Raw genomic sequence first — 144,179 nt, forward strand, 5'->3', positions numbered from 1 at the left:
ATGTCTCAATACAGAGGAAAAAAGCTTCTAATAGATTTGGATTTTAAAAATGTCACCTTATTCAGCAAAAAGACAAATAACTGTAGTTGCAGTTTAAATCTAAGATGTTCAAAGCAAAAGTCCCCAAACATTAGCACTGAAATGCTGGATGTGGTGGGAGTTTAAACTAGATTTATAGTGTGCTAGCAATTGGCATGGCAGCTAATACACACAATAACTTGATGAGTTTCTCTTTTTTGAGCTATATTAATCCAGAAGACACAGTAAGAATGTCAGAACATGGTCTTCCAGCTGGTGCATGTAAGTGCATGTGGTACAGCCTGTCCATACCGGCGCGCGTATTTGTGTGCCACAGTGCAAGACAATGATTTGTTTGAAGATTGCAGAGGTGTGAATTGATCATAAGGCCAGTGTGTGTGTCTGTTCACGTGTGTATGAACAGCTATATTCACATTTACTGATTCTAACAAAATGACTCAGACTTTCAGCAGCCAAAGTGATGACAAGATAATACTCTGGGATACTATATAATACAGAGAATGCACTGTAAAGTAAAACTTCAACAGCAGTAATGACTCATTTGGCTTTGTGTGTAATGTGCTTGGTCACTGATGCTTGCTTAGATATGTTTTTCTTATACACACAGAAGAGTTTATTCAGTCTATCTGGAATATACAGTTTCTGTGTGTTTGACACTTAATATGCAGGTAATTGTGACGGTGTGTGAAATAGAAAGAAGTGGTTGTTAGTGGCTGTGTGTTATTTACAGCATGGGGGCTGCCTTTGGCGGAAACCTGAGCACTGGAGAGATGTCGAGAGGCGGACAGAATCTAAAAATACCACGGCTGAGTGAGCAGGGCTTAAGAAGAAGCAGTGGCTGTCTACACTGTCAGGCTGTGCACTGCTGTCTTAGAATGAAATATTAGGCCTTTATAAGCAAACAGAAACAAATCCATCTGAGACCAGACAGCTAATTTAAAGTGACGGGTACAACAAGGGGGATTTTATATCAGATATTGATCGTTTGATCTGTGTGGTGAGTCAGTATGATGTAAAGTGTGTGAAACGGCTATAATGAGATCATGAAAGGGTTATTTATGTATTAATCAAAATAGGAAAAAAAGAATATTTAAGTTTTGTTTATGCCTGGACAATGCCAGAGACGGTGTGTGTTCAGAGAGTGAAAAATAATTGAAATAGTGAGCAGTTTTCAGGCCCTGACATAAGAACATAACGTTTACATGTCCCTGTATCTCACAGGCTGTTCCACTTGCTCTCACTTTCTGTACTGCTCTGTCTTTCGATCTGCATACACAAACAGCCTCACAGGACCATTGTATGTCTAACACTGTCTGCATTCACTGGCTCTAGTCCCAAACATTTGTCAGGCTTTAAAGGCAAACTGATCACTAAGTCCCACTGATGCTTTTATCCGTTCAACTATCCATTTGTGCATCAAGGCTTCAAACATCACCTTCTCTCCATTAGCACTGCACCTGAAATGTGAAGTACACTACACAGTGTAAATGACTGTGGACCAGCTCTGTAGTGACTTGAATTGGCTGCTGATGACTTCTAAAGAGATATATTTCCATTTGAAAAGGCAGCTGTTAGTGTTACTCATTTACAGTCACTTAAACAGCCTGTCAATGCTCTAAATGCAATTTTCTTTATACCTAGGGAATCCTACTACAAACAAAACTCTGAAAGAGCCCTAATTAAGATTAGTGCTTCCTGTTGAAAGAGAGCCTCAAATGTCCTTGAAATAAAATTTGTTCCTGTTGCAAGTAAACCCAAATTAGCATTGCCTGCACAGAAAAGATGCGGTGACCAAGCTTGTTAGAGAAACACTTCACACTATGATATGCATATTCTCCCGATGAGCCAATCTGTGAGAAAATGACTCTATTTAGTCAAATCTAAAGCTTGAGTAGAATCCTAAAGACTTGAATTGCACAGGATGGCATGTTTCCTTTCTCATTTTTTAGCTATATGTAGTTCTTTCCGGTTAGATCTCTGTGCTTCTATATATGGACACATTTACATGCTGTATGTAAAAGAACATTCACAGTTCTGCTTTAGTCTTCCCACAGGCACAAAGTCACACATGTAAATACAATACATGCAAAAATCCTAGGAAAGTAAAGGTCGATGTTCGTTAGCAGGTAAATGGTTTTCTCTGTGTTTATGTCTGAAAATGAAAGGGGTGTATAAAAATGCACACACAAGTGCACGATCAGCCACACAATCCACAAAAAGCAAGCAAACACACATGCACTGTCACATATGCCCACACCCTGTGGGTTCTGCTTCCTGCATTTGTAGAGCATATACCAGAACCTTCTTTACCAACAAATACAGATATGAGAGTAATTACATTAAAAGTTCCCTTTTGTGTTGATCCAGCTGCACAATTCTGAAGAAGCTGAGCAACAAGATTGATGTTATTTATGCTCTTTTTATTTCCCTGGGTTTTAAGTTCGCACACTGGATATAGAGCTTACATTTTACACTGTCGCCTGCAGAGCTTCTGAGGAAGAGAAACCGCTTGCGTGAGGGGATAGCATCAGTTTTTTTTTTTTTTTTTTTTTTTCCCCTCCGCACTATGTTTTCTCGAACAGATGCAACAAGTAACACAGCAAGTGCAAACTCAGGTAGTACACCAGATTTATTTAACACTTTTTCTTCTTGAATAAGGTTTTCAGTTCATTGTTCAGAAACATTATGAAAGGAAATGGGTTGCTAGAGATTTTGTGATCTTCATACTTACATTTTGTCTTCTTCTCATGAAATATGCACATGAATGGTTCAATTTTAGATGCTTGCAGCTACTGAGTGACATTAAAAGTCATGTTTTTCTAATCTGATAAAATAATGTTATGCTATTTGACATCATCTACTGTGACTAACATGATGCAGTTGCTTCTTTGTTCTTATGAATCATCACCGTGTGTGTCTGTGTGAGCACATGTACATATGAATCATGTCATACGAGAGCATAATAGTGTTTTGTGTGAGCATTTGTGTATTAGTGTAGTGCCTTTACAGCTTGTTATGTGAATCTTGAATTATGCCTATGAAGCTGTAGAAAACAGCATCTGCAGCACAGCCTGTAAGGGTCGAATTCGTTTGACTTAATGACTTGTGCTTCTACACTAAAGTCATCAGCACAAACCTAATCCTGCAGGATAAATATGAGCAAGAGCTAAAAATAGGTCCTGTAGCTACAGTAACGTGCACAGCAGGATACGGTTGTCTGGTGGATTATGATGATGATGATGAAGAAAAGACCAAGAGAAGGAAGCAGGAAGAGGGATGGAGATTAGTAAGAAAAGACATAGCATAATAAGAAATTTATACGACAGGTGGTTTAATGCACTGAAGAAGCTGGAAAGATAATAAAGCTCATCATTAAATGGAGAAACTGACACTGATCTGTGTATTTGAGAGGAATACTGATATAAACCATCCCTACCTATGCTTAATGTCTTGCTTAGGTTAAAAAGCTTTTTAGTTTTATAATGATGTAACATTTGGGATATATTCAAAATCATTTTTTTTCATACCATGTTTTCAACCATTTGACTTTCTCAGCAAATCTCTAAGCTGTTTGTATGTATATAGATTTAATAGTTAAAGGAAACATTGGTTTGAACATAGAACTTGGCAGACAGGCACATACATTCAGAGGAAGGTCTAAATAAATAGATGGAGCAGGCTAATAATAGGTTGAGAATTAGATTAGATACAAAGAATCTGTGGTTAATGCTGTCTGTCCGCAATCCCTAATCATAACTAGGTGCACTGCCCTCTTTCTCCCTTACTCCCTCTGTCCCCTGTTGCTAACCCCACACAAAGCTAGACAATCTGAACAAAGCTTCCCCGAGGCCCCAAATCTAATAGAGCACACACACCACCCAACAAAGAGAGGAGGACAGAGTCACGCAGGAAAGATGGGGGAGAAAAACACTGGTCGTCAGATAAAGGAGATAAATTGGAGTGAGTGAGGAATGAAAGAGCTTTTCTTTCCCAGGTCTCCAAGGGCTGTTGGTGTGATGTTTATCAGGAGTGAGCTCTGGTGGGACCTCATTGTTGCCTTCTGTGTGTGTGTGTGTGCGTGCACACGTGTGTGTGTACGTGTGTTCGTGTCCATCTGCTAGCAAACCCTTTTAGGACCCAGCCTGTTATATCAGCACTCTGGTCTGTGTGCGGGTTCCCACTCCCTGATCCTGCAGTAGAGTTAACACTCCTCAAGCAGTGTATTGATTTTGGGGTGGGGGGGCTGGTGTACATGAAGGAGAGGCAGAGAATGGTGCAGAGCTGTGGAAGACAGGCAGTACAGTGTATCCTGGGATGTAAATGCAAGTGGTTGTAAGGAGGTAATCACACCTATCCTTTCAGTCTGTGTACATCTTTGATTCTGTCTTGGTAGCTCTGCAGAGCATACTATACCATTATTTTTACTGACTTTACGCTTTAGAGTCTGTATTGGCATCATGAAAGACTACATTTAATTGGTTCAGCCGATACCTTCTACATATTTTTTTTTATATGATAAAATATTCTTTTATCACTTTTGGCCTATTACTTGTTCAGCTACTTGAGTATAAAGTTTGAGTTTGCACCATGTTCTAGTTTCCATCCACTGTTTCTTGTGCTGCATTTACTTCTGCCTAGGCAATGATAAATATGTCAAACTGGATATCAAAGAATACCTTAGTTATCTAAATTGCTGCAAATTTACTAGTTTTACATCTCTGTTTCAAAAGCTAGAAGTCATTATTTCAACAAACTTTGAACAGTGGAACAGAATATGTATGATTCTTGATTAATTTTGTCAAGAGAAAATGAACTGAAGTAAATTTAAATTGGGGTTTTTTTACTGTTCTCTAAATTGTTTCTGTTTTTTTTCTGCTCCCTATTAAACCAGGGTCAAAGATTATCATTTTATATGTAGTGGCCTAGCTCTTGTCACAGTAGTTAATGTCCGCGAGTTGTCTTATATAATGCTGTCATCTATCAGAAGGACACGAGAGGGACATGAAGTAAAGCAACAGCCCATCTGACACTCCAGGCTGCAGCCTGTGCCCACACACACACACACACACACACACACACACACACACAAAAACACACAAAAACAGAAAGTGTTTCTGTATCTGCGGGCCATGCTGTCCACACACTGCCCAAATGTCTCAGACCGGGCCACGGATGCTGTTTAGTCCAGAGTCTGCCTGAGACTCCTGCCTGGACCAATCAGAGTCCAGTAAATACTTTCTCAGGGCCAGTTACATCTAAGAATCACAGTTCTTAACATATTTAACCCTTATTTTTATATGCTACCAATGGATGCTTTTCAGAGCCATTTACTATCTCAAAACCAAACATTTGGCATCAAACCTTAACCCCTACTGTAGGTCAAACTCCAGCTGAGTGACCTGATCTTTACATTCTAAAAAGAATAAACAAACATAGCAGTCCATTGTCTTCATAGACAGCAGCAGTAGATTCTAACGCACTGAGCTCAACGTTGTCGTTTTAGTCGGCTGATTCGATCCTGTGGACGATGAGTTTGCTTTCTCCTACCTGATGTAGAAGTCATTAGTTTCAGATTGAATTACATTTAACAGAACCAGTGCTTTGGTTGTAAAAAGAAATTTGTAGAAAATTAGGTTTGGTAAATAAAACATGACATGACTATGAATTTATTGGAGACTTGATTTCAAATTTATCAGATTGTGTTCTGTTTTTTCCCTCATTTTATTTTTTGTTTGGCAGTTTGAGTTTTATTTGAATTTACTCACTTTAGTAGTTTTGCTGCTACAGCATTACTCTGTCTGGTATGGTCACAAGCTAATTGTGGCTGTTAGTAAAATGTAGGTAAATATTACAGATTAATGGGAAAGTCAGGTTACTGACTTTATGACTACTTTGTACTTGTGCTACTGGTACATTGTGATAAATATTAGGATTTTCCTTTGTCTTGTAAAAATCACTTATTGGCCACAGTTTGGCTTTAAAAACTTTCTCATCTTGTGTTTCTAGCGGAGCTGGATGCAGAGCACCCACAGAGAGCCCTTGGGGCAGAACAAGGGGCAGTGCCACCCCCCCAGGTCAAGCTGAAAGAAAGGCAGAAGTTCTTTGAGGAGGCCTTCCAGCAAGACATGGAGCAGTACTTATCTACTGGATACCTGCAGATCGCTGAGAGGAGAGGTGAGGAGGAGGAGCAGTGGGGTCAGGAGTTGTTCAGAGATCATGCTCTTTAATGATATTTCCTGCAGTCTTATGCTTGCAGAAGAAAAAAGGAAAATGTGCAGTTGAGGTTGAGGTTGCATTCAAGGGTGAATGCAAAGCCATCCTGCATTCAGACAAATTCATCCTAGAGTCCTGATAGTGTCAACTAAAACCTTTACACTACATATCACAAGATTGAGCCATAATAGCTTCCTGCAATGAGGCTCTGCTCTCGTGCCAGAAAACACACAAGTAGAGCTGTTATTTTGAAAAATGCCATTGTGCCATATAAATGTAGTCTTCCACTGAGGCTGTAGTAGACATTTGCTGCAGTTTACCCTGTGCAGCACTGGTAAAGGTCTGTGTGGAAATGACAGGCTGTATGACACATAACTCCACAGAGAAAGATGTACTGGACTCACACAGAGGCAGGACAGTCACCTCGGTGTGGTTGGCACAATTCATGCTGGCCCAGCATATTTAATGTGATTTTTCTTCTTCTTTTACTCACCCATCCTCATCCTTTAATCCTCTGGAAAGGGCTTATTAGAGAGGAGTGTGGAGCAGTAGTTAAGAGTTGGAGGGATGGAGCGAAAAGGAAGAGACTTAAGGGTGGGCGAGTATATGAGACTTATCTTTGTCACTCAAACTGCCTTTTTTCAGTGCAGTGTTTTTCATAATGAAACTTCATGACATCAAGGGAGGGGGGCGCATAAAGAGAAATATACACAGCTCATTATCCAGAGACTAGTCTGAATCGTGTGTTGTCCATTCATTCATGGAAGACAGTGGAGATGTTTACGTTTAGACTTCACACTTCAATTGGTGTGCTTCACAGTACAGAGGCAAACGTGGGCTGCTAGACAAAAATCCACAACAGATGAATTTGAGTCATCCTGTAGTAATTGCTCTGAGTGTTTGTAATCAGTTACAGAGGAAGCTTACATCATTATTATAGTGAAAGACATCTGAAAATGAGCGCAGCACACTGTGACTCATTCTTCCAGCAACCTCATTATCCTCCACAGCTAAAAATCTCTACAGCCTGATACACCACACAGAGGCAAGGATACAGCTGGGGACACTGGGAAATATGGAAGAGAAATACAAAGAATGGACTAAAAGGACAGTGGCAAGGAAACAAAAAAAAGAGCTAGGAATGTCTCAAGCCCCTGAGCCACCAAAAGCCAGTCTCAAGGGTCTTATACACATTCTCACACACACTTTTGCTCCCCACAATCTCACTGCAGGCAAAAACAGTCCTTCCAAACAGGGGGCCATTTTAGGCTAGGTCACAGTGGGGCTAAAAGAAGAACATGTTAGAGGCAGTCATGTGGAGATGATGTTCTCAATGCAGTGCTTTCAGGAACAAGTCATATGCAATTTCAAGTCTGTGTATGTGCATGCATGCACATGCACATTGGTTTATTTGTGTTCACGTGGTGGAAACACTGTTCCATGAGTGAAAGTATGTTTATGTGGCGGAATCGATGCTGTGATTTGGTACCAGCATAGGTGCCAGGTGAGATATGGAAATAAACATGAGAAAAGGCTGCGTACTGAGAAGTCATTACTAGGCATTAGGCCCAAGTTCCTCTAAGATGTTCTTCCACAGAGAAGGCTAATGATGTGTGTGCAGGAGTGACTGTATACGTGTGTAAGTTTAATAACCAGCATCTCCATTTCTTAGTGTATATGCATTTTATTCATTCTTTTTTTTTATGCATTTGAATGATTTATGTATGTAAAATTGGTAGATGCTGATGAACATTCAGATGAACTGGCAAAGTTGAGGCATCTGAAAATGTTGTCATTTATGTCTCCTGAGTTAGTGTGTGTGATGATTTTTTTTTTTTTTTTTTTTTTTTTTGTGTTACTAATTTTTGGGCTCTCTCTCAATGGAAATAATATCCCCCTTCTTTCTCTTTTTTCACTCTTTCGATACTTATTCTGCTCTCCCTCCCTGTGCCGCCCTCCTATGCTCTCCTCATTTCCTTGAGGTACGGTAGCCAATGGCATCTTTTCTCACTGCTGTGCACTGACCAATCATGTCCCTTTCTTCTCTTGTGCCCGCCATCCCTACAGCACACTGACTGGCTGTTTGTGACGCATGCAGCATGACGAACAGAGGTGGTGAATCCAGGAGTGTAGTAGATAATGTTTTATCTGGTGTATACTGGGCAACATAAGCCACTGGTTAACAGAGTTGATTCAACACCAAGACTTGACTATATTTTCTCAATACCAGGAAAATGATGTGGACAATGTAGAATCAACCACAATACAACTGTGAAATGAAGTTGATCTATTTTTTTAGCCTGTGTGGTTCTGAGCTGTTTTGTGTATTGTATTGTTGTTGATTGTGAATGGAGTCCACTTTCAGATCTGACTCTATGTAGCTCCAATGAACAGGGTACCAGGTCATTGCAGTATGTGCCAGGTCAAACATTTGTTTCTTGGGTGATTAAGAGAATTTTGAGGGGTATTTAGAAAAGCCCAGCCGTAAATACAACGAGTGCCCTCAGGGTTAGCATAACTAACGTCTTAAAGGTTATGCCATTATTTCAATGGGTAAAAACAGATGTGCAGATTTGAATTCTCTTTGGAGACGCTCTTTGCTTCGACTCACTACAATCCATTCACTTAAAGGACAGGTGCATGTCTGTGTTATGATAATGGTCACATGCATGCATATGTGCATTGAAAGCAATATTGTTAAAATTGAAGTGTTTTTTCCTCTTCAGACAGGCTGTGAAAATATCTCTTCCCAATGTAATTTAAGTTTGATTGATGGGAGAGAAAGTCCACAGGCCTCACAGTCCTCAGATAAAGGTGTAATATTCAGGGCAATCTGGAGTTAAAACAGGGGTGAGCCCAGAGCAGCCAAACCAAACACCAGTTCTAGACAGATAATCACATTTTGTTTTAAAGGTGATGGTTGTATTCTGCAATCCCACCACCAGATGCTGCTAAATATTTCACATTTCCCACATTGCAACTTTAAGACTTTTTTTGTGCACAGTTAGGACCTCTTACACTGGGGATTTTCCCATGGACACTGTGAATGGGAAGAAGGTCAACAGGGACAAATACTCTTTCAATGTACATAAAGGCATGTGAGTATTAAAATAAACTTGAGGAAAAGTGAACCCATTCTTTAGTAATATTGTAGGTGTTGCTTGATGCCTTCACATCCAACTTCCTACACAATTCATTAATTGTGGTAATGCTGTTAGGTAAAGAAAGTGCTCCATTTAAACCAGCTTACCCATTTCAAATGTCATCCAGCTTGAATGTGCCCATTTGCTTCTGCTTGGCAAATTTTGGAACCAAAAAAAAAAAAAAAGTCCAAAGCACCTTTCTGGACTCAACCCCTTCCTGCTGCTTCAGGTTTGTGTGTGGCTAATATCTTGTTGTCCCATGTACCCAGAACCAATAGGAAGCATGTCATCCATGGAGGTAAACGTGGACATGCTGGAGCAGATGGATCTGATGGACATGTCAGACCACGAGGCCCTGGATGTGTTTCTACACTCTGGGGGAGAGGACAATAGTGCTGCTTCACCTGTGACAGGTAGGTGAGCAAACACACAAGAGAACAATAAAAGTACAAAAATAATTAGATTATTATTCTATCTGTTTGAACTAAAACAATTTTTTATATCTTATCAATGGACATGCTGAAGCTCAAATATGTGACAAGATTGATTGACATGATGCACCAGCACCATCTGTTCACATCTGGGAAGCTTCTCACAGTGAACAAGTCACAGCATCTAACTGACAGCTTGTCTTTGTCTAAAAATAATTTGATGCAAGTTAATCTCTCCTCTGAAGGGAACAGAGCTTGGCCAGAATTGTAGCAAATTTAATTTAAAACGTGAATTATTTTTAAAAACTTGACCAGAGATCCAAATGGCTGTGCTTTTATTTTCAGCCGTTGGCCTGAGAAAACAAATTAATAATATAGAATAATTTGGGCTTTTTAAGAAAAAGGAGTTTAGTTCCCCACAGACTGGTACAAACCGTTGATCTGGTGGGATGACAGCTGTATTATTTATACATTTATCTACCAACAAATCATATCTGTTTAATTTCTCAGCTCCTGATGTTGAGTCCTTCACCACAGAGATCAGCCTCCAGGTCCCCACCCAGGCTGAGCTACGACACAAGCTTTCTTCCCTTTCATCCACCTGCACTGACTCAGCCAGCCAGGACACAGAGGCCGGGGAGGAGGATGAGGATGAAGACGAGGAAGAGGAGACTGAACAAGCAGGGGGTGGTGTTGGAGGAGGAGGACAGAGAAGACGGCCCCCAGTGGTGGTGACCCTTGATGAAGAGGATGTGCACCCCGATACAGCATTGGTGGACAGGGTGGACCAGGAGGACCAGAGCAACAAAGACTGTGAGAACAGCCCAAAGGTTTGAGGAGAGCTGGACTGGATTTAAACACAAACATACAGAGCTGCCAAATCATACATCACAATATTGGCTTCCTTCTCAAATTCTTTTCATATTGAAGAGTGAGGCATGAAAAAAAAAAATGAATGAGGTTGCACTAACTGCCACATGACCTTGCCTTAAGAAAAACACCAAAAAAAACAGCTTTCAATTCTAATTGATTTCTATAAAATTGTTTTGATTTCCCTTAGGCACAAAAGCGGTGAGTGACTTAACATGCACATTAATAGTGTAACATTATTCAGAGTATGCTAAATATTCTACTTATGCATCTGTGCATGTTGAGATCAGGAGAGGCCTACACTCAAACATCCATAGGTCCTTTGAGGTTGTGTCCTGTGATGCTCCATACTAAAACTTTAGCATTTACTGGACTGACAGATTGTAACCATTCTGCATTATGATGTGCTGGTAAAACTTGTGCATGATATAATTACACAATGGTGAATACTTCGAAAGTACTTAAGGAACTTATTTTCCAGAAAAAAAATGCCCTGGTTGTGCTGAATGTGGCACATGACAAATGACCTGCAGGGGACACATGGATGTTTTTCTCATGACATTATCAAAAAGCTGAATCCCCAAAGCTTGTTGCATTAGATATATTTTAAATGTAAACAGCCAATTAGATCATGTTTTGGTGCCATTGGTTTCAATACAAATGGAATAACAACTGGCAGTCATCTGGCAGTGGGTTATATACCACATAGTAGTGTACAGCTGAGTGTGTAGTTCAGGTACCAGGATAATAGTCATTTAACCAACAAACACAGGAGAGTCACCCTTTGCCATTCCTTAATAATAGGGTAAACTTCTCCTTTTGAATGAGGACCAAATCCCGATGTGGATGTTGTGCTATGCACTGGACACCACCCCAGGTTTAACTTTAGTTAAGATTTTTTTTTTATTTTTACAGAAATGTTGACATTTGTGTAATGTGACAGTTACTCACTCCCCCCCCCTCATGCCTACAGTTTGACTTGTTGGTAATAAATGTCCCCCAGTTTTGTTTAATTCTCATCTAAGCATTTCAGGAAGAAGTTAAAAGAATGAAATGTGAGCTGGATTTAGGGTTTGGGCATGTTAACGGTCCCTGTGTGTTCAGTCTTGATTTACAGTCGTGCCTGAGTTCTTTACCAATGGAAAGCTGACGCAGTGAGGGAATGTGCAGTGTATTTTGCAGGAAGTGGAACGCAGTTCTGAATACAGGGGTTTTCTTTTGATGGAAAATATTTTACCATGTCCCATTCATTATTCTAAATTACATTATTTCTTAAACTAAAGGAAAAGCAATACTAGAGTTACAGAGTAAATGGTATTTCAAGGTTGACGGTGGATGTGCTGGTTCACTGTGACTAGACCATAGCTGCTGTGGATACATGACAGTCAATACAGGGCACTTTAAGCTGGATTACAAAGAAATGCAGGGTCGCCCCAGCCCTCCCCTCTCCCCCCAGCAGTTTGCATGAACAGTATATGATAAATTCTGTGACCTAGTTTCTAGTATCCCACACCTGAAGCCTGTTTGCATCTATCTGCATCTTTTTTTTCTCAAGTTTAAAACGCCTCTACAAATTGTCAGCTCTATCCCAAACCAATTGCAAAAAAACAATGCACCATCTAAATAGCAGAAAATCAATTTATTCAATCAATTTAAAATCAAGTCAAACTAGTAATAGACCCTTTTCATGTTACAACATTGTAAAGTTAAGCTCTTGCTTTCTTAAATTTGTAATCACTTCTGTTAACTTTGCTGTTTGGGGTTACTCCACATAGCAACTAAGATGCTAGTGCGCTTTTACGTTAACACATAAGTGTGATTTTTAAAACGCTGTGTAAATGTTTAATATTGTTCTGCTAAGTGCTGATGTTAGACTGCAGCTTTGCCCTTAAATCCCTGTAGACCTGGAAAGAAAGTGTTAGCTATTGTCTAGATTCTAAAATCTAAAACAATTTTGTCTGTCACAAAAATTCTGCACACAAAGAGACAAGCAAGTTGGAAAGAAATGACAGTGAATTGTCAGTAAGTTTTTATTAAACCTTAAGTACAAACTGCAAAAGTAAAAAACAGTCAATATAACCAACATGAGACTCTTTCCAAGTGGAGGGAAAGGCCGAGATGCGGCACTAATAAATTAAGTCACCAGAGACCCCACTGTGAGCAAGTAGTTTATACCGTAGAAAATGGAAGAAAAACAAAAAAAAAAGAACTGAAAAACAAACAAAAATCCCATCAGAATAAAATATATTGTAAGGCCATAAAAACTTGACAACCACTTTTTTTTTATGTTGAAAACACCCAACTTGGTATTTCATTAAATAATCCTAAAACAGTTCAGTCTTCTGCGAGGGACAACAACCAACAAACTGGATTATAGGATTTTCCTTGACAGTCACCACTGGCAAGCTCAGTGCAACATGAGTAGCTACTACATTTTTGTTGAATTTTCAGTAATGAAAATGTAAAAACCCTTTTTTTTTTTTTGTGAACATATCTTTTTTTCCCTTTTCTTTAAAAAAGTAAAGCTAAACAAACAAAACTAGGTCGGGGGAGGGGGCAGTCATTGGCTACTCAATATCTTCTTTCTTAGTGATATAAGCAGCACTTAAAAATTTTTATACACGTTTACCAGAGCAACCCTGTAAGCATCAAACTCACACGGATGAAGAAAGGGGAAATGTAAGGCTTTTTCTTCATCAAGCACTCTCCACTGAAACATCTCTCCTCTATTCCTTCCTTCCTTTCTCTTCCTTAACCCCAGAAAAAGGCTCAATTATTTAAAGAAATTTACAGTATTATGTACAAAAAAAGTTTTGTTTGTGTTGGACTTTTTCCTCTCTAAAAAAAAAAAAAAAGACTTATATCTGGAAAAGGGAAAAAAATGCAAAAGCCAAAAAAAAAACGAACAAAAGAGAAAAATTGAATTTGATATTTCACATTTTACACTCTTTGACTAGTGGCTCTACTTGAGATAACACATCAGATCAACAAAAGTAAAAAAACACAAAATAATAATAATAATAATAATAATATATAATAATTAATGTTTACTGGAACAGATGAAACAAGAGGACTGGAAAAATGGAATGTTAACACGATTGCACATCTAGAACCAGAAAAGCCTGAAAGCCTTTCTGCCCTGTGGGGTTGGGGGGTGCATGAACTCACCGTTGGCAGGCACTGACCCCCAGATTTTAAATTTGTGTTGTTATACAGTAATTATAACCAACAGCACCAAGTAAATGGATCTCCTCGCTAAGAATCAGGCACGGTTTTTCACTTGCTAGCGAAGGAGGAATCCCTCCATACTACCAGGAAGTCAGGTGAGCGGTGTGACCTTTCACAGGTCAAGCAGCTGTAGCTCTGCCCCCCTCTCACATCCGCCAACAAACATCCGCCACAATGACAAAAAAAAAAAAAAAAAAAAAATCAAATACACAGAAAACTTCTTGCAATAAACCTAGAAAAAAGAAAGCTAAGATTTAAAATAGAGCTTGAAAAAATATAGCCAACCAGCAACAAACCAACATCGTCTTTCAAGTTTTTACCTCACGTTGCCAACCCCCCCTTTAGAAAAAAAAAAATGCAGGAGCTGCATTAAGAATGCATAAATCAATAAAAAAAAAAGGGCTCTTCTTCCTCAAACCAAGGACAGAGAGAAACTTTGGGTAACTACTTGATGTCATTAACATTGCAGAAAAGTGGGGAGGGGGGGGGGGGAAGGCCGCCTTTTCAGTCGTCCCATGTTCACAGTTGGGGACGAGTGATGAGAAGGGATGGGGTTCAGTGGATTCAATTGCAGGGGCGAGAGCAGGGCAGGAAGGAGTGATGAAAAAGGTAACAATTGTAACCTGTTTCCAGTAAGGGGAGGGTGGGGGTGAAGGTTGTAACAGGTCTTCTTGTGAACATTACACTTAATGCTTGTAAAGGGGGGGGGGGGCGGGGGAGGTCTAAAATCAGCCAGAACAAAAACTAATTCACACTAGTGCAAAAAAGCCAGGCGATGTGGTGGATATTACTGTTGCCTCACAGCAGGAGGGTTCCAGATTCGAATCCCGTTCGAGCCTGGGGCCTTTCTGTGTGTGGGTTTCCTCCAGGAACTCTGGCTTCCTCCCACAGTCCAAAACGCATGCAGGTTGGAGTTAGAGTAACTAGTGTGAATGTGACGGTCTCTATGTGTGGGCTGGGATTGGCTCCAGCAAGCCCCCTGCCTCCTGCATGACCCTGAAGGTAGTTAATAGATGAATGGATAGTGCAAAAAAGACATCTTTTCTTTTTTTTTCTTTTCTTTTTTACAAACCAGCCTGACATACTAAGGAGGGAGGTGAATATTTTTTGTAGGGGGGGGGGGTCTGGTACAGAGGTCTGGTAAGGGATTTTCAAAGCTCAAAAACTATCTGAAACATTGGGTGGTGGAGGATGAATTGATAGTGATCTGGCCTATAAAAAAAGGGAGTTGAGGAGGGTTAAGGGAGGGGTGGAGTGGGACATGGGCACAGCGCACAGGGTGACAATGTCAAGGCGTCCCCCCCCCCCTCCTCTCACGACACAGCTGCGGCCTTGGGCATGTGGCTGGAGGACAGGCGTGCCAGAGACACCTCCACTGTGGCGCGCTTCCTGGGCCCTCGCTTGGCGGGCGACGCTTTGGCGGGGCTTAAGCCATGGCAGGGGTCCCCCCCTCCTCCACTGACGACAACAACTCCCCCTCCACCACTGTTCTTTAACATGGCCCGGCCACACACCTGGTTCACTAAACTGTTGATTTGCTCCTAATTGGGGGAACACAAACAAAAAAGACACATTAAAACATGATACATCACCTGCAGCACTGACAAGAAAGCACTGTCATGGTGAATAACTGGCTCCCTGCAGCAAAGTAAAACTAGCTGATGTCTCCCCCATCTGGACAGAGAGAGAACTGAACCGCAGCAGAAGCAGACAGCAGCAGCTCACCTCATCGTATCGGTACATCATCTTAAGGCCTCTGCAGGACTTGTGCTTCTCCACATAGCGCAGGGCACACTCCAGACAGAAGACCACATTGTCAGTCTCCTGAACCACCTGCACAAACAGAAACCAGGCTCTCAGTATGCTCTTACCACTGAGATACTGTGGTGGGAAACCACAGTACTTTCTCTCCTGCTCCTACTGTTTTATGCCAGTGGCAAGTTAGTGAGTTTGTAACGATATTATGGCATCTGTTTTGGTACCAACTGTTGTAATATGTTATTTATTTTACATCCTTTTGTTTAGATACTTTTGAAATACTGACCTGTAAAAAGCCCAAGAAAATACAGTCTTGCTAATGTGCAAGTGAACAGGAATATAACTATGTATAGCCAGTAGCAACCAGTAAGTACAGTGAATAAGTTGTATGTTATTGCTGGGCAGAATATTAAATTATAGCCACTCTTGCATGATAGATGATTTGCAAATAAATATTTATGACTTTAAACTTTCTTTAAGTCCTTGGTTGATAAAATTAGACCATGTTTGTTATGTATAGAAATCAAAATACTAAAATGGTACTAGATTTAGAAAATAAATCACTATATCTTGTAACCATTGTGTGCTAAACTCCTGTGCTTCTTGCTCTCACCATGGACAGGTAGCATAGGTGTTGACAGATCTGGCAGCGTCTTTCTGAGGACTCCAGAGCTAGCCATTTCCCACGTGGCTTCTTGCGTCCCTCACCGGGCCCAAGGCTGCTGTCGTGGGTGCCGTAGCGGGCAGAGGAAAGCAAACCTGCCTTGTAAAGTTCCTGTCGTTGGCGCATCTCTATGTTCCTATTGGATAAAGAAAAGTGCTCATTAAGTTAGACCCAGAGAACCTTTGCTGCTATTGTGTAAACACTGGGCACAAACTATCATGGAACATGAGGCTGGATGTTTTTTTATTGCACTGGGAAAATGCAGAGTGGGACTTTAACTAATAAAAAGAACAGGAGGAATAGAAAACATCAATTCACCAGATACAGATGGATCAAATGTCAGTATTGGATTGCTTTCCTCTGCAACTAATCAAAATTCAGTGGAAATGATCTTCACTTGCAGATTAAACGTGGAAGTATTATGTATTATGCTCCATCCTACCTGAGGTCTTTGAGAAGGGCGGAGATGGTGGTGAGGAGAAGGCCATTGTCCCTCTTGGACTCTGCTGTAGCGATCTGGTACAGTAGCTTCTCCATGGAGAAGGGTTTGGCTATATGACGGCATTTGAGGTCCTGTGCAAAAATAATTACAAATTTTGATTCTTATTATATTATAAAAAGGTTATTGTTGGTTATAGTTAAATGAATGATTTTTAAAGTCTTGAAATTAAAATATATATATATATATATATTTAACAAAGTAAAAAAAAAAGTAAAGCATGTGTAAGAATGAAACTGTGCAGTGCAGCCACAGCCTCTACACACTCAGATCAATATTTCTTGTTCTCATTCTTTAGTGAAAAATCTGTTCATTTGGGTGAAAATCTTTCAGGCGGTGCACCACACTATAGCACATTGTATGAATGTCATATTACCCCTGAGAGCAATCTTTGCTGTGGCTATGAATATGATGGTATTGCTAAAGGTATATAGTATGTACTTCCATCACCATAATGCCCAGAATGACAGTAAGGAGCATTTTCTTCTATTATAGCTGTAATGAGGACCACTGGTTCTATTGTTTGCTCATTACTACATAAAAAACCTAAATACATGTCACTGTGAGACTTATAGCTGCAAATAACCAAAGTTCACCATGCTGGCTGATTAAAGAATCAACTTCTAGGTTCTGAGTTGATTTATCCATTTTGGTTTCAATCAGCTGTACATAAATCAGAGCTTTAACTACCTCTGTCCACAGGGGGCCAGTGTTGTGAGGAATTACCTAGCAGGAGCAAAATAAAACAAATAGCTGCCACATAAAACCTGTAATAGCCATTGCAAAGAGACATTTTTATTTTATATTTCATATTTATAGAAAATATTTTCATCCCTTATTGCACATTTTGTTGTCCACAAACACAAACAGGCACATATTGGCCCTTGGAACCTCTCTGCCCACTGTGATTCATATGCTTACCTTTGCAGCCTGGTATCCCAGGTTCATCCAGTGCGGTGTGGCAAAGTACACCGTCTCTGACACGCTGTAGCCACAGCACACTTTAGAGACAAAGGCACCGGGGAAGCAAACCACAAACTGGCCGCTCCGCTGGACCGTACGGTAAACCTTGATGCCCTCACGGCACAGCACTTCTGGAGAGATCTGGAATATCAAGGAGAAGAGGGAGAGAATGAAAATGTGTCATTTATGTAACAGTATATCGTTGCTAATGAAGTAACCCCAGAAAGTATGAGGACAAATGCTGAAAATACTGACAGCTTTAACACGTGAGCAATACAGAACAAACGAGAAAAATATAATTTCCATAACCGCAGACAACACACTCACCATGATGTTCTTCTCTAACATTTCTAGTCCTGCGGTGCCATTGGCCTGAAGCAGTGTATGGACCACCTTGTCCAGCTTAGACTTCTCCTCAGCAGGGATAGAATACCTGTAGGAGGAAGACACACAAACAGATCAGCACACGACTGCAGGTTCATTTAGTCAAGTGCATTTGTTGTTGGTTTTCCTTCCAGATGCACAAAATAACCACTAATGGTGAGGACAGAGCCCAGTGCGTACTTACCAAATGCAATCAGCACCAGTGTGTAAGTAATCAATATATGGAAGGCGATTTTGGTCTCGAGACCAGCATGAGGTAGAAAAGACCATGCCAATGTTTAGCCAGGGAATTGTCACCCCTGGGGAGACAGAGGGTTTTTAGGGAGAGAAACAAGAGCATAGGTTATAGAGACTGCACTATGGACTGCATAGAATCTGAAGAGTTTCTTCTGAACATCATTTACGTGTGTATACTGTGTCTTTGTTCTTACCAGGCACAGCACCTAGATGCCTCAGAATGGATCCAGAGTTATTAGGGAGGACAGTGAGGTTCCATCCATGTCTGAGGTAAAAAGGAGAGAGAAATGGTCATTTATCCATTTCTTTTTAACCAAAGACACCAAAGAATAGACAACCACTACAGGGCGCCTCTGTGATCACTCTAAAGGGTTTCTCTTAAAGCTCCCTGGCCCAGATTCACCAGCCGAGATTCATACAGAGACTGGAGTCTGGAACACAGGACAGGAATCTGTCCAGACAAAGTGTGGTACAATGTGTGTGAGCGACTTACTTTGAAAATGGCTCTGACTTTCCTGTGGGGAAACCACTTCCATGTGTACTGGTGTCCACCTTGCCACAATGCACTGCCACATGGCAGTCTTGCTGTTCCACAATCCTCCAGTACTCTTGCTGCAACAAAAAAAAAAGTAAAGCTATGGGAAAAAGCATGGAGCAGGGTACAGGTATGCCTCATCTGCCTCATCTTCTCATAGCTAAGGCTTTACATTAATATTTAACAGCTCTAGTGTTTAAAGTGGCAATAACAAATGTTATAAATTCTAAGAGAAACTCTTTTAGACAGTGCGGTTTACATTCAGTACAAGCTGTTTATTAAAAACTTTAGCATGCCAACCTCAACCTCAGCAGCCCCTGGTTCCTTGTTAAAGCACATAGTCATGATGTTCCGGGCTATCCTGAAGAAGTTAGTCAAAGACACCGATTTCCCCTGCAACAGACGTCAAACATCATGAGTCTCTGAGGGGAACAAGAAAAAACTCCAGACTTCGCTCCACATATTTATGGTCTTGGCTCACGGAAAAGCAGCTATAGGGAATGTAATCCTGGAGTGGGGTATAAATAAAAAATTAGCAAAAACAATATTACTGGACATCATTAACCAAATAACCAAGTATGTATTCTTTCTCACCGCATGTTTACATAAAGCAAACAGTCAAAGGCAAATTATTAAGGTCAAAAGAATGCATGTGCACAAATGCAAACTGTGTGTTTTCATGTGTCTCTTTAAGCCTCCAGCTTTCTGCTTCTTTTAAACGCCCCAGATACACTTCCCCTGGACTTGACCCTCTCTCCCATGGACAGTTCTCCTATAGAGCAGCTTTGAAAGTGACCATAAATCTCCCGGCTCCAGGGTTGGAGATGCAAAGACCCTGCTGAGAGATGACCTTGCAGATTCCTTACCCTCACTGTCTCACAGTCCTTTTTTTTTTTTTCTTCTAGGGAATCCAAATGTTTTCTGAAAATGACTGCCTTTATCATATACTGTTATCATTCTTACAATAGCTACAGAGTTGTAAAATAATACAGTTAAATAATACATATTATAATATAGTTGTGACCCTATAAGCACAGACAAGCTGTCTTTCGACCAGTCAGTAGCAGCACTTATCAAGGCCTTTCCAGGGGTAATTAGACATAATTATACCCTTGACATGCACTTTGTTCTCTGGACAGAAAAAGTGAAACAGAACCTCTTCTCGGGGGCCACTCCTGATGAAAAAGGCACACAGATCTCAGCTATGGAGAAGAGTGATGGGTTATATTTACACAAGCGTCTCTTGTCAGGACAGTGACAGCCATTCTCATGTCACTACACTGAATAACACTTCTATAACTCATAGGTCTATGGACTGAGCAGGGTCAAGTCTGCTGACAGCATCTCAGTTCTTTATAGATGGAGGTCATATACAGGCGATTGGTTACTGAAGGAGAGGGGGTGGGGTGGCGTGGGGAGGGGGGCTTTAATGGAATCCAGATTTAAAACAGGTGGAGGATTTAGGAGAGTGTGACAATAAATGTGAGAGAGAGAGAACCAACTCAGAAAGGAGGTTTTCTTCATTACAGAACTCATTACTGCTTCACCGTGCACAGTCTAAATATTTTGTGTATACAGGTTATATGGCAGACCTTTAACTCACATATTGTGCTGCATGCATTTACACAAAGAGCAATTACCTGTGGCCTTTGCATACATGTATGGACAAAGAGGGGCTTGGCAGGGGGTTTGGCAACAGGCTAATGCACAGGGGGAGTGGGTCTGCAGACAAAGAGTGGGCCAGCCAGAGGTTTGGAGATATGGGGGAATGGCTATGAGTGAGGACATGGGCTGATGGAGACGAGCCATGGAGTGATGGCTGGATTACAGAAGCTGAAGGGTGGAGAGAGCTAGAGAAGGCGGGGTCTGAATGGTGATGAAGGGAAGGGCTGGTTTGGGGGCTGCCTTCACTCTGACCTACATTTCAGCCAGCCAGAATCAACACAGCTGCCAGCAGACTGGGGAAGTAGGAATACAGCTACATCATGTGCAAGAGTGCGTGCATGCACACAGACACACACACAGACACACACACACACACACACACCGACCATTACTAACTACCTTACCACAAAGCTGCACAGAAAAATGTAACAAAACCACATGACGTGCAAATTACAGAAACTTCTGTCCCTCACTTTCACACCAAAAACCAGGTTTTTCAGTGGAGCTCCGTGGCACATTTGCAAGTCCTGCTACATACAAACTGGTGTGCAGACCTCTTGTGTTTATGAAACTACAACAGTTAACAGCATGATAAAGTTACCAAGAACACAGAATAAACATTTCAAAATGCATAAAGAACTTTGCACCACAGTAACACTGGCCCTAAGACAAATTTACAGTGATGTAGCAACTCAGCTCAACTTCAAAAACAGTCCAATTTTAGTGTGGTGATTGTGTGGAGGGCGTAAACTAAAGCTCAGCTGTGACATTAGATGATTCAGATAGAAGCAAAATGGCAGACATCTAGCTGAGGCCTTAACTTACTGCTCAGGTGGTGACAAGAAGCTGCACAAGTTTTTCAGTCACACTGGCATTTATCATATCAACAAGGCATCTAAAGACACAGGCTAAAAGCAGCTACGGCTAAATATGACAGATCACATTTTCTTTCCTCAGCAGAAGTTTTAAAATTCAAATTAGATGAAGCCGTCGTATTAGGGTGATGAGTAATATAGAGCGAACGCTTGTTAACAGAGCTTAAAGACTTAGTGAAGATCATTAAAATTCTTTTAGACAGAGAAGAATAACAAAAGATACACTTACATGCGTCTGGTCTGTATGCTTCAAATGTGTTGCATAAACAGCAAATGTCTTCTCCATCCTCACCTTGTAAATACATTTGTGCTGGTCACTGAGAACACCCCTGTCCTCCTCCTCCTGCTGCTCTGCTCCATGCTGTCTGTCCTCTTTGCCTTGTTTTTCCTGAGTGAAGAGCCGGCGCCGGCCCGCTTTGTCCTGAGCCTCCAGCTCCTTCAGACGGTGATAAACTCCATTGGTGCGATGGTGTCCTGTTGCCCCTCCCACTATCCCTCCTACTAGCCCATTCTTGGGCTCATAGCGTGGCAGGACCAGAGCACTGGGCGCCGAGCAGTCCGAGAGACCCTCCAGAGGGCCCCACCGCGACTCCAGGTTCTTTTTCTCTTGCAGCACCTCAGCCTGTAGTCGGAGACGTTCCTCTGCGCTGAGCGAATCATAGGAGAGGATGTACTGGAGGTAAGCCTCCTGCAGCTTGGCCAGCCGGTCCTGTGCTGACTTAGGGATGCGCAGAAGGTCGGCCAGCTTGGTCCACTTCTTCAGGTCCATCACCTGCTGCATGCCGCCCATATCATTTATGAGCTGGAAAAAACGTGACAGGTCCACTTCACAGCCACCTGTGTGGAGCACAAAGACAGAGAGTTTTAATTCAGAGAAGCTGCACATAGACAAGTTCCCTCTTTTCACTTGTCTAAAATCAGCTTTAAACAAACATGTCATTTCCTCAAGTCCAGTTCATTTTATTTGAAATGGCCAATTGAGCTATCACTGTTCAAAATGATCTGAACCATCCCTGCGCCAAATTGAGACACAAATTACTATTAATGCCGAACTGATCTGCTGGGCACAATAACGGAAGTCATTTGGAACCAGGGTGTCCTGGCTCACTGAAGCTACTCCACTGTGGGCCTCCGGTTGCCAGGTCTGTCTGGCTAACAGCTGCATAGCAGTACTCACACAGGGCTAATCCACGCACAGCTGTACACAAAAGCTACAAACACAGAGGATGTACAACACCAACTAGTGTAAAACAATTACAATTCATTAACCACATATCTGCATGCATGTACACATACAGTACAGTAAACCCGTATATACACTTTCTGTCTGAACCGGGTCTGTTTAAATGCTCATAAAAAAACTGATGTCACGGTGAGAGATGGAAGGTGACAGGGCCATCTGGGGAAAATATTGTTTTTGTGGCCTGTCAGGCCCCTCACTGAGTAGTTCCACATTGTTATTGTCGTCCATAAAAAGGAAGATAAAATCAGGCAGAACGGTGCCGACGCCTTCAGAGCAACACTGATATCAACGGAAACAGCAATTTTAGCGACACTGGCTTACTGGCTGCTTTTGTCATCATAGACGTTATATTTTGTAATAGTGCTTTTAATGAACTGTATCTAGTTTATCACTCTCTTATATTTACATCCAATAAAAGCTGTGAAAAAGAAACAACTACGAGTTTAGGCCATGCTGAGAAGAGGCCACAGTTTGGAATTGGGTATGTGGGTTTAATTCGTTTCCATTGAATTGACAGGTCTGGCCCTTTGAGGCAGAAACCTGCGCTTTGCTGCTTAGTTAATTCAGTCAATTCTGGGAAGATGTTTTGTTGTCTGAAGTGCCTTGTGTACATGTGCATGTACATATGTGGGCTGTCTGTTCTGTTGGGCTCTTACCAATGACAGGTGGCTCATCCATGGTAATGCCCTGAGATTTGAGGTGCTTGCGGATGCAGGCCAGTCTCTGCACGTTGGGACCCCAGCGTCGACCCAGCATGTGGACCCTCTGCACCTGTGTAACAAAACGCATCTCCTCGCTCAGCTTGCACTCTGGCCGCCAGTCTGGGGGCGGGACCACACGACACATGCCAGCTGCCTCAGCCTGTTCCCTCACTGCATCCAAGTACACAAGGGGGTCCTGGAATTCTCGTGGCACTGGCCGGAAGACAGGGACTTCACCCAGCGCTGCCCAGCCCTCTGGCCTGCTCCGCTGGCGTTCCCACTCCTTCTCCTGCTCACGTTCCTTCTGGCGTGTCATTTCTTTCTCACGCTCCCACTCCTTGTCACGGTCAGCGGCCCGCAATGCTGCTGGTTTGAGCTGTCCAGGGTTGTTGGTAGAAGTAAGCACAGATGAGGTGGTGGAGGAGGAGGAGGAGGACACAGAGGTTTGTTGGGAGTCTGAGGTAGTGCTGGCACGACTGGGGTTCTGTGGGTGATTCTGGCCTGATGAAGGGGAGGAAGAGGAGGCGCTCCGACCGTGAGACCTGCTCTGCTGCTGCTGTGCTTGTCGTATCAACATCAGCTTGCCGGCCGATGCCCGCTTGGGTCGCTGGTTCACCGGCTCCGTATTGGCTGCTGGTGTAGAAGGAGGTGGGGTCTGTTGATTAGAGGGAGTAGGAGGAGAAAGTGGGGTAACAGGAGGAGTTTGTTTGGGAGAATGGGGTGTTTCTGATTCGTGTCCATTAGAAACTGGAGTGGTGGGGGTGGTGATTTGTGTGGCAGCTTTCTCTTGATTGGCCACCTTTTTGCTGCTGCTGCGTGTTTCCAAAGGTGTGGGTTGAACCCGGGCCTTCTTGGCATCAGTACCAGTGGTTTTGGATTTCTGCTCAACAACCCCTGTCCCCACTGAGTTCAGCACCACCTCCAAACGCCGCTTCGAATTACGCAGTCCCTCTCGACCTGGGCACTCTCCCTGGCCCTGCTGCCACCGTTTCTGCCCATCCTCCTTGGCCACGGTGTTGTGCCTCTGTCCATTTAGCCGGCCATTGAGGCGGGCGCTGGCAGCCACATTGTGCAGCCCATTGGATAGTAGCACCTGTTTGCGGGTTTTTGCATTGCTGTGGTGGGCTGGTGCCGCTGCTTTTCCTGAGTTGGCCAGCCCATTGCTGGCTGCTGGCTGGCTGTGCTGATTGTGATTGTTCGCTGACGATGGTGCCGAGGCGCTGCTGTTGTGTTTGTTGTTGCTGCTGAGTTTGGTTTTCTTGCCCAGTTCTTTCTGTTTGGCTTTGGTGTAGGTGACGTGGCCCTTGGACACGGTGGCTGTGTACTTCTTCACAGTTTTGGACGGCAGTCGGAAGTCACGGCTCTTTTTGGCAGAACCGACAGCTTGTGCCGAGCCCGCTCGCGTCAGCCCATTCACTTTAGAGACCTAAGACCCACAGAAAGAGTGAGAGACAGAATGAACACATTAGTGAACAAAATAAGGAATTAATTCACACTTCTGTGGATCAATCATGTGCTCAGAGTAACAGAAATACCATTAATTTTGCCAGAAAGAAAGGTGATGTATTTCCTAAAATATACCCACACTCAGATAATCTTCTACAATCAAAGTAAAGGACACATGCAAGGGACTGAACCCACCTGCAGCCCACAATGAAGGGGCCAAACATTAAGATTCTGGCTGAACAGACAAAAAGCCTGTGGTATTTGTAGAATCCTATAATATTTATTAAGGAACCAATCAAGTGTCTAAATTTCTATACTTTCAAACACTGTTCAATGTTATGAACTAGACAACTATATATACACTACACAAAGGCTGAGATTTAGAAAAAGGTGCAAATGAAAACAGGATGAGTAGGGGAAAAAAAGAGAGATGGACGATGTGAGATGGAAAGACGGGATGGCTGCATGATTTCTGCTAGCAGATGGCTGGAGAGTATGAGGTAAGAGGTGGGGTCAATGGCATGGAATAAAATCCCATCCAAGCACATAAAAACAGCCTTTTATTTGCTATGGGTTTCCTTAAATGCTATAATTCAGTTGCTATGAATAAAGGTCCTCCGTGTGTGTATGTGGGTGCATGTGAGGCGAATAGAGTGCGTATGTGAACATGAATGTGTGTGAAGTCTTTGAGGCCCCCAGCTGTAGATCAGAGGTTTGGAACAGCGGTGTCTGGTTCCATGGCTGGCTCGCAGGCTACAGCTGTGGGAAAAAACATGGTCACCCTCCCCCAGTGTGAAAAGCCTGACGACCAATTCAGAACAAAAATCCACTGGATTTCTGTTTATTTGTGTTGTGTTGGTTCATTCTTTCTCATTCACTCTGCATCTCCCCTGTTCCACTTACTCTTCCTTTATATGCATTTTGAAGAATATACGTCTCTCTCTCTCTCTTTCTCTCTCTCTCTTCATCCTTGTCTCTGTTATTTTCATGGCCCACTTTTGTGCTGCCAGGATTTCCTCATTCCTTTTCCCTTTTTCTCGCTCCTTACGTTTTCTCTCAACTGTTCGGGGATCTTGTGAAGTTAAAGATCAGTATTTGGTTGCCAGTATCTGAAGGGCTTGAGCTTAGAGGTCATGTTTGTGCAGCGGTTTTAGCATAAAGAAGCAAATGTGTTTGTCTTTATGTCTCTTCCTCTTTTTAAGGAATGCTTCAAAGGTCGGCATAGACACATTTGTACCATAAGCTATTATGGAGCCCTGAGCCGGATCATTAAAAAACATCTATTCAGAGAAATCGGTGTGTCTTTTTTTTTGCCAGGCCAGCTGGAAGTGAACCACAGAGGCAAGCAGGGAGGGAGGTTGGGAAAGATGTAGTTATCAATCACAGTTGGGGCGCCACAGGAGGGAGGTGCCAGCCGGACCATTGACAGGTTTGTCTTTGAAGGGCTCTTGTGTCACATTTGTGTGTATATAAGTGTGCGCATGTGCGTGCGCACGTATTGTATTGTGTCATCTTAGGTGGCAGGGTGTCGACACAAAGACCAAGCCATTAAAAGATAAGGGGGGACTGAAACCTAACCCTGCCTCCGTCAATCACTTCCTCCAACACACACACACACACACACACACACACACACACACGCACACACACACACACGCACACACACACACACACACAATTCTCATAATGGAAAGGAGAGGGAGCATTTGTAAATGAGAGAGAAAGGGAAAGGGCTGAAAGAGAGAATGCAGCAACAATCATTGTCATTGTGATTTTTCCTATAAAATCTAATTACCCAGACAATAATCTCCAAGCTTCCAACAATACAAAATGTGCATGTTGATGCTGAAGTAGTAACTACTCGCTAAGAGAACAGATACCCAGACAGTTACAGTGTTTGTCCAACCACAGTTTGCTGACAAAGCGTTGAGTCTGACAGAGATGCTGCCATGACCACTTTTCGCCACAGGAGGGCTCAGCGGACTGGCTCTCTTCAGGGGTTCTCGGCAAGTCTCCCATACTTTTTACTCTTTAATTATTTGGTCTGGTGGAAAAAGAGGATGACAAGAGTTCAATGGTGAGAGGAGAAAACAGGAGTCAAAATAAAGAGGCAGGTGAGGTGGAGCTAGTTTTGATGTGCTCAGGAAAAAAGGAAAAGAAAAAAGACAGAAAGGATGGGAGTTCCCTCCTCCTAACAACCACTGGCACAGGGAATTAAAACAGAAAGGAAAAGAATGAAGAACAGAACAAGAAGGCAATGAAACCAAAGGGAAAAATGAGCACACACAAACACACACACACAGGCAGGCAGGCTGCCGGAGACTGTTCTGGAGTGGATTTTGGTTGCACGTGAGCAGGGAAATGGGAGGGAGAGGGAGGTGGGTCTAGATGACATCATGTGTTGCTATAGCCCAGCTGAGGCCTGACAGGAAGATTTTTAACAGGCAACATCTGCAGGAGCAGGCCCTGAGAAGAACGGAGAGGGAGAGAGAGACAGACAGACAGCAGGAGAAGGCCAGCCAGAAGACAGAGGACAGGAGAAAGTTTAACCCTTTACAAAATGCTGCCGACTGAGAGAAGAAAGATATTTCACCTGAATTTACTGCATTTCTCCAACAACAATAGACAAGGTAGCTAAGAAAACATGTAAGATGAAAAAAAATTCTGAGATTCTTTTTCGTAATCTAGCAAATCAGTTTCTTGTGTAATGATGATTGTCTCTATCAGGAGCATGATATCATGTAAACACCATAACTTTAGGTATATATATTACGCATGTGTGACATGGTTTGACGGCGTGCAACACATCCATCAAGTGATATGGTGATGTGATGACAATCAATGGGTTAACTCATACACAGAAAACAAGCATAACTATAAATCAGCTCCTGTGCTGGAGTCATTTACGGTGCGACCGCCAGAACACCTCAACGGCGAGGAATAAATCCAGCTTAAGCCTTCGTTCCCCTCTGCTGTCTTATTAGGGCGCAATGCGACGCAGCCCTGGGCAGGTTGACTTTTAAACAGCTACAGAAAGGTCACTGTAGCCGGCCACTAATAGAACACAACATGCCGTGACCCCCTTTTCACAAACCTACACAGCGAGAGGGACCTACACACGCCAGCAGAAAGAAAAACAGAAAAACAGTAGAGCGGCACGTTATGTAATCTTCAACGAGTATTTGAAGTTTTATTAGATGCCAAACAAATCTGAATTGATTTCTGTTTTATATGAGGACAACAAAATAAGGTTGAGTCTGTTCCTGTGTGCAGCTGCTCCGCTGACATCCCCACTTTTGTTTAATTCAATAAATTGAACATAAAACAGAGTTTTTTTTAAAAGCTCCTGTTACTGTGCATGTATTTTTGTCGATACAGGCCACTATTAAATTAGGGAGAACGGTGAATTAAATTATGATAATGCCTTTACCCTTCAGTTTTAAACACACAACCCTGAGTTCCTTTTACAGCTATATAATCACTTAACCTTTTATATGGCTTAGCCTGTATTTTCACAGTTGGTCATGTGTATAACTGTGTGTGTGTGTGTCTCTCTCAAACACACAGTTAACACACATACAGTTCATGCTAATTGGAAAGAGAGTGAAGGGAAGAAAAAAGCACTAATCCTTCCAAATGATTGGAGCCATGTTGTCAAGGGCAAAATCTGTCTGTTTGACATAAGAACGGAGAGAGACGGTGGAGCATGAAGAGAAACGGAGTAGGACAGACAGAGAGCTGGAGAGTCAAAGAGAGAAAGGGAGAAAGAAGCAAGGTAACACAGGGTGCCGGCGGTGAATTGAAAAAAGAAAGCGAGAGCGTGGAGGAAGAGCCGTAGAACAAAGACTTGTGAGTAAGTGATGCTGAAGTTCGTCTTGGCAGGCAGTCACTCTCATTGAGATTCACTGTTGGTTTTACTGGACAATTCCAGACACTTTAAAAAGCTGAAACACATGCCTGAGTCTGCATCAGTAGCAGTACATTACAATTACAACAACAACAACAACAACAACAACAACAACACTGGACAGAGGGCATTGGACAAGAAGCAGGGGAAGTGAAGGAAAAGACACGAAAGGAAGAAAAAGCAGCAAAACTGGGAGCTCTTGAGAACACGACAGAGAAAAGAACACCCTGGCAGACCATTCCTTCTGATTAGGGTGATCACACGAATTCCAGTTTTCTGACTCAAACCACTGCTGCTCCTTCTCTTCCTCTTCCTAATCCTCTTCTTTTTTTTCACATTGCGGGGTTCCTTGAAACCTAAGCTAAGTGCCATGGTGAGGGAGGCAGGCTTTCACAGCCCCTAGCCAGCACTACTATATATAGCTGCAGTCGCGGCAGGCCAAAACACAATCATCACTCTCCCAGACACAATGGAGGAGAGGAGAGGTTATGAGGGGGAGAAGTAAGAAGATAGAAGGAGCAAGAGTAAAAGGAAGAGAGTGGAGAAGGCAAGAAGAAGAGTGAACAATAAAAACAAAGTATAGGAGAGAGACGAGAAAAGCACAGAAGTAGTTAGGAGAAATCATTCAGAGGAAAATAAAAGGAGGATGTGGCAGATATGGGAAAGGAGTCCAGAGATAGGAGGGTTTCAAATGGGCATAATAACCGAACAGGCAAGCTGCACCTCAGGCCGATTAATAGAAAATATTCCACAGTATCTTCAGTCACAAAACTCCTAATACAAACCATTTACCTGCCATGGAAATGTCCCTACAGTAGCATACTTTCCATAGATGCTACTATCACATTTTCCAAGCCCTGCTGGAAAGCTTTAGAATTGCCTCCATGCTTTCCTTTTTCCTTTCTGTGTAATTTGTAGATGTCACAGTTCTGTCATCTTAGTGAAAGTGCAGCCACACAGTACCTGCTTGCGGAGCTCCTCAGCAGCTCTCCTCAGTGGCAGCCCATTGGCTGAGCCTCGACCGCTGGCCATGGCGTGCTGGACCCTTGCATGCTCCTGTGCCTCCACCCGTTCACTGCGCTCCCTCAGCAGAGGTGGAGGGGGAGGTGGAGGAGGTGGCAATGGCGGGGCAGGCGCATCCCTGCCGTGACTTCCCGCCTTGGGCCTTGGACTCTCCCTGGTCCCTGCTTTACCATGACTGTTGAACACTGAAGGGGAAGAGAATCAGGAATCAGGTGTGTTAGTTTAATTAATATAAGGGAGGTGATTTTTAAATACAGATTAGGACAAATTTAATATTAGTGTCAAATGTAAAACTCCTGTGGAAATGATAGTGCAGCTACACAAGTCAGCAATATTGACTGTGATCACTGCTGATAAACTGGTTTTAGAAATGATTCTCTGAGTACATGAAACATGAAACACTGTGATCCACTTTTTTTTTTTTTTTTTAACAAATGACCCTCCCTCCTATAAAGTTGCTAATGTTTACAAATATAAATACATAAAATGCAAAAATAAGGCAACTTTTTCAGGCTGCCAACTACCTGTGCCAATGCCAGTGTGTGCCCTGGCACCAAACCACATGATCAAGTGGAAAAAGCCCACACAAACATTGGAGTGACAGGCTCTGGGCAAACATATAGTCCTCGAACAGTAAAATATGCAGGACATTATGTGTGTATGAAAACGTCTTTGTATTACATGTCAGTGAAGCTGTTCAAAATGGATGGAGACTACATCAACCTTTAGGGATCATACTAAGCGAATTGAACAGGAGCGAAGCAATTAACATACACATTCAACAGCCCTCTCTTTAGCGTTTATGAGGCCTGATTTAAAGTTTCAGTGCATCTTAATAGCAACAGGCTATATGGAAAGAATGACTGGAGGCCACAGCACAAGCACACAGAGCATTTACAGTACACAACATAAACAGTAGTCTTCAGAAAGTGCAGTGCTGTTAGATGATCTGTATGTACAGTACAATTTTAAGGATCAGTGTATGTTTCTGTCTGCAAAAGTATGTATATGTGTGTGTTATTATACTGCATGTGTGTACCCATTCCACACCACAAGTGAGCGTCTGTGGGTCTCTGGGGCCCCTGGTTCAATGAAAAACGGGGGGGGAAAAAAATCTGACATTTCATGAAGTGAGCTAAGCAAGAAACCGAGCCTAATAAAAGCTGTTTAATTTAGCTATGTCAACATGGCACAAGGCCGAGAGAGAGAGAAGTGGAGAGATGGCGCACTGATAAATGGCCGGCAATGTAGGGCCTTTCCTGTCTCTCTTTAAGTCAGAGGATAAAATGTTACTCTCTTCTTCGCTAATTCTATTTATCCTTTTTCTCAACTGCCTCCCATGCTGGAGAGTGGCCCAAATTGCATATTATAGCATCCTGTTTGACACTAATCTTAATGCCACAAAAATGTACTGAGGTGTGTGTGTGTGTGTGTGTGTGTCTGATATCCCGTGCAGTATAAACAGTCTCTTCGCTGAAGAAATGACCCAGTCTTGACTATGTGCACACCTACGCATAGACAAACGTCAGTTCAGTGTCCTTAACCTCCTCATCTCAATTGTCCCCCTGCAAAGTATATCTACCTCTTTCCGTCTTATCTATTTATTTAGCATATCACAGCGAAGGCACCAAGGTGCTTTGCAAACAGTGTTGTGTGAGATAAGACGGGAGAATAAGTTGTCCTCATACACACAACAAGCCTGGATTTGTTCAAAGTGGTTTCACTATTCTGCTGTTCGTGCTTCTTATGCTGATATGTGTAAATGTTTTGTTGATGCTTCGAGCTGCAGCTATAGATGTTCCTGTAAGAATGAGATAAAAGTTTATGTAACGCTTTGTCTGTTGGGGGGGCAGGCACAACCAATGAGCTATATACAAAGACAGTGCACAGTTCTCCACAAGTTCAATGCAAGCAAATCTATGGACCTCTCTCCAGCTTCCTCTTTTAATCCCACCAGTCTCTCTGTTCTCTCTCCCTCCCTCTCTCCTCCACATTCCACTTGAGAGGATGACAGAGCAAAAAGCTCAGCAAAGCGTTCACCTCTTGAACTTTTGTGGTGGAGACTGGGGGTGGGAAGTCAGGGTGGTTGGAAAGGAGGAACTATCAAGTCCAGCCCTTTTTTCATGGGAAACGCCTCACCACAAGGATTGAATGCCTCTAAAGTTTCCCAGGGAGGGAAGGACTCCAGGTTTGAATCATTCTTTTAAGGCTCTTCAAAATAAACTGTAGATTCAATACTACAAGATGGACATGGACAAAATCATTTTGTGCAACTGTAAATAAAAATGGGACACAGGAGAAATTTTCTGATCTATTAAAGTAGTACATGTTTTACTGTGTAAACTGAAAAAAAAAGTCCACCTTATAAATCTAAATCAAAATCAAATCAGGTGTTATATTGGATAGCAGAATGATGAGATGAAGAAATCTGCACTGCACTGGTCATCAGTGGTGGGACTGTGTGTGCATCTGTTCACATAGCTGCAATTGCAAGTGCAATGTTCTCAATGTTGAGCACAAGTGTGTGTACGAATATTCAACCAATGTGTGTGTGTGTGTGTGTGTGTGTGTGTGTGTGTGTGTGTGTGTGTGTGTGTGTGTGTGTGGAGGGTCCGGGCCAGCTGTTGCAGCATGTGCATAAACACCTTGTTAGGGCTTTGCAAGCTAAGTGTTAATTGGGGTGGAAAGAGAGTGTGCTGCACTGCTATCCCATGTGACTTACCCTGTCTCTGCAGTGGAAAACAAGAGTAAAAGTGTAGGAAATTTCTCAAATGCACTCACATACAGGGGTACGCACGCACGCACGCACGCACGCACGCACGCACAAAAGTAATCCTACTCTGTCTTCTGTCCCATGACTCATTCCGTGCTTCTGTTTGGCCTGTGTTCTCTTTTACTGTTGCATTTCTCCATCTTTCACTTTCTCCACATCGTTTTCCAAAATGGATGTTTCCATACTCTTACAGTTTTTCCCTCACATAGTGCATTAGATCACATGAAAATACTCCTTACCTCAAAGTGTGTTAGGAAAAAAAATGTGGCGTGTTTTGGTTCTAAGCGCCAGGCCTGTCCTTACCGTGCCCGTTGAGCGGCTGCCTTGCAGGGAGCTTGCACTTGCGGGGTGTGGAGTGGCAGGAGGAGGAGGTCGAGGCTTCCCTGCTTCCCGCGCCGTGAGCGTGGATACCACCTCCGTTCCTCACATCCTCCTCCTCCTCTTCTTCGTCCTCCTCCAGGTCCTCCTCCTCTTGGGAGCTTCCGAAGTAGGCCATGTTGCTGGGCAGTGCCGATGAACCTGAGCGCAGAGAGATGATGGAAAAGAGGAGAAAGCAACACACAGACAGTGAGATGAATAATAAAGAGGTAGGTTGGGGGAGGAGGGGCAGGAATGAGAGAAAGGGAAATGAAAAATGACAATCTGAAATACAAAAAAAGCTGTGAAAAACACAGCTTTGCTATTTATATATCCAAGACAGTATCCAGGTTGAACACACAATACAACTTATTTAGAGCCCCAGCTGTCCATATATGAAAATGTTTTTTTTATTTCATTCTAATCTCAGACCATTACAGATAAATCAACATCAACGTGTAGGCGGTGGAATATAAATGTAAAAATAGAAGTTGTTCATGGGTTTGTGAATAATGGCGATTGTGCTGCTGTTTTCTTCCCACCTGTCATTATCTCAGTTGGTGGCCTATTGATGCAGTGTAAACTGCTCTGTACATAGCAGCATCATTGTTACACTCACTCAAACACTAAAAATGCACAAATCTAATCAAGGTGATACACAGCAAAACATCATAATACTGTCTGCAAAAGACTGACAGTTTTACTTTGAGAACATCTGCACTTGGTGTGACTCAGGATAAACTTCTGTTGCCTTTTGAATCACACTTATAATAAGCTGCATCTCTGGATTCACCATTTATCAGCAAACCTTGACATTTGTTCCTTGTGTTTGTCCTGTAAATGTTTTGCTTTCTACAGTGTTTTGTAAATGCCATTGCAAGACTTTCGTAGTAGAGTTGGTTCTAGCAACAGCAGTAGTATTAGCATATGCACTGCAGAGGAATGAGAGATGGGATGACATATTATTAATATTCAGAAATCTACTACTGAAGCCAGACCACTGGAGTATGTAACAAGATGTCTTTCTGCAGAGACTCTTGATGGTGACATTTTTATTGAGACATACACACTTTACATATGCTCAAATATAAAACTCTGTAAAAGAGTTAATTTAGAAACCAGAGTATCTCTCTCTCTCTCTCTTCCCTCTCGCTGCTGAACTAATCCCAAATCTGTCACTTTTACTCTTCCAATTGATGTTCTCTTGCTTTCCTTTTTCTGTCACACTCAATCGCTTTCATTGTCATCTCTGTGAAATCTAGCTCAATGCGTGCTGGAAGGAGGTCAGTGGTGTTTGGCTGCGTGTAGTCTGTGATGTTACCTTAGTTAGCTGAATGCAGATGCACACTCTGCTCTCATAAAAAGGTCATAAAGCCCAAAGCTAAGTTATTAAATCTCAGAATGTTACACTTGGAAACCAGTGTGCAAACAGCTGGTTCAGTCACACAGATGTGGGAATAAAAAAAATACAAGATCTTCTCACTTGTTTCTCATATTGGATTGACAATGAGCTGCATCTGCAAGATCAGTATGAAGACAGAAGATTTCTCCCTGTATACTTTAGGATGGATGTGCGAGTAACCTTGAGTAACTAAGAAAGGTGGGCACGATTGGCAAAGTTTTCAGTTTTGTAAAATTAGGCTTTGCAGTTCAACAACTGTAAGTTTGTTGCTGGGGGTTTATAGTTAACTAGAATGTGTTGTTGTGTAACCTCCAAATAGCTTTGATTAAATCTGGCTGTTTATGAGCAGGAAACACTGGATTTTATGAAGTTGTGAGTCCTTTATGACTAAATCGATTGCATAGCATGAGCAGCTACTGTGGTTTTTATTACCCTTTTAAGGGCCACAGTATTTAAAGGGCCTTCACAAGAAGCTACGTGTGATTATATGTCAATTAAATAATCTTTAGCCACTAAAAAACAGGCAGAATCCAACTAGCTTGCATTAACCTATACACAAGCACTTAAAAAAAAAAGACTTGGATTAAATTAAAAATTAGCAGAGCTAATTATTTAATTAGCATGTTGTTTTGAAGGGTGCTGAAAACTTATCTTTAGATTTTACACATTCAATACATTTTTAAGTGGCTCAATTAAAATATAGAGATAAGTATGAGCACACAAAATAGTTCAATTTATGCCACAAAGGAAATATTACATATCAGAACAAGCTAGAAATTAGCAGCAAAATTCTAAAAGTAAAATCAGTAGATCTGTATCAGCACAACAGCTTTCAGGATAAGATATTATGCTCATTCATTAGTTCATCGCTAAGAATAATGTAACTGCGCTGAAGCTGCTACGGGCAGAATAATTATTTAGCAGCCAGCCTTGTGTAATCAATAACTGTGCAATGTTACACACATATACATATTTGCAGTAAAGAGCTTAGCTTGTATACACTACACAGTGTGTGAGTGTGTGTGTGTGTGTGTCTAAGTCTGGGCGTTCTTAATGACCTGAGTGGGGGGTTGTGGAGGGAGATGATGCAATACTTCACTGGTGCTAACCAGTGCCACACAGACAACGGTACATACTGTACTACTTTAAATAGTCTACACTACAGAACAAAACAGAAATTAATGAAAAGAAGGTAAGAGTCCTCCTGGGAACAGCGAAGGTGAAAGCTACAGAATCTCTTTTCTTTCTTTTCCAAACTGCTACAAATCAACTTTTCAAACAATGTCGATTTTGATTCTGTTTTTGTGTTGAAAACACATACAGAAATCCCTATTCTACTTTTTATCCCATGCAGGATTTTTGCTGTTTATCTGTGTGTTTGTCTGTTTTTAATGTTGTGTGTACATGCACTATAAATAAAGTTTGATTCGATTATTCCAACTTTCTTTCCTTTCCAAAACACATGCTGTTCGCCTTAAAGTAAGTGACAATTACTGGCCAGTCGGGGGGGGACCTGTGGTTTTCACATGTCACTTCCCATTTATTTTGCAAGCTTAGTTTAAATATCCTGCTTGTACAAAGCTTTCCAAACACTAAAAAGTAAAACCTGGTAATAATAAATCTTGTTGTGCCTTGGATCACACTTTTTACACTGCAGCTCTGCCAGTTTCTAATTATCTCCTCAGAGAGCTGGAGAGAAAAAAAAAAACCTGTAGTAGCAGCAGATTCCCTGAACAGATAATAATAGAGTTTACCTGCTCTCTTTAACTTCTAAAGCAGGTCTATAGGGCAAAAAGTAATTGTTCCACAACACTGAATGTCTGGATTTTCCATAATCCATAGTTACCCATGTGGTGGTGGCTGTTTCTCTACAAGCAGGTTAAATCTAGAAGTTCTGATGCCCAGTTTGTGTTTATATCATACAACATCTGAGATAAGATTCATAAACCAATTATATTGTAAGTATTTGGACTGGCCCAGCAGTGCAATGTTCAGTTTTCTTGTTTTTAACCAGTGGATCAAGCCTTGAGAATTTGGTGACCACAGCGCACACATAAACAAAAAAAAAAAAAAAAAAAAAACAGAAAACAGATACACAAAGCCACACACATGCCCACGAACAAACACAGCACAGACACCTCGTTTATCTTGGCGGCAGAGCAAACGCTTCTCTCTTAGACCAAACAAACACACCAAGGCAGCACACACACTGGCCCGATCAGCTTCTAATGACTCGCTTCATTAGCTAAATGGCTGTAATTTACTGCCCTGTACAAGGGTCAGCGGGCCAATGGCAAACAGACCACAGGGGCACCTGGGGGCAGAAATAGATGGGGAAGTGTATGTTTGTTTTGCGGGTGCAGAGAAGTGGATATCAAGAAGAGAAAAAAAATGCAAAAACACAGAAAAGGAAACGTGTTGTTTTAAATTACTTCTATTCTTCTAATTTAACATTGAAGACATTGAAGTTTGGGATTAAATTCATTGACTACAAGGTCCTGAGGAAGACATAAAAAAAAAACATATCAGCCATACTTTGCTTTCCCACTGCCACTGGGAAAGAAAACAGAGGACCCAGAGTAAAAAGAGATTTTTAATGCACCAGAAAGAAAAGAAATGGCAGAAGATAAAGAGCAGACAACAGTCAGCAACAGATGTGACAGCAGCACTCAAATGTGCCCTCTAATATATTCAAGATCCTCTAAATAAAACTCGGTTTCTGGAGAGAGGGAGAATGGAGAGGGAACAAATAATGAAAGACAGAGAGTGAGCCTGCCAAACAGATCAAGTGGTCCAAAACTGACCACTGGCATCCAAAATACGTGAGTGGCAGCAATATTTCTGGGGCTGATAGCAGTGATTTGAACCTCTCATCTCTGGCACAGAACCCTCGAATCTATCAGTTCTTAGAAAACACACAGATTACTCAGACATGCACCGTGAAAAAAAAAAAAAAAACACAACTCAGTCCTCCTCAAAGATCTCCAACAGTGCTTGAGCCCAATCCTCCAATTACACCAGCTTTTCATCCACCTCATTGCAACCGCAGACGAACCATAATTAGGTCTGAAAGAGTCTATTAGGATTGTCATTTTTAATGCGGCTCTTGGGTGGGTGGGGGGCCATAATTACAAACACTCCATTCTCTGGCTACCCTTCTTTTGTCCTCTTAACTGGAACTGAAACAATGAGGACAATTTAAATAGTCAATCAGGAGGGTTTAGCAGCTATAGGGACATGTGGACGTGCTGACTTCGACAAAAACGTGTGCAGAGGAAGTGTGAGCACTGTTTTTAGGTGAAGGCCAGACAAATGTAGGTTTTCTAGCATGAAGAGGAAAAGTTATCTCCTGTGACTGAGGTTTGCCAAAACTCTTCATCTGTCTCTTGGGGGAGGGTAAAAAAAAAAAAAAAAAAAAAAAAAACGGTAAGAGAGATTGAAAGGGGATTAGGGATTACATCTCCAACTGACATTCCTAGATGTCAGCAAAACCATTAACCCTGCTAACTGTGGCTCTGTTTTTGGAGGAGAATACGGAATCAGTCAGTGCTGCACTACCAAATTCTGCATATCATCATCAGTGACAAGAAAATAACAAATCTACACAAACAGTTTCCAGGCTTTAATCAAACAGCAATCATACATCAGAGGGAGAGAAAAGTACCTCATCCCTGAGGGAAATTCAGTTGTCAGAAAAGCAATGCACGTGAGAGACACATGAGTAGCTGCTGGACTTGCAATCTTATTTCCAGGAGTGAAAATGTGTTTCTAGTTAGGAGAGATTCTCAAAGACAATAAAAATACCATAAAAGAAAATCAAATCCAACAATCTAGCTACAAAGATGGAGGTCCCACACAATACTCAGCAAAGGCAGTGTTCCCGTTGAAAAAGATAAATGTGAAAGGCCCACATTTGTCCCACACATGTAATCACGTACTAATAATCCAAGGTCTTTGGTTCAGTGGGTCAGAGCTACAAGGTTATGTAAGCAGAGCAGAGAATCTGGCCTTGCTAAACCTCAGAGAGAGGCACCACACTGGGGCTGGCAGGTATGGAAGAAGGCCCAGAGGGCAAATTGGTCTGCACACACTCTCCTGGAAATGACTCTTATGTAAAAGACGGTGTGTGCAGAGAGTTATTCATTTACTCCCTAATCTATTCTTATCTCTTTTATGCAATGTGTATAGTGTGCATGTCAAAGTCAAATTTTACTTACATAGCTCACAAATCATACATTTCCCTCAAAGGGTTACTTGCAAAAAATGCTAAATAAAAGTCAGAAATCAGCAAATAGCACTTTTAAATGATGTAGCTCACATCCATGACAACAATCATCTTTGAACCATTGTGGTATTAACTTAAATATTGGGTAACCCAATTTAAAATGATACCCTTGGATGACTTGGAAACCCTGAAGCATGCCAGCACTTAGCATTTGATTATTAGTGTCTTCCATTCCTCCTCCTCTCAGTGCTGCCCCCACCCTCCCAGCAGCAGCACTACACCCTCTAGGTTACCAGAGGCAGTCAGGGCCAGAGGCAGACTGGCTGGCTACCACCCAAATGGCTTTCTCCATGGATATAAACAGCCCAACTACAGGCCTGGACCACACATAAACACCCTTCTGAGAACACAGACAAGGACTGAACACTCTGCGTGTCTCTGTGTGTGTGTGTGTGTGTGTGTGTGTGTGTGTGTGTTTGCAGGAGAAAGAGATAGACAGTGAGATAATTTCAAAATAAATGCTTGAAACAGTGTGGGTGGTGATCATACATGGTGCGTGCATGCTTCTATACAGTGGACAGAAATCTTGTTTTTCACTTCTCTGTCTGGTTACTCCCACATTGCATCAGAATAATCAGAAAAACCCTCTGGAGGAATTAAAAATAACTTTTCCTCAGCAATACCACTAAGAGCCAGCCGCTTCATTATTATATTGTAAAAAATCCCAAAAGAATAAAATGTCACTTACAAGCTCAGTCTAGCCACAAAGTACACAGGCAACATACAAAAGGATGGAAAAGTTAGCTGTGATTTCACAACACAGTGAGATACAAGAGTCCTGCTTTCACAACATTCTTTTTTTTTTTTTTTTTTTCCTTCTTTATCGCCTGAAATCCTTCATAATTTAACTGCTTTTATGTAGCAGTCAGAATGACTGATGGCTAGAAGCCTTTGGAGTGGATGCATAATGTTTACCAGATAAGATAAGCAAATATTGCAGTGGGTGTGGGGGTGTATAGGTGTATCCACACAGTGTGAACATTTGACCTGGCATAAATTCCAGAAATCACCACTAATGGAGTTTCAGGGTAGAAATGTTTTGCCCTGGGTTGAGATTTCCATACTATGGCTAGCGATTCTGTCGGATGAATTTGGGGAGCAGACATGAAGGAGCCTAATGTGTGTGGTGGTCAGATCACCAGAGACGGGTATCAAAATCTTAAAAGTGGATTGGGGGTTTCAGATGATATCAAAGATTTGAGTCCCTTTGAAAAGATTAACCAGGCTTGCCTAAATGTCCTCATAGGCTGTGTCTCATCATATATCCTGGATTCTGAATGTGTGCCCACACACACACACACACACACACGCACGCACGCACGCACGCACGCACACACGCACACACACGCACACGCACACACACACACACACACACACACGTTAACTCACAACGGCTGGGCATGCAGAAGATAAAGCAGAACAGGCAACATCGGTAGTGAACATGGATTTGCACTCATGCACACGCTTGAATACACACACACACACACACACACACACACACACACACACACAACCTCAAGGGCTCTGCTGACATTCTCCCATGTCCCTTCTCTTGGTAAGGGTCCCAGCATATGGGTCATATGAGAGGCCAATGGGAAAAACAGAGCAGAAAAAGCCTTCACAGGAAAATGCCATCCTCACAGCATGGATAGTAGAAACACACATGCAGCACATACTATACACAGAAAGCTGAACTGGCTCTTTAAATACAGGGGTAAAGCAGGGAGCGGCAGAGTGGAAAAATCCCAGTGGAAAACTGTTCAGTTCTTAGCTTAGCTGCCTAGCTCTAAAATTAGCATTAGTAGCACAGTGGAGTAGCTCAGATCGTGCACACAGGAGGACTGGAAGTCAGCACCATTCCTAACCTTACATACAGAAGGAAGAAAGCAGCAAAGCTCAGTCAGGACAAGCTATCTGCACCCCATTGGCCTAGCAGTGGGTGCTAAACTAGTTTGGCACCCTTAGATTAGGATAATCTCACCTTCTCAACTCCGAAGCATATGGAACATCACAACGTTATGCAACATCTCGGCCTGTATATGCAAATCAAAGCTCCTCCTCACCAAAGGCTTCAAGTCAGTTTTAGCAATTTCAAATTACACATTCTTGAATGAGCCCTGTAAGGTTAAATATTCTCGTCAGAACAGCAACGTATAGCCATCACATCCCAATGGGCTGGAATGTAAATCTGGCACTCCTGAGTGTTAACCTACTTTGTGAGATGGGCAGAGGTTAATAAAGATAACAGTAAATTAATCTGAAGCGCAGGGTTTTGTCTTCTAAATGAGTTCATTCTGGTTGTAAGGAAATGTTTAAAAAAAGAAGAAGCAGCCAGTGTCAAGGTTGTTTGAAAAATGTCCTAAACTCTTTTTTTTTTCTTCATTCAGGCCTTGAATACAAACAGCACCCCTCTGTCATATTTCTGAAGAAAAAGCAAGATTTAAAACATCAGTGAATGGGAGGTAAAGCTTGTGATTTATTGAAGTTTGCAGAAGGTCAATGCGCTTCTTTCATTCTTCCTCCACCTTGTGTGGGTCTATATCCCTAGGAGTCTACTTACATGGTACGTTACAAGATTAGCATCAACACCAGACAAGGATATACTGAAGTGTAGAATCAGCCAACAACAACTGTTTTATCCTTTTAACTGCTTATTGAAGTTCAGTGTTGGCTCCCCTTAAAAGTGCATATATTTTCTGCAACACAGACAAAAGGGAATGTTCCTCTGCATGTCAACTATTATAGTCCATATTAGTCCAACCATAATAATACTCTTACTGGTCAGAAAGGACTTCAGAGCTGAAGCTTGGCAGTGAACTAGCCTTCTGTGTTTGATGGCCAGCAGAGCAGAGATCATGAGTAACATGAATATTAGAAGAAGGGTCCTAGTTAAGTTGAGTTACAGGCAGTTTAAATGGTTGTATACAGCCCATTGATGGCTGCATTTAACACAATGAGTTCTCCATGTAAAGACATTCCCAATAAACAACGTTGCTGTGTGTGACAAAGTAGAGCTGCGCAAACACACACCAAACAAACTCTCCTGCTAATTGTTGTGCCGGGGCTTTTGCAGTTCATTTGACATCAAAAGTGCTGCATGATGTCAGTGAACCTGCGTAGTGTTTGTAGTGCAGGGTGTGTGACTGCGTGAGTAGTCTTCTCCTGAACAGCCGCTGTGGTAGAAGGTGATAGGCAGGGTGTTAAACAGAGAGATAGTTGTTGAAAGGTAGGAGGGGAGATGTGTAAGCTGATGAAATGCAGGATAATCTTAGCCTTGAGCGAGTATGCAGTTATTTGTAGCACGAGTGTGTATATGAGTGAGTGGAGGGTGACCACTGCTGACTTAACAAAACTTAACTAAATGCAATCACAAGTTGCTTATGTGTGCAGGTGATGCAAGTCTAAAATAAAGAGCACAGCAAAGCGCTTAGCCTCAGTTTAGCTTTCCCTTTAGATGTTTATATAAGACAATTCATCTCAAACATACAACCAAACATCAGCACTGAACTGCATGTACTATAGGTCAGTGACTACTAATGTGAATGTGAGTTTGCTTTTAGGCATTAAAATATTGCAGGCCTGTCCAAAGACAGCCAAACAGCAGCAAAATGTTGTCCAGTCTCAAGAGGTAATAAGGTACATAGTTTGGCTTTCTGACAGAGACACGCATCCTGGACCTGTATGAAAGACCTGTGTTCATCAGCATCACTCCAGCTATAACACTGTTCCTAGGTGTGCATGCAATTATGTCCCCATCTGCTCCACTCTGCTGTGTCTTACCTCTGAGGCAGAGGAAGGTGAGGAAGTCCTCTGTCTTGGGCTTGCGCCTCGACAGGTCTTGAATGGAAGAGGACAGGGATGAAGAGGAGAGTGACGAAAGAGAAGAAGAGGGCACGGTGGCCAGGCTGCCTGAGTCGGCCACTTTGATGGGTGTAGTGCTGGGGGAGTTGGGCTGCGACTGGGCAAACTTCCTCTGTGCCTGGAGACGAGGTCTGTGAATGAGAAAACAACAAGGAGGGATAGAGTCAATGATATATGTGGGATTTAATTACAGTTGAGCGTACCAGTGCTTAATGGACAGGGCTGGGTGACCATGACAAGAAGACTGCCGTTACTGCCTGAGATAATAGGTAAGTTAATACAGTTTGTCAGATTTCATGCCCCATGTTCACATGAAAAACAAGAACCGCTGGACTTATATGTACAATAAATCACACTGATTGCAAATAATCCAAAGCTGTTACACATTAGGAAATACATGGAAGGAATTGGTTACACAAACACAGACTGATAATCATTCATCCCAATACATCCCAAGCCTGTGAGACTGGAAAGCTGCTACGTTATCCTACACTAAGGAAGGGTTCACTAAACATTTGTTCTATGAATGGGTGGGAGCCCATTATAATCACTTGCATGTACCGTGTTTGCGTGTAAATGTAAAAGTCACCGATACACATATACACACCAGTGATGGTTCTTATTTTGCAGGGAAATAGTGAAAGATAATTAAACCATCTATTCAGCAGAACCAGGGCTGTCAATGGCAGCTGATAATAGCCAGATACAGAGGAACCGTCTGCCAAAACAACTACACCGTGCCAAAGAACAACTTAAGTTCCTTTATCAGCCTATCTTTTTTCATTTTTTTGTTTTACTTCTGTCACTTTCTCACTTTCCACCATTTTATTTTCCCATTTCTCTTTTTTCCTCTATGTTGTGCTTGCATTCCTCTGTGGTGCACAAAGCTTTCGAGATGTCTCTCTCATTTTTCTCCTCGCTTGTCTCTTTTCTCTCTTTATTTCACAGTGTGTGTCAAGGGAGGCGAGGGAAAGAGGAGAATATTAAAGAAGTGGATGTCTGTGAGAAGGCGATGGGCTTATTTGTCACACTGCCTTCCTCATACACAACACAGATGCATACACGCACACACACACACACACACACCATGTCGGCACACGCTCAGACATACCCAAACCGTAAGAGTCCTAGACTGTCAGGAGCCATATGAACTAGCAAGTTAGATAGCGTGGCCTTAGATGATTAGTGCCGCTGAGAGTGAGTGTGAGTGCATGTGTGTGCGTATTTGAATGGGTATACATTGTCAGGACCAGTTTGGGTGTTTTTGAGGGTTACACTTGATTTGAGGGTTACAATTAAAATTTAATTTTGGTCAGGGTTGGGGTTGTGTAGTTGTGATGCTAAAGTTTAGAGTAATGGGTCTAGGGAATTTTGGGCATTTAGAAAATAGTGCCCTCACAGAGATAGCGGTGCACATGTGTTATTCTGTATGTGTGAGCATGAGCTTCTTTATAACGATGAGGAGCAGTGATAGAAGAAATGTGATATCCTGGTATTATTTGTCAATTTGTCATGGACCAGACTGAAGTAAGGGATGATAGGATCATGTCTGGAGGACACCCACAATGCATTTGGCACAGCCACTGAAAGGTGGTGAGCTCCGATTACGCTTCAGTTAGAACAGTACGGTGTCAAAATGTGTCAATTTCCTGCTGCGACATGGCTGTAAGCTCAATATGTGAGAAATTGAGAGATGATTGCACACACATAGCCAAAATGCTGCATTTGGCCACAAAGTGTGAGAAAACTGGACAAACAACTGTTTGCACAGGCCCCGTTTGTTTACAGCACGATACTTCACAAACCAAAGCTCATGACTGCGATCAGCATGGCATTTTATAATCTGGAATTGAATAGTTCACAATAATGATTTGCTTTTACGCAAATCAAATAGGCTTTGATTTCGTACATGCCAATACTAAATTTTCACAAGTTCCATCATTATCGTCATTTACAGCAATTTCTCTCTGCACACAGAAAAGACAAACAAATGCCAAAGCAAAAGAGTTTTACCACTAATACAAGATATTAGAAAACTCTCCTATTTCAACATTTAGTTAAAAGATCATATATGCGGGTTGTACTCTTGTCCCTGGGTATTAGAGAACAAAGACCATGACAATTCAACAGGAAAAAAAAAAAAAAAAAAACAGGGGGCACAAATGTCACTTCACACAAGGATGTGATTTACTCAGAAAATAAGTAGATAAAGAAAAGCAGATAAACTAAAGAGATAAAATACGACCAAAGAAGGAAAGAAAGAAATAAAAAGAATAAGTGACAGATGAGTTATTCTGGTTGCCAGTTCAATACATAGTAATATAGAGTTGGAAATTAAACACAGAAGAAGGGATAAAGAATGGGAATGGACACAACAAAGACAGAGGAGCATATGGAGAAGGATAAAGATCACAAAGAAAAGATCAGAAAAATGATCAAAAACTAAGGAAATGCAATGAATGAACCAATAAAATCCAAAACACATTCAAAGCTAGGTACATAAATGTGATAAACAGACAGACACAAGTGCAAAGGATGGGCGAAGTGTAAGAGGTAGCGCACATCCTCGTTGTTTCATACCCCAGCTGATGGGTTTTTGTTGTGGAGACATCTGTCCCTTAGGAGACAGATGTAAAAAAATAAAAATAAAAAAATTTAAAAAATCCTCACGACACATTTACCTTCTCTGCATGCACTCCATAGAAAAAAATGAGGTGAGGTGATGAACAGAGGGGAGAGGGGGCCAGTGGGAGGGTGACGTGCAAGGGGAGTGGGGAGCAGGAAGACGTGTGAATGTAAGACTGGCAAAGATGCAGCATAGTGTGCAGGAAGGTAAGTGAGGGTGAGGGGAAGGAAAAAGAGAGAAGGTAAAGCCCACAGTATACACAGAAGTCATGCAATCATAGTGTAGTAACTAACCACAAACATGCCACTACATCCTTTTAGTCACATGCAAATATAGAGACTATCTTACACACAGACAGACACTGTGGACTTTCATAAGTATTTTTTTCTAAAAAACTAAATACTGGACTTGTTACCCAGAGGTAACAGAGTCCAAACCCCACTGAGCCCAGATGTGCACATGTATACATGGGTGTGCAGCTGTTTTTAATGCAAATGTGCACCCAAACCTGCCCCATCAGTAAATTCAATGATCTGCAGAGCATTGATTGATACAGACTAAGCTATGGTGAAATCTTTCCAAATAGTAATCAGTGGAGATACTGAGCTTTCCATAAAAGACTCTTTGGACAACTAAACACTGGATAGTTTCACTGCTATGGCTTTAGATGATTAACTGCTTAAAGAGAGACTGAGAAGGGAAATAACTGACATACATAAAAAAAAAAAAAACAACAGAAACAGGAAATATGACAACCCAAGCAACTGTGGAAAAGATTGGGGCCAGAGACAGATGAGCTAATAATGCAAAGTGCTTGCTCCATCCTGTCTAGACAGTCAACCAGAGACTCTTTTCTTGGGATGATCCTCTTTTATCTGTTACCTATTAACTACAATGGCAGATATGCTGAGGGCCTTTCCCAAAGTCTAGCACATTCTAGTTACAGCTACCTTCTCAGCAATTAACTAAATTCTCTGTGGCTCTTGTGAACTCTAGTTTATGCATTATCAGCTGTCGTCTACTTCCCCTTTTAATGCTATGCCAACAGCAGAGACATAGCAGGTAAAATGTAATAGAAACAGCTATGCTTCACTGATTATGTGAGAATGCAGGGTTAGGCAGGGGAACAGATAGGTAAAAACATAGCAGCTGACAATATGAAAGCTACTGCAACTTCACTAACAGGTAATTATTTTAAAGCTGGACAGACTGTGTTCTTTTTTGCAAACAGTACTAAGGCTGCAAAACAGAACTACTGTTATTATCATGATTAATCATTGTTAAGGGTCAGGAAATTAGAGCATGAAAAACCATCATAATAACACATATTTAACAAATTTAGTTTCCTGTGGATTGTCCTCAAAGTTTTGTAATTATGGCAATACTGAGGCACATAGCTTTAGTTATAATGCGAAAATCGAACATGTATGAAAGACGTTTAAGTATTGGTGAAATGCATGCAAACACACACATACAGATCAATGCCATGGACCAGTTACATGCTCAGAAATCAGCATAGGACCAATTTATAACGAGATGACTGCCACCATGCTAAGGACTGAGTGTTAACCCGAGACTCTATTTAGCCCTCCATCTGCCTGCATGAGTGTGTAGTAGCCAGGGTACACTATGTTCCCAAGTGTGCTGTACTATAGAATCGTTACTTGTACGGTGCGGCAGAAGGAAAATGAGGCTTACGTAAGTTAAAATTAGACGAATTGCTCTGATTGAAGGAGAATGAGGAGAGAAGGAGAGAGACGGGGAGGGAAAAGAGCAACCTGAGATTCAATAACAGAAAAAAAAAGCAGAGATTACAGAAGGATGTCCCAGTTCATCCCTTTCTAATCCACCTTTCATCCATCCCTTCCTCTTTCCATCCCTTCTTTCTATCCCCCTCAGCCATCTACCTAAGGGCTGCTCTAATTTCTAACGTTACACACACCACCATAGCTGCTAGAGCACTGATTATCTCTGAGAGACAGAGTGAGAAAATCTGATGATCCTGTCAGCCAGAAATCCTGGGAAAGTAAGACAAAAGGGACGAAGGAAAAAGGAAGAGGATAAAGAGCTCTTAATGGTTTCCTTCTAACATATAAAATATGTGAGATGATAAATGGGGAGGAGGTGGTGATGAAAAGACAGGAGAACCAGGACAAGAGAAGACGAGAAGAGAAAGACAAGAGAGAGATGAGCTCCATCTAGTTTAGTGTATTTTATTCAGTCAAAGCCAGACCACTGTTGAGGCATCGCAGCTATGCAAAGTTGAAACAGGTCACACACATGCACATGGACCCTGTCAATCAAAGACAGCATGACATCTAGCTCTCTCCCTCAGTCCCCGTCTTAACAGTTTCCATAGGAACTACAGAAATGGCACAATGTCCCGTTGTGGCCATCATGAATTATGCCAGAGGGGTGTAAGCAATCACCCTGCTAAAGTGTCACTGAGCAAGACACTGCCTACACCCTACAAGCTCCAAGGATGTCGATCAGTAAGTGATCCTTATCTCTGCCCTCTGTTAGTGGAGGGAAACCAGGGAAAAAAATGAATTTCTCCTTTACACGCAGTCGGTAACTCAATAACCCTCAGTGTATCACAAATAGAAATCTCCAACCCAAGCTGGCTCCTTAAACAAGTTTACTGTCAGCCAAAGCACATTGGCAACAGTGCAGGTTGCAGGAAACTAGATGACTAAGCACATGTGTGTATTTGTGTGTGTATAGCTGACATCAGCTGATTTATTAAAACTACATATAAACCCATTTGTGCATAAAACGCTTATAATAGATGCAAAGGAAAATACTTTAAATGCCAATTAGGCAGGACTGATTGTTGAAAAAGCAGCCTCCCATGCATGTTTGATTTATTGAATAAGCTGTTGGCTCAGCATATCACCATATTTCAATTCTTTACCTATATTAAATATTGATGAATGGAGTCCAATATGAGCAAGTAAAAGCAATAGATAATTTAGAACAGCAGAGGGGACAAGCAAAGAGACACAAACAGTGTTGAGACTTGGGACTTAACAGCATGTAATCAATGTTTAAATTTCTTAAACTCTGGAAAATATTTGTATTTGGCATTTGTGTCAATGGGTGAAGTCTAGCTTGAAACAAATAATCAACACCAGATACAAAGCCTGTTTCTGATTCCACAGTCAGACCTGAGGACTGATGCACTGTGGAGCCACATGTTTCAATTCTGTGCATATACAGACATTTAAGCCAATGTTTCTCAAAATCCTTCATGAATTAATGGTTAGAACGGCAAACTGAAAAACTGAGTGGCTTAATGTGAGAAGGCTCTGAATGAGGTGTGGCTGTGGTCCCCAGGTCCCACTTTAAACTTGTGTCCCTTGTAGATGATGCCTGGGTCCTCTTGGCTGCTATGTGTGGCAGTCACTGTGTGGCTTGGTTTCAGACCTTTGCTGTACCAATGTAACCTGATATTTGAAGAAGGCTGGCAAGAGAAACATGAGCTTGTGGTCCCTTTGTCAATGTGCATCAGTATGTCAGCCTCTGAATTTAAAAGTGCTCTGACCACAAGCAGTTACCAACAATACTAAAAATGCATGATTATTTGGAAAATAATTGTCTATCTTAATTGCATTTGTTCCAGAACAACACTTGACTCACTAGAATGGGAATGAGAGCTAGAAGTGAACGCAATGAAAAAAGTTACACCAGGCCAGAAAAGAGCAATTCAAACAACTAAATATGCAAAAGATACAAGAAACAGGCAAAAGCAAAACACATATGTTTAAATAACTGCATATTTGTATCATTTTATTGTGTTTCAATAATCTTAAGAAGTGTAACTTTAAGTAATCATCAAACTATGTCAGACATTCAAAATCAATCTGGCTACTATCTTTCAGTCATTATATGGCACATCTGGATCAAACAAAGTCTGGAGCTTGTCCACAGTGTGTCCGGTGTTTGATAGATGTTGGCATGAGGCCGGGCTCGAGTCAGACTTTTTTTCCCCCTCCAGTGGTAGGGTTACTGTGTGAGAAGAGCACTGATCCAGAGTCTGTACCGTAGGGGCTGCATTAATTGGCTCCAGATGGCCCACATGGTCCTGATAAAGGACTACCTCACTGCAGCTGGTTCTGTGAGAGTGTGTATTTGTCTGGGTGTGTGTTTGGGTCCATTTTTTCCACATTAGAGCAACCTAACTGTACATGTTTATGCAGATAAGAGTGGAACATGTAGCTGGGTTTATATGCAAGGATTAAGCTACATAAAATGTATGTGTATTTGATTGATGTGTCTGCCTACTTATCTGTTTGTATTTATTTTTGTGTGTGTGTGTGTGTGTGTGTGTTTGACATCTAGCAGTCTGCTCAGATCAAATCCAGCAGCAGAGAAATGAGTGAAAAGAAACTTTGTCTATGCAAAATTTCTTTTTTTAGCACATCGTATGTACTAAAAATCTGCATGAAAGACAAAAATATTATGGTTCAAGCATGAAGACCAAACTTTTTTAGTACTGTATAACAAGCTTCCCACTGTTACCTTTTAGTTTGACAAATAAAAAGTTCTAAACCTGAATGAATACAAACAATCATCTGGCCTTTAGAGACACTTACAACATCACAGGTTCAAAAGTACATAATGACATATTCAGCTTGAACTTGCAAAACCTCTATTGTACACAGCTAGTTTCCCAACCCTAATCCTAAAAATAGATGATGTGTGTTCAGTATAAACAGTCGTAAAGTCAAGGCTTACTTCACTCAGTGTGTTTATTGCCTTTCTGCCTCTGTGCATTTAGAAAAGGGATGGCACAGCAGTGAACTGACCCGATGACCCTGTGCCCTTCACGTATGCAAAGAGCTGCCCTATAAACTTCCCTCTTATACAAACTGTACGTAGCATGTGCTTCTAAAGCACAAATAAACAGCATCATTAGTCAGCGAGTTAAAGATGCTCTGAGGGCGAATATGCACACAGAAGCCAGTGTAGTACTCACTGTTCTAACAAAATAAATAGTAACCCTGATAGGGATGTGTATACCACAGCATTTCTGTATATTTTATCAGCATGTCATTTTAATCGCTCAACTGCTTTGCATTCACAACAAAACGAATGTATGACAGTGTTATTCAGAAGTCCAGTTCAGCAGTGACAGCTATATGCTTCAAACAGTCACAATAAGGTTGATATTCATTTGAGATAGAAGATGCAGCAGGGCCTGTGTGCATATTTAAATATAACCTTGGCTTCTTGCTGGCTTTTTTTTTTTTGAATGAAGCAGTGAGCGGGGTTGAGATGGCCTGATAAGCAGATGTGGAGAGAAAAGACATCTTGACAATTGATCAAGCTTAGCTGTATTCCTATGAATATATTAAAAGCTATATTCCGTCAGGTAGAAGTTATCCATCTTCCCCTTTGTTACCTTAAAAATGCTAATGTACGACTAATACACATGCACTTAAATGCCACTAAAATCTACAAAACACCAACACAACTTCACCTAAGTGTGGCCAGTGGTTTTGGATTTGTGCTAAAATTAATATTTTATCTAGTGCCGCTTCTGTCTTCCTCATGGCCAGAAAGAAAAGATAAAACACCACACTTAAACATAGGTTTTTGTTAGCAGTCAAGGTCCATTACTCAGGGCTATTTATCCTCCCCATTTACAATGTGTGTGGAGCTCAAACCTTGTGACCTCTGACCACTTTAAATCACCCATAGGAGCAGCTGGTCATCACTAGGTCGGGTCAATAAACATTACAGATGCAATTTGTGCTTGGTAATTAGTCTAATTAGTAATCAGTCCTGTATGTAGGCCTTCAGAAACCATGAGCGGACTCATCGGCTCGATCAAAAAACTTGGGAAGCAAATTAGTACAGTGACTCAGACATAAAAATATATTTAAAGTGAATAGAAAACGACTTTTTTTTTTAAGTGGTTTTTCTGTTATTTTCCAGATTTCCTGTTTGAAGTTTCTTGGTATCCCGTAGATATCTGAACAAGCAAGCCAACAGATTTGAAGTGTAGTGATCTAAGCTGTAAACACACAAACACACACACACACAGATTGCTCCTAACTCCCATCTGTGCGTTACCAATTTACAGAAGATTCCCAAGTTGAGATGATAAGACTGACCCTTCCAATGGGTCACCGCACTCCCTGTGGAGCACCTCGTGCTTTTCTTTTGAAATTATTTTGATTCACACACGCACGCACGCACGCACGCACACGCACACACACACACACACACACACACACACACACATATACACACACGCACACACGCACACACCACCTAAGCTCTGTCCAACTGCCTTTAAATAGAACATTCTGTGCCTTTTCCTGGAACACACACATCACTGACTTACAGGTTTCTGGTTGAGAGGGGTCATCTTGAAATGAGAGATTATCATCAAATCACATGCTAATAGCGCTCAGATATTACTGTATAGTACAGTTGTCTGAGTCATCTTGCAGACAAAAAAAAAAAAAAGATACACGCTATAAAATGTCCCAGTTGCAGCAGATACAAAAATAACATACAGTAAGTACTTTAAAGGTTTAGATTTTGTTGTATAATACACATAAAAAAGAACCATGCAAACCAGTTGTAACATGGTTAATCACAGTGCAAGCATTTGAATTTGACAGCGATTATAGAAACAAGTTTGTGCGTCGACTGACATTATGATCTCTGGTGGATGGATAATACCCCTTCACCCTGCCATTTCGGCTGAGCCCAAGACTTTCATAAAGCCGCGGCATGGCAGCAACAATGAGAGGAGCGTTCAGAGGAGACATGCTGAGGTGAGTCATTGACATAGTGATAGAGAAGGAGGGAAACAGAAACAAAGTGAGAAACCGTGTTGTTAGCCGTGTTGCCAGTTTCTCTGGGGTTTTTAAAAGGCAACAATGCCAGCTTTTGACTGCAAAACCAGAGACGTCGTTCTAATTGGCTATATGCTCAGCAGACTAACAGTCGAGTTTTACATTACACCTCCGTCTATTCCTGGGACGTGTTACTTGCACAGCAGCAGCTGTATTGGAAAATACATAGAAGGACACATTAATGCACTAAATGTATGTCTTTGTGTTTATATATGTGAACACCACTTTGTATTCATTTAACCATTATGTGTTATCAGTAGAGCTAGGTGCTGCACTGAATATAGGTTCCCTCACAATACCATCTAAAGCAAATCAATAGACACATTATGGCCCTCTATTAACACACCGCCAGTTTGTGTGTGTGTGTGTGTGTGTGCGTATAAGCCTGCACGCACATGCACGTAATCCCTCATAAATGGAAATGGTGATTATGCATTACTGACAAGAGTCATTGGTTACGCTAGACAAGACAAGTGTATGTGTGTGTGTACACACTTGGCATTCATTAAGTCGAAACAAAACAAGCGGCAGCAGCTGAGAGTGTGAGTGTGTGTCTTGGCTGAGACAACAGAGAGAGCAAATTCAAAGAGAGCCAAAAGTGGGGTTCAGTAAAGAGGGAGAGAAAAAAAATGAAAAGAGGGACAGAAAAGAGAGTAAGAATGCAGAAATTAAGTTAAGAAGTCTAAGAGGGGCACTCAACTTCTGATCCCACCCACCCACCCCACAAACACACAAACAACCTTTACTTTCGCATTTGCATTCATTTTTTAAAGCTTACACAAAGTTGGACTACAGTCATGCCATATAAACCGACTGTAAGCATGAATTAATTAGCTAAGTTGTAGTAAGATGCATCTTGAACCAATTCTTCTCATTCTGGTTTGATCCAAGATTCCAAAAATCTTAAATCACATGAGATCAAGTACAATATAATGGCTAGCTGATTAATACTGTTCAACACAATTTAATAACCAGAAAGCAATGCCTACATTCTCCATCGTACAAACAATCAAGCCAAAACCATTTCCATCAGCAGAAAGAAAACCACACCGGACTTATGTTTAGACTATACCCAGTGGAGTAGTAACACAAAATTAAAATGCCAATGAACACCAGTGAATGATGAACTAGGTACATTTATGACTTTAAAAGATTTACAAGATGCCAACTCAGTGAAGGGGCTTCTGTAACAGCAGTATGTTTAATGTCCAAACTCAAGATCTCCTTTCAAGGGTAACACAGAAAAACTGAAAAAAAACCCTCAAATCATACATGCTAAAAATAACATGCTGTACCAATACAAAAACTTAATGTTAAAGACAATTTAAAAGCATGTTCTGTGGATTCTGCTGATGCCTCTGAGACTGGTAAATACAGCCTTTATAGATCAACCTAAAACAAATGTGGGAGAGGAGCAGAGGTGCGGACATATAACTAGGTCAGTAAACCATGGCAGCGGAGATGAGCCTGTGCTACGTTGTGATTGTAAGTTTGAATGTGTGTGTGCACAGGCCCTATTCTTGGCAGGGTAACCCCATTTAGAGAATATGGTCAAGGCTACAATGAGCTGGCAGGTTTGGTGGGATGTACTGCCAATCTCTCTACCAATCTCAGGAGCATGGGAAGGCAAACACAGAGTTGATCTCAAAGACTTCTAAAGGGGGCCACTTCCTGCCAAAAATCACTCGCACCTGTCCTTCTGTCTCTGCCTCCCTTCTTCTCTCTCTCTGCTGCTCCTCCCAGTTTTCCTCCTCTCTGTCTATGCTATATCCCTTCATCCTCTCAACGCAGTGTGAAACTTTTTCTTCGCTCAAAATTGGAACCAGCTATGCCACTGCTCCTCCTTTCTGTTTTGGCCAGTGCCAGGTGTAAAAGCTCCTGGCGTCATCTCAGTTAGTCCTGTTCGGGAACAGTGTGGGGCACCTATGCCAGGGGCACCGGAGTGAGCCTTCACACATAAAGCACACACGCATACAAACACACAATACGCTTTTTAAAAGGGAATGAAGCTTTGCCAAGTACTGGCTGGGCTTGTGTTTCATTAGCATCAGATAGAAAGCCTTTCTTCATTCAGTCCTGCTGTGTTGTGTTTTGTGTGTGTGTGTGTGGATGGACTAATGAAAACCACTAAGCTGAACTCCACTCAACACACAGCAGCACTATAGGCCAACAGAGCAACAGAGAATAAAAGTATGAGAGTGTCCTTGCCACCCTTTATTCCTTCAGTGCTCATCTTCCTCAGTTGGTATCGAGCAGAGTATTTATGCTTTGCTCACCCCAGGGTCACTTGGTTTCAACTCAACAACTTTGTTGTTGTCAGTCAGTCAGTCCGTACTACAATTAATCTCTCACTGTACAATCCACCCTCATTTATTCTATCAGACCTCAGGATCAACCATTACCAGCTTCTTTTCTTTTTTTAATTACTTGCAGAAAAGGCACATTTTCTTTGGTTCTTTTGCACTACCCTTTATTTCATCCTCAGTGTTGTACATTTAATAGAAATTCAAAAGTCTACAACATAAAACCTTTGAGTTTCTAAAACAGCCTCTGGAGAAACTTGAATTTCTTCTCAGTTGGTCCAGTGACCGTCTGTTTCAGAGCCAGGTAGATGAAAGCTTATAATGACTGAGCTCAGATTTGGAGGTTACAGTATCAAATGACAGCTAGGAGGATTTAGGCAGGTGCTTGATATGCAGTGAATGGAGCCTGTATGGGCCACTCATTACAGAAGGACATCTGCCGCTGTCCGGCCCTGAGACTCCACCCCTAGCTTTACACTGATGCTTTGATGCCCTGTCAGTGTGTCAGTGTGTGTGTGTGTGTGTGTGTGTGTGTGAGACAGACCAGCGGCAGTACAAAACAACACACAAGCATGCAGCCATGCACCCAGTGCTCACACACGCAAGCACACCTGCCACATTACAGTAGCTGGTAGCTTCAGAAACAAAATATATAAGAGGTTTAATGGAAGCAGTTGGGTAACATGAAATAATAAGCGTTAATGTAAATGTGAGCTATATTCTGTATTATTGTGTACAAGAACATGGAGGGGGGGGTCAGAGGAAAAAAACAAGTTTTGACACACATCAGCCACGCTGGTAATAAAGAGTTCAAAACCTGCTGCATGCTGAATGCATTAAAAGCATCACATTTTCCAAAAGCCCCTTTATAGCATTTTCTATTAACATCTGTCTTCGACAATTCACTATTTTTGTTTTGTTTTTTTTAAACAATCTTTCTGAGAATTACTATATTTCATGAATAAAATCCATTTCAATAATTCAATCATGGCATAAATAGATTCATGAAGAAAATTATGTCAGCTGTAAATTAGCAGCTTATTGTACAGTGCAACAACTCTAGTTTTTAAATAATTCATTTAGAGAAGCAGGGCAACATGCCTTTAAGTGGCTAATTATAAATGAATGAACTGACATTTGCATTAAAAGATGAAGGACCCCAGCGCTCTTTAAAGGGTGCTACTATTTACACTTCTCTGTTGACTGTCATCTTCTATTACAGAGCTAATGGGCAACTTGATTTTCTCCACACATTTTGCTAAGAAACTTAGTGAAGAAAAAAAAAAAGATCAGGAGAGAGACAAAACGATAAAGTGCCTGCATTAAATTCATAAAACAACACAACAATGGAGGCAGATTTTGTTAAAGTAGAAACATGGTAAGCATGAGGAGCAAATGAAGAAAATGAAGCATGTAGGTGTAAAAACGTATCACACGGCACCTTCGTAAACCTCAGACCTTGGGAATTTCATCACAACAAAGCTGAACTTACAGTTTCCAATGTGCGCAAAGTTTCTCATCACACTTCTATCACTTCAATCTCACACATTCACACTGCCAGTATCAGCAGCAGCCTTTGGCATGAACACACACATACAGACACCAACAGGCTCACAATTCTACATCGATGCCAGATTCAAGGGGCAATAAACTCCATAACGACCTGATGACTGAGAAACTGGATTAGGAACCTTACGCACATATTGACACACACAGAGCCTCACCTCTTCTTTGCCGGACTGTCCTCACAGTACTCACTGCTCCCATCCCGGCCCTGAGAGCGCAAGGACCCATCTTGTTTGTGGCTGCCCTTTGACCCCGAGCCATTCAGCTGCCCATTGGCTAGGGAACCTGAAAGCACAAAGCACCAAACAGAGTTAGAGTTTTATTTGTCTAGGTTATATTTTCCTGATCATGTGTTTAAAACCTTCCACTTCCAGACATCTGGCACGGTGCTTCGTAAGATAACCACTGCTCGGGGCTTAATATTGTTTAAAATATACCTTGATTCTTCAGGGAATAAACAATGTTTTCATCTGACAGTTTTAATAAAGCCTTTTGTTTTTGTATTTGATTTGATGCAGTAGAGAGAGCTGAAGGCAGAGTAAATACATTTCTTTTGATACAATTATGGTAGTACAGAATATAGAAAAAGACAGACCAAGTGAAAGGGAAACAAAATGCAGATAAAACACAAATTATTCAAGCATCTAGACTGTACACTGAGCTCCTGAGCAGAAAACATCTGCAGTCATTGCTGAAACACTGACACGTTGACTATCCAGCGACTGTGACTGAAAATGTGACTCCAAACTCGCTTACAGTCATTCACGTCATTTATTGCCACGTCTATTGCAGCAACATGGGGGGTGAGAAGTTACTTATTCATTCCTCTGTCCACATTTTGCCTTCTGAAATGCATCTGCTGTTCTTTACTGACGTACGCGATGTGGTGTCCCCTTTGTCAAAGAATGAATAAAAAATAAATAAAATAAAATAACAAGCCTGAGGCAGGAAAACAAATAAACAGATATTGCTGGACTTGACATTCTTAGTAAGCCCAATTGACAGAGCCCTAATTAAATATTTAGCAAGCAACTCAGACAAACAAAATAAGCCCCCAGACAGATTCTTACATCAAAAGCAACAACAGGGACAGAGAATTCAAATTAGGTCAAACACGGGAGTGAAAGTCAATGGTAATTAAGGAAGACAACCAAATTAAATAGATATCACAAGGCTTAAATTCCTCATGGGCAGTTCTTGGAATGTGTCATACAGGCGCGTCTGATTCAACAATAGTCAATGCACAAGCAAACTTTTTGGGTAAATAGCTGGGGAAGTTCAAAGCTTTTCAAAAATATATTTAAAAAAAAAAAACAGAATGAAGGAGCTGCCAAGGAGACTGTACCCACGTGCACAAAGAGGGACACTCACATGTTTAAAAATGTGCTGCCCTTGCCAGCTAAAATATCATTTTGCAGAGCTGAGAGCTGAAGATTTCAGTGAGTGAGCAATGCAGCAATCAAGATTTGACACCGACTGTAATTCATCACCAGTTTTGAACAGTTCTGACAAGTATTCATGCCTGACTGGACTTTTGGTGTGGCAGCTTGTTCAATTATTCACATTCATTTAAAAAAAAAAAAAAAAAAAAAACACGAAACAAATGACTCACTGACCGATTAAAGGCCTATACATACTGTGCGAGAAGTGAGAAAATTTGTTCTCTCCCCCAGGGCTGCAAGAAAAGAATGACATTTTTTAGTCGCTTTTTTTTGGGAGTTTTCACAGCTTGTTATCAACATCATGTGGGCAGAACTTTTTTTCTCTTGTGGTGTCCAACAGCTATTGTGTGATTGGTCATAAATTTGAAGTGGGCGTGGTTAATGCGGAAAGCAGAAATGTTGTCTTCCCGCTTTTACCGCTGGTGGTTGTCATAGCACTGGATAGTTTTGAGGAACAGCTGCCAGATAACACATCTTGTAAGGCATGTGAACACATACAAATGGCTAATAATTCATGGATAGAGGATACGTTGTGTACGGAGGAGAGTGTCTGTCACAAAACATGGCGATATCCGATATGTTATCTGCTGTATTCCACTGTAGTTCTGTAGTTTCTGTCAGATTCCCACAATGCTTAGCGTGACATAAGCTGCAGTGGGAGGGACCTCCCAGGAGTTCAGCAGTTGAGTTTCTCGTGGAGTATGAAATGTCCTGAAGCGAGAAGCGAGACATTTGTTCGTTTTCTCGAGGTGGCGACAACGAACTTTGTTCTTGTTCTCACCACCTCAAAAAAACGAACAAATGTCTCGCTTCTTGTGGAGTATGTATCAGGCTTAAGCTCCCAGTTCTTTGGTTAACCAAGAATACTACTGTCATAAAGCCATCCATTCACCAACACCTTCCCAACCCTGGGAAATTCCATCTGACTGATGCTTTAGTGGGATATGTCACTCAATGTGCACCACAAACCCCTTATAGCTGGTGTCAAAAAGAAAAAAATAAATTAAGTTAATACCAACTGTGGAGCACGGGTCAGGATAACTGGCAACTTGAATGAGATCCTGTTAGCGAGGACGCTACTGTCGAACAAGCCCAGGCATTATGTGATCTGACACAGACAGCCAGGGAGGGGAGAAGTAAGATCAAATGACGCTGTACGACAGAGGATGAAGATGAGCAATTGTGGAGCCAGTAAAAGAGGTTTTCAACTGAGACTTATAAATGTGCTTAGGCTTTGAACGAGCACACACATATAGCTCAATTTTATTATTATTGCACAGACACACTGGCTGTAAGTTTTTCTTCACACATACACAGGGCAGGTCAGTACCTGAAAGCGGAGGTACAGTCATCAGACATATCGTTGCGGTCAGAAAGTTAAAAAAGCACTGGAGTGATGAGTAAGGCCGTTGCATTGCTGGCAATGTGTTTTGTTGCTCTTGGAGAGCCTCAGTCTATAGGTGAATCACAACCTAACAATGTCTTGTTTGGCACGAAATGTTTTAATGAATCAAGAGTTTACATTAAAAATCCTTTGAAGTGGCCCCTTTCAAGCAAAAAATGATAATTCATAATGTGAAAAAAATTCAGATGGCAACAGGAAATCTGACTGCTCGGCATTTGAGAAAGATTTCTTTCCCATAATTAGGGCAAGGACAGATGAGGACTGTCACGGATTAGGACATTTTCCAGAACTTAACATGTGACCATGAAGAAAAGATGGTTAATAGAGAAATTTGTTAAAGAGGAGATTGTGCAAAGACTTTAATTCGCCACTTCCGGGCAATAGGTTTTGCCAGTGAAACCTGCACCAGAGCAAAAAGTGAAATAGCTCATTAACTTTAATTGTGCTCAGAAAATGACTGACGCATGATGTCCCTGTAGAACGCAAACAAACCCCCTGTTCTTTGCGTTTCCACTCCCTCCCTCCATCTACTCGCGGATTCCTCCAAAGAGTTGTTTGACATATGCTGGTTGCACATGAGTGCCCATCTGAGGGGCAGTGCTGGGAATCTTGGGAAGACAGAGCTGGGGATGGGCGAGTGCAGCAGACAGGCAGGGAGCCAAGGGCTGGTGCTTAGACTCAAGCTCTGGGTGCTGGTGGAGGGAGCAGAGGGCCATGCTAGTATGCCAACCCAATAACTGCTCCTTTGGGGGGGGGGAGTTGTAATCAGATTTATGCGTGCCTAACTAAGCCCATCTCTTTGCTTCACCTCAAAGTCTCGAGAGAGCAGGAGGGAGTGAGCAGAGGTACACAGCGTAACATGGCATATCACAGGGCTGAGAGGAGCCTATTAGGGTGAGCTGTAGTAATAAGTGCTACTGTAGCAGAGTAGTCATACCATAGGAAAGACCAGAGCATGCCCTTACAGGTTTTTAATTACATCCACAAACACAGGCTTAATATAAAAAATGGTTACAATGCCATATCTTATGGACAGGGTATCAAATGAGGGTTGTGAATATTGCCACAATAAAATACTTGCATGTTTCCAGGTTAGCAGGTATATGGAGGTAACCCGTCCCTGTCATTAATGAACACCATGCTGCCTGCAACTGAAATTCAATGTTATACATGACTTTAATCTCGCTTTTTCTCTTTTATACAAAAGCAGTACAATTCATTTTCATGGCCTTGGTTCAAGAAATCCTCAGTGCATGTATATACTCAAAATTGTGGGGTAATATAAAAAGAAACAATGGGTAGTTATATTTTAGGGAAAGTCCCAATAGTATCCATTCCCAGAAGTTTTTCCATAGTAGACACAGATACTAAAACTCACTGCCTGGCAAGAGCCTATGAAAGAGCCTCAAATATATTGCTCTTCTCTCTAAAATTGGACCTCACAACACTGCATGGCACTTACCACAAGCCAGAACAAAAGCACACAACAATGCTCAGAAACATGCCATCTGCTTTGTGCAACGATCAAGGCTGTAAATATCAAGCATCAAAGGCAAAGACAGGATTCTGTACTGGCTGTTGTGGAAAAAGGGGCATGTGAGGACAGAACAGATGCAATATCTTTCACTTATTTGATTTGATACCTAAACTCTTCCTCTTTTGGAAACTGACTCTTTAATTCATCTCCTTTTATCCCAACATCTTTCCTTCTGTCTGCTGGTATTCCTTCATCCATGCTTCCCTGCCAGGTGATACGATCACCAGAGAGAGCGAGTGTTTTTGCTGCCATGGCTGCCACTCCAGCCATACAATGAGCTGGCAGCATGGGAAATAGAGACAGACAGCAGAGGGACAGAAGAGTGAGTGTTGAAGGAAATGGGGTTACATGCATAAAAACGAGTAGGAATGGCAGGTCCTGTGACGGGCAGATACACAGGAAGAGAAAGAGAAGGGAGAGTCAGAAATGGGTAGAAAACTCTTCGGCCCCATTTTTTGGCCAGCAGCCAGCTCTTCCATCAATAGCACTCAGGGAAATGGGGAGGGAGAAAAGGAAAGCAGGGGAGGGGAGAGAAGAGGTACAAGAGGTACAAGTACGAGTACAGCAGGATAAGGCAAGGTAAGGAGGTACGGGAAGATGGTGCTTCACTGGATCGGAGAACGGTAAAGGCGGAGGGGGGGTGTAGACAGGGAAGGACAGGGAGGAAGAATGAAAAGAGAGGGAGGGAGGGCTTGCGTGACAGATACTGTAGGAGGTTAAGACAGATGGGGCAGAGGACAGGAAGGACAAAGGGGAATAGATAGAGGGAAATGGTGGGAAAGAGGGAGACAGAGATGGATGGAGAGAGCAGGAGGGAGGGGTGGAGATACATAATCGAGGAGATTGAGCAGCAGGAGGGAGAGAGGAGACAGGAGCTTGCGGAGAAGGCAGTAACCAGAGTCCTATTGATGTGTAATGAAACCTTGCATCATGGGAGAGACAACCGGAAGGACAGACGGGTGGAGGAAGATAGTGGTGAGAAAAAGAGAGGAAGAGGAAGACGGCTGCTGGAGTGGGAGAAGGGTGAAATGAGTGGGTAAATGAGCGGAAGCCAGGACGCAGAAGGGCATAATGTCATTTGTTAAATAATGCAGGGAACAAGTGCGAGAGGCAGGAAGTGTGATGGACACAGAGATGGATGTGGCTGCCAACAGAGAGAGGTAAAGTGGCTGGGGAGATGGCATGATTGCTGGTTATGGGCAGGGAGAAGGCTGGGTGGGTGGGAAGATAGACTGACACACACACACACACACACACACACACACACACACACACACACACACACACACACACACACACACACACACACACACACACACACACACACACACACACACAGCTGACTGACAGACTGCCACACCCCCCTCTAAAACAGATAGCCATTGCTGACATGCAGTGACGAAGAGAGGAGGAGAGATGCAGAGGTCGGGGATGGATGGAGGTATGTTAGGGAGGGAAAGATGGAGAAGCAGGTGCCTGGGGAGGGGGAAATGCTGCTTCTCTGATGCTTACAGACAGAATTTGACATGACACCTTCACCCCAAAATGGTGGACACTTACCTCACAATACGCTAAAGCAGAGAAGACTTTACCTAGATTCAAACCAGATCCTCTTAAACCAATGAAGGAAATTTTTATTATTGATTCTTTGAGAGCTGAACTATTAGCAGATTAATTGACAATTGAGAGACAATTACTCTGCAACTACTGTGGCATTTTTAAGCACAAATAAACACTGGTCAAGTTTCTCAGTGCTTTTTTCTGATTTTCTAACAAACTGAAAATCATTTGGGATGTTATTTAAAAAATGTAGATGTCACCTTAGAATCACTATTTTCTGACAATCTGATAAATTGGGGTAAAAATGGGCAGAATAATGAATGAATATAATAAATTCTGGCCCTTCTTTCCTTTAATATTCAAGATATTACAAAAAAATGTGAATTAAAATGCCCATAATGCCACACCTTGGAATTACTTACTGTATCTGACAAACAGTCCCAATCCCCAAAATATCATCATCATAAAGGTACGAAGCAGAGAAAAGCAAAAGCTCCTCATGTCTGGGAAGTTGAAACCATCAAATAATTTGCATTTTGCCTGAACAAATGAAACAATTAGTTGATTATAATTTTCTGCCAATCAAAAACTTGATTAGTTGAGAAATTTCCTGTACTTATGCAATATTTGATTAGCAGGTACATATGCCATCTCATTTTCCAAAATGGCTGATAGTTTCACAGTAATCGCTGTGTGAGACAGAAAACAGTGGCACATGTCTGGCCCCAACATAAGCCGAGACTCTCTAACCCCACAGTCCTCTAAAACAGCAGGAGATGCCCATTCAGGATGTAACGCATGCTGAGTGTGATCCTCCAAAATGGCTGACAGTTTCACCACAACATCCAAGCAAGACAGGAAACTGTGCTGCACGTACAGCCTCCAAAGCCTTGCTAACCCATAGTGCTCTAAAACAGCAGGGCCCGTCTATTCAGCCCTACTCCCTTTTGTGTCAGTGGGGCCTGCTGTCGTTACCCCCAGTGCGACGGGCCGCCGATGCTTTCTAATGAGTCATTTTTATTCAGGCGATAAGGTCAGCTACCCGCGGCGGCTTAAAAGGCCCTGAGGAGTTCTGGAGTGGCAGCTACGAGATGCCAGACAGACACACAGAGATATGTTAGCTACAGGGAAGGGAGGGTGCACTCAGCATTGGCATAGAGATAAGTGAAGGTGTGAAAAATATATATAATAAAGAAGAAATAGAGAAGGGGAAAAAAAAGATCAGCTACATTTCAAAAGATATTTCACTCCTGTCTGTCTGCCTGTCTCCCTTTCTGCCTAGCTGGATTGCTGGCTGGCTTCCTTGGCTGGGCGTGAACTTTCAGAGGCTCTTTTTTCCTCCCGTTTCCTTTCTTTCGGTGTCTGGGTTGTGTTAATGTCAGCTGAGAATAGCTTCTGAGGCACGTGTGAAGTTCAAATCTCCGCTGTTGGCTGGCTGAGGGGTTTTTGTGTGTGTGTCTGTGTGTGTGTGTGTGTGTGTGTGTGTGTGTGTGTGTGTGTGTGTGTGTGTGTGTGTGTGTGTGTGTGTGTGCGCACGAGTGTGTGTGGGAGCACCAGTGTCAAACAAAGACATGGTGGCAGCCTGGTTCAAAACAAGCTGTTCATCCCCCTGTGCACTCACTCCTCTGGTTTTGTCTCAGGTTTACACAGCTCAACAGCAAAATCCCTCAACTGTTACTGTAGTGGGCTCCCAACTGGAGTTAGATTTCTGTCTAACTAAGCATCTTTAAGTATTAATTTATGTTGGGGTGGTATTAATCCACATTTTAAGGAATCTGGACCCCAGGGTGAGTGTGTAAATGTCCAAACTGGAAAGGAGTAACAATATTTCTACACTTGTTTTTCTTATATGTACCACTGTGAGATTAGCACTGTTGCCTCACAGCAAGAAGGTCGTGGGTTCGCAACCCAGCCTTTCTGTGTGGAGTTTGCATGTTCTCCCTGTGCTTGTGTGGGTTTTGTCCAGGTACTCTGGTTTCCTCCCACAGTCCAAAAACATGTATGTCAGGTTGATTGGTGACTCTAAATTGCCCATAGGAGTGAGTGTGGTTGTGTGAGGTTGTTTGTCTCTATGTGGCCCTGTGATGGACTGGTGACCTGTCCAGGGTGGACCCCTGCCTTCCACCTGAACGAGAGCTGGGATAGACTCCAGCAGATCCCCATGACCCTGGTTAAGGAATAAGCGAGTATAGAAAATAGATGGATAGATGGATGGATGGATGGACCACTGTGAGAGACCTGATCAGAGTCCCTGCTCTTGATGCATAAACATCACTGAAAACAAGTGGGGAAATACTTTCAGTTCAAGGATTCCTTTGAGGATGTGATACTGAACCAGCAAAAAAAGCGAAACTGCAGCTCGCTGCCCACTGACCCACAACAAAAGGCAAATGAGAGTCCTTTATCCGTTCTCACTGGATTCTCTTCATTTCAAGTAAGATCAGGTTCCATCATCAAAGAAAACACGCTTAGTTTTCATGAGCAAACAGACTAATAAAGCTGTCGCCTGCAATTAAAGTTATGACGAGCTACACTGAGACACTAACCTCAGCAAAGCCAGACAAAATTGGCAACTCTTGACTTTTATTCACAAAAAAAAGTGTAACAACTTCTCTGCTTTTCATTTTCTCTAAACAAATGAAAGTTTACAACATATAAATTACTGCAATTGCAAATATCCTTTAATTATTGCAGGGCTGTGTACAGTACACGTCATTCATTTAATTTTCCCTCTCTGCAAAGTTCTTATTTTGGCTAAATAAAGATTTCCAAATGCAGCATGGGTGTCAAATACTTTATCATACGTTTAGTCTAAACCGAGATCCACAAGGAAAAAAAAAAAATTATTCTGTGTTCTTGGTCTGTATGTTTTCTAAACCTCTGGCTTCAATTTTGACTTTAATTACATGATTATGTTCCAGTGATTTAAAAAAAAAATCCTGTGTGAGGCCAGCTTGCTTTATTTCCTGTCATTCACCATGTGAAACTGAATAAACTCTAGTTTTACTGAAATATTATACGGTGGACGCCAAGCAGTAGCAGTACAGGCCCCTCACATCCACATGGATTTGTACTCACCATTGGAGTTTGTGGTTCCATCACCGTCCAGCTGCCGTTTCTGTGCACTTCTAAACTCCTTCAGGGAGAGGTAAAGCACCTTCCGCATCACCCGCTCCTCTGACCACGGGATCCCATCACTGTCATCCTGTGAAAACATCCGAGAGAATGGGTCAGTAAAAAAATGATCATCACAGATTCACAATAACAGTGGGTAAGAAATGCCAGTTACTCTGTAACTTGTTTGATTTATGGAAACCTTGAAAAATACTTAGGAAATACCACTAACAATAGCTGCAGCCAGCTAGTATTTTAGTCAGATGACTGTAAAACTTAATGATGATTTGTACATTATGAATTCATCTAAAATGATAAAGTAAAGGAAAGATGTGGTTTTGAGTGTGGAAATATGTGAAAAGTTATGACTGCTTTAATAAAGAGAAACGTCCATATATACGTTGTTCCAGCTGGATCCATCCCCTCCTTTTCTTGCTATATCGTGACATTAGCATAATATAGCATTGTACTGCAGCTAGACACAGGGCAACACATTAGCATAACAATGCACGGAGGACTGCATCTCTGCACAATGCCATGATACGAGAGTGTTATGTTGATGAATAGGTAGGAAGCAAATGAAAAAAGCATCATGGGACTGTGAGTTCATGTCTTTCTAATCTCTCTCCCAGTGAAGAGGTCACCAGAAGTCTCTCACACACACATATATATATATATACACACACACACACACACACACACTTCCAAGACATGAGCAATTTGCCCAGAGATATTTTCAATATAAGAAACAAACATATAGTAAATGCTAATGGTAAATGGTCTTGTACTTGTATCGCACTTTTTAACTCGAGCGCTTTTGTCCATTCACCTATTCGCTCACACAATCACCGGTGGAACAGCTACCAAGGGCAACTTGGGGTTCAGTGTGGACCAAGGATTGAACCACCAAATCTTTTGGATCATGGTGGACCTGCTCTACCTCCTGCCCAACAGCACAACATATAGCACATCAGAGCTGCAATACATCCATACCTCTATATTGCTCATAATGAAAGTCTGAGCAGCTTAATGGAAAAATATTCCACTACGAGGAGCGTTGTTAACATGGTATTTAGCAATACTCCCCCCCCGCTCCCCTACACACATTGCTCTGGCAGCTGTGTTTGATGTTGAACAACACTAATGACTAAATGAAACGATATTAGGACACGAGCCACAACAGAGAGGTTTCAATAAATAATGGAAACTGGAAATAGCTTCTCTAGTCAAGCCATGCTGGCAAGTGGATTGCAGCTGTACAGCTCGAGAAAAGAAAACACTTTACATCTTTGAGCAAAAAGCTAACATATGCTAATAACTTCAATGAAAAACATGTTTCTGATCCAGTCGATTCATCCCCAGCGAGTGCATTTTCCTTCTGTCTGAGTCAAACGTAATGTAAAACGCAGACGTGAAAAAGGAACCTGTGTGGGAGCGAGATCTGATCACCCAATTGACTCAGAACTCCTCGCGTTGGCTCGGGTAAGTGGCTGGCAGACATCACAGTGACATCAGTGCTGGCTGGGTGCAATAAAAATCTCCACCTCGCACAAAAATAATTACAAGACATTTTATTGCTGCTGTACTGAAAAGATAACAGTCACAGAATTCCACTTAGAACAAGTGAGCTCTCAAAAAGAAACCAAAAAAAAAAACGGGAATTTAGATGACTGCAGAAACTGAGTCTGTGTGTCAGCTTGCGTTTCTGACTGAGTGTGTGAAAAAGAGGAACTTCATTTGGTCCTAATATCATATATCCCTCCAACAGCTAGTGAAGAAAATTCTACTGGAGTGACTACTGCTCATGAATGTCTCTATTCAGTGATGTCGATCCACTAAGACACCCTACACCCTGAAAATTTCACGACAGTTGTTTTGCATCAAGGTGACTTTTTTTTAACCATTAAAATATACACGTCACATTAAAAAAATAACAGTTAACAGTTCACCATGTACTGGTTATAAACTCATATCTAGTTCATAGAATGGTTCTCTGCCTTGTCACTCACCACCAGAAAACAACAGGAAGCCAAAAAAAATGCAGAATCTCTTATTTTAAAGCCACTGGAGGGTCATGAAAGATAAGGTTGCAAATATTGAACTACTTGGATACTGATGAATATGGTGCATAGCCATGCAACTGCAAACTTCCTGTAATTAAAACAAAGTGATACGACCTCATTCACTCACTCAATTCCTTCCATAGCTTTTAATAATTTTTGACAATATTGACGAGTCCGCTTGTTTATTGTGCTTTTGTGTATTTTGTTTCTTCGGCAGATAAAAACAAGCTTTTGCAGAGTGTTGTTTTGATTTCCCAGGTCTGCTCAGGGGCCTTAGGGATGAGGCCTCAGCAGAGTTACAGGGAGGCGGTGGGGGAGAAGATTAAAAGCTGGGTGTCTGCACATGATGGAACTGATGGGTGACAGCCATGTCTCCCTGCATACAGTACGCATGCCGGCTCATGCACCCGCAGACTGTTCAGTGCACTGATGCTTTGCAGCCTCTGACAGAGGTTGATAGGGTGTGTTTTGTGTGTAGTGTGCAGTGCCTCATTACATTGTCACACGTGTGCACACAGACAGACACACACACACACACACACAAGTGAGAAAGGTAGGGCAAGTATTCAATTATGCCATTTTCTCCTGTAGTTAATGTCATCTAATCCATTTGGTGTGTGTGCATGTATGTGTATGTGTGTGGAAAAGCCTGCCAGGTATACACCAATTACCCAGACAGCTCACTGGCACTCTTTCCCCCATGGTGTGGCACGAGGCCAAATGTACACTGACGCGCACACACACACACACACACACACACACACACACACACACACACACAGCATTGACAGTACATCTCTGGGTTACCAACATTCACATAGTCAGCGTCTATGGCATCTATATCGCTACACACGCATATATATATATATATATATATAAAAAAAACTCACAGCTGTCTTAAGAGGCAAAAAAAAAAAATTCTTGAACCCCCCAAAGTTCATCTGGATTTCTTCTTCTCTCATTTTCTCTCTGGTTTTTCTCACAGATGCTGGCAACATGCAACAGATATTTCCTGCACTGTTTACACAGAGCAACAAGACCTTGAGGAAAAAAAAGAGGGGGGGGGGCTGACTTTTCATCAGCTAGGAGAAAAACACTGAACACTAAAGCGCTGCTCTGTTACAGCTGTTCTACCTTTAAACATCACTGACAGTTCTTCATATTTCAGAAGATTGTTTAAGTAGATTTTTACAAGCTCAGCTTTGCTCAGTTGCAGGTCAGCTACTTGCCTGACCTGAGCGGTGGTCTGCCATCTGTTTTTGGCCAACGCGTTTCCCTTTCTTTAGTCTGTGTGTTCTGCAGGTGGAAAATAGAGGGGTCACGGCCAGCAGTAGAATGCAAATTCCCTCCAAAGACTATCACAGACTGCCTGCCAGAGGGCAAGTGTAGCATGACAGAGGAAGAGAAACATCTACTCAAATACGCAATAAAACCAAATTGCATTGCATTGCAGTTTCTCCTTGCAGTGTGTGTGTGTGTGTGTGTGTGTGTGTTTCTGAGGTATTGCCAGAGCTCTTTGGAGACAGCTTTTATAGCAATGCCAGCCAAGCACTACCCGGCACTGAGACACACATACACATATGCATCTACACCCCACCTAGCTCCCACGAGACTATTGGAATCACACTGATAAGAGCAGGGACCTTTTCTCTTCACTTGCATGTGTGTGTCTTGCGTGTGTACTAGAATGCCAACCTAGCTCCACTGTATTAAACAGGAAATCCAACCTGCAAAAACCGTTCAGATACAGACACTCTGAGATGGGAAAATATCACTAAACAAAGGTTTATTACTTCAGTATACAATGTCTTCAGCTACAGTTTCTGTTGATTATTTTAACCAGCAATTCTGTTGTAAGATTGTATTGAAATGCATATTTGTGTTCATTAAAGTGAGAAAACATCCAGTAAATAAATACCCCAAAGATCAGCTCAGCTACAGAGTTTTGCCAACAAAACAATAATCACAACAAACACACGTAAATAAGCCCAAGTCTGAAAACGGTTCCAGGAACTGAGCAAAAGAATAAAAAGAAACCAGGAGTCTGAGGATTAATCTTTCATCGCATCTGTATCTATTCATCTAACTGGATAAAAACTGGGGCTGGTTCCACTTCATAACCTCAGCTTTGTTCAAACATCCCTCTCTCCAAAGCAGGCAAATCCAATAACCATGATGGCTGATGAGGAAACAAGTGGATTGAATTGGCCATATGTAACGGGGGGGGGGGGGGGGGGGTGAAAAGATCCTGGACACAGAGTTAGATACAAGGGAAGGAGGGAAGAGGCAGCAGGAAGGAGGACGAGCTAAAGATATCTTACCCACTTTAAAACAAAAACAAGAAATCAGTCACATCATTACCTTCAGAATTTAATCTGGTTTTTCATCCATTCACCAGAAATGAATGATTAGAAACCATGTGTAACTCACATACTAAAATGTGAAGTATAAACAATGGATTTGTTTCACATAACAAAAACATGTTGTACACCAGCACCAGTTTTTATTATACACATGTACTAAAAATTTAAAGCAGCATTTCACCAGTATTTGCTCAAATCTTTGAGAAAATGTCTCTGAAACCACTTATTACACAGCATTCACTGAAAAAAGAAACAAAAAAAACACACTGTGTCTTTAAGAGCATCACAGAGCCTCTGCGTTGTGTTTAAGGTCTGTTTGTAAAAGTGTGACAGAAAGCCAAGCCCTGCTGCTAGTGTCAGCTCTGTAGCTTCGACATGCCAGCACTTACTAAACAACAGAAATGGAAACCACTGATTAAACGGCAGATAAAACCTGTTCGCGACTATTTAGTTTTTGTCTCTCATCATTTAATTGACCAAAAATATCAATCTACTGCATACACAAGAGTAACAAAGCCCCAGAGAGTCAAAAATCTAGCATGCATTCAATACTGCTACCCTTCAAACAGTAAAACAAAACATTTGTGCAAATGCATGTGTATATATGTTCATGCACATGGGAATCTGCATATACGTGTAATTCTGTGTGTGGGTGTGTGTGTGTGCTTGCGTTCACACTAGCTGTTCTAAAAATAGCACGCTGGAGAAATGGATGGAGGGATGAATGGATGTATGGATGAGAAATGTTATTTTAACAAAGCCTGGGTTATTGTATTCAGCCATCAGGGCAGTCTCTAGCCTGCTACTACCCTCTCTCTTTCTTCTCCTCCTCCCCCTTCCACATCTTGGTCTTTCTCATTCTTTCACCAACACGTGGGCCCCAGATGACTGGCTGCAAGGATATGACTACTTAAAGTTCACAAGTGTTGCAGATGACAGTGATAACAATTATTTAATTGCCAAATACATCATTGTAATCGCTCTCTGGGTCATGACCAAGCATTTGTAGATTAGAAAGATTTAGGGCATCTTGATTACAGAGGGAAAAAAACCACTGTATGGTATTTAAAAAAAAAAACTATTGTGTTAAAGAAAGCCTTGACAGCACACCAAGAGGTCCCAACTATGCCCACCACAATGCTGGATAGCTCTTTTAAGCAATCTTGAGATTGACAGACACAAAGGCAAATAAGAACATCTAAGCTGCATGTTTGAGAAGAATTGATTCATTAGAAAACAGACAGGAAAGCTGCAAACACTGTTTTTCATCTCTAATTAAAAATAACTATATTTGTTCATTACATATGTTCAAGCCTGCTGCCTACATTTGGTGTACTACTTTTTAAAAAAAAAAAGCAACCTGTCACTGTAACAAAATGTGATTTGCTAAAAATCTAAGGTAGACTGAGGTTAAAACCAGGCCAGCTTCTTCAACCACGAAGCACGTGTTCACTCACAAATCTCACATTACAATCATAACGATATCCGGGTCCCCATGCCCCTTACAGCCTCAAGAAGACCGGATGCTGAGCTTTGCTTGGAGCTCAGAGAACAGGCGAACGGAAAGGGGTTTGTGGGGTTGCAGGGGACGAGAGGCCCTATATAATCACCTCATTACACCAAGCTCACTGCATTGGAATGTATGTGCAGCCACAGGGCCTTCCCTTTAAACTAACCGTGCTGGGATAGTCCCAACTGTTCCATAGCATTTCCATCTGCAGAAGAGGATAGGAACACCACAAGGGAGAAGGGTCTGTCTCTAGTCGTGTAAACAGCTTGAACTACAGTTTTTGCATAAGCAGAAATATGGTTGAACACAACTTCCTTGACCTACAACAATAAAAGAGACACTATATCTTGTGTAACCATGTAGATGCCTCTTTGGATACGCTTAAAAAAAAAAAAAAGACTGCCAACTCAAAAAGGCAAATTTTCCAGCAGTCAAAAAATTGGATGTCTGACCGAATTAACGCTCTAGCTTTTCGTTCTTTACCAACATATGCAGCAGATAAATGTTTCTCCCTTAGAACAATACCTTCTGTCCGCAGCCTGTTCACGATAGCCTCTCCTGCCGAGCTCAGTGCCACACACACGCATGCACACTCATGCACTCCTGCATCTCCACCGTCAATCATATCAGCTGTCTGCATTTGCGCGCTCATGCACGCTCACAACGTCTGAATCCATCTGAGCGTGCTTAAGTGACAGACTGCCAGTGCCATTCAGCCCTGTCGAGCATACAAAGCTGTCAGCCTGGTAAAAGTAGAGCACAGAACGGAGTGAGGGAGAGAGCTTTGAAATACAGTCTGTGAGAGAGTTTATTTTGACTGAAAGAAATTAATATCACAATGCTTTGAACATCCAGTGTGAGCATGTATGAATGCACGTGCGTGTGCAGAAAAGGCCCAGCTGGCTGCACAATAAGGAGCGTATATCGACAGGGTTGCCCACCCACTCTGGCTACATGACCACATGACCAACTGACCCCTGTTTGGATCCTTAACCCCCAAAACACACACAGGAAGCAAATATAATTTCACCAGTTAACAAGAAAGCTCTCAGTAGAGCCTCAGCCTCCATCAGTTGAAGTAGTCTCAATTTATATTCCATGTGTTTATTGCTTGTATTCTAGGCTTGATTTTGAATAAGCAAAAGCACATGCACTGACTTTCTGTCACATCAGAAAATACCAACTGTCTAACGTTTCCTCAGCCACATGAACAAACTTTAACACTTGTAACTAAAAAAGTCAATTATTTCCACGATCCAAACCATAACAACATGTAATCAGCTGATTACTTGGGCCATCTGCTCACCAAATTTCAACCAAATCTTTTGTTAATGTTGAGAGATGTGTTACAAAGCAATGTTAATTTGTGGTGTGAAAACCTAGAAAACAAAACACCAGAAAGAAATGAATTCCAGAATAATTAGAGACAATATGAATCCCTTGCTAATGTGTACAGCTGTTTTTTTTTTTTTTTTTTATTATTTTAAATCACATTGCTGGAACACTGACTGTGTTTATAGCACTTTGAAAGATTATCTAACAGTACGTAGAAGGGAGTTTCTTAAGGTTTTCCTCCAGACTCCAGAGGAGTATTACAGTAAAAAGCCCACACTCAAAGCAACTGTTTTGCTGTTCATTCCGCGTCACAACTTCAAGAAAGGACGGTGGAATTGTTGTTAAGGGAATTTTAAGTGTCTCTCGTAAAATGAAATGTTAAAGTAACGGGGTATCAGCGATGCAGCTGTGTCTCACTCAGTTTCACAGGCTTGTTGCCATGGTTTTTAGGGCTCAGTTGAGGCAAATTTTTCATATTCTGAAGTTACATTTGGCAGGCTGAGTGCGCTGTGCCACGTCTGGTCTCACAATAGACTAAAATACAGGCCTTGTGGTAGAACTGTTTGTTAAAATAGTATAGTGTATAAAGTATAAAGCAACACTTGTGTCCAAGTGTGAGTGTGAGTGTGTGTGTGTGCTCTCTGATCTGACAGGTTGCATAACAAATAGCTCCCATTCAGCAATAACAGTCTCATTCAACACGCTTGCCCTCCTACTCGGCCACCATATCATTTTCACTTTGGCTATTTGCCGCTGACCAGAGGTTTGGCTCAAGCATGTGCGTGCGTACACACACACACACAAACACACACACACACTCACTGCCTCTCTCACGTGGATGGTGAGTTCTGCTCTACAGCGCTCCCCATCACGCTGTTATTCATCATGGTAACAGTGGTCAATGTGTCCTCCGCCTCCTTCCTATTCCCTCAGGAGCCTTGGAAGACCCCATGGAAGGCTGTGACTTATAACATCAATAGCTTGAGGAACTATGACACCAGGTACTGTGTCTGTGTAGAAAAATCCTTCTATAGAGTAAAAGTTCCTTATTTCAACTGGTGTCAAGTTTAAATTCTTCATTTTCAGTGGCATTAACTGTGTAAATAGACAACAGAGAAGAAATATTTGTCCTTGAATTAGCTTTGTGTACCATTTCTGTACATGATGAATAAATAAAATATTGGCCAGCAAATAGCCTAAGGTAATGGCAAGGCTAACAGACACTTCTTTAAGACATGTTTTCTCTTCACAAGCAAGGTAATGCATTTTCTGCTAATAGCTAAGGTATTCTGGTATCTGACTATTATAATAGTGGGTTTAATATATTCCAGGGCCACAAATCTAAACAGGCATGTCGAGTATGTGGCCTCTCGATTGAAGTTAAAACATAAATATTGTACTCCCTCTGTTTATTTCCTGACAGCATTAATATATTACCAAAACCTCGACCAGCACTTTTCTGGAGAGTTTCTTCCCACAAAAATGTGCTGATCTCATCATAGCAAAATATTACCACACCAAACATAGCGAGTATGCGCATACACATCCATAGAACCAATATGTTTCAAAGCATATCCAAGTTATATTGTAGTGTGTACACATGTCGTTCCATTGAGCTAAAGCCCTCCCACTCCCGCAGACACAAGGAGGGAACAGGAAAGCAGTAACAGGAAACAAGAGTAACCTCATTAGCCTCATGCCTCATCTGACAGGAACAGCCTGCAGGGCTAGCAGGCTTGTATGCCTATACGGAGAACTGGCCCTCTGGTCAGTTATGCAGCATACGTCTGCTGCCAGGGGAGGATGCCATTTGTACAGAAGCAAACTGGTGTCAGCCTGAGGGGGACTTGCAGAAAGTCTCCCTGTTAGCCTTGGATAGTCAGACTGAGACTGACTGTAGGATCACATCTGGAATCCACTTAGGTGAGGCTGTAAACAATCAGACAGGAAGAAGCACACAAGCACCATCACACACGTGCACACAAGGCACACTCACACAACAACAACAACTCGTAGCCTGAGGCTTTAAACTCATTTGGCCTTGCAGAATTTTGCACGAGTACAGACAAGCTGCTTTACTAGAAAGGCTCATTAATTCCCCTTTCCACAAGCAGGACATAAAAAGATATTGAGCGTGTGAGAAAGGCCGCCGCTTGCCCACACAAGTGTAGAGCTAAATGACTGTGTATTGGGAAACAAGTTAGTTTGACCCAAATGAGTATATTTGTGGAAAAAAAAAAAAAAAAAAAAAAAAAGACACCACTTCTAAAGCATCAGCCCCTCTCAGTAGAGATGCCTAAAACACCTTTCATTGTGTGAACCCTGCTTGCATCTCACTTTAGATTTAACAAAAAAAGAAACAGATGGCCTCTGCACATCCCTCTCTCATCTACCGTGCCCTCCTTACATTGCTTCCACCCAAAAGAAGTTCAGTCTCAGCACAATCATCTTTAGATAGTGATTGGTGGTGATTCTTGGTGTAAGTGCAATCAAGTCTTTAAAAGATCAATAAACCTGTGTGTATGAGTGCTGCTGCAGTACTCTAGTAGCATCTTTGGCCAAGCTTGTGAATCAAGTTACAAGCCTTTTTCTTTCCCACAGCTCACACCCACACACACACGCGCTTTTCTACAAACTACAATTTCCTGATCTGCCCCAACACTCTGCTTGTGTCTGCATTGTAACGATTTACAAAAGCTGCCATGTGGGTAAAAATATGAGATGTTCATTTTAAGGGTAGGCAAGGTTTTGTTCAGGGACTAGGTACGGAAATGCGAGTTATAAATCTAAAAATAAAACAAGCGATTGCTAACTTACAACTGCTTGTTACTTTTGTCAGACAATTCTTTTCTGAAATTTTATATCAGTGCCAATTTTTTCAATGGTTTTTGACAGGAGTTAGGAGGGTCTTCTGTTCATCAAATAACCCAAAAATAACTACCCAGAAATATGCCTTAGTATTATGATAATCAGGGAATAAATAACTGTGTGCTTTTGCCTTTCATGTCTTTGTTATGTTGGGTGTTGGTCTGACCTTATCCATTCAGTCTGACACAAATAACCACAAACATCATCTGCTGATGAAAGGTTGGCTGTGTTTACACCGCTTCCTCTGCAAACCTCTGGATGATGTTTACCTTGAATCCTCCTTTCAGCATTCCTATGCAAAGATATTGAGTATTTTCACAGAAGCATGTATCAGCATTCCCAACAGACTCAAGTAACAACAGCACGAGGAGCACTTCATCCATATCTCATAATACAGCATGAGATTGTGGTTTTACACATTCACGTGAGAATGATTACAAGGCAGAAAATCACAAGAGCCTTGGTGCGACAGAGAAACACAGGAAAGGTGGAAAAGAGGGCTGTTTGAGCAAAGGACCAGCAGCAGCTTATTCACATGCCTGATGAGAAAAGGAATGAAAGGCCATAACACGACACTATTTCAGCACCTTTTTTTTTCCCCTCTCACATGCAATGCAGCCCATGTTTTGTCCAGCGTTGTTTACTGAGATAGATGACTGGCCTCCCCATGGCTGGAATCCATGCATTCACATGTCTCCCTATATGCAAGCGCACACACACAGTGACATTTTACATTTGAATTTCAGTTTAAATAGAGGGAGAGTATAAAAATGTGCTGTAAACAAGCAAAAAAAAAAAAAAAAGTGTTATCGAGAAAAGAAGAAAAGAACACAGTGGCTCTTGTGTGGCCTGGTGCCGGTTGGCATTGGCTGGCATCACCCCCTCTGCAGCTGGTGGCAACATTAACCCGCCCGCTGGCAGACAGCTGGCTGGGGCACGCAGGCAACAACCAGCCAGGCTGGAGGTGGGTGGGTGGGTGTGTGTCCTGAGATGCCCTCTCTTGGACTCTGTGTGCACACTTGTGGGTAAATCACTTGAGGGTTATTCTGATTTTGTGTTTGCAACTGTGCACACATCCCTGGTGTGTGTGTGTGTGTGTGTGTGTGTGTGTGTGTGTGTGAGAGAGAGAGAGTCTACATGCAGCTGCCTGCAGTGTGAGATCCAGATACTAAGCAAACCAAAATGTGAGCTGAGATGAGAACATGACAAATTATTGGCTGGTGCTCCATTTGAAGTGCAAAATCCAGGCCTTATTATGGAGCATATCAATTCGGAAAAAGTCAAACTCTTAGCTCCACTTCCACCCCAGAATATTACAAGCTTCTTTACAGTTTTTTTTGACTGAAGGTATTGCCTAGTTTTGTCTGTATCTTTTTCATTGCAACTACAACTTCACAGCACTAGGAATTCTTCAGTAAACAGTGAGTATGACATTTATTTGATGGCACTAACATTTGAATGAAAAGTTATTAAACATGTACAGATTAGAACATCTTTTAGCTTGAGATCCCACAACAGAAATGCCATTACTGCAATGTTGCAAAAAAAAAAAAAAAAAAAAAAACCTGTGCTGGTTTTTCAAAGCAGAGACCCATTTTCTAAGAGTGTTCCTGGGGCTGATGACAGCAACAACAGAGTTGCTTGTACAGACCATGTAAGGTCAAGTCTCTCTCTGGCTGACAATCTCACTAACAAGCCCGTCACAACACAGCGCTCTTTCTACACCGTACACACACATATATACACACAGACACACAACACTGTCTCTGAAGGACTTAAAAGCTCACACAGGAAGAGTGTGTACAGTTATGTACACTTGCACACAAAGTCAGGGCTAAGAACTGAAATATCCATCCCTTCTCCTGGTAGCTACTTCGAACAAACAAAACTTGCTATCACTCCCTGTGTGTGTATGTATGTTGGAATATGCGTACAGACATGTACAATTGTGGGTTGTTTTATGACTTCAAATGTAGCTTAAGGGTTTAAAGGCCAGGAAACTATACACAGCACCTCCTACATTCCATGCATGAGCGTTTACAAAAAAGACTGGGTACTCAGCATTTTAGTTTAGATGACACGCTATTTACAAAATTTTTCATGCATCTTCCCAGGCAAGTGAGATCATTCCAACAAAGCAATAATTTGGCAACACAGTTATTTCATAGACAACACAATCATTTCTGCAGTGTCCCATTGCTAAATGAGTGAACAATAAATCAAACTGCTGTGAACAAGCAACAAATATTTCTTGGGTGACAAGTTAATTATCCAATTTAACAAAGCAAATAATCACCCTCTGGCTTGGAGTGTACCGAACTATTTTCTTTATGGAAATGAGTCTCCATGCGCACGTAGAGGCCTGCATTGCATGTTAGGAGCTGACGTCAGCAAAGTTGGTTAAAAATGAGCTGTGTACACTCTGGGGTGGGTCAGTACTAAAGGCCTATTATTACTTTGTTGCCTCTCCTGGCCATTGAGATAATTCAGCATCAGAGGGGAAAAAGAGGAGGGGGGGGGGGGGCACGTGTCGCAATGCTCTTTTGTTTCGTGTGGCTCAACACTATGAGGACCTTACAGCCTCTCTCATCCTGTCTTAAACCTGCTAGAATATATGACATTTATCACGAAAGGGCATGCACATTCAAATACGCAAGTGTATGCACAGACTGTGAAGTCCATTGTTACTCTTACCAACTCCACGTGAGCTGCCGTTAACTGATAGCAACAGAGGTCACGCATGACACACTTCTGCAGTGCTAAGAAAGTGTTATATTGGACGCACACAGGCAAACACACACACATGACCAAGTGTTTCATTCAGCTAAATAGCAGCCTTATGGCCTCTGCAATCCCTGTTACATACCAAGGAGTTTTTCCTAATAAACCAGCAACAAAGAACATCTTATGTTCTTTTAGTTATAAGCCTTATGAAAAAGGCAGCTGGGACTAGCGGGCAAACTCTGAAATGAGTGGCAATATTCAGCGATGGGGCTAGATCTCATATTCTTTAACGCTGCCAAAGTTTCCAATCACAGCCAATAAAGTTAAATGAAACTGCAAACTATACTAAAGGTAGCAATACATAAGTACGCTCACAGACATGTCCGCACGCACAAATACACACACAAACACCTAAAATCTTTTTATTTACTGCACCATTCAAAACACTAAGCTAGTCTACAAGCTAAGTGGTCGACAAGCACCTCTGTAATAAATCTATAAGCATTCACAGGGGAATGGAAAAAGCAACCTTTATAGCAGAACCTCTTATTCACACACCCTCTCACTGTTTGACTGTCTTTATTGCAGCCCAGATGCATTTTGTTTATTTACCCCGACACCATGGCCCAATTTAGCCCGAATGAGGGAAATTAAATCAGGCCTTGTGAAATCGCTACACTTCCTAGCCCTCGTTTCATCTATTAAATTGTCATTGTTGCCCAGCCATTTATGAGACAGAGCAAAACAAATGTAACGGTCCAGGAGCACAGCAGAAAGCCAGAGGACATGGCAAAAATTGCGGCACACTAGGTGTGTGGGAGGTGGGAACCTGGGCCAAATGAGAAATCATTAGTTGAAACATTCAGTGACATGGAGTTTTTAGGAGTACATTGAGGTGTGTGAGGTCATGTGGGTATTTAAAGTGTAGATACATACAAACTGTACATTTACGTATTATAGTGCTATATAAGGATCAATATATGGTTAATGTATTTATGTGGTAAAGAGTAGACTCAAAAATCACAAACAAACGCTTACTTGCAAAATAACCATGTAATTTCTCCTGAAAGGACACGTGGGTGAAGCTCTACAATGACGTGACGCCCCAGGCCTTTCAATGGGGAAGTCCAGCTAAAGGTTAAGGGTCAGGGCCAAGCAGGTGGTTGGAAGGGGTCAAAGTTGATCTCCCACAAGATACATCAGTGGGCGGGCCTGAGCCAATCTGCTCAAAGCACCCGTCAATCACAGTCACTTATTTACCATGTGTCGATCTTGGATGGCCCCAGGGATCCAGCTAGCTATTCCTCTCCAGCCTCTTTACCCCCCAGCCAGAGCCAGATAAGGGCCTCTTTACATGACAAAGTGCTGTGGCAGAACCAGGCAGAGAAAAGAAAGAGGTTCCTTTCAGTTGCCAATGGGGAGCAAATCCTCTGCCCACAAGAGGTTATGGTCACATGGTTCTAATTTAAAAGTGAAAGGTGAAATGGGAACTTTGGTTTCCCTGGCCCAACATCATATCAAGTATGTTGCAACAGATTGATCTCAAATGAAAGTAAAGCTGCCATGGTTGTGATGTTCTGGATCAGTGCTTCTAATCTTTAAAGCTTTGAAAATAATGTCCTAAAAGCTCTTTTATTTTTTTTTTTTAAGTTTCTAGTCACAATATAACAACAGTCTTTTTTGTCCCATGACAGGAACCATTCTGCACACTTGAAACCAATTAAAACAGGCTGTTCTCAACGTTAAAAGTCTCAGCTCTTCCACAGCATATGTTACAACTGTAGCTCGCAGCTGCAAACTCACCCACCTTGTTCTGAACTTCGCCTTTACTAATGATGTGGAATGTGTGAAAGTTGTCGCTGCTTAAAAAAAAAAAGACAAGAAGGTAGAAGCAAACCATCTCCTTTTTGTCTTCAAATGAGCTTGGATTCAGAGAGATGTTCTGGCATGTGAAGGCGAACGTTTTTGAAAGGGAGAAAGAAGATGTGAAAAAGGGGAAGCCTGGTTTCCATGGTTTACAAAAACTGGCAGACAAACAAGGCATCTGTTATGAGTAAAATTTGAAGAAAAAAAAAAAAAACATTAGTACAGGAAAGATGGAGGATTTGGGGTTTGATTTTGTTGTGAGTCTGCGCTGGAGAAACTCCCGATCGAGCCATCTGCCTATGTGTAAGCAATTGGAGGAGTCAGACAGTTTCTGCCAGCAAAAAGAAAAGAGGGTCACAGGGGAGTTGGTAGGAGGAACAGAGGGAGGGAGGACAGGTAGGCATTGTGTTGTGAGTTCCCCTTTCTATTCATTCATCCTGGTTTCTTTTTGGCCTCTAGGGGGGATGGTAACTGAAGAGGGTGTTAGAAATGTCTTGCTGCTCGGAGGCTGTCATCTGTGGATGGAGGGAGTTTTGTATAAGGTTTCTATGTGGATGAAGGAATTCAATCAACTGGTGTCTGTATGGAACAACAGAGGCCACTGAATTTCAATAGCTTAAGATTTTAAAGAGCTGTGTCACACATTTGCAACTGAATGAATGTTGCCACCAGATTCAAATACTGCAGCAATGTGAGCAAAGACAATGGGTGTTATAGGGGAAACTTTGATTTGCCTGTAGTCTTAGGGAAATGAGAAACTAATAGCCATAGTCAATCTCAAGATGGCAATGATAAGTTAATTTCTTAAAAGTTGCTTCATCCATATGCCTAGCAGCTTTTCTCTGACACCAAACTATTTACACTGGAAGGAAAATAAACTGATAAACAATCTCACAGACTTATTAAAAATGGTGATTGCTGAGTTACTACTGCACCGTGGGGGGCATTTAATTTGAAACAAGGTGAAGGTATGATGACAGGTTGTCCCATAGGCCTGCTGGTATTTCTCCTTGGGGAAGTTGATTTTAAACACCCCCCTTCTCCCCATATTTCACACAAATCTTCATCCATCACTGACAGCAAGGCAAAATAAACAATCATACCATAGATCAATCACTGTCTGTTTAATTCCATGCAGCGCTAAGGCTGAGAGGTGGGTAGGTTTAACACAGTAGTGCAGTGGCATATGCGCTCACATACATTAATGGTGTGCAATATGCATATAGTTGTTTTTTTTTTTTTTTTTTTAAGAATGTGAGCACAACATACAAACTGAGGAATCTAAACAAAACAGTGCAGGTACCATTTCTCTCTGTAGCTCAGGAAGCCAACAATCAGTGAACGCTACACTATAGCGCCTTCGTTTGTCAAAACTCAGACTAATAACAGAAGAATTAAAATCTACTGTCAATATGGCTACAGAGTGGATACAAAGTGCATCACACCATGTGCTGTTATCAGTGCTGCTAAGAACAATGCAGTCTTTAATCTAAACCTTAGATCTGGGCTCTCTATCAGTGTCTGCTTCAAAGCCAAAGTCTACTGGCCGTCATCACCTGGCCTTTCCTCCTCTAATCTAACACTTCATAAAGACCATTCATCCCACCATCCTTTCATCCATCTATACCAGGGGCCTCGTTAATCCTCCTCTCCATCCTGACCCTGTACCACATCTACGGGACTGGGACAAACTTCAAAGACGTAGTGCAACAGAGAAAAAGAGGGGGAGAGAGAGAGAGAGAGAGAGAGAGAGAGAGAGAGAGAGAGAGAGAGAGAGAGAGAGAGAGAGAGAGAGAGAGAGAGAGAGAGAGAGAGAGAGAGAGAAATAGATTGAGTGGGTGGGCAGCTGTGTTGTGCTTGGCCTACACCACAAAGCCTTTAGCGGACAAAGCCCACACACACACACACACACACACACACACACACACACACACACACACACACACACTTCAACATCCTCACCAGTCTCCAAAAAAAAAAAAAAAAAAAAAAAAAAAAAACCTGCATCCTAAAACCTGACCAGTTTACCACAAATCTGGCACAGTGCAGAAAAAAATAAATTTTCATCGCAAAGTATCCATTCATTTTTCTTGAGAGGCCTTTGGTCTATATAATGAAAGGAAGAAAAATGCCCAAGGTGATGACCTAAAAATGTAATGCTTTCAATCCAAAACCCAAAAGACTGAACACAGATTTTACTATAATAGAAAACAGAAATATTCACAGAGAATAAAAGGCACTTTAATGACTTCAACACTTTTTTTTTATAATTTCCAAACACACCATAAAGATATTTTTTAAATTCATCACATGTATATTCAGTCAACTTAATCAACTGTACAACAAATGGAAACACGCAAATGCAAACTAGTATTACAATACAGTAGATTACTACCAGTTACAGCTATCAAATAACAGGGACACATCAATTTCCCACAGGAAGATGCACCATTTAACCAACCAGGATAGAATTACACCAGTGAACTCTGACGCACAGCCATTAACTGAACGAGTAACACAGTGTGCTGAGCTAATGCCTGGTCCCATATGGGCTCCGCTGTGCCTACGGAGGGGGACTAACAGGGAGGAGGCTGTGACAGACAAGCCTCAGCTAAAAGTGACAGTCTGTGTTGGAAATAGACTCACACACATGCATCAAATAACACACACACACACACACACACACACACACACACACACACACACACACACACACACACACACACACACACACACACACACACACACACACACACACACACACACGGCTGATGACAGCTAAAGGAGCCTGACATGCCTGCCACCGCCACTGGTGGATGTATGTTTATTTTATTAACCTGCCAGACTCAGCAGGAGGGGGAGAATAGAGGGGAGAGCAGTCTAAACGCCTGTGTGCACACAGTGACCTGTTATTGTACATACATGTCTATTTATCTAAATCATTTGAGACTGTGTGCTAATCTGTACTTCTTAAGATTTTAAAGGTCTTCCCTTTATCTTATGGCTAAGTCTGTTATGTCTGAAGCCTGCCTTACCTGTAGTCTAACCAAAGGAAAAAACAGGTGAAAGTGATGAGAAAAACCAGTGCATGTCACACAACTCAGTATTATTTTGCCAATATGCTTCCCATTATACACTTCACATGTGACCACTGTAGTTTTTGTAGCATGTTCTTGAAACTCCCTAATGCCGACAGTGATAAAGCCGTTTTCTCACACAGCTCCTGACTAAGAATGTTGATAGAATATTAGCAACTGAGCATAACTTCTCAGAAGATAAGAGCGTTATGCAGAAATAAGACATGCCAGTATCACCTGTTCATCTTGCCAAACCCCACTTACGACACAGGCCCACAGTATCGACCAAACTGCCTCACTTATCACTAGACCAGCTAGTAACTGACACCCAGCCATGCATGGCACACCCTGCCTTCATACTGGCCAGCTCTGCTCAGCTTATTATTGATGTTGGCTACTTCCCTGGCGAGATTTTACATAGGGGTAAAGAGCGTGCGTGTTTGTGCCTCACAGCACCGTGGCGCTTAATTGATTCATGTGCTTTAATAAAATGTTCAATCTCGCCTCTGCTCGGAGGAACGCACCTGTGGCGCAACATCAGCAGATGAAGAGTGAGAACAATGTGGGGCTCTGAAGGCCCTGTGCCACAGCCACCAGGAAGCGCAGATGCAAAGCAAAAAGAACAGCACACGTGTGGGGAGGAGGACTAGCAGTTGCAGCTGATGTGGCTCTGCATGTGAGAAGTATGTCAGCAGAAAACCATGCTCTTTTCGAGCTGCGGTGAATGAGAGAAAGAGTGTGTGATGTTCTTTTTTGAGCTGTGTGTGGGTCAGCTGTTGCTCTTGGCCCGGTTTACCTACGGAGCCTGATGGCTTCACAGCACAGTGACACCCTGTCCTCATGTCCTGCTTCTTCTCTTACAAACACAGCTTATGATATAGCTTCAGTCCATTCACAGTTACAGCAGCAGAGACAACCTGGTTAAGAGCAACCAGGCTCCTTTTAAAAACAAGCTGAGTCAAAAAATATTCCACTTCTGGCTGACTGGTGGAGCCCATTTAAACTGCTTTCCCATGCACCACTAGCACCTTTCCAAAAAAATAAGGTGCCATCTGTATAAGTCCTTTTAATTAAGCCCAATGTACCATTTAAACCAAAGTTTGTGTTTTTACATGTCTCGAGCAGAGTTGCATGATTTACGGAGCTCACATAAAATGTGCCATTTAACTTAAGCCGATGTTCTGTTAGCAAATGCTCATAATCATTTTCCTGTGGTAGCTCGGCGAGAAGCATTCAACGATTTTATTTCAGTTCTGTCGCTTCTAACTAGGAACTGGAAAAAGAGAGGAGGGAGTGAATAAGAGGGGGAGCACAGCAGAGAAGCAGAGGAAATACAAGGACATAATTGCACGCCACTTGCAATCAACTTGAATTCTGCTTTTGTGCTGCTTAAAAAAAAAAAAAAAATGTGTTAAAGACATCAGAAATTGGGAATTAAATCAACATGCTGGGTTACATTTTTTCCACCACTAGCACACAGTTTGCTTTTTTTGGTAGAGTAATTGTCAACTTACATTAAGGCAGGACTACACATGTCAAGAGGTGGCAGGACTAATACAAAAAGAATATTTCCTTATTTAAAGAAAATTATGGGGGGGGGTCTTATTCTGTACCAGGCATCAAGCACTTTATTAGTATATAAAATTAGAAGGTCATTGAAAAAAAAAGCAGGCTCTCGTTCAGGTACAATTCATAGTATGTAAGACTAGACGTGGGAAAGTTAACTGGCCAGCATCATTTTTTAGCACTATTCAACCATCCATTTAAGGGCATTTATATAAAAATTCTGACTGACCCCTTCAGATATAAAACAGCTTCTAGATACAGAACATCAACTGTGAGTTACACCAAATATTTAAAAATACACATTTTAAAATGTGCATTTTTTTGCTACTTGCAATATTACAAGAGCTACAAGAGTCACCTTTTCATCAGCAATAAAACATTACCTCTGATCATCCAAAACACATTACAAGTGCTGTTTGAATGCGGCCCAATTAGCAGAGTGTTAAAAACTGCAACATGAGGGGCGTTCTCTGAGTCCAGACAAGGCAGCCAGAGACTCGTTTGCCAAATAATAAACGCTTGTTCAATTACGCTCACCTGCCAAAAAATGGTCGTAAATATCGCAGGCAGGGACACAGGCTCGGGAAAACAGCCTAAAGCGCTTGGGCCAAACAGGCAGCTGTCGCTCAAAGAGTCTGGTTAGTTCTCCAGACCATTTTCAACCCCAAAACATGCCCTTCCCCACATGACTCCACTCAGTTTTGCTTGTCTCCAACAAAGCAAAAAAAAAGTACTACCACACTACCTGCAGTAACAATGCATCAAGATGATCCATCTCTTGTCAACCCCCTTAAATTCAAGAGATGCAGAGGAGTCCAGCTGCTTACAAGCTCCTGTCCTGCATATAAATCAGATGCATATACATACAGTCTCACGCATACAAGCACACAAAGCCCGACATCCTGGTGCCTGTGCCAGAGGTAAAAGCAAAGAGGTGGAAAAAGATAGACCATACAGGAAGCACCGCCACAAAGAGCTCCTAAAGTGAGGTCATCTTTTTCCTCTGGATGTCATTTCTAACCATCTATCAGTCAGCCCCACCTTTCTTTAGTGCTTTCTATCTATTCTCACTCAGCACATCAAAATAATAGCATCTAAATATAAGCTAAGAAGGTCCCTGATAAGGCGCCGCTTTAAGACAAAACCTACTTCTCGCTCTAAAAGCTGAAAATACTACTATTCCCACCCATGGGAGGCCTCCGCTGCTTAATGAGATTTGGGAATGGTAGACAGGATGAATGAGCTGTGAAGCCAAAGCGACCAACCATTTAGGTTTCAATAAACTTCTTTCACTTTTGAAAATTTTAGCCTTGGGTTCTTGATAAATGAAGTGTCGAACGACTGCTGGTGGTATTTTCCTGTGTGGCGGAAAAAGAAATATTCAGCAAATTCAGAAATTAGATTTCTCTGGAGCAAGCACTTGCGCACGTGATTTTAAAAGGTCACATCAACTGCATGGTCAAGTACTGAGAGCAGCAGAATTTGTGTGTCGTTTTCACAATGTCTCCGTACTTTTTTTTTTTTCCCTTTTTCTTTCTTTTTAAAGTCCCACTTCACATCACATGTATTTGTCGCACACTTGATTTTGCCTGTTTCTGACAGAACTCTGAACTTCAGGCTGATTCTTCATATTGGTAAGTAATCAGAATGTAATAGCAGCGTGAAGAGACATGGCAACCTTGCACGCCAATGTATAAACACTGCACTCAAATAAAGAGCTCGGGCCTTCAAGCAGGTAAAGCAGTCTCTATGCATCATTAGACATGCTGTGATTCCCTTGGCCCTGCTACATTTACCCAATTTAGACAGGAAATGACACTGTGTTAACACCAAGGAAGGAGGCACAGAGTGGTAAAGAGAGAAAACGAAAGACCACAGGGAGAAAGGAGAGCGCAGACTAGAAGTAAGCGAGATTAGATTAAAAACAGAGGGAATAGTCTACCATGAAGAGAGGGAATGATAAAGTGAATTAGCACACAGCAGAGGTGTGTAGAAAAAAGGCTATAACTGCAAAAAGAGGAAGGTAGGTTAGATAGATGAAGAAAAAGTTAAAGAGAGACAGAAAGACAAAGAAAACAGCATGTGGGATGCAGGCACACAAGCCTAATCACATTAACACTGACTGGAGGAAGGATGGAGGGAGGAAGGAGGGAGCAGAGCGCTGCAAGACAAACCCATATTGGAAATCCAGTCTCGTTCTGCGAGCTAAAAGGTCAGCGCAGTCACAGCGTGCATGTGTGCGTCTGTGTACTTAACAGGTTGAGGCCACAGGAGAGCCCAAGGTCTGCAAAGTAGGAAAGAGGTCGATAGTGCATTACTAAGACAGAGCAAGAGAGAGATGGAGACTGCTGCTGGTGTGTATCTACAAGGCCCTGTCCTTCTATTTGTGCTTGGCAGTGGCAAAGACAGAAACTCTACTGGGAGTCAACCCCCGCCTGTATCAGTGTGTTGTATGGGTGTGAGGGAGGAGGCTGAATGAATAGGCCAGCAAAGCAGCACTGAGAGATATTTCTACCCACACCAACTTCTCTAAAGTACCAGCTCCAGTTGCGTTAAGGGAAAAAAATCCTTTGAGGTACAGATACAGACTCGCAGCTTTAGTGGGCTTGTCATTGGTCTGGCAGACATTACATCATGAGGCGTGGCCTGAGAAAGATCTGGGAACGATTCTCACATTTAGGTCCGGCACTCGTCCAAATCCCAAATTCCCATCCATCTACTTCAGCATAAACAACAACCCACATTGATTAAGCTTCGGTGTGAAGTTGTGTTGATGAAGGCGAGACAGAAAATGTTGTAATTATACCCGCATTTGCCTGTACGGGAGACATACTTCATTGATTTGATTAGGATATTAAACACTGCAAAAGGAAGGGCAGAAAAAGGAAGCCAAGGGAGGGAGAGGAATGGTGAGAAAGCAGCAGAGACGAAGATGTGTGGGAGTGTAGTCACAAACTGACTGGCAGCCCTGCTGAGGGCTAGCAGGAGGTGCGCAAATGCACACGCACACGCACACACACACTTATTCACACAAACACACTTGCATACATGCAGAGTGGGCCAAGGCATCTGTGCTGGAGACCTGTGTAAGTAAGACTGATGAGATGATGAGCACACAGAGAGGAAGACAGAGGAATCAGGCCAGAGCGGACAAGAAGTGATCTTGATGTGCAGCCAGTAAATGTGGCTTCATCACAACAGAGCTGAGCAAGTACATAACTTGTCAGACAGATACACTCCCTGAAACATACACAAACCCACACACATACACACAGAGTGTAAGAGCAGAAGGTGAATCAGAGGCTCATGAAGTCAATTGATCCTTTCGTCATCTGATTAGGTATTAATTTTTGCACTTGTAAACCTCAGAGTGGTACAGCTGGGACGTCTGACCATATCACCATCTACACGCACAGCCAGGAAAAGCAGAATGAGCAGAAACAGTGAAGGCTTACAACGAAATTCAGTGCTTTACTGTATTTTTCATAACATCACAATGAGCAATTTTATATTATGTGGTAAGGCTGTAAATTTAGGACGCATACACATGAAACATTTGCCATTCAATACAATTCAGACGTGTTTAATTTTTCTGGTTGTGTTTTCTGCTACACAGTGAAACACCCATATATGTGTTTCACATAAACTTAACAACCACCTCTCCTCAAACCAAACTGTCACTCATTTCTGGACAACAGCCCAAACCGTGAGGGCGATCCAAACATTTTAGTTTCCAAAGCCAACAGAAAGCCCTGAAATAATCCTTCCGCACTATACACAAGACACTGGCTCCGGCTGCAACCATCCATCTCCATTTACATTCACTCCCCACTATGGAAACGGATATTTTTACTTGTTACAGTGGTCCACTGGGAATGGTGTATGCATTTATCAGATATCTGCAAATCTCCCTTCTCTGCCCATCTGGTCTGCTTAAACTGATTTCCACTGGCTATTATTAGAAAACATCATCCGCTTGAGACCCTGTAGACACAAATGCATGTTCACACACTCTTAAATACACACACACACACACACAGACACACACACAGACACACACACAGACACACACGCACACACAGAGAGACAACTTCCTCATCCCAACTGTGTGACCCTTTGTTTAATCATCAGCCTTGTGCAGTGGAGGTAGGGTTTACATGGCAGGATCAAAGTAAGCTCAAAGAGACCTAAATAACTGGAGGAGCATGGCTGGATGAGCCATGTGTGGGTGGCGTTAGTGAATAAAGAAGAAGAAAAAAAAAAAGGCCAGCTCACTGGTTTAACCCAAGACTGTCTGCTTACAGCCATAAAAGCACTTCATATGGCAACCCCAAACACATTAAACCCCCCTCGATTTATAGGCCACTTTATTGGGTCTCCAAAACGTCTGTAGCCAAATGGGCTCTTAATGAAACTTGGACGCCCAGTGAGAGAGACCTATGGTATGCATGCATCATCACTGCTGAATACGACATGGCTGAAGTTTGATACGGCTGGGAGAAACACCAGCCGTGGGGGGGCGGGGGGATACGGAGTAAGATCATCTTCGTGTCAATAGACTAATAAAGTAGTCATTCTAAACTAGTCTGTGAGGTGTCCTAACTCAGACCTGCCTCTCTCAAATCATTTGCACCCCACCAAGAGTGAGTAATAGTTGGTGACATCTCTGTCTGTTAAGTCTGACACAAAGTGTTGTATGACTCAAGACAAGCTAAAGAAGACAGAAGGCCGCTGAACCACAAATGAGAGTTTGATATTCACCACAGACTGAGCTATAACAATCTGTTTAACATCACACAAAAATCCCTTGGCTGGTTTTGCCCTTGCAGTGCAATTCTATCCTGTTTTGTCCATTCTGGTGCACTACTTGCCTTTTTTCAGACACAGTTACGGTCTGTACGGAACTGTTTACTCAAGAGAATGGGTCAAGCCACAAAGACAAACCACAGAACTAATAATGATGAAAACAGAAAAAAACAAAAAAGGTTTAACCAGAACCAGAGTTTCATGTTTATCGCCAAAGAAGTTTCTGTCAGACCACGTCACAGCAGTTACCATTACGTCATCAGCCTGAGCCCACTGTCTCGGAAAATACCCTCCAGGGGTTTCCTCATGTTTGTCTCAGGAAAATGACGCCACTACAACAACCACAACAAAGCCTGATGTCTTCGCTGCAGATAAGCGGCAGATTAGCTGCTGCTCACATGCAGGAAATCATTGAGCTGACTCAAATCTGTGTCAGTGACATGGTGCAGTGACCCACTCCAGATAAAAACAAAAAAATACAACGGAATTGACATACAGTGATGCAATGCCCGGGGAAATGGAGAGAAAAACAGAGGAAAAGCTAGCACTGGTGAATCCAGGCCTGAATCAGAGTCCCCTGAATCTTTCTTTCAATGTGAGCATCATTATTTAATGAAAGCCAGAGGTTTCTCATGAGTGCAGCCGGAAAGCAAGGTGTGCTAGAATCAGCAAAAAGAGAAAAAGCCGACGGGTTTTTGTGCAGAAAAAAAGATGTTCCGTTGGTCATGCAAACTCCTGTCAGCTCTCAATGCCTGAAACTTAACAGGAGTCACACATTTAAATACACTGTGCCTCTGATCTTCCTGTAGTGTAGGGTCAAGAGAAAGTCAGATGCAGTCGCCATTTACATTGCAAATTTATCCTGCCTTCCTCAACATAAAGTACAAAATCCTTGACTTAACCTGCCCATGACCCCCTCCCCCTGCCCTACTCCACTTATGATTGTTGTCTTATCAGAAGAGGAAACTTGACTCAGGTCTCCTTTATCTTCTTCCTTCTTATAATCAGGAGTCTTTTTTTTTCATTTTGCCTGTGTCACTCACCCACACCCACACATAAAGGTTGGAAAAGAGCCAGAGTCTGAGAGCTGAGGAGTGCATTTCAGGTTTCAGATGATGACTGGATCTTCCATTCAAACGTCACTTCGCATTGGCCTCGACCTCAGATTGTTGTTCATGAATTTTCACCCACAAAGGAACCAAAAACACATAAAGACAATCACATGTGTGCTTGTGTACATTTGAGTGTGTACATCCTTATCTTGGCTGAGCAGGAGGAACGAGTTCAAAATGATTTGCGATGCATTTATCCTGCCCTAAAAGCTTAACACCCATACGCACAGTGTGTACACACTTGCTTCTCTTTTTGCACAAGACAAAGGGTCACTGAAAGCAATCAATCACAGTGTGGCATGAAAGAAAAATGTCCACATTCGACTGGGCAAAAATAAATCAATCTTAATCTATCGTGTCCCTTTCGTTTTACACTGAGGCAGGGAGTGGGAGAAAAAACTAAATCAATAGGAGAGTAATGTGTTGTGGCGACAATGACGTGGCATTAGGTGTGTGTGTGTTTATGCAGAAATGCTGAAGTGTACGGTGACATTCCTGGGATTCCTGAGGCTAAACGTTGGGTTTGACCTGAGAACCCTGACAGTGGAGAGGAAGAAAATAAGAGAAAGTATTTCACAAGATGACAAAGAATAACAAGGCACAATGGCATGTAAAAGCTGCTTAATACATTGGCACTGTAACACTAAGCCTGGTGTAATGTTGCTAGCCTGGTTATGAACTCTACACACCCTCTGAGTTAGGGGTAAGGGAAAGGTTTTGGGGGGGGGGGGCGGCACTCTGACTCTGACCCTCTAAAAACCACAACACCCAGGAGGTTTTGAGGATTTACTGACCACAGGGACAGTCTGGGAGTCTGAAGCTAACACAGTCTCTAACCCAACCAACTGGGAAAAGAAGAAGAATTAGTGCAGGAAAGGCCAAAGGGGAGTGTCTGTGTGTACGTCTGTGTGTGTCTGTGTGTGTGAGTGAGCTAGCACAGAGAAGTGTTCCTGTGCACTGGAGACAGGTTGACTGCCAGTGTCTGCACACAGCGGAAGAGGGGCCAGAGAGCTGCCGCCCCAAACATCCGTTATTTAGGGAACAGCCACTGATCTCTCTCTCGCTCGCTCTCTCTCTCTCTCTTTTTCGCTCTCTCTCTCTCTCGCTCTCTCTCTCTCCTTGCCTCACACCTGCTCTTTCTCTCTCACCTCCTCCCCCGTCTCCCTTTGCCCACTGCTAATTCTGCCTCACCTCCCTCTCCCCTCTGTCCTTGCCAAGCTATGTCAGTCAACAGACCAACCACCAGGCAGGAAAAAAAGAAAAGAAAATCACTCTACACTGAATTCGAAGTCCTGTTTTTTTCCTTTGCTTTCCTCCATCCTCCTGTAAGTGGTGGGTTTGTGTAGCGAGGAAGCTGATTCAACTCAGGCTGCCCTCGACAGTGTGTTGCTGATAGCCAAGCAAACCACATGCACAACATGAAAAGAGCTTTTGGATCTTTTTCTTTTCCCCCCTCTTCCATTTCCCAAGATTGTTTTCCCACACAGTCAACTCCCTTGCGTTTCTGCAGAGTGATGTGAATCACAGGAGACTTGTATTTTTTCGCCATACAACTATCAAGTGGGAAATTCAGGAATTTTGATGATTGTCAGGGTTTCCCCCCAGTTTATGATCACTCTCTATCCAGGTTCTCTTTCCCACTAAAGCTCTGGTGTGTGGGGGAGGATAGTATCCTGTCAGAAAGATCCAGGAATTCTCTGTGCGAGCATTCAGTACAGTGAGGACTCAGTGGGGAGAGAGGCCGTACACTGAAACCATTGTAAGCCAGCCAGCCACCCACACGTGGTACTAGGCAGATATAGATACGCTCTCATGACTGGGGGGACAAGAGCTGTGTACCGAATCCACACTATAAAGTATTGACTATTTAAATATGTTGATCAACAATCATACAAATTAAGTATGTATAATCTTTGCATATACTTAATTATGGACACTTCCATAAATGCATAGCATAGTGAAGACCTGATGGTATGTATAAGGAGACTGTGACATAGGTTAAGGATTTATGGGACAATACTACAGTGCAATATATATATAAAAAAAAAAAAAAAACATGATTCAGGTCAATACTTATCAAACTTAAATGAGAAACTAAGATGCCATACTTGGGTGTTTCTGTAAACAGGCGTTTTATAACATTAGCACCTACACACAAACACACACTCCAGCTCCTGTGGTGTGACTGAGCGTTGTATTATATCAGCACAGCTCATCCCAATGGAGGAGTATGTGCGAGTGCGTGGCTTTGCATCATCTCAGCATTGCTCATCACAATGGAGGAGTATGTGTCAGTGCATTTACGTGTGTGTACTAACTGTACTCCCTATTTCCCACACCTCAATTTACTGCCTAGGTCACATCCATCACTTTCCTGGCAAAGTTGAATAGCCCCTATGTCGATGGAAGGCCTGTATACAAGTAAGAGCAACTATGGCCTGTTGTTTTTTTTTTTTTTGCACTGTTTCCCTCCTCAACACGCCTACACGCACTGTCACTTGCTCTGTCTCTCATATACACAAGCGCTGCTCCTCTGAAATTACCATCAATGAGATGTAATGAGGTGTCTTGCTATATAGACACAGCATGGTGCAATTTCACTTTTGTTATCCACAAATAAGTGGGATCAAAGGCAGCAGCACCACACTGGGGAAAATATCTCATTCTGTTCTATTGCTTAGTGGGACCTTTTCATAACTGCATGGTAAAAGTGACATATGAAGATAATTTACTGGGCAAGAACTGCTCCAACTGCGTCCACCTTGGGCCAAAATCAAAAGTGACGTGAGATCTACTTCCTGGCAATCAAATGTAGCAATGGAGAGCTGTGCAGACCAAATCGTAAAGATGTTGTAGATGTGACTACTTTTTGGAAAACCAGTACTGACGTAATAAAGATTTTCCCCTTTGAGCTCTTGATGTTTATTGGCGAAGGAGGCTTTTCTTGCCAATTGTGTCATAATGAAACTCATCTGAAATCAGGTAGTCTTCCTGTCAGTACAGCTACGGAGGAGGAGGGGGTGGTGCCGCAGGGGAAAGTGTAAAGATGACTAAGATTTTTTTAAATTATCTTAAAATGATGGTTTTTGCTAGATCATCTGATCAAAGCCTAAGATACAGCATCTTTCCTCTTTTTAAACATTTGTCACATGGGTTATCTTGGAAACCACAGGAACAAACACATTTCTGCTAGTCTGAGGACATCATACAACATCTGCATTGATGTTTGAAGTTCACCATAGTCCTAAACACTATCAGAATACTTTGTATGACCAAAATGCAAGAGGTTGAGCAGGAGGCCTTTGTACAATCCCTGGGGAAACCCTGTGCATATTTGTGTGCCAGGCATCTCTCCTGCTGGTTTGAATAATTAACTTGGGGCCTGTTTATCCCCTGAGCTTATTCAGAGTTGCTGGACCGTTGACTCACCCCTTTTTTTTAATTCCGTCAAGTTTTGGCTAAAAATGGGGGAGACAGTGCTGGCTCTTTTGGGATGGTGCTTTAAAAACACCACACACTTTCTCTTCTAAAGGGAGTGAAAGTTCGTGGTTTGTGGCAACCAAGTCATTTCAGAAAGAAAACAAAAGAGAAAAACTGACTCCCTTGCAACACAAGATGATGCAGAACTTCTGTGATCCGTTCCAAGTTACCTAAAACATGGGGATTTCTTCTAATTGTGTACGTGATTTTTGTGTCTGACTTAAGAGTGTAGGCACAGATTATATATAACACATCGCCTATATGATGAGAAATTCGTACAGAAAGGAGTGACAGTAACGGAAAGTCTCGCAGTTATGAGAATAGTCACAACTTAAAGGAACACACTGTTTTACACCCTTTTCTATGTGTTTACCTTTGTGATGTGTTAAAATCTTACTAATATTGACCGGATTTTTCACAGACAACCAACACTGGCTGGTTTCAGGATAGCCAGCAGTCTGAGCAAAAGGGAGATGGCGTCTTACCACATTTTGGTAACAATATACAAGCAATCCCTGCTTATAAAGTGGCTTTAATCCATGCAAGTTACAAAAAGCATATAATTAACATATAAAGTTTTCCTTTCTTAGAATGGTGGTGGTGGTGGTGGGGTAAAGAGCCTCAGCAAAACGCCTGCGTTTCCGAATCAATGTTTTATTGATGCCGACTTGTAGTGAGCAGCAGTTTTTATTGTATTTGGCAGGCCATTGATTTCAACACGTGCCACTCATCTATATTCATTTGCATGCTTAAGGCATCTTAAAGCGACTGGGGGAGAAAGGGTGCTTGTGGACAACAGGTACACTCAGACACACACTTCAAGACAGAAATTGCAGGTCTGTTTCAAACATGTTCAGTATAGCTCGAGGACAGCGTGTTAACATTTAACATCATGTTGTTAATGTGTAGCTAGTGCTCTCCAATCAATCAACACTTCTACAAAGACCGATCTGTACATATGTTCGTCTACAGATCTGAAGCTTCTAGTGCATTTGAAATATATCCTTAAGGCTCTATACAGCACGCAGACACACAATATTTCAAAGCTAGCACATTTCCAACTTGCATTTGGACTTTGGTTTCTTATGTACCTAGTTTATACTCTGCCCTTTATAAACAGAGCTAACCAAATGCAGTTCTTGTATAGTGTGCAACATACCCAAGGACACAGTTCAGCAGCCATTACAGAGCAATCTCCAGCTCTGGTTTCACTTCCCATTAGCCATTCAGAGACCTGACAATACCCAGGGGGCAGACAGTGCAGCCATGGCTTCTCCTCTGCCAAGGCCCTTAAATTAGTCACTGCTCTCTATATATACACCCCACCAACTCTTCCAGAAGACCCATGTTTTTCAAGATGATATTTTTCACAAAATGCCTGGCGAAATGATTTAACCTACCTCCTTCCCTTCCTGTATTATAAGGCAAGAGCGTATGAAAACAGGCCTCAGTGAAAACCTCCAACCTTAGCGACCCAGGGAAAGCATCAATTAGTGCTCAAAAGGTGTCTGAAAATGAAAGCTAAGATACTGTTGAAATAGTACATGTCCCACAGAATCACGTTGCATTAGGTTTATAGAGTGATTACTAAACTATTCCAAAAATGACCAGAGTGAAGCATTATGTGCAGATATGCTTAAAACAAAAGGAAAATTTGATATCAGGTGGCTGACCTATTAGTGCTCCTAAAGAAAAAAAAAAAACATCAAAACATTATATACAGGTGAAATGTTGTACTGTGGTGTTATTGCAGTAACATGGTCTTATCCTTGCCCAGTATCCCAGTCCTAAGGGCCAGGTCAGTCTTACCTTACCCCTACCCTGAGCCCTGGCCCCTCTTCCCCCATCTCCGGTCCCAGATTACCCATCAATCCCATTTTATTCCATTCGCTCAGACAGCCCACCAATCAGATGCAGGATGTGGAGGAATAGGATAGTGGATTGGCTCATGGGGGGGGGGGGGGTGGAGCAGCTCAGCCATCCCCTAACAACAGCAGCGTGCTGTGAAATGAGTGAGCACGAGAGAGAGAATTCATTCTTTGAGTTTCTCTCTCTCATATACAGTTCTTCCTCTTCCTCTCTGCTAATTTACGAGCCTCTTACGTCAGTGCTCCTCTTTCTTTTTCTGCATCTATCATACACACTTGCCCTCTGTCAGGAACAGTGCGCTCTCAATCCAGTGCTTCCTGATTCTTGCTCCCCCAGCTGTCAGTCTACATATGACTGCTGACTCTGGTGCTTGCAGTGACACTGAGCAGAGCTTATGCCATCACATTCACACGCAAAAATACACAAAACACACACACACACACAGTTGCCTGATGCGGTGGAAGCCAAGAGAGGTCAGGCTGGTTCCTGGAGGAAGGAAACAAATTACACACTGTGCTACACATGCCCACACACCAGTGCATATGTGCACACACACACACACACACACGCACACACACTCACAAGCAGCTCAGCTCAGGTTAAGCAGAGTCTCTTCACTGACCTATTTCTTCACTGTCACACAGAGGCAAACCCTGGGCACACTCACACTCAACATAAACTCTGCAGTAAAGCCTGCAATAAAGGCTGCTACTCGCATGATCTGAGTGTTTAGGATCACGAGGGGCCTCCTAACCTCCCTCTTTATCCTGCGGTGAGCAGCCAGCCACCAAGAGGGCCCCTTCTGTAGGCTGGAGGTGTTAACAGCCAGCTACGGCATCAAGCCGCCATCTTGTCTGTGTGCTTGTGTGACAGTAATAGAATGAGTTTAAAATGAGAAGCAGAAAAATGTCTGGAGAGTGTATTACTATCACACAGGCACCTTTTAAACTTTCAGCTACCTAGGATGAAGGTCACTGTATTTGTCATTTTGAAAGATCACATCTTTAATTCTGTCCTACCATCCTCTTATGACAATGAGATATCACAGCTGTGGAAAGTTTATAAAACCTCCACTCTTCGTGATTTTGACCAAAAACAACCTTGACATGTTTCTTCTGCTGTCTTACCTAATTCCTTATAGAAATAGAAAAAGCTTGTTCAAAACTGATAGAGAGGCGCTGCAGCGGTGCCAGCATCTCCTCTTCTTCTCTAGAATGATATCAAGCTCCAAGCACTTAGAGCATTAACAACCTTGTCTTGGCCTCAGTCGGAGCTGCTTGCTGTTTGTTTGTAGGTTATTACTAACACCTGAAAGTTCAACTTTAATGTTTGTCTTCCGGCACACAGTTCAGCTGCAAGTCAACTGCCATTCAGCCCAGATAAGCAAATCTTTGATCAAAGGCAAAGATAACAGCATGTTTGGGTAAACTTTAGCACAAAAGTTCTTTTCTTCCTATTTATAATTACCTAAGACACAGCAGACAGTAGTTCACACTCCCGTTTACGTTTTAGCAAGAGCGATACCTGGGTGGATCCTCTTCTTTGGAAGCTAGTTAAAAATGGAGTGCTGGGTAATTTCCAGATAAAACCTGAATTCTGGTCAAATCAGCGCTGCGTAACGTTTCCAAACAGCTGTGTTGCATGTTGTTTCTTTTCTTTCTTTTTTTTAATTAATAGCACTGTGGTGTGTCACAGCCCTGAATTCACAGTTGGCTGATGGCAACTGTGCCTTAACACCTGCAACTAAATCAGACAGGTGAACGGACAGGAAGAGAGGTGCTTCCCAGACACACAAAAATCTTATCGCAGAGCGCCAACCACTGCGCGCACACACATAACCAAGACACAGGAAGCCCACAGAGGGGGGAAGCATGTGCCCATTGTCTGGGGGTCTCATGAGCCCCATGCTCTTTCAGCTCTGACAATAGCTGCATTGATAACACCCACCAGCTTGAGAGATACGAAAGGAGAGGGAGAAGGCAGAGAAACTGGACAAAGAGAACGAGAAGGGAAAAGGCATTGCAGCCTGTCAGTAGCTAACACTTCACCCCCTTGTCTTGGCACTTATTCCCATATGAAAAGTGCAGTCTTGATGTTTTGCTCCTCTCATGAGACAATAAACAGCCCACTACTAAAGACGCTGAGCCACACTGAGGTGAATGAAAAAGAGAAAGCAGTGGATTTAGATATAACTCAATAACCGTCCTCAGGTTATAAGTCAGCCAATCATTCAATCAACCAGTCAGTCAGCCACTAATATGCACACTCAGAATAAACACTACCCATGAGTGACAGCCGCCTTCATAAATCAGTCCATCTGACAGGTTATTCATACATCAATGCCCTTATGGAAATTATATGCAAACTTACTGTTGAGCAGTAGAAGCATTAAAAAAGGTTTGACGTACCCAATTCTCCCACAATACATTTTGGTGTTCTAGTAGTGCAAAGGAAAAAAAGACTGTTTTCATGGCAAGCTTTTCATTAAGAAAGGGAGATTATTATAAACTGCAGTAGCTTGTAGAGTTCTGCAATGTATGAGCATCCACACACCTCTAGTATTTTTGACAGCAGCAGGTTGGAGAAAAATAGTTGTTTATAAAAACACCCATGTTTTTTGCAGTCACATGCACAGCTAGGAATACAAGGTCTCATGTCAGCAGCCAAATGTTAGCTCACTCCAAGCCAAAAAAGAAAAATCTAATTCTTGTTATTTTACAGGAAATCTTAAATTGATGAGGGTTCCCCCTCCCCCATTCGGTGCCCCTGTCTGTGACACAAGTGAAAGTAGTAATCAGTGGGATTTAGCATGGGCCTACAGACCCAACAACAAACAATGTGAAAAAGATATGTGGAAAAAGCTGGGTTTATTTGCGTGGCCTAATACATTCTCGTGACATCTGGTGAGAAATGACAACGACATGACAATGGTAAAAAAGAGACAGAGACAAAGGCCGTGTGGGTTTCTGCAGCAGGAGGAAACAGCAGGGACAGTGAGTACACAAGCAGCTTCATTTCCCATGATACCACCTTGGCCACAAGCGCCACTCGAGATGATATGTCACAAGGTTAAACTGCTCTGTTAAATCCTGTAGACACTCATTCAGGGTCAACAAGTCTGACCTGAATAAAAAAAAAAAAACACACTCCTGTGATCACCTCAACAACCTCTTGTATTTTTCAGTAATCATACCACGATGACAGTTCTGTGTTAACCTTTATAAAAAAAATAAAAATAAAAAAAAAAAGCGCTTGACTTGTCATGTTTAACTATATTAATTCTGTACAATGAGGTTCCAAACAATTCCCTTGCTCCAGTTTCAACAAGACTGATCAGGAGAAACGGCGCGCCATGTAACCTGAAGTCGACACCGAGATTAAAAATTCAATATAAGCCAAGTCTCTCTATATCACAACCATCATATTTCAGCCACGCTAATCAAATTCACAAGCATGACCTCTGGGGTATATTAAATGTGTATATAACATGTGTCATCTCTCAAACGTTTTGCAGGGGAGGGGGGAGATATCCTTCTACACTTGTAAATAAAACGTAAAAGGTGAGCTGGTAGCTGTTGCAGTAGATACAACAAATTCACTCCCCATAAAAATGAGCACTGGATAGATTTCAGCATGCAGCTTGCCAGAACCACAGGAGGGAGACTAAATGATTATGTTACAACAACACCACCCCAGCTCTCAGAAAACAACAATCAGGGTCTAGGTAGGATATTGCAACCGAGCGAAATTAAAGGGGGAGTGGGAGCAAGACAGATAGAGGGAGGGAGAGTGGGAGAGAGATTTCATGGAGATCATCAGGGGCTGTGCGACCGAACTGCAGAGTCAAGCAACTAGCCCTAATATTCATACATCCTCTTTATGAGTTTACCGAAGGCGGCAAGAGAGAGTTAAGCTTCTGTCCAAGTAGCTATGATAGACAGACCCTGTGTAGAATATAAACTGTCAAACTTTGGGCCTTTTCAACAAGCGAAATTTTAAACCCCAAATGACAACACTTCCTCTCAACATATAGTTTTGCACCACTGGGGACGAAATGAAACTATGCCTGTGCTGTGGCCAGGAAAGGGTTAACCGGCAGCCGCCCTCAGCCTAATGCAGATTGTCAGGGAGATAAGATTACCAGTTAGCGTGGTGGTTAATGGAAGCCACCGCAGCCTCCCAGTGACAGTTGGCAGGAAAAGCAGGAACAGGCCCTGACCACGGTCACACAAATACCCCTTCTAAACTACCACAGTGACAGGGGATCGACCTGAGCTTGGGGTCACTCTAAATGGGTCAGTGTGCATCAACCACCGGGGCTTCACAACCATCCTCCTGACCTAGCAGAACATGAGCTGGAATTTACTGTGCTCTAACTACAGATGGGACATCGGTGATAGCAACAATAATGAAGTTTCTCACTTGTCCACATCACTCTCTGAAACACAACAACCAGAAATGAAACTGTGATACACAAGTCTCATAAATGGAGCAACTTTTTTAAGCACATTCAACATACGCACTTCATACGTTCTTTGCCAGCATGATAATATTAGCAAAGATTAGTACGTTTACTAAAGATCTATCACATGTCAGGTTCTAGGAGAGCTTTGGTCAGAGAGATACGTATACTTTTAACATATCTGTACGTAACCACACACTACCACTAAGCCTAAAACTAGATTTCACACAGGAAATCAATAGGGGAAGTGTTACATTTTTTTTTTTTTTTTTTTTTTTTTTTTTTATTAAAAAATAATCAGGCTTATACAAGAGTTAGAACAGCAGTAAGAAGATGTGGTCAGGACCAAATGAATGTAAGCAGCAATAACTCAAAATACTCACAAATGTTAATCAGGATCCCAGGCAATACTGAAATTTTCCATGCAAAGACAAAGATCTAAGATATCTGTACGCTCTGTGCTTCCCACTGGAGTACAGTGAAATTACAATGCTGCGCAACTGCTCATTTACAACTCACCTAGACCTCATAGTGGTATATCAAAAGCCTATTTTCTCTGTATTCTACTGTGTCCAACATCTTAAGCCTTTTAAAAGCCTTTATGTGCATGTGTGTGTGTGTGTGTGTGTTGCTGTATGACTGCAGATTACTCTGTAACCAGAGAACGCGATGAAACAAAGCCAGGGCTTAGGCAAGGGAGTTCCTCTGCTTAGGGCCTTGTAGTGCAGGCCCAGGAGTTCATTCCCTGGCAAAACAACTGGCACAATAAAAAAGACAAGAAGCAATTAAGAAATGATTTTCACCTCACAGCTTGGGACAAAACCCTCATACTTCACCACACCCCTTGCTCCACTCACTGGACTATTGCACACAAAGGCAAAGTCTCTGAGGACTGAGGGGCCCAGAGAAAAGGAAGGGGAGGGGGGCAGGGAGCGAAGCTGTCAGAATACAGGGGACAGAGAGAGGGGCAAGGTGAGAGACGGCAGCAGGAAAAAAAAAAAAAAAAAAGGGAGAATAACAATTCTAAGTAAAGGAAAGATTATGTGCAACGGCAAAGACAATGTAGGCGGAGGTGGAATGAAAAGCAAGAGTGTGAGAAAAAGATAAATAATGGTAATGGTACAGTGAGGATGAAGACTGAAGGTGATCCATAAGAGGCAATTAGATATCATCAATGTAGCTAGTAGTCTCCAGAAAGAGAGGGGTGCCCACATGCCTATGGCAGACTATCACTGGTAACTAATCTCAAAGGGAGCTGGATGAAATAAATGAATTTAAGTTCAAGCAGAAAAAAAAAAAAATATCAGCTCAAAAAAAAAAAAATCAACGTTATACCAGTTCAAGCTCCATGTCACAAGCACTCATATCATTAATAGGTATGATATTGTGAGAGTAACACTGGGTTTCTTATTGTCTAGGTGGAAATCTGTATATCAAACCAAACAGGGTGCTAATATATAGTTTCTCTCTCTCTTACACACACACACACATTAAAAAAAAAAAAAATAGCTATCAGTGCATATAATAAGCTTCCGAGTCAAAACTCTAATCAGATATGAACCTTTTACTCAAAACACTTTTTAATCATGACCAAATCCTTCTACCTTTCTGCCTGTGTGACTATTATGAGCCAAGTTGATGAGTAGAGACACTTCCTTTCCTTTCTAAACAACATACACATTTTAAAAGGATGAAATTGCTCTAAACACATTTAAAAAAACAAAAAACCATTTCACTAAACCCTACTGTTATGTTGCCATGTAGGCATATATAGTTTTAGTCTAATGTGCCAAGGTTTTTAGTTTAAAGTTTCAGTTTTTAGATGCTGCCAAATCAATACAATGGAAGAGAATTGAATTTTGTTAAAACTAGTACAACTCCCAATTTGACGAAAATAAAAACAAAAAACTCAACAACATAGCCCTCTTAATAAATCAGATTTAGTGTACATGGTTTTGTTTGGGAGTATTTCTTCATTAGATAGATGAAAGAGGCTGCAGTGCTAAATACCAATACAGACAAATGGGAAAATATGATTTTTGTGATAGAGGATGAGCCGGCCATTCAGTATCTATTACTTTCAAGTTGTTTGGTTCCAATTAACATGCATAAGATGTTTTGACTCAACTCTGTGCCACATAAAGATGCAACTCACAGCTGTGCTTTAAATACAGCTAATGTATTACAGACATGGGGAAACTAAAGCTCACATCACGAGAACCAATCACTATAATGGATCTATGGTATAAGTGCTGCTTGGTTCTAATTCATAATTGTTATTGCATTTGTGCATGAATATGACATTGTATAATGAATTCATCACTTCTTCACCTCAGGTACAAGACAGGAGTTAAAACCAGAATAAGAAACAAGTGACATCTGTGGCTGAATAATATGAGTAATATGAAATTCCACTCTTGATTTTAGTGACTGAATCATGACGCTGTTTGTTCAAAATGAAAATGACTGTCCGTAATGGCCAACATTAATTGCAAAAACTAAGCTGATTATTTCAATTCCTTGAAAAGATCTGAAAACAAGGAAACTCAAGCAAATTAAATGACATAACTTTTTTTTTTTAAAAAAAAGAAATTTTATTTATTGAGGCAACACTTTCAGTCTGGAAAAAAATTTGTCTTGAATTTGGAAATTTCTATTTAAACACACACAGCGAACACTTGGGCATAAAATTTCCCTTCTCAACTATATATTCTCAGTTTCATGGTTACACACTTGATTTCTCTGACTCACATGATTGCAAGACAGATCTAATAACTTCCCCGATATGCAGGCAGGAACCAGTTGCTCCAAAAACAACATAACTTTACTTTTACATCTGCTATTTAACCACACCCTCATGAGCTTAAACAAAAAAAAAAAAAGTTTGATTAGCTCAGAAACCTTGTCGGCATGTCAGTTTCTACAGAAACCTATGGGTAGGAGGTATAAGTCCCCCAAATCACACGAACATACACAGAGGCAATGAGGAGAAAGTAAAGCAGCTGGGGTGGGGGGATATACTTTCTCATTACCATGGTAACTTCCTGCTAGTTGGCTTAAAAATCATATTTACCTAGAGTTTGTTTCAATTTTCTCTCTAGTGCTAACAAACACTTGTATTACTCATTTTCTATGTGTGAAAGTGTGTATGCATCCAGCGGTTACCTCATTTCCTATTCACATTCTCAAACAATTAAATCTAAAAACAGCATAGGCTTATGTCAGCCTTTGTGGTGTGTGTGTGCTTTTTCGGGAGATCAGCAGAGCTACTACGACAGACCTGCAGACAGGCCTCCCCTTTACTACCATCACTGTGGATATTCCACTTGGGATAATGCCTAATTTGATTATTTCTATCCTCTTGGATTTCTTCTCCTTGACGATCACAGGTTGTGATTTCCAGGGCTGGCCCTCCCCTCCCCCCCCGGGCCTTGTGATGTTTGATCCAGGGCCAGAGGAGGCCGGCTAGACATTCAACCCAGACTCTGGCGCCCTTCCTTCAGTGTACCATGCACTATAGTTCCCTGCTGTGAGGCCTGGAGGAAATCATGCAGCCAGGAGAATTGTAAAAGCATCTACTGAGCAGAGGTTAAAAACAGGGGGAACAATACCTTTGACTCACACTGCTTCCCTCAGTGGAAAAACTTAAAAAGCATCTATAGCTACTGGGAAAAAAAAAAAAAAAAAAAATCAGTAGTCAAGAAAACAGAAAAATCAATATTTCTGTACTGACTCTTGTCAATTCATGCTGCCTTTTATTTATAGGAATAATCCAAGAACAATGCAAAGTATACCACTTAAGTACTTCACATAAGATTCAGAAAAAAATAGCCACGATTAATATTGCAGCAAAGATAATTAATTAACAATAAATAAAATAAATCTACCTAAACATGTCACTTGTCAGTTTGATCACAGTAAATGATTATCAGAAAGTAAGTAAAATTACAACTGAGGGCAAAGCCAAGGGAACACATCCTGTCAGTCATGCAATGGCTCCTCTTCTACAACTAAGATGCAACTTAGCACATAGGTGAGGGAAAAAATTCCCCCGCTTCTTCCGTCCTGTCTCCAGCACTATCCCACATTAAACATCCCAACGCCTCTCTCCTCTCTTTGTAGCTGCGCTGAGTAATAGAGCGACTGAGTTGAGAGGGAGGAGGTGAGAGAGATAGAGTGGAACAGAGGGAACAAATGCACTCAGTATTCTATTACAAGACAAGATGGGGGGGGAAGTAATGCGTTTCCCATGGCAGTTGGAAGATGGGGGTGTAGGATAGACGCAAACAGAATGTGTATATATTGACCTGTGAATCAAATAAACCATTTATTCTGCTTCTTAAAGCCTCCAACCACCCAGCACCACTACCTCCTGCTTTCTCACATATGAGCTGACAAGAACCAGCACATCCGACAGATCAGCAGCAACACAGACCCTTCCCCCAACCATGTTTCAGCATTAAAACATGCTCTACTCCAATCCTCTAAATACAAGCTGGAAGGCATAATCTCTATGAGTGAGGGCCAGATGCAGTTACCACCTTTTCTGTAACCAGTCATTTTCCTCTAAATCAGTCAAAAACCCACAAGACTTACAATGACTACTCTGCCTTGAATCAATAAGCTTTGTACTAAGCCTCTGCACCACATCTTCTACCTTTTTTTTTTTAAACATTCAGCGAGGGTTGAAAACTAGAGCAGTAGGCAGCAACAGTGGTCACCCAGCCACTTTGCTCCACTGGCTCATTACTCCCCTGGTTAGGGGGCTGGGGGGGTTGCCAACCTGAATTAAGGCCTCCCTCGCGAGGGGCCAAATGCTTGGTGAAAAGGGTTGCATACGAGAGCTCTTTAACGGAAGGGAGGTCACCGTTCCACAACTAGCCATGCATGTTGGAGAGCCACAAATGACTGCCATAAAAAAAAGAGGGATAATAATAGTGAAATATAAAAAAGTTATCACTGGAAAAATACCCTTGTGAGAGATTAAATGGGAGAGTGATTCATTGGCCAAGGCAGAGCGGTGCCAAAGAGGACCTGAATAGAGGGGCCAGTGGCTTGTTGGCAGGAAGAAACAAACTACTCCATCACAAAAAGAATGATTCATAGATTACTGCACTTGGTTGAAAGCAAGTGAGACTGTAACGCATAACAAGAACAGTTATGAATGTACACTAAATGGTAAAACTGAAAAGGATTCCCGGACTGAAATCTGATGACAGTCTACAGCCAGCTATCTTCACGGAAAATATGATAAGTCAGCATACAGCTTTTTTCTCAAGACCAACGACAGAAAGCTTCAAAATTTCCTAATCGGAGCATCACAATCAAGACGTTTTATAAAGCTGCCTACAGAGTTTTACTGGCATATGTTTGACAGTGAAACTGTGGTATTCCTGGCAGAAAGAAAGAGAAATGGAAGATCGATACTGACTGAGCCTCTGCTCAGTTGCTTCATCCCTAGAGGCTTAATTCACTGGATGCGTAAAGACGATGGTGTCACAATAAGGGATCAGATGGGATTGACCACGAGATGAAAATGTAAGGAGTGTTTATTAAACTGATGTAGCTCAGATGAAAAGTAAGGAGAGGTGAGCAGAGATTGGTCAAGAGGTTGTCAGAGATGTACATAATGGTCTTTAAAAGCTAATGCCAGTCTAAGCTACAATAGCGTACTGATCCAAAAATGGGTTTAAAACAAGTATTTCCTATTTCAGGTTTATAGAGCTTAAAGGATATCCTGGGGTTAAGCTGAAACGTGAACTGCACAAAAGCACCTGAAGATTTATGAGATTATTTTGTGTATTTTCTAAAAATATATATTTGACAAAAAAAAAAAAAAAAAAAAGAGTCAATTTAAACAATAAAACTCTGTATCCATTTTCTTTTCAACCTGGTATTGCTGAATGTCCTTCATGGGCCCCCATAAAGCCTACAAGGCCAAACCAAAGACAAAGCTAAAGTGTTGATTCAGCTTCATAGGGATCCTGAACGGATAAGCTGTGGCAACCACTCACTCACTCATTCACACACACATACACACACACACACACAAACGCATGATTGAGTATGTGTGTTCCCACACACAAACACACTGAGCCTCTCAGGGCCTGACCAGCTGTCTTGCTCCCCCATCTCCATCCAAACCCACAGGAGCAGGAGGATATAAATCACTCAGCAGAATGAAGACGCGCACGAAGAGAACGCACGTGGTGTACACGACACACACACGCAACCACACGTACACACACCCCCGCCTGAATTGGCTTTCCACAACTGCAGCGTGTCCAACCACGTCTTGCATCCAACTATTGGAGCATATGCTGTAAAACACACCTACACATGCTGACGCACACATAGAATTACACACAGCAGATAACAAAGACAGTCACGCCCAGTTTTATGTCATTACTTCTGTAAACCGACATTGATATCCACAAGACACCTTGCAATGTTGGTCTTAAAACCGGTTTATCTCACCTGCTGACTGCAAAGTGTACACCTAAAGACCTTTGCCTGTGCATGTGTACTGGTGCCAGCTAAGAGCCGGAATTTGTGTTCAATGCCAACAGCTGATAAGGGAAAAGGTCATATTGCATAACAGGAGTTTGTGCCGTGTGTGTGACATAATGCTGTAGAAAACAGACAGTGAGGAGTAAAATGGGGAGAGAGTCTGTGTTCGGGTCAGAAAAAGAACGATGCATTTGGCCGCTGAGCATCCACTGCCCATCCAAATTGAAGCCAGCAGCTCACATAGCGCCTCTAATGATGCAGTAAACTCTCTACTGGCAAAACAGACTCTATATGAGGGAAAAAAAACAAACATGTTCCCATCTGATTTCAACACAAACTTAATGTATATATATATATATACATAAATAAGAGTGAATATAAAGAGGCTGGCTCGCCAACTTCACTCCCAGAAATTTTTCTGGCAGTGCCTGTCAAGTCAGCGTGCCAGCAAGAGTAGAGACATGACCAAAGGGATGAGAGGCTGGGCCTTCAGCACCAGAATAGTTAATTAATGAACGAATTTCACTGTACCAGAAATGTAACTGTCACTGAGACACAAAGAGAAATAAGGCTGCAGAAAATATCTGGGTGCGTGTCATGTGTTTTCCTGTTTCTTAGAATTCAGTACACATGGTGTGAAGTATGTAGAATGCGATACATCTGCAGAATATGAGTAACACATACACTTTTGGATTCTTAAATTATTTACCATTGTGTGTAAGTTGCTGGCAGGCTTCATCAGGACTTTTTATATTCTTGGCAATAACTTTCATTATATTACAGTCTGGCAATGAAATCAAAGTAGCCCTGCTCTGATTTTTTTCCCCCACTGGTGGAAATAAGACAAACAGCAACAATAAAGCAAGGTAATATTGCTTACAAATTATAAAGTACCATCCCTTTGCTGCCTTTTCTTCAAGTCTACTCCTACTGCATCCTGCTGGCTCCGAACTTGAAGCATTCATTACTTTACACGCTGCATGGGGATTCATTCATTTAAAAAAAACTGTTGCGTAAAGAAATACTGATAAAATGAACAAGCACATAAGGAGAGCACTTTTACCTATTACCATAGTGTCTTTTACAGGTGCCACGTGGAGTATAACTACAGTGGAATTAGTCAAATAAACAGGTTAAAACATTGCCTTTGCAACAGTGCACTTTAGTTTGCCAAAGTGACGAGGAGGTTGCAAAGTGAACGCTGCGATGTTGCACACGTGAGGCGAAGGGGGCTTATGAAAGAAGAATTTGCATTGAAACATAAGGTTAAATGAAGCGCGCTGAGGCTCAGGCACGGTGAAAAAACAACACTGTGACCCTCTCTTCATAGACCTACATGAGGCCCACATTTCATTTGGATGGCCCAAGAACGAGGGAGAGAGACAGACACAGGGAGAGAGGGAGATAAAAAGAGGAAGAGGAGGAGAGGAGGGGGAGAGTCTGTGGCTTTACACTCCCCATTCTGCCCCCACTCTCTATTTTTGTTTCCTCTTTTTGTGCACGCTCAACGCACACACTCAGTGCAATGGATTTTCAACTTGGCCCTCATCAGTTGTGCGCCTGATGAAACAAACACTGACAGCCTCTTTACATTTGTAAAGGCCCCTGCAGCAGCTGTGCTTGTCCCACACACACACACCATACGTACACACAGACATGCACTAACACACACACAACCTTTGAATCAGAGGCCTAGCCCCAGCTGGGGCCTACAGGAAGAGCCGACTCTGCACAAAATGGCCCTGGCTGCAATGAACTGCACTCTGCTGTGCTCTCCTGCTATTCTCGCTTACACGCATTCAAACACACACACACACACAGAGTGTGTGTCATGTTTTGTTAGCCAGAACAACGCTGCCGCACATTAGCGCCTGCTACCTCACTTTTTGCACAGCATCAATCCCCCAACCAATGGCTTAAAAGGTACTCACAAATAATAAAAAAAACAAAACAAACAAAAATACATTTATAAAATTTAAATGGAAGAAGAGAGGAAGTGTGCTTGCTTCCTCCTACAGTGTCACTGCCTGATATTATGACAAAGCATCTTTGGAGAGAGAAAAAAAAAAATAAAAAACAGTTCACTGACACCTATCAGTCATAATGGAAAATGGTAATTGCTATGCCTTGTTTGCTTTTAATAAGGACTCGTCCCCCTTTTTTCAACCATTTTCTGACTGATGAATTTTAATATAATTTACAGATAGTGGGTGTTTGTTGGGAAGAGAGGGTGGGGGTGGAGCGGTAACAACTCACGCTCATGTTTCAGGGGAAATGGTTAAGCCAAGCATGTATAATTGTCTTACGCTAATTAAGGGGGGGTAGGAGAGGGAGGAAGGGGATCAGTGGGGGCCAAGAGTCCTGTCTCAAAGCCTGGAGGGGGGCTTGGCGATCTGGACTCCAGGTTGTTGTAGAAATGCACATTTGTGACCCTTATTTGGCCCAGGCCAGACTTTAAGCATCAACTGCAGCTGCCGAAAATACATGACAGATGTGACACACATGAGCACGCACACACACACACACACACACACACACACACACACAGTACAAAACATGCATCCTGCACTCGGACACACAGACACACCATTTCCTTATCCCTAATACTCAGGCTCCAGTTCTAATTATACAATAAAGTAATGAGTAAACCAACCAAAAAAAGCCCATCCAATTTTAGACGGATGACACTGCTGACCACCACAGTCTGGCTCAATTTTAGCAGGGACTTTTGTTTCAATTAGTCACTATTTTGATAGTATATCCTGTTTCCTCAATTCACAAAACTTATCTGTTCATACGCTGTAACTGAAACTATTTGGTGACGGTCTGAGACAAATCTCCGTCACGGATTTAAAGTGCGAGTGCTCACTATGATAAAGGACACTATGGTGCGTTAGTCACAGCAACACTATACAGAGACTGGACTGCAATGTTTGAGACACCTATTGCTTTCCAACAAATAAATGTTGCAAATTCAACATCATCCCCCGATATTGCACATAGATGTTTATGCATTCATGTACATAAGTCTGGGGATTCTCATTCCCCATTATAGGATTAATGGTATTCAATAAACTGGACTAGAGAAACCTTATCAAAAGCTGTGATTTTAAAAGCCCAGTGCTGTGCTCTTCTAAAATGGATGTCTCTAATAGTCATAATTACTTGTTTATACTTTCAACCAGGAACATTTACAGTTATTATAAGGCAGAAACCACATGGATTTTTGACTATTTCTAACATAATTAATCCAGCTTTAATTGCTTAAATGTAAATGTGCTTCATTTGCTGCTCAAACCTTTCATTAAAAAGCATGTTAACAAACCTCCATCTATTTGGTCTGAATTGTTCGCTTGCTCCTATAAACCTGTTGCTCCCCATGGCCTTCTGCAACCTCGTCTTTGAGCACAAATAAATAAATTCAATGTGACAGGTTGTTCAGCTTTCGCTGTATTGGGTCACAGAACAGTCTGCAGAAGGAAACGCACTTGTTTAGAAACAATCCACATGTTGTTTGGATGTGGTGGTGGGAGGGGGGTCGCTTAGCTCTGCTGACTTCACAGCATTATGACCTACCCCGTGCAATTACTACACTCAATGTGTGTGTCCACGGGGGCAAGGTGTCGATCATTCACAGCAACAATACATGAATGCAACAACAAGTGCAGCAAAGTTTGACGGATAAGCGCACACATCTAGGTGGCGTGTAGTTTTCACGAAAAACGATACAGGGTAACTTAGTCGTGTGGTGCGCTGAGCCCTTCACACTTTTAAAAGATTCAAAGTCTTTGTTTTCGTCCACGAAGAAGGACGAATGTTCACAGCCTGAAACCAGACCACAGTTTAGGCCCAGATGAGGCCGATCTGGTTGATTTCACAGCCCAGTCCCTATAAATTCCCCAGTGTTACTTGCAGAGAGAAAATGGTTGCTTCTTGGTATCGCTTCATACATGAGCCTCTGCAATGCGACTGCACACAGCCTCTTTAAAAACACCGGATCATCCACAAACTGGGCTCAGCCACATCGACCAGGCATTGAGCTGCTTAATGGGAATCCGGTTTGAGGACGAGACCCAGACCCTAACAAGCCAATTCCCGTTAGTGTTGCAAAAAAATAAAGAAAGAAAGAGTTATCCCTCAGCGAGCTGCTGCAATATCTGTTCGTTCACAGAGGTCACACGGAGACCTGCGAAATTACCGGGACGGTGACGGACTTATCGCACGTAGCAGAGCTAATAGCGAAGACAAGCGTCTAACGACAACACGAGTCCCCGTGTCGTTTCAAGTGCTGGGAATTGAAGGAATATGCTGAATCTCATGACCCCCTTTTCCTCCAGCTCTGCCTCACTCAGTATGGAGAAAATTAAAGAGCCACAACAGTCCGCGAAACATGTCGGTTTGCCAACCCCACAGCAACAAACACACAACACCAGCGACAGACCCAGCGCTGCCCTGAACACATATATAAGCTCCACACACGTTAATGTGGATATATTCAGGGTAAGGGCTGAGGGTGAAATGCTCAGCATGGGACGAAATGGAAGCCGAAATAGCTGAGCCATGGCCGACAGGCTCGTCTTCATGGCTCTGAATAGGAAGAAATGGGGCGCGAACAAAAGCCTTTTTTTTCTGAAAACACTTTGCCAAGGCCTTTATTTTAAAAGCTGTTTATGGCTTTATCACGCAGCCAAAACACGCTATGCGTCTCCACATCACGCCTTTAAACGCGTCTAAACGAGACAAGCAAAGCCCCAAAGCGGCCGATGTTCAAATAGCCTAAAACATGTCTGATGTCGAAGAAACGCTGCAACACAGACACTGAATAAACATTGCTGTCTCTTTAAATAACAACATGTTAAGTGTTAACACGACGAGGGGAAGTCACGGTTGTTACATTTTTAAAGGATATTTGGACCCAAATGGCACACAGGGCTGCCTGACGGTAACCTTCACAGTCCGTGATGAAAGTTTATGCATTTTCATTGTGACGAGAAAGGCAAACTTCAATAGAGCCAACGCGTTTGTGAGCATTTTAAGCGAAGATATTCTTTTACTTACGTATTTCTTCTGAATGATATTCCTCTTAGGTCTTTCCTTGCTCATTATGCAATCCCCCCAAAAAAATGTTTGGCTATAGAGAGAATGGCCACATGAATTTCTTTCTTTGCCTCCCGCCTCTCTCGCACCACCAAATGACGATTTAAATCCCCGGCTCTGTAGGAGAAAAAAAAAAAAAAAAAAAAAAAAAAAACCTTGCTGGCTTTGCAGAATCCTCCTTCCTGCGATTCCCTTAAAACTATTCGGGTATAAATCCCAAAATTCAAGGGTCGACGACGAACGGAGACGCACTGAACCCCAAGTCGCTCGGGGATAACATAGTCAAAACAAATGCACAACAATAAGTTCCATTCGCCAGAACAGCTCGGCTTCTCGTCTCTGCGCACTCACTCCCGGCTCTTTTAAAATACATGAATATACACTTGAGGTGAAGTCAACAAGTTACATCTTGTTTGAGGTGAAGACACGATGAGAAATTAATAAATAAAATTAAAAAATAAAAACGTTAGGTGTCACGTCTCTTGGCTGGAGCCTACGGTCGACGAGAGAGCTCTCCAGCAGCACTGCTCTACTGACTTGGAGCAGCTCCTTTCTTCAGCCTGTCAGCCTATCACATCCTCCTCCATTCAGCGGTAACTTCAAAATCTCACCGAGGTAGCACCGACCAGGACATTTTCGTTCCACCATTGTGTTTGCGGATATCTAGGTGCCGAGTTTAATGGTCTTACGCTAAATGGTGCGTTTTAATTCATCTAATATTAGTTTGGAGGCTTAATGTATCTGTGGCGTTTCAAATAAATGGGGGTAGTCACGTGTAAGTTTATACCTCCCCTATTCTGATATTAGTTTAAATCCTGTGTTTTCATAAAAATACAATGTGTTTGTAGCCTAAATTCAGTGGGAATTTTCCTTAGGTGCTTTTTTCTTATCATGATCTTTAGAGATTAAGTTTCTAATGTAGAAATAGTTGCAAGCAAAGTGAAGAATTTTAATAAACTAGGGGACAAAGTAAGGGTTCCCAAATGTTTATGTAAATGATAGCCCCCAACCCCCACTCTTCACACCACCCCCACAGCCTTCAACACCATTTGGTTAAACATTAGACTTGCATTTTATAGAGTGCCTTGTTTTCAGGGATCTTTTATCTACTAAAAACTTTGGTGACTTTAGGATTTTATACGTTGATCCCCACTTTAGACACACACACACCTGATCTTTTTGCTCCCACTGAACTGATCAACCCTCATTATTTTTTCTCACCAATGTCAAACAAGAAATAAATGACTATGGGAACACACTGTTGGCCTTATTTACTATTACTGAGCACACGACGTGGCCTTATATTTTTAGATTATAATCTGCGGATAGCATCCACTGATTTTTAAAGCTTTCAAAAATATCTGGACTCATGCATATTTGTTCAGATAATATTGCTACTTTTGTATTATCCACTCGGTGATAACTGTTAGCTGACTGGGTGTCCTCATCCCCCTCACCAGAAGTGGGCTTGCTGTATGATTACACTAATATACTGAGTGGGACGGTTGCTCTTCATGAACCCTGGAGGTAGTTAAGAGCAGGGACATGCACAAACACTTTGAGAGGCTGTTGCTTGAACCTAAAAAAAAAAAAAGAGACCCCCTCCCTCAACATTTAGAGCTACTCGTTAACATTTTGATAAAGATCCAACATATTCACAGTACTATGTACATATATAATATATTGTGTATTTATCATTTTCCTCATTCTTAGTTTTTAGTTTGTCTATAGCCTTTTTAGAAGTTAGTAAAATGCTTCTGAGAAAAAAGAAAAACTCACTCCACATTATTTATGTAGGAAATGTTGCATGACATGTCTCATAATGTTTCACCTGCTGGCTGTTTGAATCCAGGTCTGCAAAGATGTGCTCCACTTTGCTGCCTCCCTCCAGCCCAAACGTCGCCTAAAAATGATATTATAAACACATTCATTACAACTGGAACATTATTAAGGCTGAATTATAGAAGCGACATCTGGTTGTTGGCTGAAGATGCATCACAACCTGAATGGTGCATGTTCCATATAACAGAGCTCATAGGACAATAGGGCAATTTTGCGCGACGTCACAAAATGCGCATTATGCGTAAATATACTTAGATATATCTATTTTATTTACTATGCAATGGTCATACGATTAACCCTTAATTATTTTGACAACAGACGCTCACAGTCTATCAACGTAAAGGTTGGGCTCTACAGTGTCGTGTCACATGTTGTGTCACGTGACACCCCTTTGCGTCGCATCACGTCACATTTTATTTATTTATTTATTAAATTATTATAATAATTATTATTTTCTGCCCAATTTCTGTGTTCACAGAAGTATGACTAATAAAAGTTTAGGTGTTTAGGAAACAAGGGCTGCTTATAATTATTCCACAACAGTAAAAATAAAACAAATATTTTTTTGTTATTACAAATGTGGAGGTCTAAATGAGCTGTTTCCCAGGCAACTTTAGCCCAGTCCTGTCCCTGTGTGTGTGTTACAAAAAGACAAAAGACACAGATGTCTCTAAGAGTCTGGAGAGATGCACTAACTATAGAATAATATTTCATTGTGAACTGTATTTAAGTTTTCAACCCATGCTATGGGGCTATGACCAAAAGTGGTTCTATGAAAACTGTACCATCGCTGTCTCTAGGTCCACCACTTTGGTTCAGCAGGTCTTACAACTGTTGGCTGTATTGACATGAAAATGTATAGTCACTCATGGTCAGAGAAGATCAAACCTATTGCTATGGAACAACTATCCCTGATCTTCCATCCTGAGGTTGAGGATGATTATTTTGATTATTTATGAAACGGCTTCACATTATTTGGTGTGATTGTGATGAAACTGGTACAGATATTCCATCTATGGCACCCAGAGGATGAATTCAAAGTCTTTTTCAAAATCTGGCTCTATCATTAGATTGAAATGTTTTGTTTGTTTTTTTTTTCAATACTTTTTCCAGTACAGGTATGTGTAACTATAGCATCATACCTGTTAGTGTGCCCTTAAAGTATAAGGTGAATCAGGTGGTATTGGATGGGTCTGGACTGTGTAGACCTGTTTGAAACCACATCTGAGGGCTTCCTCTTGCTTCACTATAAATCCCTCAGGCTCCCCATGCAAAACCTGGCCTGGATTCATCGCAGTTCACATCCAGTGAGTGGCCAGATTAACCATGAATATTGACAGCCACAGGCAACTTCAACCTTTACACTGTGGGAGTGTACCGGTTTGACTAAATGTTGAAAGCAGTTTCAGCATCTCACTGGCTCCTTTCACCCTCTGCATCCACACAATCATACTGATTTCATTATCATTCATGTAACGAGGAAAACCTATCGATTCCTCTTCTGTGTTTGATGTAGCTTTAGCATAAGGCACCGAGTGATCAAAGCACTGAACTTACCCATGAATGCATGAACAAAGACACAAAATCAATAGCTTACAGGTCAATAACTCTAAGCGAGGCTAGCGGATGACATGATATTTATGTAGCCACCCATTAGGTTACGATATCTGTAACATATAAACAGAATACTAAAGAAATATTAAAGATCAGTAGGAGTCCAGAAGCGATACAGCACTGATCATATGAGAATATGTGAAGATTAAGAGGTGTAAAAATAATACTAGATTTAAATAAATGCTGATCATATGCACATTTACTGTGTGGTAAAATGAATTATAATCATTTCTTTCCAGCTAAGCCAATAAACAGTATGTACATATTGAAAAAAAAAATGTGTAATGAACCTGTTCTTTTAGCCCCTCGAATTAATGCCATCTTGTCCTCTGACCGCATCACAGTGAGAGAAGCTTTTGAAACGAGGAGCAAGCTGCCTTTAGCCCCCATCACTGTGCACTCTCAGGGGGTTTGCCTGGGTCTTTTACCCTGCTGGTGCTGACATTTAGGCCCATAGGAATCAATGAGACAAGCTGTGGAGGCATGTCTGAATTTCACAGCAGCCCTCCTCACGGTTCACATTTAGCCCAAATCATGTGCAGTCAAAAAGGTTTCAGGCTTTTACAGACATTTTAGCCCTGCTTAGAAAGCCCTTTACAATATTCACAAACTTCTGTGAAAAGAGTCAATGTAAATTATGTAACTGAGAGACTGGAAACCAGTAACTATAGCCAACTCCACTGTAATAATATGTACAGTGGGGGTAGAAGTATGAAGTAGATTATAAGTCAGTAAGCCTCTATGAATCTAAACTGTAGGATTTAGACAATCAATTTTGTCATAATTTATGCAAGTAAAGCACAAGAGACCAACCTTGTGTTTATGTTATTGTGTTTTTTGTGTGTCCTTGAAGGGACAGCAGCTTCGAGAAGTGTAGTTTGGACTGCTCTGCCCTTGTATAAACGGCTGAGACGTTTAAGAGTATGTGTGCATGTGGTGTGTGTCTATATGTGTCTGATGGAGAAGGCCAGGGATTGATTAGAGCTTTCACTCTCAATGTGGTTAATTGCCCAGTGAGGCTTAGCAGACGGTGCTGGCTAGATTGATGTCCAATAGCCAAGAAGAGGGGGAGTCTCTGTGTGTTTGTGTGTGAGATGGAGAGTGGGGTAGTGGGTTGATTTACTGGGCAGCATAGGGGGGGGGGGGTGGGGATGGGGGGTTCAAGGAATCCCAAATTAATGTTGAAAGATTGAATGGTTAAATATTGCACACAGTGAAAATAAACCCAAAGGAGTTTCCTGCAAAAAGAAATAGAAATATCAAGTGATCATGACCACATCTGTTAAAAACTAAAGAAGACATAAAAAAAGAAAGTACTTAGTCATGTCACATTTGTTTTTCCCCTAGTAATTAGAAGGGTTTGTTTTTTTTGCAGCAAGTACTGCCTCTCCTTTTAGAAAAAGCTTCCTCTGAGTTCAATTCGACATTGACCGGAGGTTTTAATTGCTCCTCAGTTCCCCTGAATTTACTTAATCTGTAAAAACAATTGTATCATTCTTAGGAATTAAGCAGTTCAGATCCTTTCTTATCTATCTTTGTGTTTAAATAGATATTAGTGAGTTTCCTCCAGAAGTAAATACAGATACAACAGCTTGAATAAATATAATGTTTAGTCCTAATGTCAAAAGTTCCTGGAAGTTTAGATGTTTCCTTGTAATACAGCACTGAACATATTTCGCTGAAACAGAATATGATCTTACGGAAATTGCTGTTTAATAGTTGGCATTTAGTTGAGGAATTATGAACGACACTTCTAATCTTTTCTGTTTCGTGTTCATAAAATAATGCTTCTTGATCACAAAGAGGGGAAGGGAGGTACATGTGTGGGGACGTGGTTGGAATGAACTCGCTCAGTGTGATACTACGGCACAGCAACAAGCAAACCGCATTGTTGGCAGGGGGTTGGGTGGATCGAGAAGCATTAAAATCACGGCTCAAACAGTCCTCTCCTTTTCACACAGGTGGCTAAAACTCTAAGTAATATGAGCAGTGGGGATATTGAACACTAGATATAAAAGAAAGAGAAGAGAAGAAGGGATTTTTACATTTACACTACAAACGTTATGTATGTATGCTGGATTTATTTTGAATATAAAGGACATTTTTAATGCTATCTCATTTTTGTTTAAGAGGAAATGTTAGCATTGGTGGGGGTGGGGGGTAGGGGGTCATGGTGGCTTTAAATCACTCAGCTGAAATTTGAATCTTATAAGTACTCTCATTAAAGGGAGGTTAACCTTCTTCACAGCCACCCCCACTTCTCCCTTTCCACTGTTCAGGGACTCGTTGAGATCACAAACACAATTTATTTTTCGAACCTCCCCCCCCATCTCCAACACGCACACACACACTTGCACATAGACACACACACCTCCCTTTCTGAAGGGACTTGAGAGTCCCCACTCTACTACCATGGATAATTGGACACCTTCAGCATGAGAAATCCCCTGCTGAAACAAAACAGGCACCAGTGGTGTAGAATTGTATCGGGTTTGTCAAATATGAGCACGACAGTGAGGATGAGGCAGAGAAGAGACAAACAGAGGCTCAGTTGAACTTTAACTACAAGCAGGATTTGAAAGATACATGAAACCCCTTTGGCAGTGGTTCTTTCTGATTCAATTCACACATTTGAGTGTCTCACTTCCTGAACTGTGGTGTGGTAGACCAGAATCAACCGGAGGAGTATCCATGCCCTCAGGCTCCAGGGTGAAGATGTCCTCAGGGCACGTAACTAGTATCAGCACACTCCTGTGCCCTAAGTTGACCCATCTGGAAGCTAAATGCAAAACTGTCTGAAGATCAGGGTCAGGGGATGGCTTGCTCTTATTTCTGCCCCCAAGGCTGTTGTTGTGTTTCACTAATGAGGCAGATCTCCCTCAAGCGCACCTGGCAACTGCAAACCCACATAGGTCTAACCAGGTAAACTGCAGACCTTGTGGAAAAATAGATATTAAAATGGTTTTAAATAATGAAACAAAAGTGCTTCAACAATCTCCATAGTAGGCAGGCCACTTAAAGGCATAACAATTTGTTTCTTCTTCACTTCATTTACCTCTTGATAATGTTATTGCTGTAATTTCCCATTTATCAATTCTGATCGAAGAAGATTTCGTCATTTTACATTAAGTCTCTGTTTTGTTTCACATATCCAGCGTTTTGAAATGTAATAATTTCACCATGTGGATCTGATTCATGAACAATCATTTTGCCATCTGTATTTACTCATCCATTCCGCTGTAAGTCCAGTTTCTCCATTCAGTTTGACATCATTCAATGCTCTTGTTCTCCTTTCCCACCTCAAACCAGTCTGGACTGGAGCGTGGTGTGGATGAGTAGCTAAGCATGAATCACTCATGAGGAACAATCAGTGTTGTAGCGTTGCCAGGTCTCTTGTGTGTATCTAGCCACACAGAGAGTAATAGCGTTCAGCCACAAAGGTTCTATAGCCCAAGAGTGACTGGCTGACTCATGTGGGTCAAGACCTGTCACAGGTGGGGGATCCCAGGCTGAATAACCTCCCCCCATGCCGGTAGGCAGCCACAGCCTCAGCGCCCCTTTTCACCCACCCGGGACACCTGCACTGGACACAAAAGCCATCCCGCTGCAATTCTTTGAGGGCAGGAGCAGCTAGAGGAAAAGGACATGGGGAAGAACGGCGCAAGGGAGAAAGAAACAGAGTTGGATGGGTCGTGGTGGGGGCTGCCTCAGTCGTAGCCATGTGGAAACAAAGTAACACAAACTTGAGCCACAGCAGGGGAACAGCTGGAGCACACGGGGATGGCTGTCTGGGTGGTCTGAGGGCGAGAGAGAAAGAGTGGGTGTGAGCTTCTAGGAGAAATGAGCGTGAATGAAAGACAAGGAGAGGGTTTGAGTTAGGATAGAGATGTTGAAATAGAGGCTATCAGAGGTAGCACAGAGAAAGAATGAGAAGGGTAAAAACAACTGAGGAAAAGGAGTAACGTCAGTTTTCCCTTTATCCCTGCAATTGTGGCAAATCAATATGCATCAATATCTAATTATTCAAAGTCTTTTCACCAATAGCCCCATTAGATGTAGAAGTGTAATTCAAAATGAAGGGAAAGCTGCTTCTGTGCAAAAACAAATGACTGTATATCAATCTGTGAAATCAATCACATAAGTCTTAAAGATGGGACAATAATTACGATAAATGTCTTGTTTCATTTTGCTTGGTAAGAACAGAACAGTTACCACTCTGACTCAAAACATATTACAATAAATTAAAAATAAAGTTGTGTCATCATCTCACCGCCTATCCAGCTTTTCAAATGGACACTTTCCAGTTAACCCAGCTGCTGTTATAAAAGCAATTTCATTCATCTTTTTGCATTACCAAAGTTAGAATGTTTGGTTATTAGGAAAGCATTTGATAACCTTCTCACAAAACAGAATCAGTCACCTGCACACAGCGTGCCACTATCCCTTTGCTTTTTCATAGGAGGCTTATCACACCAACACGGTTTGCATGATAAAAAAAGAAGGTAAGTCATGTGGGAGGTCCTGCACATTTGCATATCCCCTGGGTGCAGGGTGTAATTTAGCTACATATGTCCCTTCCCTAATAGGCTGGAGTTGGCTTAACGTGAGGCTTGTGTTTCTGGAAGCGACCTTGCTTGATTGTCTATTCGGATTCGCAGCTCTGCTCTGATTTGCAATTGAAAGGCACGTAATTGTACTTGAACTAACTGAATAACTATAGGTTTTTTAAGAGGGTATCTGAGGGAGAAAGGTGGATTTCTTTGTATGCTAGATTCAAGCTTGTCATCCCTGAGTGCCATCTACTCTATGGATATCATTCACACAGCGCTACCTCTCCTTTGATTCATTGTTTTGTTGAATACTATGAAAAATACAGTGCATGTGATTGCAAAATCAACCTGATTTCTTACACATGCTGTCAATTCACTCCGTATCACATTCCAGTGAATTCATAATGTTACTAATGTGCCTCCGTGTTTCCCATGGAAATACATGATATATCTGACTCAAACAAATGGAAATATATTCATGATATGCATTCGCTTATTCTGCACTAAGTTTGACATTCTCTGTTCAAATCCACAGAGGCTCAGACAACATTAGCAGGGCTGATAAACCACCAACCAACAGAAGGCACCATCAACTGAGGACCTTCTCTGTTCCTGGTCACAGCCCTGCTACTTATCTCCAATATTTGACTATCACAATTTGCCTCTCAAATACTCTGCTATATGATATTGCAGCTGCCTATATATGAAAATGCAAAGATTCTTGTGTGCGTTAATCCCAACTTGTTATCCACGACATCAAATACAATTTATTTAGATTTATCATCAATTCTCAGGTCAGTGGAGAGGAAAAGCACTGAATATGAATTAATGTTATTTTTTTAATCTTTATTAATAATTACCCAGCCACTCCTGCAAAACACTTACCACTTTTCTCTCCCCGATATTAAACAAGATTAGGACAGCTAAAAGGTTAATGAGATTTCCTTCTTTTGAACAAACTGTGCCTTATTTCTCCCTTTCAGAGGAAGCCATAAACATCCTCCCTGTAATAACAAATGGTGATTATGCCAATGATATTAATTATCATTACTTTCAATTACTACACCCAGCCAGGCCCTGTCGGTTATGAGGGCAGCTCCCTGTGGAGGAGACGCCACCCGCCGCCGCACATTCATTAGCTCAGCCGAGTGATTGTGTGACTCTCTCTCTCCTTCTCCTTCTCTTTCTTATTCGTTCTTCATCCACTCTTGGCCTTTGTTTCATCCTTTCTGGTTTTCTCCATCCTCTCTCTTCTTCTATCCAGCGTCAAAGAATCCAAGAAGTTTCACACACTGTCAAGGACAGGCCAATGAATGAAAGAGGTGAGGCTGAAGTTAATTGTGGAGAGATCTGAGATTAGCTTTGTGGGAATCCAGGACACAGGTTGTACAGATTCCTAAGCTGCCTTACTCCTTTTCTCTGTCCCTTTCTCCCTGTTACTGATTTCTTCTTCTTCTCTTTCTTTCCCATATTGTTTCTTTGCTTTAGCAATTGTCACTAGTCTCTTGCTCAGTCTCATTGCTCTGTCTCACCCCTTTCCACTCTCCCTTACCCCTGACATGAAACATCCATTTCCGCTCCATGAAATATGGAGAGGGCCCTCATGAATTGTTTACAGGTTAGCAGTATGAATGCCAATGGCAGCAGGGGGACAGGCTCAGGTTTTCAGGCAGGCTGCAGTGAGCGAAGGAGGACTGCTCCTACAAAATATGCTCACAAACTTTTTGGGGTCTAATTATTACAACCTATAGCTTATTTCTAGGGAGTTTTGGATTATACATAAGAATCTTGTAGGTAAAATGCATGCCTGCATGTAAATGATTGAGATGTTACGCTAGCAGCATTACAATATTAAAATATATAAAATATTTTAATGTGATCGGTCAGGTGGCTTAGGGTTTAGTTGGCTGCTCTCACTGGATGAAACATTGCCTGTTGACTTGGTTAATTTCCTTCCGATGAGCTTGTGGATCACATCAGCGTTGCACCACAGGGAAATGAAGGATGGACATGGAAGCATCAATTAAGATGTACTTTGGTGAGGGTTTTATCAGTTGTGGCTTTTTTTTTTTCCTTGGGCCTAATAGCTAGTGATTGATAGTGATGAACTTGAGTATGAGAGGTTTGCACTTCAGATGGACAGATAGAGCATTTTAAAGGCTTGCTGGCTAAAGTGCCTCACTGCAGTTTGTGCACTTGTGGTTATAATGGAGTGCTTGGGAGCCACACCACTTCAGAGATTCTGTGGATATATTATTAATCTGTTCCCTGCGCCATTGCTGTATAGCACTATACTGTGGGCACAGCAGAGAGAATACTGCTGTGGCGCCGTCATAACCTTATCTGTTTCATTCGCAGCCTCTATCCTCTCCCCTGTCTTTGTCACTCAACCTCTTTCTCCAAGGGCTGACTGAGGAAAGGAGCTTGAACTAGGACGAGATGATCAGATCAATATTCCTCTCAGGAAATAGGCTTCCGTACTCGGACTCTCTGTCTCTGTCTCTCCCCTTCTGCTTCTGTCTGTCTGTCTTTTGTACAGCCAGATCGTCTAACCATGTCACTGTAACACATGGCTAGTTTCACAAGCAAGCCAGATAAGCAGCCATAGTGAGCATGTCATGGAGTAAGTGACAAGCTTGACACGTACCTCCCCTTATAATAGGGTGAGGCAACAAAAGTGACAGATATTAGTAAAAAGTGGAAGTTGAGGTAGAAAGAAAAAAAAAGGACGGACATTTATTTCTCAATTATATGACTAAGTCATTTTGAAGTTACATATTACACTGTGATAGTGGATTAATAAAAACAGTACACTATATTGTTTTCATTAATAACTAATGGCTGATGAAAACAAATCTGTGGAAATAGCATTTTCCTTCAATACATTCGTCCATCCATTAATTATCACCAGTCTATCGCAGGGCTGACACATGTAATTTAGAGTCACCCATTAGTCTAAACCCAACCTTCTTGTTTGTGGGCTGTGGGAGGGAACCAGAGCACCCGGAGAAAGACACAGGGAGAAGATGGAAACTTCACACAGAAAGGGCCAAGGTTTTGAACAGGATTTGAATCTGGTAACCTTCTGGCTGTGAGGCGACAGCGCTAACCACCTTCATGTAGGCGCTTTCTGCAATCAATATGGACAGGGAAAAATTAAAGACAGTGTTAAAGAATAAAAAAATAAAATGGTTCAGACAAGCTGGAATGAAATCAAATGTGGAAAACACATGGAGGAACAACAGACACAGCAGCTGAGCTACTACATTTTTGAGACGTTGTGTTTATTTCTTCTCAGAATGGTACATCGTCTTAAACACAGCTCACTGGATGTGACCATCATTTGATTGCAATCACTTCGTCTGCCAAAACGGCTGATGTCACAGCGCTATGAATTCTCCCTCTGTTCTAAATCTATCACGTCTCACTGGTTGCAGAGCCGTCTCCACATTCCAAGGTAAGCAATAATTTGCTGTCAAGAACTGTTTTATGTTTTGACTGTTGAGGCGATGAAACTGTAACCACAAATTGTGTGTCAGCTGGAACACTATGCGGATGTCAGGGCCATAAACTGCATTAGTATCATTTCATAAAAAAAGACACTGTTTGTCAGATGTTTGTGGTGTAAGGTCATTGGAAAATGACCAGAACGATTACAGGGGATCTATGTTACAGATTATTTCCCACGTGGACTTATTTCACCACTTCTGTGTTGGTGCATGTGTGTGTGTGTGTGTGTGTGTGTGTGTGTGTGTGTGTGTGTGTAAATAGAGGAAGAGAGGAGGAAGAGATTGACAACAGGAAAGGCGGGTGGTGTAGAACATACTGTATTTCTGCAGATAGGGAAGTTTCCCCTGCAAAGATGAACTGGCAGTATTGTGACATTAGAGTGGTGGTCCGATCTCTCTCTCTCTCTCTCACACACACACACACACGGTCTTCTATCCTATAGACCTGCTACCTAGAGATTAGCTTCCCCACAGAGGGGTGTGGCTGTGCCGTTGATCACTGTCCAATCAGACGTGACCCAGCAATGACAACCAGCCAACCAACACGCCCAAATCCTGCTGGTCTGCCAAAGGGGCGTCACATGATGGGACCAACTGTCACCACACATGGTCTCTCTCTCGCTCAAATCTGTCCATTTGTGTCTGAGAAACAATCTATCCATTTATCCCTCCTATCTGGGGGGTTCTCTTTTTCTGCTTTTTGGATTTCAGTCAAACCTGCCTTTCCTGCAGGAAGTAGACTTCAATAGGAGCCAAATCATCTTCTTCCTTTTGTATCCTCTATGTACAATATGTGTGTTCACAATGTTAAGGACACACATTGTGCTCAAATTGTTAAGTGGTTCACTTCACTACTGCTGGACCTGCACAAATTCCCCTGATGGCAACGAGTCTTGCCAGAACTCTCCTGTGCCTTCCTCTCTGCTTTCCAACAGTCTGCTTAAAAAAAAAAGATAAAAGTGAAAGGAATTCCCACTCTCCTTCTTTCCTCAAATTAAGAACATACTGTGTTCCTCACAAAAGATTTTCCACAGGTGCACAAACATTATTATATTCTTTGTTGCAACCTACAATGACCCAACTGATGACTTGTTTCTTCTAGCTACAGCACCTGGCCATGTTCAGCTTCATTTGATTCTAAATACTGTGATTCTGCTCTAGATACTCACACTACATTAACTTTCCAAAGATGGACAAACACTGCGTTTGTTTTGCACATAAAGAAAAAGACATCTTGGCTTCAGTGGGATGACTTCAGATTAAAAAAAAATTCAAAAGTGTTTCAGGTTTGCTATTCAAAGCAAACCTGAAACACTTTGTTCTCAGTCACATACAGCCAGCTGTTTGCAACAGTGAGCTTCTTTGCGGTTCCTGGCATGTAACCTCTCCTGAACGTAGTTGGCGTGACTTACCTGACTTAATATAAAGTGTACTTGTTGTCACTGGGGGGTTATGTTTATACTTTGCATCCTGCATAGGGGGAATGTACACAAATACATGCAGATGTGTGGCCTTAACATTGTTTGTATTGTGCAGAATGAGAAAGTGCATACTTTCAAAAATGCATGGTTCTGTATAATGTCTTTACATGTCTTGGCAAGCAGGCTGGGCTTTATCCTACTTATATATGCTTTAATGATTGATTTGCTCAAGGTACACTTGCAACTGAGGTTTTAGCTGAAATAAAAGCCCTGTCTCTCTGTGTCTCTTGCTCTATGTCTCCCTCTGGAAATGATTAGGGCTGTTAGGGCAGCCTGGAACCATTACTGATGTACACTGATGAAGTCCCATTTGTTTGAAGTGCAAGCACTCTGTCTAAGCTCTTGTGCATGTGCATGTGTGTGTGTGTGTGTGTGTGTGTGGGCATGTGTGTGAGCAAGTGTGCATACATCTGTCTGTGTGAAATCTCCCTCCTTCTTTCCCTTTTCCCTCAGCCAAGCCCACACCACTAAAAACTCATTGCAGAGAGGAACTGGAAATAAACTTGTGAGGAAACCCGATCCCTTTGAAGTGTCAGGCTCATAGTTCAAACCTTTGCCGATCATCAAATATATGTCATCAACCCCCAATTTACGTATAAAATGTTTCCTTTGGCAGCGGACACATTTCACCATTGTTGTGTGGCCCTCATGCTTTGACAAGATAGCACAACAGCTTTTTCCTGTCCCTGACATTATTTTAACCACAGAACGTCAGTCTAGAAGAACCGGCTAACTGGTGCAGTAGAGAATTGGTTAGATCTCTCTACACATGCCTTAGGCTTTTGGACAAATGTTCGGAATCTGGAGTATATTGTCCAAGTGTCGATATGATTGACTTCAATTGTTCTTTCAAACAAAGAACCATATACTGAAAATCTGTTTTAGGTTTTTGGCCAGTGGGTACAAACTGAAACTGCCCTGTTCCATTTGTAGTTAAAGACAGCTGTGCACTCTCTGGTGATGTAAAACATTTGCCCTTAAACTGCAAATATTCTGGATGTGTTAAAAGACAAGAATTAGGCCATATAGAATATAAATCAGAACACTGTGGGATTTAATTCTCAAACAAAATCCCAGATTTATACTAAAAACAGCCACAAAAAAAAAGCACCATACTGGTGCTTTCACATTAAACCCACTTATTGTATATACAAATCCCTAAAATTTGTATGCCAAATGTGGATTAATTCTATTTTCAAGGAAGTTGTAATCAGTTCTACTGAAGTCAATAATCTAAATGATATCTGAGTCACAATGGACTAAAGCATGTTAAATCAATAGTGTGGCTCTTTAACTGTTAAAGCTTGAGGGACATGGCCAGAAGTTGGTTCTTCTCAAAAGCACTACTGCTTAATTTTGCCAGTCCAGGCTAATTATTTTATACAGTCTAATATTAGGTGAGCAGGGTACAAAAAACCCCCTCTGAATAAGGATTGTAATAATTTTCTCTTTGTTGCCCTGTCATGTTCTAACAAAGGCAGAAAGGGAGACAGTGCGGGTGCGACAGAGCAAAGGGTTATTTAAAGGAGACCTAAGGATGTTCTCACTAATGGATGATGCACTTTACTCACCAGTGCACAATACTGTACACTTCTATTTAAATTCAAATTACGCTATTTGAGGTTTTGTGTGGGTGTGTGTGTGGGTGTGTGTGTGTGAGCAGGGAGGGCCATGGTAAGTCCTTTTTGTGGTGTTTATTGTCGACAATGAGGTTGAACCCCTCTTAAAACGCAAGACAAAGGCAAAGAAGTGCTAAGGGGCAGGCTACGGCTCGCCACTTCTTTTTCATTTCCTTCAGTACACACACACACACACACACATATAAACACACACTCTATTAATTACATGTGCCACTACTATAGGTGCAGTGCTTTAACTGTGGAACCACAAGTGGCTCCCACTAGAAATCGATTGACTTATTCTGAATCAAGCACATCAATGTCAGTTATCAAGTGAAAAGCTAATTTAACTTCACTTTCAGATTAGTATTCGATGTCACCTCTCGTCACTTATTAGCTTCTTCTTGTCTTTGCAATTATATTTGGCAAAGTACAGCATTAAAAGCACATTATCAAGAGGTACTTGTGGAAATACTTTAGGTGCAAGTGCTACTGGACAAAGCATACCTGCTGAAAACATTAACCATATTAAAGGTAAAGAAATAATTTGAATTAAATCTAAAAACTGCCAATTCTTCACGAGGAACCAAAATCAGATGTTTTTGCTACAGTATCTTTTTTGGCCTTCTGAATGACAAACTGGTGTATGATTTTTTAATACTGGAATTATTGGATTAGAAATACAATAATGTCAGATGTAAGACGCTTAAGTCATGAAGAAAACACACACATACACACATAGTTGAATGCTGAGGCATGCAAGCCTAATAATACAGCAATGCAAGCCTGATATATTTTCCAGCAAAAATGAAATCAAAAACATGTCTGTTTGTTCAAAAGTAACCTAAAATATCACTGTTCATTTATTCAGACAACTCTCTGTCAAATGAAGGACAGTTAAGAATGGGTCAAAGCAAAAATGTGAACAAATTTTAACCACAACTAGTGGGCTATTTTTCTTCTCACTGTTTAGAATTTCACATATGTAAGTTTTCATTTGTGTTGAATATGTGGGTTCAGAAATTAAATCAATCATATAAAAATCAGTTGAGTTGGTTTATTAATGAATTATCAGGCTGTTTTGCTGTCAAACCAACAACAACCAAACTTTCTTTTCTCTCTACAAAGACAAAAGCAAATGGAGAATTCTGAGCAGTTCGACCAAACTTGCGCTTGAGCTGCTCTTCTCCAGCAGACTGCACCAGACTGGTATATTATCCATGTGTAGTGGCGGCGAGCCTGGTGTGTTCCTAATGATAGCTTTGCCCTTCGCCACAGACTAAATCAAGACTTGCTGGGTAAACCAACTCAGTGCAACCACTTAACCCTCGTCTGCCTCAAGCCTCCAACGCAAAAAAATGTTTCTGTATTTATATGCAAATCTGCAAGGATCACCTGACCATGTATCCTTTACTTCAACCATATAGACAACCGCTGCAAGTCGTCTCTGAAAATAACTTCCAGAGATTCAGCTCTTCTATGCCAAAATGGTCTCTGTTTTGCAATAATAGCTGTCATTATTATATCAGAATAAAACATTTGTACATCTGCTTGCTGCTCTTATTGCCACACCACATTCTCACTCCTCTGATTTCTATAATCCCCCTTCTCTTTCTTTCTGCACTCCACATCACTCTTGGTGTTTTCTGCTGTACCTATAAAGCATGGGAAAAAATGTTTAGAGGTTTTTGTATCAGTTTCCTCATTTTTCATTCCAGCATTCTGTGAGCCAAGACCGCAGAGATTCCTCCAAAAAGATTGAGATTCCATCTAGATTATCCTCCAACTGTTTTGAAACATCCATCTATGATGCCTGGAGACGCATCAAACTTGAGGCCTCAATTTGTCTCCATAATGCGCGACTGTCAACACTTTCAACCCTGTAAAAGAGACACCAAAGAGTCTTTACCCTTAACTTCAGGGCTTTAATAGACGCATTAGAGCTGGCGTGGCAATGGAGAAGGTGAGTGCGTTTATGAGTGCGTCTGTGTGCACGTGGGGCCTCGAGGCTCCAGGTGTGCTAACCTGTCTGCCTTTCACATCCCGTCAAGGAGAACAGAGCAGAGGCAATGCACTCAAGCTGTCCGGAGATCAGGTTACACTCCTGTTTCTCATCGTTCACAAAAATGTTAAGCACACACACACACACAGAAAACACTGCATGCAAGTTTGCATGAGGTCCATGATCCATGAAATGGGGAGTAAGGGCTTGAGGCCAGTGTGAAAGCTGTGGAGAGGAAGGGAGCGGTATGACTGATGGCAGGCAACAGGAAGTTGTGCAGGTAGTGTTACAGGTCGCCGCGGGACATGGGCGGAGATATGAGCTACCACTTGGGTGAAGAAATATAAACATGCATGTGGACTGTATATAAGCATGCATGACAAAAAGAAACAAAAAGAGGAGCTTGCAGATGGAAAAAGGCACTGGGAATAAAATATTAAATAGACGGGCGATGGTGAGAGCTGAAGCGAAGAGAGAGCGAAGGGTGGAGTGACAGAGAAACAGAGCAAGCTCATGACTGGATGTGTGCCAGCTCAGGCTATGGTAGCTGCAGCCTTTCATGGAAGCACAGAACTTTAGGAAATATGACAGAAAAGCAGAACAATATGTGAGAATCATGTTCTGCTGACATACATTAAATTTGTGGGAGCCTCTTGCACCTGGATGAAGCATCCATCTACTCATGTCTGTGTTTTTCGGTTTCGGGTCTGTTTGAGTTCAAGTTTGTTTTTACTCATTTAAAAGTAGATTTTGCTGCGGTAATTGAGTTTTCTCTGCAAAGTTGCTGCTGATGTTCGACGCAACTGCAGCAATCTAAGTTATGTCCCATCATTGCCTCTTAAATCAGGTTTACAACAACTTCAGCACAGTGGTGAAAAATGGAGGTTTGTAACAATGACATCAAAGATTTCAACAATTGAAAAGAAGGAGAACAAATTAAGACAAGAAAAAAAAAAGAAATCAAATGACAAAAGGATGTTTGAGGTGGGGGAGGGGCTCTTGTGTAAATGTGACCTAAGTATAAACATTTCATTTTCCAAGACCGCAATTTCCTGTTTTCCCAGGCGATTAGGGTAAGTGTAAGCCTGGGAGAGTCACGGCACGGTCATGTTTCCTCCTGCGCTTTAAAGAGGCTGGAACAAGTGAGCTGAGGAGAGCTGAGCTGCTCCAAGCTGAGCCAAGCCAAAATGTACATATGTGTACACTTAACTCCCCTCATGTGCTGCCGAGTGTGTCTTTTGTTACGTCGCCGCACGGACCTCTGCGTTGCTGCACGTGTCAGATGCGGCTACGTCACAGAATAATTATCTCGCATGAGGTGGTTACATGTTTGAAGATGGAAGTATCTTGTATGAAAGCAATCAGGCAACTAACATGCATTACACCTGCTTGAAAGTATTGTCGGATGATTTATAGGAGTGAATGTGCAAAATCGCTGTGTTTTAATGTCAATGTACTTATAGAGAAACTAAGGAGTACCACTGCATACTACTGCATATGTAAAAAAAAGTTAAATAAAGTTCTTTGAGGATCAGTAGCTGCGTGACAACTGATAAATGGCCTGAAGTGATGTCACATGATGTCAGGTTCAACTGGAGCTGAGAACTACACTTGAAAACACTGGAGTTAAAAATATCTGGGGATGTGGAAAAGAAAGAAGTGAGGTTACTAGACCTCTGTTGCCCAGTCCTCGTCTCTACTTGAAGCTAGCTCAAGGCTACGATGGGCCTCACCCCAATCACAAAATGTTCTGGCAGAGAAGGAAAATGTGTGGAAGAAAAACAGATGATATAAAACTTGCTCTGCTTCAATGATTTTCATTCTTTTTTAAAACTGCCCATCAGTCTGGCATTATTATTGCAGGAGGCTCTTTTCAAAACAAATAAGTGTATAGAGAAGATGTGTCTGTGAGAATCACATGGTGTGTTCTCTGGATTTTTAGGTTATTTATATATGAGACTATGAAATTTCCACTATAGTTCTAAAAGCAAGGCCTGGACTCACATATAAAGCTGTTCTGCCCTACACTATTTGTTCTCGTGAGTCTGTGCTCAGTGAAATCTGCACCCACACCCTCCTCCATCCACTGCCTTCCCCTCAAGTTGTCATGGTGATGTAAACTTTACCAGACTCATCAATCTGATCCCTTTTTGAAGCCACATCATCATCTACACATAGAGGAAAACTAAAGCACTCACACTAAAAGGATTAATTTGTTATTCAAATTCAATTGATTTTTTTTTTTTTTTTTGCTTGTGCAGCTGAGGGTTGAAGATGTTTTCATTTAAGATCTGATTAGTTTGGACAACTGAGCTCCAGTCGACACGTTTCCCACAGCACGTTACTCTTTCTTAGTCATCGGTTTTTGCTGTTTTGTTTTTGGTCAAGATGAAAAAAAAAAGAAGAGGAAGCTTCAACTTGACAAAGTTCAGAGGGCATGTATATATGTTGTCTATGGTAGATCAGTTCTTGTAATAAGTAATAGTGAAAGCTGAAACACATGAACACATTGCCCTTTCCCCTATATTATTCTCTGAAATCAATACAAAAATAATCAAGTGACTAAAGTTTCATCCTCTTCCAGTAAAAATTTCTAAAGTTGAGAACTAATGCTATTAAAATGATCTGTGAATTAAAATAAAAACACTCATTTTCCAAAGAGGAGCATTGCCTCAGTGCCTGTTTGGGTTGGCATTAAATCCACCATTACTCATCTTAAGACCGTTAACCACCATCTTTGAGTGAACCAGGCTTTGAATCAGACATAATCTGCCATAATATAACGAACTTTCCTCTATTCTTCTCCATTCAAGCAGAAATTAATGCTTCTTTAATGTTTGTAGGCGACATCTGGCATTCAGCACAGTATACACCTGACACTGTGGGATAACCTGACGAGCAAACCAACCCACAGGATGAGTCAGATGAGCCCTGACTAAGTGTGTGGTTTTACCCAACAAATGTGTCACTCTTCTTTCTTCTAGGCTTTTCAGTAGCTCCAGTATACTGTCAGAATGACACAAAGAGGAAGAGGAAACTTTAGTCAGTAAGTCTGTTGGTGAGATGAGCCCCGATGAGTATTTTCTGATCCAATTTACAGTAATAACTCAATACTCTGTAAAGGCACTAAATGATTGTGCACTATCTTTGTCTGGTTTTTAATATCAGCATTTCTCGCCGAGATAAAAGGACATTTGGAGGCCCTTGGAGACACTATTATCTGATCTGTGCTTTTATTGGAGTTTCTCAGCTGCCTTGCCGTCTCGTTTTGCCCCTCTTTATCTCGCTCATTTCATCTGTCTCCCTCTTTTCTCTCTATCTGTCTTTTCTTCTGCAGCACTCGTGCTTTCTATCTCTGAAGCTGCCTCTTTTACTCTTTCTCTTACTCTGTTTCATCCATTGATCATCTCCTAGTAAAAGATTTTTTTTTTAGTTTGATTCCTACGCTTATTTCTACTTCCTTAAAAAAAAAAAAACCTGGAAAGAGAAAGGAGGAAGTAAAGAGGAAAGTGAGAACGCGAGAGAAAGTGAAAGCAGAGCTGTGAGGTTGTCCTGAAAGAGTGTGCCATGTTGCCCCCCCTCCTCCTTCCTCCACCTTCCCCCTTTCTGTCTGTCCCCTCCTCCCTCTTGCCTCCCTGGTGTTTATGGCCACTGGTGTGTGTGTGTATGTGCACGAGTCTTTGTGTGTGTGTGTGTCCATGCATAAGGGATGGAAACCCCAAAAGTTGGCCCCATGACAAGTGACCCCCTTCTTCCCCCCCGAGCTGGCCATAGCAGAAACCATCAAGAAAAGCAGACACCGCTACGCACAAAAAAAAAGAAAAGAAATGAAAAGAAAGGGAGATGGAGAGCAGAGTGGAGAAAGAGGGAGAGAGCAGGGAAGAAGGGCAAGCCCAGCTGTAAGCAACACAATGCGAACGAGAGCTTGGCAGAGGCTCAAAGCTGCTCCGAACGAGTGCCTCTAACTAACCCCCCCGAACCCCTCCACCCCTCCCTGACAAATTAAAAGCGTTTGGGGCTGTAAAGCAAGGGGGAGAGAAAGAGGAGGAGAAAGGAGAAGGTAGGGGGAACAAGGGAGAAGATGGGATGGGGAGAGGGGACACGGGAAGGATTAGGAATTAATGTGTTTCTGCACCGGCTTAATCCTAATGATTACACCAAAATAAATACAACTCAGTTGTATTTCTTTTTTAAGTTTTGCATTTGATGTCAGTGACAGATGCCAGGGGCAAAGGTGGTAAAAGCAGGTCTCCGGTTTGAAAGGACCCATGTTTTTTTTTCAGAAACACGTGCCAAAATCTGGTTTTAATTATTCCATTGTGTAAATACAGTATGTTCCCTGTCTTCTTGTTAAAGCTGAAAGAGAAAAATGAATCATGAAGAAATAAAAGAGAACACTGAAAGCAGAAAGGTGTGTGTGTGTGTGTGTGTGTGCGTGTGTGTGTGTGTGTGTGTGTGTGTGTTTGTGAATGTAGGAGCAAAGCAAAGGTGGGCATATCAACATACAGAGGCTCAGCAGATAGCAATGAATCACGGTTCGGATACTTCACACACCCACAGCCAAACACATAGGGACTTGAAACCGCACACACATACATACCTACAAGAGTCACGCCAAACTGCTCACACAGGAGGAAGCCTCACCTCAAGCAAAATGAGACGAACTCAACCCGAACCTGGCACCCAACCTGACATCGCTGCTTCCATCTTCAAACATGTAACCATCAAACATGAACCCATACCACGTTCTCGGAGGAAGACATTGATCTTACTAATGGCATTCCACATTTGGAGACTATGCTTCTCTGTCAATGCTTATGCATTCTTCAAAAAAGCATATGGGTTCACATCTGCAGAGGCAAACCTCAGCTGCACTCTCACTGTGCTGTAGCAGCTGAGCTCAGTCCTGTCTGAAGACTTTCTAACGAGCAAAACAATCAAATGAAATTGTTTGGGAGATTTTTTTTTTTTTTACTTTATCGTTTCATTTTCTTTAACATTGGGAATCTTTTTAATAAAATCTTAAATCACTTTTTATTATCACACCTGTTTGGTAACAGCAGTGTTGTAATTTTTCTGCAAAGATGTTAAAAATATTTTGGATTGTATCAGATTGAATATGTTGAATTTCTGTGTTTGCCTGTTCTAAAATTATTCATTTAATATGAGCAAATCATTAAATCTATTTGGGACTGATTACAAGAGTGTTGCTTTTATTATAGTTGGCCACATTTAGATGTTTTCTTGATTTGTCTTTTTGGAGTGACTATATAACATATGATTAAACAGGCTTGGCTAGACTTGATTAGAGCTGAGTGAACTGAATTGGTCTTAATTTTCTAATTCTGCTGTAATAGATTTAGGTAAATCTAAGCTTTTGGCTCTGATTGCATTACTCAAGAGTTCCTTCAGCAGTGTTACCTTGAGAAGACACAACTTGTCTGTTTATACAAATTGAAAATAGGCCACTGGAACATGACAGCCACCTCTCATGCGTCTGGAAAAAGAGGCCCAGCTCTGCTCAGCCCTGCCCTCTCCTCCTGCCCTTCTTTTTCATTTTATCTAAGTGTGAGAGGGAATTCCCTGCCCCAGCGAGACGGCCCCACATTCCTCCATTACAGATGACGAGCTGCCCCCACTGCCACAAGCACCACAGCCCTAAACCCAGGCCTTCCGTCTCTGCCACCTGCTGTTTACTGTCTCAGGTTTCACCCAGGGAAAGGCTTAATTTTGGCAAAGCCTTAAAACCTCTACCCTACAAAATCTGTAAACGCACATGCCAAAGTGTACAACTGATTGCCCATGCATTCCCTGTCTCAGTTTCCTTGTTGAAATCCTTCCAAAACCAATCTGAGGCATCGTGTTTGATGGCAGTGAGCGTCCATTTTCGATTGCTCCAATTAGGCCAGTCGCTCCAGTGAGACAGAGCAGCTCTCCTTTAGTTCTGTCTTTTCAGATCAGGTGGTGAATGGTGTTGGTTTGGTGGTCTTCCTGTGTTTTGTCTGAAATATCGTGGTACATTATCACTTCTTAACACAATGGGAGCGGTCAGAGCGCTTAAGGCTCTACAGTCCAATCAGTCAACATTATCATGTTTAGTCTGCACTGTCTGTCACTACAGGAGAGCTATTAGCTACTGTTCTGGACAGGAACACATATGTTAGATTTTTCTGGGAGGAGTCAGGGTGGGTCTGTAGACAGCTTTGTAGACTTGTTTGTGTTTTTTTCCACATCTGTACTTCATGGCCATGGCACTAACCGTAAATCAATCTATCAAGACAGAACATCTAGTGGGATCTATATGAAAAGTTGCACTTGCAGTTTAATATTAAGAGTTGGCAACCACTGATCTCTACAAATCTACAATCACTGTCAATGAGCGTGATTGAAAAGGTATAATTATTGAGACATTTTTTACTTGGACTCAGTAGGTGTAAACTTTACTCTGTGATCATGTTTTCTAAATTTCTGTTTTCCTTATACAGCACAGCATATACATTTTAAAATTCATAATAATTAGTAAAATCATACACATGGATATAATACTTCTATATTCATTCCAAAACACCACATTGCTGTAAGGTCCTTGAACAGGATACAAAATCCCCACCAGCTCACTTCAAAATTCCTAGTAAAGTAAATAAGATTCTATTATTATTGTTTCTTTTGTCACAAAATTAATTGAATTTCCCATTCATGGGTGTTGTAGCTTGGTGAGAAAGGACATATTTCCTTTCAGTGCCATGAATTAAAAGCTAGCTCACAACCTTGACCACATGTCATCCTCTTTATCTCCCATCATCCCGATCCCTCTCCACTATATATAATGTAATCAGTGAAAAAAAATGTCATAAAATTCCTCATCCGTCTTTTGTGCCACAAGGAGTGGAACTTGTAGGTTGCCTGAGGACACATCCATTCATTAGGCCTCCTCTACCCCAGAGCAGGAATTGGACCATGGGCTCCCAAGTGCATCACCATGTCACCTTGAACAAATCCAGATGATTAAGTGACAAGCACTCCCACGTGACAATGTGTTATTTCCCAGGAAACCCAGACGTTTCCCCCTCCTATCCAATTTTCCTGATGCAAATCTAGTATGTTGTGCTGTGGAGAAAAACATGCCTGTCTCTCTCACTCTGTCTCTCCACCTTTCTTTCCCCTGCCATGTAAGCAGTACTAATTGCCTCTCATAATTAGTCCAGTGACAATAATTGTTGAACTGATAAAGCTGAATGCTCTGTATGTGTGTGTGTGTGTGTGTGTGTCACAGCTCTCGTCATTCTTCGTCATGTACCTCCTGATAAAGTGGGTCATTAATGAAATGCCCCATATTTAGAAGACACAGGGACAATTCCTATGCACATTTCCTGGCAGGTTTTCACATTGTTTCACTGCTCCCTCGTTCTTTTTTTTTTTTTTCTGCATGCACACACCGAGAAAGAGAGAAGAAAGAGGGGGGAGTTTTACTTCATAAGATGCACTGTTGCCTCTGCAACCTCACAGACAGTAGCTGGCATGTAAATTTGGGAAAAGCAAGACAAGGAAGAGTTTTAATTAGCCTGGTTAAGTAGGCGCTCGCGAAGCCGCCGGGGCTCACCAAGGGGATTACGACAGATTTATTTAGCCAAGACTGCAGGAGACGCTGAGATATGATATATTCCAACAACAACAATAGCTCTGTAATCACGCACCAACCCCAGAACCTCAGCTAATCTATTCCCGTGTCTCAAGAATGAGCACTCATTTTATTCCCTCTCATCTAGAAGTCAAGAGTTTTGTTTTTTCTTTTTTTTTTCCCCTCCCTCCGTCTCTCCCTCTCTGCTACCTCCCCTTCCTCCTCTCTTCTGCGTTCAGCCCTTGTGGGCAATTTAGTCAGGCACTCAGACATGCTAACACAATCAACAATCAGGTCGTTTGCTTTCTCTAATAGGCACTCTGGTTTTCAGTAAAAGAAGCTGTATTGTTTATTTGCTGGTGTTCACTGGGGGAGAGTCCGCTGGGGAAGTATTTGTTACATGTGGAAAGTGGAGGTGGGTTGAACCGGTGAAGCATTGTTGCCTTTGTTTTTGAGAGACTACTACAGGAAGTCTGGACATTGAGGCACAATGCAAAACCATAAAAAAAGTTACTCTCAATTTTAAAGTACTGCATTCAGAGCTTAGTGTCGGATGGGGATGCTTGTTGTACACTTGTTGAGCGAGCATGCTCACGGTTCAGCCACGCTGGTTTGAAAGGCAAATGGCTTTTCAGTTTTATTACCTTTTTACAAAAAAAAAAAAACTGCCATCTGAAGTGCTTTGCTGTATTTTGATATGATGTTATTAAAGAATATTTTTAGTGAAACATTCACAATAAATTATAATGGCTCTGTCCAAGAAGCTTTCATGAAACAGTGGATTCAGCGTATGAAAAAAGGACTGTGCTTTTGATGTGCTCCATAGAAGTGTGAGTTGCATCTAAGCTATGAGGGCATAATGAATTCTTTACAAATCTTACACACATACACACACACACACACACACACACACACACATGCACACACACACACACTCAGAGGGAGAGAGCAATAGAGCAATGTAATGTTTCTTTGTGGTCAGGCCAAACCACTGAAAAATCAAATAGAGAGCGCACAGTATGTAAGAGAACAAACTAGTCTAGATACTAGATATAATCTTCCACGAGCATCCCATCAGGGATTACAACAGACTTGCTGTTTTTCAATTTAAGTTTTGATATGTTGTCACCTGTCAAAATATCCACTAAAACCATATGGGACCACACACACACACACACACACACACACACACACACACACACACACAGTCACGAGAGGAAGAGGTATACACAGTAATTATTGACAACAGATAACACCTGTTTCTATTGCACCTGGGTAAAGCACTAAAAAAATCTAAAAGAGACAGTCTGTTTGTCCTGAAAAGCTTTAGAACAAAAAAAGCAGGACACACACACATAACTAATAGCAACCTGTATATAGTATGTCTGTTTAATGATATATGGCTCTGTTGTTATTAGACGTTGTGCAGCAAGCATGGATTTTTGAAGGCCAGCTGCATTTTTCTGTGACACATTTCCTTCCGTTTTTACAATCCTGATCAGGATGTAGGGAGGATATAGAGTTTTCTGACAGCGAGTAAACATAACTAATTTTTGGTGCAGCAATTTATGCTAGTACCAGAATCTGTTTGTGGTGCAGTGACAGCTCTGGACAGTGTGTCGCGACTACACAAGATTAAGAAAACCAGGCCATGTAAAAGGCTGGCTTCAAAGATACTTTGTGTGGCATTACAAAGGAAATCTACATTAAGAAGAAAATCTGAGTGTCACACAGACATTCAAAAACAACTCTGACATTATAGCTTGAACAATTAGATCTGACAGATATTTGAAAAACCACTAAGAGCTTTGTCATTCATGGATAGTTGGCCAGATGGAGCCAGAAAGAGACTTTAATCTGCATGTGGTTTGGACACCCAAGTGGGAAGCAATGAGCAAGCATGATTGGGATGACTCGATCACCACGTTTGTGTTTCTCTTCTACTGTTAAACACATATTTGTCTATTAATATACAGAGCACAGTAAAACTAACACAATCCAAATGCAGAAAAATCATTTGAGGCAACATTTATACCCTCTTTAAAAGCCAACATGGATGGCAGACCACAACACAAAGATGCTCCTGGGAGAATAGTGAAGCTCTGCAGGCAGACCTCACCCCCTTCAAACAAGCCACAAAGGAAAACATGAGCTTAAAGTAAACAGGACGCAGACATTGGGGAGAGGGGGATGCAATTAACGTACTCTGTAATACACTTTATGTGTGTATGTGTGTGCATTAAGATCTGTCCATCTTTATCCTTCTTTTGTATATTTTGTGTATGATTACTTTCTTGTATATATAAAGGTTTGTGTGTTTCTTTGTGTGTGCCTGTTTGTGTGTTTTGTGTGTGTGTCTGCATCCATACGAGCATGCATGCGAGTGAGGCTGAGCACCGCGTCCTTACACACACACACACACACACAAGCTTACCACCCTCCCATATCGTTGATGACAAAGCCCCTTTAATAGACGACTTGTGTGTGTGTGTGTGTGTGTGTGTGTGTGTGAGTGTGTGTACGACACTGTGTTTGTGTGCTCATCCAAGTACTTGAATGAAAGGCAGAAAGAAACAGAGTTGCTACTGAGAAACACTGTCTCTCTCCCCTCATTGCTCTGATTCATCTGGCTCTGTAACGTCAGCAGGAAACGTGAGTGTGTGCACACTGGTACACCCCTCACATACCCTGATCCCACATTTACTCACACAGGAGTCATTTCATCACAGCTGCCCCCCCCAAAGAAAAAAAAAACTTTTCTTTTTTTTAAAATTCTGTTTTGTTTTTTGACTCCAAATTGCATGATAAATGACCAGACAGCTGGACTTGGCTTGACCATGTGAAACACTTTCTTGATCTAAGCAATTCATTGTCACAACAGTTGCATATGCATACTCTGCAAATTTTGGCTTGAAAATAATGCACCGAGGTGATTTATCAAAATGATGAAAGTGGAGGAAAACAGCTGTTATTTTTATGGAGATTCTGGCAGGTTTCAACGTTTTAAAAGGTTTAAGATGTTGCATCTTATTAGAATTTCCCATTTATTTATGAACATCATAGATCAAGGCTCACTTTTTTCCTGTTTATGGAAATCGAGAAGGAAGAGGGGAAAGGTATATTTGACATGACAAAAAAAAAAAAAAAAAGTGGGACAAACTGAATGTACTCAGAGGGAAACTTACAAATTAGCCTCCGCTGAGGATTCTGACATGCCTTCTCCTTCGCCAAAATGAAAGGCCACGACAATTAGCATGAACCTCCCGTCCCAGCTCAGCCGTCTGCCAAGCCAAGCTGAACTTGAAGGGGAGCAGGAGTTTTTCTCACTGTTTTAACATTCTGCCTTTTCGTTTTAATTAACACCTCAGTTACTCAGGGTGTTTGGGTTTCCTCAGAGGGAGCACGCAGGAGCCAGTTTTTTTTTTTTTTTTTTCTCCTGGAAGATCATCACACCTGTTCAGTCAGCAGGTGTTTCAGTCATCTCTGCTTAGTAGAAGGAAAAGAAAGAAATTTTTAGAAATAGGAAGCATAGGAATCAGAGACTGAAGGGATTTGATCTGAAATGATAGGAATACATTAAATGTAAATACACCGTACAAGTCAGGTTTAATTTGCTGATTTTTCCACCATCTGAACAGTTTGATTTTGTTCCTAAACTCATTGTTCTTTGAGCAGTTTTTACCCATATGTGTGTGAGATTTCTTTCCCTCTCCCTCTCTCTCTCTCTCTCTCTTTCTGTCTAAGGCAACAAAACAAGTCAACACCATTGTCAGGTACATTAGCTATTCAGTTATTCTCTTTTTTCTCTCTCGCTGAATGCTTGAGTGTCTGCATTTGAATATCGACCAGGACTGTCACACAGCTTTCAGGTGAGAGCAGAAGCAGAAATATACAACCCAATAACAGTCTTTGGCAGCTGCTATATTTTTCTTTTGTTTTTCAAACTGTATATGAACGCATATTTTTCCCAGCGTTAACTTTCACACTGTATCATTTGACATCAAAGGACTTGTATTGCACTCATTAATCTATCCTATTTGACAGTTATTTGGTTCGAATTTGATTTGCGGATGTTGGTTTTGATCACGACCATAGTGGGAATGATTTGAAGGCACTACGGCCTCTCTCGAATCCATAATGAATTTATTGCACCTTTATGGAATATTGCAGTGACAGGATTTGTATGCTTTAATATTCTGACCACAGTTGAAGAGGAGAGTGATGCAGATGTTAAAGCCTTTTCTTTCTTTCTCTTATATTTCAGATTTACTTTTTCTATCATCTATAGACCACTCTCTATCTGGTTCTTTCCCCCTCCGTATCTTTAATCCTGTAAAACATCTCTCACTGTTAGGGCACATCCTCCTCCCTCTCCCAATTAGACATATGAAATCATCCTTGGCGTATCAATTGGTGACTTTTACACCCATTAATTTGCCATAATTATTTCATTTCAGATTGATCTGACTGCGTTATCGCAGATGGTGTGCGCGGTGAAGCCCCGTTCCCTCCGCTGATCAAAGGGAGTCATTTTAATTGGAGCCTTTTCAACACTAATTGTTCTCTCTGTTGTAAATCAGTGTCTGTTAGTCTCCCCAGGTCTTTGTTAGCAAATTGTCTTGGCAGTTTCCTTGTTTCATCTTGGATTGAGTTTTACTGCATTGCATAACTGTGTGATTGACTGTGATGATTGTGATGTGCAATCAGAGGATTTGAGGATTCTCTCCCACTGCCTGTCTGTAATTTCAGATGCAGTACAATAACGTCATATTATTATATTATATATATATATTTTTTATTATTATTATTATTAATAGCCACATTGATCATTTTGCATCACAGATTAAATCACAAATAGAAAAGATACCTCTAAATTAAAAAACTTTACTTATATATATAAAAATATGTCACTTGACTGTGCAGGGCTCGGTAAGTACCACAGTGTTAAGTCAGTGAGTAGCCTTTAGCTTTTTGTTCGAAGCTCAGCCAACAAAAACAGCACCTGCTTTTGAATGTCCATCAGTAGCCCATTAACTCATGTCTGGTGGAGCAGACTCTTTAAACTGACCGGAATGTGGCAGGCTGAAAGCCTCTCCTCTACCAGACCTGTTGACGTATGGAGATAAATGGACTCTGGCCTGCATTGTCCCCCTGACATGCTTGCATTCAGTTTCATTGGTCTTTGTGACAAGCCAATGGATGAGAGATGCAAATGAGATGGAGCATTCGGATGAAGGGGAACTCCAAATATTTTTATTTTGAAAATTCATCAACCATACTACTACTCATTTTTGCTTTTCTGTTCAGTTTTCCTGTTAACCTTTGGCAAAAAGAAACACGAATAAGAAAGAACTTGTCTTGTCTTAAGGAAGTGGTGGTGAAACAGAGACAAACTGTTATTGTTTGTGTCTTGCATAAATGATTCCTGACCCGTGACCTTCACTAAAGGGAGCGGGTGGAGCTTTTTGGGTCTGGGATTAGGTTGGTGGTTGGATAACCGCTGGGCCAAAGGCAGGAAATGTAAGCCGATACACATCAGACCTTCATTTAGATCCGAACCGACGGCTTTTCATGCATGGTCGCAATAAGAGCTCAACACTTCATATACACTTGGTGCATGAATCATGAAAGCAGAAATAATCCTTGAGTCTGAGTTTTGAGCCTGGAAAAGGAAAGTAAAAACCCACCACTCCAGCTGTTCAGCCATACATTCTCCAGCTCAGTGTGTTTCTGTTCATAGCAACTTTCTGCATGTGCATGTAGAAACGTGCATGAACAATTATAGGTGTGCTAGTGCGTGTGAATGTGTCCGGGAATTTAAAAGACTTCTCAGCTCTAACGTGTTAGCAGGAGACTGTGTTTTTTGGAAATCCCATTTGGCCAGTTGGTATTTCTGTTACTATAAGAGATCAAATCAGTGAAATCGAATAGCCTCTTTCTCCCAGAGGGGTACTGAGCAGGACTCAACAGATTAAGACCTGCTGACTGATGGCAGTCTAAAGTCTAGTGCGTTACACCCCAGCTTCTCTGAATAAGTGTTCCAAAATGATAAGAGAGAAAGGGAGGATGAGAAACATGACAGAACAAGCTGTTATCGTTGACTTATCTTGTATGTTTTCTTTTGCTTGAAGTTGCAGCTTGAATCTCAGACAGCTTTTGTTATTGTGGTTGTTGTTTCTTCCTGGTTTTGTTGTCTCTTTACATTTCTTTTTTTTAAAGTCATGACAGAGATGTGGCTTTGTCAATGGCAGCATCACTCTGCCCATCAGGCCATCAGCCACTTTGTTCCCCACTATAAAATCTATTAGATAGATTGCCATGAAAATGTCAAAGGTCGGAATTTTCACTTAACCAGTGAAATATAGGTCAACATCTACTTGATGGATTGGCACAAAATCTTGTACTGACACTCATGGTTCCCAGAATCCTAATGACTTGGGTGATCTCCTCTCGTTTCCTCTGTTGCCACTATGATGAAGACATTTGTGGTTTTAAGAAAAACGTCTTGACAATTATTGATTGCAATGAAATTTGGAACAGTCTCCTTCGCACATGCTTGAATTGTCATTGATGTTAGCATTTAGCTCAGAGCTCCATGATAAATTGTTGTTAAAGAAAATAAATCAATAAGAATGATATTTGCTAAATACAGTTACAACTATATGTCTTAATATGAATCAAATATTAAATCTGTAGCACTGGTGTATATTGGCGTTACAATAAAATGCTTTTTTGTGTGATGTTTGCTGACGTCCTAACTTTCTAATCACATCAGAATACTTTCCATGAGTCAATTCCAATTAGCAGCAAATTGATCCACAGCAGCACCCATTGCATATTTTATGGTTCTGTGAGGATCTTTTTGACATGTAGTTCTGGCTTTGTGAACATATGTTGCCACACAGTGATGGTGTCACTGAAACAAGCATGAGTAGCGTTTAAATCTTTATTGCCGCATCCCATGGTCCAGTGCCATAGTCCCAAAGTGGCATTATCAAAAAGAGACATTATTTCTATTTAGATTTAGATTGTTAAGGGTGAGAAATATGAGGAAATCTTATTTGCTTTTCTTTGCAATGGCACTCATGTGCCATGTGATTCATGTGCTGGTCATTTACTTTGGATGTGCATGTTACAGACTCAAAAAGAAAAAAACAGACGAATTCCCCCTAGCAAAGCAGCAGCAGATTCCTGTCTTACCCCCTACAGTGGCCTAACTTCCCCTCAGGGCTTACAACCCTATATGGCTGGGCCTCTCTCACTTAAGCAGCATTAATCAGTCCATGCCTGCTCTGTTGCTATAGAATGTGTAAGCACTTGGATATCGACCGTCTGAAATGTAGAAACACGGTTCTGGCTGTAGAGTGACAGGGAAAAGATGAAGTAAATGTTGTGTTTGTGTGTGTGTGTGCTAGATATTCCCCAGCCCAGTCATTATCCTCGCAAAGTGGACGCTATTTTTACCAGGCTGTGAGTGCTACATGTTTCATACAGACATGTTACAGGAACCCACGAGTCAATGCTCATACTATACATCAAACCAATTGACCTTCCTTGACTCCACATCAAAGGCTCCATTGACTCTTGTAAATTTTTCCACATCTGGCCGAACTTTCCTTTAACAGCCAACTATAAAGACATTGATTTTTAAGAGTTAGCAGTGAATGAAAGAAGCTGGTGGAAGAGAAAAAGAAAATGCCATACAAAACAAGTGAACTGTATGAAGGTTAAATATTTTTAAGAATCTTTTGTACTTAGGAAAAAATTATTTGTTTTAGCATTGCTACCAAAAATCTAAAAATAAAAAGCCTAATTTAAAGGGAGACTAAATCTAGAAGTGATAACAGTGATATCATAGTTATGGGCATCCAGAGAGAGAAAGTGTAAGGACAGATTTTTTTTTTTTTTTTGTCCTGGCGTTTGTGGATGAAAGCTTTGAAATAATCTCTCCTTAAATGGGCCAGGGCAGAAACACCACCCTGAGAAACCGGGTTCTGTGTTTTGGCTTCATCAAGTAGCAGCAAATGCCAAGATGTATGGATGAGGGGTCTTGTACAGGTGCCATGCCACTGCCCTAAATGGCTAAGTGCCCCCAAATGCCAATCTGCCTGGCACTCAGACAACTGGCACAGTGAGGTGGTCCCCTGAATTACATTACTGTCAGTAAGGAAAAGTACCAGCGCCTGACACAGAGAGCATTTCCATTCAAGTGAATGTTTTCATTTTGACAGTACGAGCAGAAAAGCTTTTGTTTTTATGGCCTTGATAAATCTGGCTGGGGCCCATTCTGCCAAAGTAAGGGCTGTCAA

The 144,179-nt window shown here is 41.7% G+C and overlaps 2 protein-coding genes across 3 annotated transcripts; one reads left to right on the top strand and one right to left on the bottom strand.

Moving 5' to 3' along the window:
• The first annotated feature begins 2,579 nt into the window (after positions 1–2,579).
• On the top strand, positions 2,580–14,308 carry dtnbp1b (dystrobrevin binding protein 1b). Its single transcript, XM_026299687.2, has 4 exons — positions 2,580–2,654; positions 6,046–6,213; positions 9,665–9,808; positions 10,337–14,308. The coding sequence occupies exons 1-4, from the start codon at positions 2,606–2,608 to the stop codon at positions 10,660–10,662; spliced, it is 687 nt and encodes a 228-aa protein (XP_026155472.1). The 5' UTR covers positions 2,580–2,605; the 3' UTR covers positions 10,663–14,308.
• Positions 14,309–15,036: 728 nt separating this feature from the next.
• jarid2b (jumonji and AT-rich interaction domain containing 2b) lies at positions 15,037–112,166 on the bottom strand. Of its 2 annotated transcripts, none has more exons than XM_026299686.2 (18): positions 111,597–112,166; positions 64,892–65,018; positions 56,028–56,154; positions 42,422–42,633; positions 32,901–33,116; positions 29,765–30,009; positions 23,404–24,874; positions 21,797–22,341; positions 19,265–19,357; positions 18,923–19,041; positions 18,624–18,694; positions 18,377–18,491; positions 18,136–18,241; positions 17,767–17,949; positions 16,789–16,919; positions 16,296–16,482; positions 15,650–15,757; positions 15,037–15,465 (listed from the first exon to the last, which is right to left on the bottom strand). In XM_026299686.2, exons 1-18 carry the CDS (start codon positions 111,639–111,641, stop codon positions 15,238–15,240), a joined length of 4,329 nt encoding a protein of 1,442 aa, XP_026155471.1. In that variant the 5' UTR covers positions 111,642–112,166; the 3' UTR covers positions 15,037–15,237. The 2 variants fall into 2 exon arrangements, with proteins under 2 accessions (XP_026155471.1, XP_026155470.1); XM_026299685.2 differs by having other exon boundaries at positions 21,734–22,341.
• Between the last annotated feature and the right edge of the window lie 32,013 nt (positions 112,167–144,179).

Source organism: Mastacembelus armatus, chromosome 11, assembly GCF_900324485.2.
Source record: "Mastacembelus armatus chromosome 11, fMasArm1.2, whole genome shotgun sequence".
In the NCBI taxonomy this organism is placed as follows: domain Eukaryota; kingdom Metazoa; phylum Chordata; class Actinopteri; order Synbranchiformes; family Mastacembelidae; genus Mastacembelus; species Mastacembelus armatus.

Bases quoted from the DNA above. Each gene is read 5' to 3' on its own strand.
- dtnbp1b (XM_026299687.2), top strand. From the start codon at position 2,606: ATGTTTTCTCGAACAGATGCAACAAGTAACACAGCAAGTGCAAACTCA. The intron at 6,214-9,664 runs GTGAGGAGGAGG...CCATGTACCCAG, and splicing joins GCAGATCGCTGAGAGGAGAG to AACCAATAGGAAGCATGTCA. The intron at 9,809-10,336 runs GTAGGTGAGCAA...TTAATTTCTCAG, and splicing joins TGCTGCTTCACCTGTGACAG to CTCCTGATGTTGAGTCCTTC.
- jarid2b (XM_026299685.2), bottom strand. From the start codon at position 111,641: ATGAGCAAGGAAAGACCTAAGAGGAATATCATTCAGAAGAAATAC. The intron at 30,010-32,900 runs GTAAGGACAGGC...CTTCCCCTTCAG, and splicing joins GCAGCCGCTCAACGGGCACG to TGTTCAACAGTCATGGTAAA. The intron at 19,358-21,733 runs GTAAGTGTATCT...CGTCTGTTGCAG, and splicing joins AGCATACAGACCAGACGCAT to GGGAAATCGGTGTCTTTGAC.